Below are 143632 nucleotides of genomic sequence, written 5' to 3' on the forward strand. Positions count from 1 at the left end.
ATTGACCATCACAGGCTGTGTTGAAAATAACAACTGGCAGTGGCAATACACGCTTCCCGTCTGGTAAGGAACGACTGCTACACACATGTTAGCGTTTCAGTGGAGATATCCCAGCAGGCCGCAGTTATACGTTATTTGTTAGTTTGTTAGTTAGTAACATGTTCCATGGATCATTCTGAAAGACAGATCGTAATGGTGTGGAACGAGTCATTATACAATCAAACGAAAAATTAATTTTGTACATATGTTGACATTTCGCACACTTTTTTCTGTTTTACAAAAAGAAAAGAGATATACAGATATATGTGCCCATTACAATAACAGAAATTCTTCTATGGAGTACAAGGTGTCGTCGAGGAGATACATTCTCAGGTTGTTATCGAAAAATTTTTGTTGCAGCATTGTGCACCCCCTTTTGTGCTAAAGACAGCCTTACAGTTAAGTAATGAATGCCATCTTTTCTTCTGGTATTGTAGTTATGTACCTCATTGCTCCTCTTGAACTGAAGTATATTATTTACAACCAACTTCATGAGGGAACAAATATTCTGTGAAGCAGTAGTCAGAATGCCCAACTCCTTAAACAGATGTCTACAAGATGATCACCGCTGACCACCACATATTATTCTCAAAGCACGTTTATGCACAATGAGACTTTCTTTCTTAAAGATGAGTTACCCCAGAAAGTTGTTCTATATGACATTACTGAATGAAAATATGCAAAATATGTAAACTTATTGACTTGTCTCTCCCCAAAATTTGCAATGATTCTAAGTGCAAATGTGGCTGAACTAAGTTGTTTTAGGAGTTCCAAAATGTGTATTTTCCAATTTAAATTTTTAATATGGACCACTAAGAATTTTGAAATTTCCGCCCTATTTATTATTTCCTCACAATGTGTTACACTTATCATTGGTGTACTATATCTAGGTGTGCAGAACTGAACACGTTGGGTCTTTTTAAAACTGAAGATGAGACCATTGGCAGAAAATCAGTCAATGATATTTTAAGAACTTTGATTACAATTGCTTCTGTTTCTGTAGCTATGGTTGGATTACAACAATACTAGTGTTATTTGCAAAAAGAAATATCTCCGGTTGTTGTGTACTAGACGGAAGATCGTTTATGTATCTATGAAGAACAGCAGTGGACTTAAGATTGAACCTTGATAACCCCATACGTGATTTCTCGGTCAGAATTATGTCTCTGGGTTATACTGCTTGAATTACTTATTACAGCTTTCTGCATGTCTCGATTAGATATGACATTATCCATTGGTTGACTGTACCATCAGTTCCATAAAATGTTAATTTATCTACGAGAATGCAGTGATTTATACAGTCAAATGCCTTAGAGAGGTCGTAGAAAATGCCAACGGGTGCTATTTTATTATTTAATGCTTGTAAAATCCGGTGAGTGAGATGCAGAAGGCGTTCTCAGTAGAGCAACCCTTCTGAAACCCAAACTGAAGTTGGCTAACGATACTACTGTTGCTAAGGCGAGACACTATTCTAGATGACACCAACTTCTAAAAATTTTTGGAAAACGTTGTCAGCAGTGAAACAGCTTGGTAATTATTGACGTCTTTCGCATAACCTTTGCTAAAGAAGGGTTTAGCAAAGGCATATTTCGGTCTCTTTAGAAAAATGCCTTGAAGTAGTGATGCATTACATATTTCAACTAAGACTAGGTTTATTACATGGGAACAAATTTTTAGTACTCTATTGGAAACACCATCAGAAGCAGATGAGCTTTTGGTTTTGAAAGAATGTATGATTTTCTTAGTTTCAGGAAGAAAATTTGCTGATATATTCATATGATTGAATTTTATGGAACTTACGTTTTCAACCTACTGCTTTTGCTACCTGTCGTTTATCATTTATAGCCCATCCATTCGTTCAATAGTGCTGTTGTGTTGTTCTGTGGCTGGTTGCACTGTCTCTCGCTTCATCATATTCCATACTGTCTTAAGTTTGTTGTCGCAAGTACTGATTTCTGCCGTTATGTGAACGTTCTTTGATTTTCTAATAACTTTTCTTTGTAATTTTGAGTATTTTTTGTATTGAGCAATCATTGCAGGATCGCTCCTTGTTCTTCCAAAAGATACATTTTCCTTTTCCTTTCAGAAGATACGTTAATCCCTCTAGCGATCCATAGCTTTTTAACTTGATCTTTAGAGTCCTTTCTGACTAGCTTATGCAGGAAGCTGTTTTCAAATAATGATATTAAATTATCATGGTATAGATTAAATTTCATGTTCGGTTCATTATAAACTATATCCCATGTCATCTCCTGTAAAAATACTCTGAAAACATATTTCTGGTGTCACTAATTATTCTAACTGATTTCAGCTGAGGAGTATCTATACTGTAAGGCGCTATATTACTTATCCAAACTAGCAGTGCATCACGTTCAGAGAGAGCATTTGTTGCAGGGTAAACAGTTATTTTCCTGCTTTAGTTCCATCAAAGAAAACGTTTTCAATTAAAATACGGTTTCCACAGCATTTTTCGTATCAAAAGCCTTTATAAAATCAACATTAAAGTTACCACAGACTATTAATTGCTTGCTGCTGTCTGACGCATAGCACATTAAGGGCTCCAGATCCCTCACAAATAGTTCAAAATTTCTCAGTGGGGATCTATATACAGTTATAATTAAAAGTGAACTGTTTTCCATCATTAATTCACAAGCACACACTTCCATGTCCTAATCACTAGAAAATTTATTTGTCTCGATGTTTTTGAACTTGTGTTCCATCTAAACAACTCCACCTTTTCTTATGTTATTTCTAAATGAATGAGCTGCAACAGTTTAATCTTTTATGTGTAACTTATCTGACACTGTGTTCAGACACAAGATGTCTCTCTTCTCAGCTCTCTAATTTTTCCAGACAGACAAGAAGCTCTTCTATCTTACTACTCTATCCTTTAATATTTTGATGAAATAAGCTAACCTTACTTAACTGTGCGTTATTAAGTATTTTTGTAGTCTTCATCAAGTGCCACATATCATCAGGTCTTGTTGGTATGCCCTTGCAGGCAGTGTCTTTCAACTTTCGTCATAAAAAAGTCTGTAATTGTCAAATCCGGGTAATAGGTCTACCAAAGCGCAGGTCCACTGAGTCCAGTCCAACGATCGCCAAACAATTATTGTATACATGCTGTAGTATTTCGTACACTATGGGCTGGACAGCTGTCATGTTTGTACTACAGGTTCGTCCTAGTCTGCAGAGGAACGTTTACTAGCATCCGTGGAAGATGATCTGTTATGAGGCTGTGCCACTTCTGCACGTTCAGTCTACCATCTATGAAAAACTGGCCTATGAGCTGATGGTTCACTATCCCATACCATTACACTTCAAGGTTGCTGATGTTACACCTGAAGAAACCAACAGAGATTGTCAACTGCCCAGTAGTGCATGTTTCGGCGGTTTGCCTGGCCACGACTCGTAAATGTGGCTTCATCACTAAACAACATACGATACTCCTAGAATATCCTGTTTCAATGGTCATATTAACACGATTCCCATAATCTTTTCCATGAAGCTCTTGATGGAGAGAGATGTGATAGGGATGGAACCTATATCAACGGAATATGCATAGGACTCTTACATGATTCATGTCGCTTCGTCGTGCGATTACGCAGGAGCTAACGTGTGGATCACTGCAACAGCAACAAGAAACATTAATTTCTTAATGAAGAGGAGAGAGAGCAGCGGTAGCGCGGTTACTTTCGTCCATTACCTGCTCCTACCTGTGAACTCGTTGCAGCAGATCGCCGGTAGGAAAGCCGAGCAGAAACCTACCGTACTTCAACTCTAGTGAGGCTGCATACAACGTAACTATAGGGAAAAAGTTTTAATTTTGAATGAGATGTGGAAGTACTGGCAAAACTTCGCTGTATTCTGAACCTTAATAATGTACACGTTCACTGCCAAGCCCGTGCTGATGTTAACACACTCACGCACAAAGCCTTTCATTCACGTTAGCAAGTTTATGGTAACATGTTTCCCGAAATCTGAACGGCCACTAAGCGCGGCTTGCTCTTAAAAGAAAATGCTCACTATACTAGTAAGTTTATCGGTGTCTAATGCACTCAAGTTTTTTGTCAACGATTTGCTCAATATGCCACGCGGAATTACTGTCTTTCCTCATACACAAAATTACTTAAAAAATTCGTACATTCTAAAAACCACACAGGAGTAAATATGCCTCCAGTTTAAAGCACTTTTGAGGCATGTGGCACAACTAAAACCGACAAACTATAACGTCCTACGGAGCTCATACTACACACAAACGTACGATTGAAAGGCTGGACTCCGACTCCTAGACTGCTGTAAGCATTCTATATCTCTAAGAGAAAAGACGGGCGAAGAATACTCCGTTCTGAATGGTCGGTTTTCTTTAAGGCTAATAGAAAAACATTATTCTCCCGCGTTAGTCCGCGCTTTTCATGACTAGCCAATCAACAAATAACACACTTTAGAACTGTACTTTTTCCTAAAATTAATATTTAACATTCTGGTACTTAGTTTATACGTTATACGTTATTTACTATTTTCATTTGCACCATAATTAGCTTTCCTTTTACCATAAACTTACTTAACATATTTGATACAAAATTCCCCGTCGTCTGCATTCACACTGTCTTAAAATTTCTAACGCCAATTCGTACAGCGTTTATCAGTAGAACAATGTTCTGCACATTTACTTCAGACCACATTCACGCTTTATTCACACTGCTAAAAGCATATACAAAACTGCACAAACATAAATAAACAAAAAAGCCTTCCAGAAATAAATGGAACAATTCACAAAAACATTCTCTTGCCCTGTTTCTTGAATGTCTCTGTGTACTACTGGACTCTAATGAATGAAAATTAGAAATACGTACTCGACTGAACCCGCTTCAGACCATCTGTCACTGTGCACGCATGATTCATTCTCCCAATACACGGGCTCTAGACAGGAACAATATAATGCGCCACGCTTCAGAGCGAATAGGTGGAACGACTACACTTAAGGCCTGTATGAGGAGGAAGACTTGCCTGATGACGTGATAGAAGGAGAAACAGAAGTGGATTTAGAACAGATAGGGGATCCAGTATAAAAATTATAATTTAAAACAGCTTTCGAGGACTCAACATCAAATAAGGCAGAAGGGATAGATAATATTCCATCATAATTTCTAAAATAGCTGGAGGAAGCGTCAACAAAACGACTATTCACGTTGGTGTGTAGATTGTATGAGTCTGGTGACACGCCCATCTGACTTTTGGAAAAATATCATCCACACAATTTCGAAGACTGCAAGAACTGACAAGTGCGAGAAATATCGCACAGTCAGCTTAACGGTTCATGCAACTAAGTTTTTGACAAGAATAATGTACAGAAGAATGGAAAAGGAAACTGAGGATGTTTTGTATGTCGATTAAACCATCAGAGAGTCAGTTCTGAGCTTGCCGTTGATAATCGCAGCAAGACTAAAGAAAAATCAAGACACGTTCATAGGATCTGTCGATCTGGAAAAGCCTTTCGTCAATGTAAAATGGTGCAAGATGCTCGAAATACAGAGAAAAATAGGGATAAGCTATAGGGAGAGACGGGTAACACCACTAGCGCTCGCAAAAAGGGCATTCATGGCCAGAAGAAGTCTACTAGTATCAAACAAGAAATTTCTGGGAATGTACGTTTCCAGCACAGCATTGTATGGTTGTGATACATGGACTGTGAGGAAACCGGGACAAAAGAGAATCGAAGCATTTGAGATGGATGCTACAGACGAATTTTGAAAATTAGGTGGACAGGTAATGTGAGGAATGAGGATTTTGTACCCAGAATAGGAGAGGAAAGAATATGTGGAAAACACTGAGAAGAAGAAGGAACAGAAGATATCAGGGAAAGACTTCCACGGTACTAGAGGGAGCTGTAGAGGGAAAAAACTGTAGAGGAAGACAGAGACTGAAATACATCCAGCAAATAACTGAGGACGAAGGTTGCAAGTGCTACTCTGAGATGAAGAGGTTGGCATAGGAGACGAATTCGTGGACGTTAGAAGACCGATGACTCAAAACAAAAAAGTCGACCACTTTATGTTACGCATTAATGGTTGTATTTTTTTTAAAAAAAAGGAACTTAAGGTCTTACAAAATAGCGATAGTAGTAACTATCGTTTAAGAATAATTGAGCCTCGAGTTTTGTTATTACGCCTCAAAAAAGCTATGTTTTACCTCTAAGGGAATAATTACCTTCAGGTTGGGAACCGCCGATCTAGTAGCAGATTTTAGAATGACATGAAGAATTACGCATCAAAAACGACGTATGCAGTTTCCAGAGTCTTCTACTGTTCTTGTTATTGTTAGACATGATATTGTATTTTGTGCATTAATTTTAAGTATTTTGAGTTCTTCACGGCTAACTTCAGTATAATACGAGGGCTATTCGGAAATTAAAATCTGATAAGGTCGAGAAATAGAAACCACAGTGGAAATGAAAATTATTTTTTTATTCGTATATAAACAGTTAGCTACACCTTCCAGCTACTTCTCTACACAGCCGCAGCTCCGACTGAGACATTTGTTGCAGCGTACCTACTTTCCAATATTCTCGTCATAGAAAGCACCGCCTGTGCTTTTTGCCAATTCTCTACGCTGATTTGCAGCTCCTTGTCTGCGCCAAAATGTTGTCTTCATAGCCAGCAATTCTATTACTTTAAAACTAGTTATATAACCTTTGGATGGTTAAACCATACATTGTACCTTAAAACGTTATGTAGCCGCTGCTTTAGGGGAGACATGCAGCCATGACAACATACAATATTTACAGACATAAGAAAATCATACAGGCATAGGGCATGTGCTTACGTTTACGCCTCATACGGAATCAAGACCACAAAAATGTACACATGTTTGTATATTTAAATAAAGGGTATCCTAAGGGTGTACACAAATGCAAACGTAACATGGACAGGAGAAAACCCAATTCCTTTGAGAATGAACAGAAAAATTTTAAAAATGAAAAATCATATTTAGCATTCGTAAACAACAAAACGTATTTTACATCCGCTAAATCACAAAAGGCCGCTTACATTAATATGATGTATTTCAAAGAGTTCATTACCCACACTTACATCACCATGGAAGGAGTCACATTCAGTTGAAACACTGTGGCTCGATTTCACATATTCACTTGAGTATCATTTCTATCGGAGCAAAGCACAAGCCATTATGCGTCAGAGTATTATTACTCCAACTACACTGTCGAGGTTAAAGCCTCACCCAGTGGGTCCGTTGGATGGCCTGCCCATGATACAATACTTAGCTCTGCAATATCTTCTTGTAGCTCATGAAATTCCTTGGAATCAAACACAAGAGTAGAGCGAATTCATTCTCCTTTTTTCCTCTTGCATTTTTTCATACTAGGGGCTGGAGTTTGGATTTCTCTTTTCTGCTCCTTCGCTGTTTACTGTAGCCATATGGAACAGGGTACTGTTGGTTTGTACCTGCCCATGTACATGCGCAATGAGTATTTTCTGAAGACTGTCGCAAAGTTGATAAGGTTTTTGTACCGGGTTAATTTTCAGCGGTTTTTTACAGGATGGTGCCTTCATCGGTCATAGATTCGTTGTCGAATTTATTTTTCTGTGTATTCAGAATATGTAGTTTCACTGTATTTCGATTGCTGTTTACAGTCACTAAAGTTCGCTGCCATCGCCACAGCCCCTCCCACTACCAGAGGCTCATTATGACGTTCCTGATCCCATACAGTGACACTGCGGATGATAGCAGCTTGACCTGTAATTTACTTTGATTGTTCGCTATGTCGCCCTACATTCCGTTCCCTTGCTCTGCGGCGATTATTTCACTAACACTTGCTACCTTTTCCGTAGTCTCTTCCACTTCCATAGACTCATCCTGCTGTTCGTCATCGTGTGTGTAGTCAGTGACGCCGCTTTCATCCTTCACGGTTAAGTGTATTATCAGATTTAATGCTTTCCATTCGGTTCTCTTGCTCGTCGGAAATGGAATTGTAACTTTCTCATTCACATATCTCCCACTGTTTGACCCTGATGCCCCCCTAGTAGGATCATTCCCCCTAACAACAGTTGCATACACCATTGCTCCAGTTTGACTTCCTTCAATATGCAGTTTCACACAGCATCTACGGTTACAATTTCTCCTCAGGTGTTCAGTGGAATTGCATGTTTAGCATGTGCGGGACTGGTTTCACATACAACATATGTCCTACACTGAAGCGCCAAGGAAAGTGGTATAGGCATGCGTATTCATATACGAGGGCAGTTCAATAAGTAATGCAACACATTTTTTTTTTCTGAAACAGGGGTTGTTTTATTCAGCATTGAAATACACCAGGTTATTCCCCAATCTTTTAGCTACACAACACGATTTTTCAACGTAATCTCCATTCAATGCTACGGCCTTACGCCACCTTGAAATGAGGGCCTGTATGCCTGCACGGTACCATTCCACTGGTCGATGTAGGAGCCAACGTCGTACTGCATCAATAACTTCTTCATCATCCGCGTAGTGCCTCCCACGGATTGCGTCCTTCATTGGGCCAAACACATGGAAATCCGACGGTGCGAGATCGGGGCTGTAGGGCGCACGAGGAAGAACAGTCCACTGAAGTTTTGTGAGCTCCTCTCGGGTGCGAAGACTTGTGTGAGGTCTTGCGTTGTCATGAAGAAGGAGAAGTTCGTTCAGATTTTTGTGCCTACGAACACGCTGAAGTCGTTTCTTCAATTTCTGAAGAGTAGCACAATACACTTCAGAGTTGATCGTTTGACCATGGGGAAGGACATCGAACAGAATAACCCCTTCAGCGTTCCAGAAGATTGTAACCATGACTTTACCGGCTGAGGGTATGGCTTTAAGCTTTTTCTTGGTAGGGGAGTGGGTGTGGCGCCACTCCATTGATTGCCGTTTTGTTTCAGGTTCGAAGTGATGAACCCATGTTTCATCGCCTCTAACAATCTTTGACAAGAAATTGTCACCCTCAGCCACATGACGAGCAAGCAATTCCGCACAGGTGGTTCTCCTTTGCTCTTTATGGTGTTCGGTTAGACAACGAGGGACCCAGCGGGAACAAACCTTTGAATATCCCAACTGGTGAACAATTGTGACAGCACTACCAACAGAGATGCCAAGTTGAGCACTGAGTTGTTTGATGGTGATCCATCGATCATCTCGAACGAGTGTGTTCGCACGCTCCGCCATTGCAGGAGTCACAGCTGTGCACGGCCAGCCCGCACGCGGGAGATCAGACAGTCTTGCTTGACCTTGCGGCGATGATGACACACGCTTTGCCCAACGCCTCACCGTGCTTTTGTCCGCTGCCAGATCACCGTAGACATTCTGCAAGCGCCTATGAATATCTAAGATGCCCTGGTTTACCGCCAAAAGAAACTCGATCACTGCCCGTTGTTTGCAACGCACATCCGTTACAGACGCCATTTTAACAGCTCCGTACAGCGCTGCCACCTGTCGGAAGTCAATGAAACTATACGAGACGAAGCGGGAATGTTTGAAAATATTCCACAAGAAATTTCCGGTTTTTTCAACCAAAATTGGCCGAGAAAAAAAATGTGTTGCATTACTTATTGAACTGCCCTCGTACATAGGTAAACAGGCAGAAAACGGCGCTGCGCTCGGCAGGGCCTGCATAAGACAACAAGTGTCTGGCGCAGTTGTTAGATCGGTTACGGCTGCCACAATGGCAGGTTATCAAGATTTAAGTGAATTTGAACGTGATCTTATAGTCCGCGCTCGATCGATGGGTCGCAGCATCTCCGAGGTAGCCATGAAGTGGGGAGTTTCCGGTACGACCATTTCATGAGCGTACCGTGACTATCAGGAATCCGGTAAAACATCAAATCTCCGACATCGCTGCGGCCGGAGAAAGATTCTGCAAGAACGGGACCAATGTCAACTGAAGAGAATCGTTCAGCGTGAGAGATCTTCCGCAACTTGCTGCAGATTTCAGTGGTGGGACAAGTGTCAGCGTGCGAACCATTCAAAGGATCATCACTGATACGGGCTTTCGGAACCGAAGACCCATTCGTGAACCCTTTCTGACTGCAAGACACTAAGCTTTACGTCTCGCCTGGGCCCGTCAACATTGACATTGGATTGTTAATGACTGGAAATGTGTTGCCGGGTCGGACGAGTCTTGTTTCAAAATGTTATCGAAGGGATGCAGACAACCTCATGAATCTATGGACCCTGCACGTCATCAGGGGACTGTTAAAGCTGCTAGAGGCTCTGTAATGGTGTGGTCTGTGTGCAGTGGACTGGCTCTAGACGGAAGTCTAAGGAACAATATTCCCCGCATATTATGTTCCAAGAATTCCGTCGTCTTATGGGTAGTAGCTGAGTGGAATAGACGGCTGGACTCAGTAATTTATAATTGCTTTTCTTATAATCATTAATAAGTCTTACACCAGTTTCCTTTCCAGTTAACAAAACTGTGCCTTCGTGATTATTTATGAATCTGAGTACCTGGTCGCCTGCTGCAGTTCCATTTTTCATGAGCTGTAATATACTCTTCTCACGTGTATGCTTATCTCCCGCATGCTTTAGAGTACTCCAAAGTTGTCCACGTATTCATTACTTTTTCCTGATTTCACCATTAGCATCTGTCAGCTGCAATCGATGTACAAAAGTTTATATTTGTTGTACATAGATGGAAAGATACATAGATAGACAGGCAGATAGAATTGTTATTCTGTACATTAATAGTGACTAATTTCATAAGTATGAATAACACGTCGAAAGAAACGAAAATATGTAATATGTAAAACAAGAACTAGCCTTGTCTTTTTTCAACATATATTAAGATGAATCGTCCTCTAAGGTGCGGAAGAAATAATAAGTGTGGGATTTGTATTGACGTCCCTTATTACGCCAATGTACTTGTAATTCTGAGTATTATAAAGTACAAAGAATCAAGGCATGTGCAGAATAAGAAGAGAGGGAGAAACACAGTGCTCAGAATAACAAATCAATTTCTTAAGAAAAGTAAACAGTCCAGAAAGCATGCGTAATAACAACTGCCAAAGAACTCAACGCTCAGAAAACAAAAAGTGGCTTATGAACTAACACTACAAATTAACTTGCCCCAATACAGTGAATCAACGTTATAATCAGGAGGCAAAAATGAATCTACAAATTACCAGCACACTATTACTTAATACAATAGACAGAATGTCAACAGATCAGACAATCTGAGTTCATTCAGACTAAACGCAAGTCCACGAATGAAGATACACGAATATCAATGCACACTAAAAGAATAGCAGATCTCACCCCGAAACCTATTTCCAAAACTAATCAACCAAAGCCAACATTAAACAGACGAACAAGAGGGAGAAAATTCTCGACAGAACCCACTATCTACACACTATGTGGCTCACAGAATATCTGAACGATAAAGCATTGAAATCCATCAGCAATGACACTTATAATTTTAGTAGATATCACTCCTTCAGGTAGTACGCTTTTAGGTGAATACAAAGGAACCGGCAGCAGCCTCCTTGTGCTTTACGACGTTATCAGTAGGCCACTTAAGCAAACCTGTTGTGCGTCACTCTTTATCACTACAGCCAGCTCTTATCACAATAGGCAGACACTTCTCTAACTGTTATATTTGGAAACACTTCAGCAACCAACTCTCCACTCCCGGGTGCTCTGAGTTACTTGCATCCGCGAAAACCCAGCGCCGACCGCTGCTCCAGCTGGAACAATGCCCCGTGTTGACAGCAAACATCTGCCAGCTTTGGCTGTTAGTCTGCCAGACTTCGTCGCTGCTCCGCAATACGTTTCCCTCTTTGTGTCTCCAGGAGGCTCTCTCCACCCCTAAATTATAGTATTGTTCCATTCACTGACCGTTTCTCACCTCCCCCCATTCCAAAACCTCTACCTGTAGGTAACTGGTGGTGGTGCTGCGATTACTTGCCGCGCTCTGTTCGTGACGTCACGCATGTTCAGCTGCCAAATCAATCTGAACACGCACCGTTGAGAACGACGAATCTGCCGCAATTCACGATACACCCTTGCTCGATGACACTCTTCACCATGAGAGAGCTCCAACGTATATAAGGAAATCATTTACATAAGAAGCCAAAACAATACCTTACGACCAAGTCACACAAACTGAAATTATAGTTCGGTCTGGTTACATGTTGATTTTAGCTGGGATAAGTGGAACCTGCACTCCTTTCCAGTGGCTACATCCTCCAATATGACTGTGACCAAAGTCACAAAAAGAATGCTTGGTAGGACCTCTGAAAGTGTGACATAAGCTTATCCATCAGTTTCGCGTTTGCTTTGCTCAACATTCTGAAATTCCTGAGATACATTCTGTCTTCCACCAAAAACATATCTGGCCGTCTCCTTTGAAACTTCCCCTCTGAATGTAAAGAAAGACTGTGCTGGTAATACTCTACGTTATTTGACACAGAAACAGCTGATTAAACTGAATGTACTCAGACAGTTTTCTCTTTACTTATTCTGATCATTTATAAACTGCCAAGCAATCTGACTTTTAATAATCCCTACAAAAGAATAGCCCTGGCTAGCAATAGCCTATACCCTTCACGAATCACTTACTTCACAAAACTCATCGTTACTCGAACTACTGCAATACAGCAAGCGCCAATACTGCCAGCTAAATAAAAGATTCTAACTACTAAAGGCACTAACTGCTGACAAGTAAATAGTCAGCAAATGAACGATTTTGATACAGAACAAACAATGTATCTACCTTAACAGTGTTCAAAAGCCATATACATATATATATTCTTGACATCTATTCCGACAAATTTCCTTTTTCTGACGGACACACGTCCAGATCCTCCGCTCATATTAACATCTCAGAACTGTGGCATCTCTCTCCCCTCATCCAACACTGCTGGCGGCTCACCTCCAACAGCCCAACGCTACGCGCTGTTCACATCCAACTGCCCAACACTACACTGGCGAGTAATCCAACAATGAGTCCAACCAGCCACAGACTGCACACAGGGCAGTCAGCGATTTTAATACAGAGCGCTACGTGGCATCACCAACATAAGAACCTGAACAGCCTACTTGCACCTTCCGCTATAAAAGCATGTCGCCTGACCATGGGTACCTACGATGTCCTACGCAACACCTCCCTCATCTCTTTAGGAGGTGTTTTACGCAGTAATGGCTCACCAGCACACGACAGACTCGATAACGGGGAGTTTGTCCGAAACGCAAACATTAATCCAGCCGGAGTACCGTTGTGCATTTCGTGTTTAGTACTACTGAACGCATACATCAGCAATTCCAAAGTTTCATCCCAACAGGAATTGTCTAAATGATGCTAAACAATCACAGCGGCACACATATTGTGGTTAACCTTTCCAGAAAATGATGTGTTCGGACAGTAGGAAATGGTTGGAGAATGTCTAACACATAGACAGATACAGAACGTCTGGGCGTAAACTCCTTCGTACTATCGGGCACCAAGGCCTGGCATGGACTGAATGTGCCGAATATCTGCCTCAACCAGTATATTTTCACCTGCACCGTCGAAGCGTGCGTAGGAAACAGTTAAGAAAACCTGCTAAAGGCGTCCACGCACACCAGTGCGTACTCTTTCGATTGCAAGAGCAAGAACGGGAAGTCGTAGTTTCTCCAACTATTTCTCTATACGTTTGGATGGCAACACCTGTTTAGTATCTTCCACTGCCCTACTGTTGGAACACGTTTTATGTGTCTGCACCGTAGTCCTAATACATGTATCCATCCGTTTCCAGATGAACTCTTCTCTGATCTTCGCACTTGTCTTACACAGTTCCAGGTGGCCATACACTGGCGGTTGATGGTAACAGGCGAATAATATAGGAGCCACTCCCGCCAGAACTACTATCCTGCAAAAGTGGTTGCCCTTAGTCATACACTACAAGTGGTGCATCTGAAAAATTAAGTGAGTGGTTTCAGAAAATAAAGATAATAAGAGCTATAATCAAAATAGCTTTACTGGCCTTTACATTAATTCAGTTAGATACAGCATACTTCTGCCATCAGCTGTAAAACTATTGGAATCCGTCAGCAAATGCTTTTTGTTAAATCGCTTGCAGCAACGTGGTCATGCGTTGTTGGGTATCCACAAATTCTGTGAAGCGCAAGCCTTCCAAGTATTATTTACGGCGGGGAAAGAGGAAGAAGTCTTCCGGCGCCATATCTGCAGAATGAGGAGCATGTTGAAGAACATTTTCTTTGCGATGACAGTGAAAGTTGAGCACACGGATTGCACTGTGCGGTCGAATGTTGTAGAGAAAATTCCACTGTCAGCTCCGGTATAGTTCTGATCTAAATCGTCAGGGGCATTGCAGTAGTCGTTTAAGAACTCCCTCGAAACCATTCGCATATCTAACCATCGGTCAAGCTATTTTGGTCGAAAAATGCGATCAACATGGTCTTAATCTTGAATTTGGTCAGACAACTTTTTTTGGGAGGAGGGGTTGGGGGGAGGGGAGACGACGATGAGGGGTGGGGGGGGGGGAGGAGACGATGAACACAATGCCACTGACCGTCGATTGGCCTCCTCACATCAAGTCCGATCTGTAATGATGGTTTCCAGAAACTGTGAATTCCGGTCGGACCTGTCGATGAAATCTCTGTACGTTTCCATCCACACGTTTAGTTCTGCTCGTCCGTCACCACGTATGGCACAAACCGGATACAGGTCTTCCGCCTTTTCTAAATTTCCACAAGCAACTGTGATTGCATTGTCTTTGCTTATCTTTAACTCTTCAGTGATCATTTCTAAATGCAGCCGCCGATCATCCGCAAGCATCTGTCGCACTCGTTCGATCTGTCTGGCATTATGAGTAGACCACTGAAAAACCAACATTTTACACACTGTTTCAACACTGTACACTTTTACTAACATTCCGTGAGCCTCAATCCCGTTTTCCCCAATTTCAAGCAAAATCCGACATGGCTCCATTTTGTGCTCAATTTTGCAACGACAGGACTTCTCACACTGGCTGTGTTACCTCGGCAGCAACGTGCACCACGCCTTCACGTCGGTGATCTGCATGACAGGAGGCGCTCGTTAACATGTTTCTCCCTAAGCGTGTGTGCTGGTGCCTCTCCTCAACCAGCACATTTTTCCCACGCACTTTCTACTCTGTCATTACTGAGAGTTTATGGCTTCACACCTCCCCATTGACGAGCTTACCACTCACGAAACTCAAGATATTATCCTCCTCTCTAGGCTCCTCAGTGCCCTTAAACAACGCCGGAAAATGTCCTAATCTAGGGTTGACTACACGAGCCTCCTTTTCTTGTCCTCTTAATATCTCAGTTGCACCCTCAACAAAATCCCTTTCTAACATTCTGCTCAATCCGTCCGTAATCACGTTATCGGTTCCTGTTAGTTGCTCATACCAAATTGAAGTGCTGAAAACCGCATCGCTCATCTGTCCATTCTTCCCATATCCCTAGGACTTGCTAACACCAGCTCAAAGCCTCATGAAACTCCTCGATCACAATCAAGCCAAGGCTTCCAGTTCATAAATGATTTTTTTTCTATTGACGACAATTCAGTTGACTCTTATGACACCAGTCCACCAACCTTCTGGACAATCCGGTAGACATACAGCTGTCGCCCCTGACAGGGAAGCAATCATCTGCAAAATAAACATTGGAAATTGCCACTAAAGAATTGCATACCAGGGTATCCTTCAACCCTCAAAAGTCACGTATTGTGGTTTCCTCCACTCAAATTTTCGCCCCTTATTGAGCCGGTCATTCAAAGATGTGGCAATGTGGGCAACATTCTGATTAAATTTCCTGAAGAAATTCACTATGACGATAAATCTGGCCACTTCCTTAGAATTTCGAGGCACTATCCACTCACAAGTCACCTGGGTGGCTTCTGACTCTGTTCACACTTCCGCAGGCGGCGGTCCCCGCTATAAAAATGCTACTAGCTTTCCATTCGCTGGACAGTTCCCTTCTGCCTTATTTGATGTTATGAATAATATGAGCATCACTTGACTGTACTGAGAAGTGGTTCACCAACAACATACTTCTAGAATTCTTTTTAAATTGTACTCCATTAGTACTTAAACGTTTCATGGTTCCTAACAAGCTATTGAAATGCCGTGTTCCTCAGCAACGTGACTTTAAATACTGAACTGAACTGTTGTTTAACGTGGTTTCTTGAGTTACACAAATAGATTATCCAACATATGTATAACTCTCTATAACTCCATTTATTCTGAACTGTCCATCTAAAATACGCTGCACTTACGGCTTTCTCCTCCCTTCGTGCTTTTGTCAGTAGTTCTTTGCTATGTACATGCTTGCAAAGAAATTTTCTTAGCTGTTTCACGCTATAGGAAGTAAAGGCGGTTCATCCAGAAAGGGAAGCATCGTAAGGGATTCGATCGTTGATAAATACAAATAAAACGGTTATCTGCGTCTGTCACTTATTTATTTTGCCACTGAGCATTTAGATCGTTCACGCCATCTCCAGTTGGAAAATTGTTTAGTTACGTCGCTTGTGTTAGTGATGAGCACAGACGACTTTTCACAGCAGCTGACCAAGGGCAACATAACTTATAATGCGTAATTTAGAGGGGCAGCAGTGTCAGAAAAAGTTAGCATACTGTTACTCACTTGCAAGATAATTGAAACGTATATTTTATTACACTTTTTTCACAAAGAAAACTATCTGACGCAGAATCGCAGAGGATATTGCAACATACATCAAACACTACTGAATGACCTGTGAATAATAGAACCTCCTTAGCAACCAGAATGGATTCTGCAGATATTATCCGCCCAAAAGGGAGCCCAATGTGAGATTGAGCACTGAAGTTGCCTCGAATCCTGAGGGCGGTTATGAGACGCGCTCTGCACAGGGAGACTGAAGACTTTTTGGTACTGGCCGGATGTTGTGCCTATTTTCCACACGGTAGACTCCAACTGTTGTTGCTGTTTGCGCTAGGATCATACGTCTTTTATTTGAATATAGAATCGATAGGTTCAGTTGGGTCAAACACAACGCTATACAGAGTCTCAACGACGAGCGCCAGAGAGGTCATGCTCAGGTCGGTCGCACAGGATCGTGCAGTCTCGCCACGGAACTTCAGTCGGGAAATGGTCTACTTTGCAGCACGTATCGACACCAACAGCATGGACCATCAGCACGACATCCTTTCTTAGGCTTTCCTTGACACGGCAACAGACAGAGACAGGTGTGGTACAACACCGTCTTTTCACAAGGTCCCTAGTCTGCGTATATCTCCACGATGGGCGTATCCATGTGTGGGACTCCGAGTAGAAAAACGTCGGCCTGGTGGTTTGTGCTGCTATTGGTTACACACCACGATCTATCAAGTTAAAATTGCCGATATTTTGGAGAGCAGCAGTGACATCTACGATTTATTAAAGTCACTTGTGGTGCACTATGTCCGAGGCGTCCCTGACGTCTTTCTATTTGGTAACCAAAGACTGAATGTTGACCTCTTGTCTTATATCGGTACAGACCATGTGTGACTATTTCTCTGTGTAGCGAGTTCTCCAGACCTCATAACCATTATCATATCGGGTCATCGTTTGCCAAGGGTCGTCCGAAGAGCGAGGTACTGTGGCAGAGTTGGTACCTCACAACGGAACCACAAGGAAACATAATCGCTGCCAGAAGCAACGGTGAATGATTGACGGAGGTGGAGACTTGCGGCACTGCCTCAGCTTGCTTACTCACGTCTGTGCGTATTGCCGCCTAGCCCAGTCATGAGTCATCGCCGAGGACGACAGTACCGTCTTTTACCGAGCCAGCGGAGCGATAAAGGCATTAGTCAGAACTCTGGATAAAAATTTATAATCAGTTGTATCCTGTGAGAAGAGACTAGTATCTTGTTCTGTACAAAGTGAAATGTTAACATTCAGCGACAGCAATAAATACTCATGATATTCCTGTGGACATAGATTGTTGCAAAGTTAAGTATTCCATGTTCAAGTTTTAATAAAGTGATCTAGTATTTTACATCGTTTTCGGATAATATGTGACCCTCCGGAAGTCAAGCAAAGAACCCACCACTGTACTGAAGAGTGCAATTTCGACCGGTAAAACAAATGAGGACGAGTTTGGTTGTTACGTAGTCTTTACTCTACTCATTACACAGTCTGTGATGTTTGGTGCATTCTTATTCCGTACATTGTTCGCCCTGAATTTGCCTTGTGCATTTTGATTTTCTGTGTATCGTATAAAGTATTGAACCATATCCGAGCCGCCACAGGGTATGACTCTAAACGAAATTGTTCAGTTTCAGGAGCAGTAGACTGAACGACTGTTGCTCTGTGTCACAGTTGCTATCGCAACAAACATCAACCCACTGGTTCTTGCACTCAAGTTTCACCGGTTCAGCGGTAATGAAGAGGGTCGGTCAGAATATCATGCGCAGATGGAGTCCCATTTCGTCGCATACAACATTACAGGTATGGCACGCAATGCTTTTCTACTTTCGATGGTCGGAGCCGAAGTGTACCGCCTGAGATTAAGGCTGTGCCCGATTCTCATCCAGAAACTATTAATTACGACGAACTTGTTCGGCTGTCCAGTGAACATTATGATGCTCACATACTAGCTGCTGCAGCAAGATTTGAGTTTTTTCCGATTGAAGAAGTAGTCTGCATAAAATTTAAAGTCGACTGCCGAACTTACAGGGCTTAAAAACATGGAAAGTCTAAGGGTTCCTGTGGACTCCGTTACAGTGATGTTACGATATGTGATGCTATCGAACAAAACATCCCAGACGTCTGTATTCGTGCTGCTGTTCTCTAATTGCCAGATCCCTATCGGAAAACAGTTCTGTCTGTTGGGGAGTCTCAAGCTATTGTGCACTCAACGTAATTAAATTTGAGATCCTGTGAATCTATGTTGTTAAAAGTACGCAAGACACTATCTAAATGGATTTTCGGCACGCTGGTTTGATTACACGACAGCAGCTTGCGTTAACCAGTTTGTTACAGAAACAGTCAAGTTGCAAGATTCACTTTTTATTTAATTGATGACTAGTTTTGGGTTACATGAACCCATTTTCAAATCACCCAGACAGGCAAAAAGTATTTTTCGAAGAAGCATACAGACCACATCAGTATTATACATATTAGAAAGGAAAGTTAAACTGTGGACTGTGACACTTACATGTATAATCTGTCAGTGATCATGTTTAAACTTGACTATGGTATATGTATAACTCTGCCATAGTCGGTCCCAAGCCCGGTTGAGAAAAGAGGAGGAGAGGAGTAACACCTCGTTAAAAAAAAAAAAAAAAAAGGACCTGGTTCACCTGAGACACGTGATAGTACCTCGTGAAAGCAACTTGCCAGGACAACGATGAAGGTCTCAATAGCAGTGAAGGCGGAGAGGGAGGTCATCTGGAAGAGGCACCCACAACCATTAACGTCCGTTCTGGAATCCAGCGGTTAGTTCTCAGCGTCTGTTCACCTACTTGGTGCTGCTGATGCGTGCTCTTCTTGATAATCAAGACGTAAACATGTGACCTTTACAGAAGACCACTACAAAACTAGTTTCAACTTGAATAGGCATGATGGAACAAAAGGAAAGAGTTGAGCTACCCTGGGCATCAGTCTCTAGCCTGAATTTTCCTGGTCATCGGATTCTGGGGGATCAGGAACAGCAGGCACGGAAGAGTCGAATCTTCTCAAAATATCTACGACCAAAACAGAAAAACTTCATAGAAGCTAACAACATGAAAACTCTCTGTATGGTAGGTAATCTCAAACAACTCACAAACACGGTGGAAAAATTTCAAATAAAAGAAACACGGTTTACCGATGAAAATAATTTTGATTCAGGGAACTTCAGAATCCACAAAGGAAAACCTGCAGTCCAGTTTAACAAGTTATCCAAACAGTTTGGGACAGCTTTTGTTGTGCACAAATCAATTATAGATTCAGTAATAAATTGCCATTCAACATCAGAAAGAATCCCCACAATCTCAGTAAAATCTGGAAACAAGGCATACACACTGATAAATGCAAATGGTCCCACAAATGACAACAGAAGAGATCCACAGGTAACAAATGACTTCTGGGAACTATTGGAGGAAACGTCAATATCCCTGCACATCCTGTGCAAATTCTCTTAGGAGATTTCAATGGGCAACTCGGCAAAGAGCAAAAAATCAAGGAAAACAACAGGAATTCACACGGCTCATAAGAGAACAAATAAAAATGGTGAGACTAATCAAATTCTGCGAAAATGTTGATCTTACAACCATCTCCACATAATTCCTTAAACCTGCAAACAAACTTACGAGGTCGAAATCATCAAATTCGACTTTGGCTGAGTTTCAGATGGACTATGTTGCTACATCCGAAATAAGAATACCAAAGAAATACTCAACGTAAGAAAAAGTAAGGGAATTTTTGACTCAGAACACCATTTGCTGCAAATAAAGATTAGATTTCAACCTAGCAGAAAAAACTACAAATGAATGAAAGTTTCAGAACTGATCCAGAATGCCTGAAACTCAACAAGGACGAAATTCTTCGGGAAATTAGGCAATCAGACACGACGAACTGGAAGGAACTTGCCGAAGTAGTGCATTTGATCAAGCAATACAAGAGACAATACGAACGTGGAAGACTTACAGTAGCAACAAAACTCCAGGAAAATTACAGGAATTTTTGACAATAGAGAAAAGTCCATCTAAGGCAATACGAAGAGAAAAAACGTAGGTATGGTATAAACCAGCTTAACGAAATTGAGTAAGAATTTATTTTTCACAACATTTTCAGAGAAAACCTTATAAAATACCACTCACATACTCTGAGCTTTCGCCGTCCTGACGGATCACTGGGAACCAACACCAGAAATAATTGTCAAATTTTAGCTAAGTATTTTCACTCACTTCACAACTGCGAGCTTTCAATAGAACAACTAGATTTTGAGAAACCCCCATCGAATCCTGATACAAAACCACCATCTCCTAAAGAAGTAAAGGAAATAATCAACTCTTTGAAGAACGACAAGTCTCCCCGGGAAGACGGAATCATAGGAGAAATATGGAAATTAAATGACAATGATCTCACAGAAGCAACTCACAGAATAATATAAAACGTTTGAGAAATTGAACAAATACCCGCAGAGTTGAAATGTGCTTTAATTCATCCTCTCCACAAAGGGAACTAAAACCCATCCAGACAGTTACACGAGAATTTTACTGCTCCCGGTCGTATACAAAATTCTTGCAAATGCCCTGTTAAGACGACTAGAAGAACAGGCGGGCCAATTAATAGGAGAGTATCAGACAGGGTTTCGCAAAGGTCGATCTCGAATTCATCAGATATGGAACCTAAAGACAATCTTCCAAATCAGAAATGGTTCAAATGGCTCTGAGCACTATGGGACTTAACTGCTGAGACCATCAGTCCCCTAGAACTTAGAACTACTTAAACCTAACTAACCTAAGGACATCACACACATCCATGCCCGAGGCAGGATTCGAACCTGCGACCGTAGCGGTCGCGCGGGTCCAGACTGTAGCGCCTAGAACTGCTCGGCCACTCTGGTCGACTCCAAATCAGAGGGTGGAGGAATACTGTGGTGATTTTTGTCTACTTTAAAATGGCTTATGATTCAATAGACTGCACACTTTAGAGAAACTGAAGATTGACAGGAAAACAAAATCAGTTATCCAACAGACATTAATAGGTATAATTTCCAACATTAAGTTTATGCGACGAACGGCAGAAGCATTTCATATTCATATTGGTGTTTGTCAAGGAGATGGTCTCTCTCCCCTTCAATTTCACATGGTTCTGGAAAAAATTGTAAGGACATGGGAAAAGGAAATAAAGCGATTAAAAAGGAACAGAGAATAAATGTGAAGTGTCTGGCTTTCATGGACGATCTTGCTATTCTAATCAAACTTAAAGAGTCAAAGTTGCACTGGAGAAGCTTGACGAAATCTCACAGGAAAGTGGCCTACAAACTGGCCTACGAATCTCCTCGACGATACTCAATGCATGGAAAGCAAGCCTGTAGACAATCTCACCATTACAACTCACTGCGGAAAAGTGGTACGAGTTGCGCACTTCAAATATCTAGGAGAGATAACCCGACCATCAGAGCTGAACTCCATAGCCAATCAAGAAAGAATCTCCAAATTACAGAAAGAATATAAGCTCACTTGGAATCACTACAATAAAAAATCTATTTCTGTAAATGCAAAACTAAGGCATTACAACACAGTGGTTCTACCATAAACGCTGTACGCTGCAGAAATTACAGTGATTCATGGTCATATGAAAATCAGACAGATTGAAAAGCAGGGAAGAAAAATTCTGAGGAATATACATGGACCAGTGTATCGTGAAGGAATTTTGATAAAGGGACCAACAAGAGAGATCTAGAAAGAGATAGAAACAATAACGGACATGTTTAGAAAGAAAAGGATGAAATTTTATGGATAAACATGCTCACAAGGCAAATCTCTGAGATAGCAAACAATAATAAGTACAAGACAAAATGGATCACTGAAGCAGATGAAGACGTTAAGGAACTGGGAATCTCACGATACAACATAAACGATCCAGAATAGTTCAGGAACATCACAAAGAAACACACACTTAAACAAAGAAACACCGAGAAAAGAACAGGAAACAAATGGGCAGTAGAACGCAAGAGAGAGCACAGCAAGCGTATGGAGAGAATTTAGGAAGAACGATGGAAGAAGAAGAAATTATAACTACTCAAGTTCAATCGCTTTCTTAGAAAGGAATAATCGAAAGTAAACACGATATTTATAATCTCGACTCGGTTTATATTTTATTTCGGAAAATACTGTTTTGTCTGACTCGATGATTTTAAAATAGGTTAAGATAACTGGAAATTAGTTTTCACTTAAATAAGAAGTGTATGTTGCAACTTCGATTGTTTCTGTATCGAGCTTTGTCTAAAATTCATGTTAATGTAAAGGTAAATAAAAGCAGCGCTTCGACTAATACTAATCATAGAAATAAAAACTTTCAGCCTTGTGGTACACAAAATGTACTGCAGTTCAGACGTCTTGTTCTCAGTGGTTTTCCAATCACGACAGAAAAGTTTGTCCTTATCATGACGCAGAATCGTTCCAGTGTGGTAGGCAAAGTTACTTCCAAACAGTGAGTTTACAAAGCAGCAGGGGCTTGCGCCAGATCCGTCGCCACACAGAGTCACGGTATCAGCGAAATTATCAACGCGTGCCTGCCGTGTTTGCACTGCCATTAGAGCCGATACAAGCTGAGGTCCGCATTTCCGCGTCGCGGCAATCTGCTGCTACAGTACACAGGCAGGAGAAAAAACCTTTTGTCCAAGAAAGATTTGCTCAAAAGGCAATTCTGTGTTAGTTAGCCTGACGTGCTTCTGTTTCTCTTATCATTAAACACAAATATGAAAGGATCGGTAGCCCATTGTACAGAGGACTACTTGTGTTTGCCTATAACAGAAATGAAACACCATTACTTGGCGTTTGCAGTTTGGTAGCAACTTCTCATTAAACACAAATATGAAAGGATCGGTAGCCCATTGTACAGAGGACTACTTGTGTTTGCCTATAACAGAAATGAAACACCATTACTTGGCGTTTGCAGTTTGGTAGCAACTTTTCACGATATTAGGAAACGTTTCGTGTACTCAGTTCTAGGAATAGTGCAAATTCTTTTAGCTTACACTTGATTGATTTGTCCAGCCTCTGCATTCAAGGCAGTGTAGTACAAACCAGTGTTCCAGTAACTAACAGTATTGTTTTCGACTTTGTAATAAGTACAGTGAACAAATTTAGGAAAGGCTAACAGTTCTGAAACACTCATTACTGTTAAAGACAATGTGCTGCTGCTATTTTTTCGCACATGAGCTGTCCCCTACGCAGTATATGAGCATGTCGCTTAGGATATGCAAAGATGAAAATACGAGTGAGCTATCAAACCCATTTCTGCAAATGTGTCGGCATCACCTTTGGTATCCTCAAAAAGTCATTAGGATGTTTAAGTATGTGTGCTGATTTTAAAGTAACAGCCAACTCACAAATCATTGTGGATTTATTTCATCTACCATGACACAGAGGAGTTCATGGACAGATTGGTGCAAGACAAATTCTTTTACAAGATTGACTTACGTGAGATGTACTTACAGTTCCTACTGCGCGAGCAGTCCAAGCGATGTTTTGTGGCCAACACTCACTTAGTCTTCTTCCAGTTTCAAAGACTGCTATTTGGAAGTGCTTCAGCTCCAGCCGTTTTTCAACGGTTCCTGGAAATATTAACAGCAAAATTCTCTTCTTGTAGAAAGTATTTCGATAATATTGTCGCCGGCCGCGGTGGCCGAGCGGTTCTTGGCGCTTAGTCCGGATCCGCGCGACTGCTACGGTCGCAGGTTCGAATCCTGCCTCGGGCATGGATGTGTGTGATGTACTTAGGTTAGTTAGGTTTAAGTAGTTCTAAGTCTAGGGGACTGATGACCACAGATGTTAAGTCCCATAGTGCTCAGAGCCATTTGAACCATTTTGATAATATTGTCTCGAGTCGTACAGTGGCTGAACGTTTGGCAAATGTAGACTGCTTGTTTGAAGTTCCTTCTGCCACTGGCTTAGACTGCAATAAGGAAAATCGCTCCTTCTTCCAAAACTAACTTCAGTAGTTAGGTCATGATGTAAGTGCTAAATATATTCATTCTGCTAATTCGTACTTGGCTGCCCCATGACATTTAGGAGCTCGGAGCTGTCACGGGAAAGCTTGCTTACTATATTAAATTCATTGCAAATGGTGCACAGATGTTCGCTCTGCTGAACCGGCTGTGTCGAGAATGTATTTCCTTTGTCTGACCCAGGACGCATTCCAGCATTAAAGGACACATCATGAAGACGAGGTTGTGTGATTCATTTTCAAACAGCTAAGCCTGATGTTTTACATGTGGGTGCATTTTCTTACAGGACTGAAGTTATTCTCTACCATAGAATTGGTTCATCTGATGGTCCTGTTACCTTTTCCTCGAAAGACCTAAGCAAAGTGCAGTTGATTAGTCAGCTTTGAAAGATGCGGTGCCCATTATCTAAGCCATTACCGAGAGCGACCCTTACTTATATGGTAGGAAGTTCTATTCGTTCACCTCTCTAATGGCCTTTTACGATCCTTCCAAGCCAGTCACATCATGGGAAGCGCAAAAATTGCAACGTTGGGCCCAGATATTGTCTAATAACAGAATGAGTTGTTGTACAGGCGGCTGCACAATATTCGACCGCTGAATTGTTGTCTCGGTTACCAGTCACTACCGACACAGTGTTTGATTCATCTGAGTAATCATGTCATAAAACCGCTACTTACGATTTTAAAATGCTTCAAAATATTTCTTTCGATTTTCATTGTGTTTCACAGTAACTGCTTCTGTCTCAGATATGCATTTTGTTCCGTAATGGACCGCCGCATAGTCTGAAAGAAATTTCCTACCCAGTGGTGTGTCACTATTTTTCGCATCGTCACGCACTATCCACGCTGGCAGGTGTTCTGCTGTTGCATAGAGAGTATGACGATGCATGTGTTGTAATTCCTCTCTCCCTCCAATGGGAAGTTTTGTCTCTACTGGACCAATGTCGTTGGGGCATATTTCGCATAAACTGTCTCGCCTGACTTCATTGCATTTATCAGGACATGGATGCTCAGACTGAGCAAGAGACCTCTTGTTAAAATATTTGCGTGGATCATGAATCAGCTCAGCCGCAATGTTTATTTGAGTGGCCACGTTCGTCCAGACTATGACAACGCATTCCTATTGGTCATGCACGTCCGTTGAAGTGCATGTGGATCGCTGTTGATGGTACATGCATACAGTAAATTTCCTTTTGTTGTCCCCACGCTGTCCCTTACTACTGCTGGCAAGCTGTCGGCTTTGTCTTCTGTTCTTTGTCTTAAAGGTATTCGTGATGTCCATGTCCAGGACAACGGCTCACAAATCACATCATCCAATTTTCAACAGTTTTGTGCCCCCAATGGCATTCACGGTTTGCTTCTGTACCTTTTCACCCTCTAACAATGAAGATGAACGGTAAGTCTGAACATTCAAAAGTCTCATGGGAAACTGTACTCATTCCACATATGGAAGCAAGCCTTGAAGATTTTTCTTTCCTCCTACCTCTCCTTGCCACGTGACGGGAAAACGCCACAGAATTATTTCACAGTCGTTCCTAGCTACCCAGTTGAATCTTCTGCAGCTTCCGCAGAAACTATTCGTTCCACCGATTCAGGCAAACTTTCAGGTGCAGGATGAAGTCTTCTATATAGTTTCTGGCAAGAAACAGCATTAGGAGCACGGTATCGTAACAGAAGACTTAGGACGTTCTTATTTCATCGTGCGAGGTTCTACTAGACCGGATCAGCGTCTCCAAAACCAGCTGTGGCGCTCTTATCAGTATGTTAGTGACTCTACTGCAGGAATTTTGCCCCCTTCCCCAGCGTGCCCCCGGGGACCTCAACAGCAGTCACATGCACTAGCGCTAGCGGCTGTGGCCGGCACCATCCTCAATAGTGGCCAAGTGGACTGACGTCGCTCCACCGCCCCAGTGGTCATCTCCGGCTCTCCAAAAGTCATGGCTGGCACCACCTAGAGTGCTGCCCTTGGGGATCAACGAAGCACCGACGCAGTCGCCGCCGCCGTCGCCGTCGCTGATGGCGTCGATATAGACCTGTCTTGCAGCCTGCACTAATGGCCATATGCCCCTGGACAGCCATCGCACCATCCCACTAGATCATCTTGCTGGCAGCCAGACCAGTGTCTGCATTACTGGGTGAAGGCATGCACCCTGTGGTGGGTTTTTTTGGCCGGTGTTCCCTGTCACTCGCAAGGTGGATATCAGGGTGCAGAAAGGGAACTACAATCGGCTTTCATTTCACTCCCTGACTGCTCGTCTATGTCAGCAATCAACCTTCCACCTCCCTCCCCAAACCCTCCGTCGTCATATGATACAGTACTACACAATGACAGCCCAGATGTTAGGAGGGTTAGGGGCGAGGAATGTGGAGTCGTCCGAAGAACGAAGGACCCTGGTAAGGTGGGCTTCTCCCAACGGAGACATGGAAACATGTCGCTGCCAGCACCAACGATGAATGACAGACGATGCCGTAGACACGCCCGGACATGTTTTCCTACGCCAGCACATCAGTTCATTTACTTACGTCTGAGGGCAGTGCCCAGTCAGGAATCATCGCCGAACACGAAAGCATCACTTCTCTAACGAGCCAGCAGTGCGGTAAATGTTCTCGTCAGAACTCTGCATGAAAGTTTATAGTCAGTGGTACTCTGTGAGGAGAGACTAGTATCTTGTTCTGTATCAAGTGACAGCGATAAATACTCACGAAATTCCTGTGGGCATGGATTGTTACAAAGTATTTCATCTTGTTCAAGTTTTAATAAAGTGATCTCATATTTTTCATATTGTAACATCATGTGGGCCCTAAAGAACTAAACCAAACAACCCGCAACTGTATCAACAAGTGTTATTTCGCCTGGCAAAACAAAATGCAAGATGAATTTCTCTTTACAAACAATCAAACTTTTGGGTTAATCATCGGTGTAATGAGATCTCACTGTAAAATTTTCACTTCGGAAATCAATCGATAACCCTTATAACGAAGGTATCACGAGGCTTGTATCTTCTCGTAATGATGTATTCTTTGGGAATATCATATGTCCCTCAGTATAAAGACACGCCTTACAGAAAGATTGATAACGCAGCAGGTGTTTAAGAGCCCCTTCACTACATTTGTGGTCATAACACTGGAGTATGATTATGACAATACACGTTCGTCAGAATAAATAACATGTATGTCATATGACTGTACATCACATGATCTGATGTTGAAAAGTAATGTATGTCAGTCTGTACATTATCTTGTGATTTTGTCGTTAGGGAAAACTTGCAATTAATCTTTGTTTTCAGTGCACGATAAATGGACAATAATTGATTTTCTGATAAAATTATCCATTGTAAGTGATACGTTGATAGGCGTCGCTAGTGACTCACAGATAATTACGAAGTCTGATTGCTGATGAGTACTTCTGAATTCACTGAGGCAATGTGACGTTACACAACCAATTAGATCACCCTAGTATGTAGGGCAGTCTGTAGTGACGGAGGCTGTGACGGTTTGTGCTGACAAGAAATGTTTTCTCTTAATTTGGGAATTCAGGAAATATGTGCCACAAATCTCAGTTTGCTCAAATACTATATTTATCAGCTGTAGACGACGAAATCCTTTTGTATTTCAGAGCTGTGTGAAAGGTAGATTAGTTAACGATTTACACTTCTCTGGCTTCCAGCCGGGTTAGACTGCAGAAATGGGACGACGTTTCGTGGAAGTCACCGCAGGAGACACGAGAATCCTATTAATTCAACTCGATGGGACTGAGAGAAAGTTACAATTATACTATACAACATATCGCAAGCTAAATAATACTTGTTACTTTATAACTGCCTCTCGTAATACCACAAATAAAGATGAACAAATGGGAAAAAACGTTAATAAGCGGTTTATAAGGAAAGTAAGACCTGTCGGTTGGGTAGTTTGGAGGCGTGACCTATCGTTCCAAAACATTATTCTATTTAAATGGCTGTTAGAATTAATTTCTCTTGTCATAGTGAGTGAAAGAATGTATGGAATGTTCCTATGGTCGGATATTTCAGCTATTTGCTCCTTAATTCTAGCCATATTCATTCTCATTAACCCATGACTTTGTGCCTCGTTCATCCCATACAAATACAATTAGGTCATGTGAATCTGATGTAGTTCTTAATAGTGAATTTGCACAACCTTCTATTTCCACGAATGTACGTATTCCTCGGTATTTAGGTGAATTAGATCCCCTCTCCCTGACATTTTCACCAGAAAAAGCAGTCTTGATCATCTGTTTTGCTTATCCTGCTGTATAATAATTGTCAGTAATTGGAATTGCAGCAACACAGTATTGGCGTACAATATGTCGCCACAAAATTGAAGCTCAACGTCAGCATCATGAAAGTGCTGAACCATACTGCATCAAAATATAGAGTTTTGCAGCAGTCAGTCCTTCAGTACACAATTATAGATAGTTAAAAAGCCTCTCGACTTTAGCTCATCGTCATTTGACGCATCTCTCCATAACTGCTGCAGACTATATCCATTTGAACCTAATTACTGCATTTATCCATTGGACTTCACATACAAATTTCAAATCCCACACTTTTCCGCATTACCAAATTGACGATTACTTCATGTCTCAAAAGGTGTCCTAGCAATCGATATCTCCCTTTTACTCAAGTTGTCCTATAAATTTCTTTTCTTCCCAGTTGGATTCAGTACCTTCTCCTCACACAGTCTGTCCATTTAATCTTCACCATTCTTCTGCAGAGTCACATTTCAAAAACTTAGGTCTCTTCTTGTCTAAGATACTTTTTGTCCCCATTTGACACCCGTATTAGCCTACACCCCATAAAAATACTTTCAGAAAAGACTTCCTGACGATTACGTATATATTAGTTGTTAACATACTCATTCTTCTCAGAAATTCTGTTCCTTCTACAATCAGTATTCATTTTGTATCGTCCATACTTCGGTAATCATTAATTTTGCTGCCCAAATAGCAAAACTCATTTATTACTTTTCGTGTCTCACATACTAATCTAATTCCTTGAGTAGCATCTGATTTAATTCGACTACATTCCCTTATGTTTGTTTGAATTTTGTCGATGCCATTCAATTCCACGCCCTCCCCCTTCCTACTGAAATTCCTGGGGTGTTTTGCAATCTCTATGGCTTCTCTGTATAGCCTTTCATGGTACCCATTTATAGCTGCCAGTACTTGAGCCCTATCAAAATGAATGTGGTGGTCTCATGATTGTAAGGCATGTTCCGCAACAGCTGACCTGTCAATCTCCCCTCTTCTGCAATTCCCATTGAACTCTTCGAGTCGTTTTTTGACTGTTCATTTTGTAGTATCCACCCCACAACTACAAGGAATTCTATAAATTCCAGCTTTTTTCCAGTGGTTGGAGAGCATCCTTGACCGATTCTATGCGGTCAGTCACGTCCTTAATAAACGGCAAGAAAACTCTATTTAGCCGGCGCTTGAACATAGCTATAATATCCACACGGTGGTCTTAACGCTCTTTTCATATCAGTGAACGAATAACCATTCTTGAGCAATGCATTAGTGAGATGTTTCAATTCTGCGTCAAGCAGCTCTGATTCGCTGATTTATCTTGCTCTGTCCGCCAACACCTTTATGATGCCTCGCTTTTGTTGTGGGTGGTGGCTTGAATCCCGGTGCAGGTAACGGTCTGTGTGCGTGGGTTTTCGATAAACCATGTGACCCAAGCTATCATCTTCTTTCTTGAAAACTAGTACACGAAGAAAATTTAATCCTCCATCTGCCTCCTGTTCCTTGGTAAACTGAATCTTCGTATTGATCCCTTTCAGATGTTTGTGAAAACGATCCAGTTCCTCCCTGCCATGCCGCCACAGAGCAGGTATCGCCTACGTAACAGAACCAGATATTCGGTTTCTTGTTTGCAGATTCCAGTGCCTGCTCCTCAAATTTTTCCATAAAAAGTTCGCTGTAACCGGGCTTAAGGGGCTCTCCATAGTGACACCATCCGTTCCTTCGTAGAACTCTTCTTCCATTTGAAATACGTGGTTGCGAGCCAATATTTAAACAGTTCTGCAACATCGGGAGAAAAAATCCGATTCACTTGTTGCAACACTTCATTGAGTGGGACCATTGTGAACAGCGACAGAATAGGAAGGAGTAGGGGGTGAAACTGAATGACATTTGGAATCCGTTGTTGAAGAATATGTGTACCTATCGTATACCATGGGATGACAGTAACAGTGGACGACGGCAGTCAACAACGGCCAATTGCGCTCTCGTTTTCAAAACATGTGACGTCGCGCCATTGCTCGGAAGTCCACGGAAGCGAAATTTTTACTGTAGTTAGTAACTAGCCAGGGTGTCAATCGGACATATACCAAAGCTACGATACACCTTTAAAATGTTCACAGATGGGGACGAAACGTCGGGTTTTAAAGTGAACTCCATTCGTCCACAGCAAATAGCCTGGAACATTGTGTTAATTGCGACATTTCCGGCGGTGAAAGTGTACATTTTGGAATCAGTCCACCCGATTAAATGAAAACTTTTAAAAAAGAAATGCTAATGAAACAACATGAGATAAACCGATAATTAAGAACTAATCACATAAGCTTTTCAATTCATAACTATTCACATGTGCAAGTTGTCAACTGCCACTGCTTCAGATGACAATGAAGCTACCTTCTTTCGTAAATATCAGTATCTTCCTTGCAGCAATTTCATTTTAATTCTTAATTTTTCTTTTCTGTCAATTTGAGATAATCAGTCAACTTCCACAGAAACAGTCATTATGAGACACTCTGCAGGAGTTTCATCATTTGTATCAGTGCTGCAATTTTCATTGATGTTTAGAAAGCAACAAATAGGTATTAGCTTAAATAAAGACAGTAGGTCGTATTACAATTTAATTTCTAAAATAGTTTGAATTAGGCCCTGAAGTTCACTCTAACATGTATTATGAATCATATTCATTCAATAATAATATGATTGATAAATGTCTCATAGAAACTTTTGCCAAATTTTATCCTAAATGAGATGCATTTGAGCTTTTCCATAACGCTACCGTTAGTGTGGAATTTCCTCTTCTTCATTTTCTTTCAGCAGTAAGTACAACTAGAAATCGCGATCATTAATTTCAGGAATGTGCGACTACTTGCAGGAACTGTTCACGACACAGATGCAGGCTACTTTTAAATGGCACTGTGAAGCAGAGTGCTAGGCGCCAGTGCGCTCAAATTAAGTACTTCAGCACCACGTTGCCGTAAGAAGAGGTTATCCTTCCAATTTTAAAAACAAGTTAGATATGGAAGATACATGTAGTGGACAGCAACGTATCGCCTAAAATGAACGAAACGCAAAGCGACGAGTGACCAAATTTTTCACTATAAGTTCTTCAAATTTTATGCTGCAGAATGACAGTTTGTATGCCAAATAATTTGCTCAGTATCGAATGAGAGATGATACATACAGTAGTGAAGAAAATGTGTAAATACGACAAAAGTCGTTTTAATTTTCTGCCGCGAGGGATTAGCCGAGCGATCTGGGGCGCTGCAGTCATGGACTGTGCGGCTGATCCCGGCGGAGGTTCGAGTCCTCCCTCGGGCGTGGGTGCGTGTGTTTGTCCTTAGGATAATTTAGGTTAAGTAGTGCGTAAGCCTAGGGACTGATGACCTTAGCAGTTAAGTCCCATAAGATTTCACACACATTTGAACATTTTTTTTAATTTTCTTATACGAAAAGGAGAAGCTCTACTGAAAAACTAACTCCAGGAATTATATAGCTTTGCTTCATTTACGTACACTATTTTTTTTGCATTTTAATCAGCCTTTACTGTCTACAGCAAGAAAATATGAAAACTCATTTTTCTCATGCACTGCTATCATCCGCTTTGTGGGAACTTTCCGTTCCTTAATTGTTTCTAACTTTAACACTACATCAAACAATGATTTACTTATAGGTAAGCCTAACAGCTAAAATGCACAATTAATAAAATAAGCAAAACGTATCCGTTCGCCTTATGTGCACTAAACTTTTTTGGCGCATGGATTGTAGCCGAATTTCCATTGTGTATACTCTCCATACTGTCGTACTGACGTCTGGTACGAGTTCCTGATATTCAAACAGCTGGTGCTGTGCTCATCAAACGTTCAAATGGTTCAGATGGCTCTGAGCACTACGGGACTCAACTTCTGAGGTCATCAGTCCCCTATATCTTAGAACTACTTAAACCCAACTAACCTAAGGACATCACACACATCCGTGCCGGAGGCAGGATTCGAACCTGTGACCGTAGCAACAGCGCGGTTGCGGAGTGAAGCGCGTAGAACCCCTCGACCACAGCGGACGGCTGCAAGTGGTCACCGTGTCAAATGCTTTCCGAAAATCTGGATATGTGGAATCTGCCGGTTGCCCTTCATCCATAGGTCTTTGTACGTCATGTGAGAAAAGGGTAAGTGAGTTTTCCATGGTCAGTGCCTTCTAAAACCATGCTGATTCGTGGACATAAGCTTCTCAGTCTCAATAAAGTTTATTTTATTCGAACTGTGAATATGTTCAAGGATTCTGCAGCAAACAGAAGTCAGGGGTACTAGTCTGTACTTCTGCGAGTCCGTTCTTTTACCTTTCTTATATACTGGAGTCACCAGCGCTTTTTTCCAGTCGCTTGGGACTTTGTACTGGGCGAGAGATTTACGATAAATGCAAGCTGGTAAGGTGCCAGTGCCTTAGAGTACTCTTTGTGAAACCGAACTCGGATTCCATCCGGACTTGGTGATTTATTTGTTTTCAAATCTTTCAGTTGTTTCTCTGTTAAAGGTATGCCTACTTCTTTGTCGTCCATACGGTAGTCTATCCAATGCTCAAATGACGATATGTTTGTACGGTTCTCCTGTGTAAATTATTTCTTGAACGTGAAATTTAAAACTTCGGCTTTCGGTTTGCTATCTTCAACTGTCACACCAGACTGGTCAGCCAGGGACTGATGGAAGCCTTAGACCACCTTAGTGATTTCACATACTGACAGAATTTTCTCGGGTTCTCTGACACATCTTTTGCTAAGATCTGGTAGCTGTTGTATGCTTCGCGAATTGATCTTTTCACAGACGCACGAATCTCTTCTAACCATCGGTTGTCGTCATTTGTGCGTCCGATTTTGAACCCAGAAGCCTCTGGATATTTATTTCCTATGTACTCAAGACTTTCCCTGTAACGTTCTACGACGTTTGTTGCGAATTCTGGTTGTCTATAAAAATATCCTCATACAATGGTCACTCCTTGCCTGAATGACAGCTTTATCCAGAGTATTTCACAATCCGACCCAGTATCGATCTCAACTGCGTTTGAACAGCTTTTAACTGCAATGATCACAGCACCTCCCACATCAGTCCTATCCTTCTTAAACATTGTCCAATCCGAGTTCAAAATTTCACTGCTATTTATGTCTGTTTTCAAATGCCGGGATGGTTCCTTTGAAAGAGGACGGCCGACTTCCTTCCCCATCCTCGCCTAATCCGATGGGAGCGATGACCTCACTGTCTGGTCCCCTCGCCCAAATCAAGCAACTTAGTATAAACTCTTTGATAACACGAGAGGAGAGATACTGAATTTAACTGACGGGAGGAGAAAACATAAAAATGTAGCATTTGAAGCAGCTAGAAGGGAAGACGCCTAAAAACTGTGATTGGTAGAATAAGCAAAAAGACTACGGAGGAATGGCTAGAGGACAAACGCAAGGTTGTAGAAATTTGCTTTACTAGAGGAAAGACAGAAGACACCTACATGGAAATCAAAAAGACGTTTGATGACTGCGGACTAGCGGTTCTAGGCGCTTCAGTCCGGAACCTCGCTGCTGCTACGGTCGCAGGTTCGAAGATGCCTCGGGCATGGATGTGTGTGACGTCCTTAGGTTAGTTAGATTTAAGTAGTTCTAAGTCTAGGTGACTGATGACCTCAGATGTTAAGTCCCATGGTGCTCAGAGCCATTTGAACCATTTGAACCCAACTGCAGGCTGTTAACGAAGCTATGAGCATAGGAATAAGTTGACAAATATGTGAGTAGCTCGCTGACTTCTTATACAACAGAGCCCAGTCTATTGTCCTCGACGGTGAGTGATCATCAGGGACAAGGGTATCGCCAGGAGCGCCACAGGGAAGGGTGTTAGGACCGCTGTTGTTCCCTATATACTTAAATAATTTGACAGACAGGATGGGCAGCTATCAGCGGTTGTTTAGGGATGATGCCATGATGTGCGGTAAGGTGTCGAAGTTAATGACTGTAGGAACCTACAAGACGACGTAGACAAAATTTCCAGTTGGTGTGGTGAATGGCAGCTAGTCCTAAATGTGGAAAAACGTAAATTAACATGGATGAGTAGGAAGAACAAACCTGTCATGCTCGGATGCAGTATTACTAGTGTCCTGCTTGACACAGTCAAGTCGTTTAAATAGCTGGGCGTAACTTTCCAAAGCGATATGAGTTGGAACGAGCGTGTGAAAACTATGGTAGAGAAGGCGAAATGGCGACTTCGGTTTATTGGGAGAATTTTAGGAAATAGTGGTTCACCTGTAAAGGAGATCTCATATAGGAAGCGAGCGCAACCTATTCTTCAGTAGTGTTCCAGTGTTTTGGATCCGTACCAGGTCGGATTGAACCCTTCCTGTCTCCTCTACATCTCTTTTGTTACGCAACCTTCCCTTCTACAATAACCTATGAAACCTTCACTTAGGATTTCTATCTCTTGCTCAATAATAACAAACGAAATCTTCGCTTGAAAATTAATTCTCTTTCTCAATAATAATAAGTGCAATCTTCGCATACAAATTTAAATGCTGCTAATTAAAAGTGATTTGCTGATTATTTCGACGAAACATAGAATGTGTCTTCGTCGTCGCCCTCAGTCGTTACCTGCAATAACCCAAAACTGTCCCTAACCTTTTTTACTGTTACTGGGTCGCCATCTGACTGCTACATCCTACTGCGACATGATTATACTTACTCTGTTTTGCTAAACTCTACTACCTGCTGGTGGGCTGTCATAATAAGCGGCTGTATTTATTACCAAATCTGACGTTATTCTTTAATAGCAAAGCTGACGTTATTCTTTAATTAATTTTACTGAAGTTACGTAATTCACAGTTAAACTTTTTCTTGTCAACAATAAAATTTTGCAAAGTTATACGTTGATGGTTTTTGGGATGGATTATAATCAGTAATGCAATATTGCTGGCAAAAATTAATTATATTCTGAAAACGATTCTTCAAATATTTACTGTTGGTAATGAAATGATTTTACAAACGTTCAAATGGGACTTACGTTTTACAATAATCTTACAACTAGCATTGTGCAAACATACCTTCAGTAGTCTTGAGTTTCTCAAGGAAAAAAAAATGATTCAGTAATATTAGTTCCTCTTATGATAATAGTTAGCTGATGTCTCTGTAGAACCGTTTATAATCTCTTGTAAATCATAGCTGGTGGCTGGCTGGCATACCGCTCCTCTCAACCTCTCATTTCAGACCTGCTACTGACTTCCTGCGAACGCTAAAGTGCGGTCTCTCCCGTCAACAATGCTTTCTGGTGCAGACAATCCTTTCTACCATTACAAAATGTATCAATGCGCGGTCTTTTCCGCTCTTTTCTTAAAATGTATTCATTCGCGGTCTCTCCCGCCCTTTTTAAAATTATATCAATTTGCGTTCTCTACCGTCAACAATACTTTGGTACAGACATTCCCTGCTACCACAATTATTTCCAAAATGACAAATATTAATTATTCCTACTTAATCATATTAATAAAATATAAACATCTTTCACAAATTGTCGTTTAATAATAGACAGTTGAAATATACACGTCTTACAGGATTGAAGGAAGACATCGAAGCAATTCAGAAACGAGCTGCTACTTTTGTTACTCCGAACTTCGGACTTCGAACAACACGTGTTATGAAGATTCTTCAGGAACTCAAATGGGAATTCCTGGAAGGAAGGCGACGTTCTTTTCGAGAAGCACTATTGAGAAAATTTAGAGAACCGGCATTTGAAGCTGATGCAGAACGATTCTACAGCCGCTAACAAGCGTCGCTCATAAGGGCCACGAAAATAAGATACAAGACATTGGGGTTCATAAGGAGGCTTATAGACAGTCATTTTTCCCTCGCTCTATTTGCGAGTAGAGCAGAAGGGAAAATGACAAGCAGTGGTACTGGGTGCCATCTGCCACGCACCGTACAGCGGTTTGCGGACTGTCTATGGAGATGTAGATGTAGAAGAAGAAGAAGAAGAAGAAGTCAACGAAGAAGAAGCTAGTTCAGTGTGCACATTCCCTCATCTTCCTAATAGTAGCCTACTCCCAATAACCTACAGCTCGCCAGATGCACTTAATGTAAAACTCTGAAATGAGTTAAAATAGAACGACGGCCATAAATAAACCTCCAGCTATTAGAAACAGTCTCATAATTAAAAGACTATCTTGATGGACTACTACTACTACTAGTACATGATCAGGCCCAGTGGACCGCTCGCATCTACAAGTTTCCTCCTCTACTGTATTCTGTCCATTGCTGCTATCCGCCATTCGTTAACATCTATTGACACTTGATTTAAATCTTCATTGAGTCCATCCCTCCAACGCTTCTTGGGTCTCCCTGGCGGTCTCTTTCCTGTAGGTGTGAAATCCTGCAGCTTCCGAGGCCATCTGTGATCCTCCATCCGGGCCACATGGCCGGCCCACTGCATTCGTTTGGCTTTGACAGTTCCTGCTATGTTGGGCTGCTGGTATAGTTCCTCAAGCTCTTGGTTGTATCTGATCCTCCGTTCCCCTGTATCTTCATCCAGAACCGGACCGAAGATCTTCCGAAGCACTTTTCTCTCAAAAACAAGGAGCTTATGGAAGTCCTGTTTCCGGATACTCCATGTCTCACAGTCACATAGAACAACAGGCTGGATCATGGTTTTGTACAGTCGAATCTTGAACTGTCTGGAGAGATATCTGGACCGAAGCAGTTGTGCTAGGCTGTGGTAAGATCGGTTTCCTGCTTGTATTCTGGCCTTGATCTCTGCTTCACATGATAAGTTCTCAGTGAAAAGTTCCCCTAGGTATTTGAATTCTTGCACTCTCTTGTAGGACTGGTCCCCAACTTGCAAGGATTGTAGATGATCAGCAGTCTGACAATGACCACGCGTCATAGCGAGGTACTCTGTCTTGGCTTCGTTAATGTTTTTATCTTGATGGACACCACTGTTTAATATTAAAGCGCCTGATAACCACATCAACGACTCGATATTTAAAGTAATGTAGAGAGAAGGAAGAAAAACACATGACGATGTTCTCAAATGCGCCATGGGTGAAGCTTTACGAGGATATTATGCAGTCAAATAACGTCTTAGCCTGTCTAAAAGTCGAAAACATTCGTGTTAGTTGTTGCTTCGGTAGGAAGGCATGTTGTACAGGAGCTTCCAGAAGGAGAACGATATCAGAGGTAGACTGATACCCAATGAACCCACACTGAAAGTGAATACAGCTGAGGCCAGATGCTAAGACCCAGATATTGTAGATAATCCGCTCCGTCGTAAGCAGGCAGCATACGAGTGTAACACTACGATAGCTACTTGGCATCTGCGGTCCTTCAAAGGCTTGGGAAAGATAATTAAAATAACTTGCTTCCATGAAACAAAAAACCGTTCAGTTTCTCATAGAGCCATAAAAATTGCGAAAACGTTTCCTGTATCATTCTCAGCAGTGCACAGCAACATGCTGTAATCGATTTTGTCCTAACTTGGACCCGTGTCGCGTGCTGGGGTAAACACTGAATCCAGCTTCCACATAATAATAAAGGTCAGCTTTATCAACTTTATCATTCGTGAAATCAAAGACTGAACTGTCCCTCTCAATAGAAATTCGGTAGTGAAAAAACGCCAGATCCGATTGGCGGTAGCAGTGATTTAAAAGAAATTCTCCGCCGCAGTCTCAAAAATAACTCACTCGCTGGTAAGGAGATTTCCATTCTTTACCACAGCATTAGCATGGCACCGCTCACCTCCTTGTAATACCTCTATAAACTGCTGGTACATGGGTTAGTGGAACATTTGATGGAGTCGACGAACTGTTACCACGATCTTCTGCTGCCACCGTTAACGATAATTCTTTTACGCCTCACCACCCAGAAACCTGCGAGGTTCTTATCAAATGATCTGCATCTGAATTATTTGCAGATCCGCAAGGCTGCACGCACGGTGGGCGACATTCGTCAGTTTCCAGTTACCCTGCATTCGTTATACCTCCAAGAGACAGGTGATCTTTGGCAGGCAGGTACCAGCAGCGTCAAGCATCGGTTTCGTTATCTTATCCATCCATATTACTGCTCGTGGACGCTACTCTCAGACATAGTCAGCAGGCAGTACCGCGCCCAGTTCGCCTTGCATAGCACTTACCTGGGCTACGGTATCGACACCTACATTAGGCAGCAACTGTAGTAGGCATACGCTCATATGAGCGGCAGATACACTGCTGCTGTAACTACTTACACACTAGTGCTTGGGAAGGAATCGAGGACAGATGTTTTTCCTTGATGCGACAACCTCACAGTACAGAGGCCTCGGTAGATTTAAGATAAATCTCCTGCAGATAAAAAATGTCGTCCTCTTTGTAAATGCCAAGGGCTGGTTTTCCTCTATATGTATACCGACGGATAACACAGTGGATGCAACAGACTAAAAAGTATACTGGCGAGAATATATATTTGCATTGGTGCTACTGGTTTGTGCCTGCTCGATTGTCCAACGTTTGTCACAGGTATTTTTCATATGGGGACGAATGATGGAGGCTTTAATGAAATGGAAATTTTGTAAGCTTCGTTATAAGGAATTCGCTACGTGATTTTAATCTGCCGGCCGGGGTGGTCGAGCGGTTCTAGGCACTGCAGTCTGGAACCGCGCGACCGCTACGGTCGCTGGTTCGAATCTTGCCTCGGGCATGGATGTGTGTGACGTCCTTTGGTTAGTTAGTTAGGCAATAATGGAAACAAAATAAAGCGAGATTTCATTTCAACCGGTAAGGGCCATTGTGGTAAAATGTTATCATTCAAGATATTAGAACTTTCTTTTATGCGATACTTATACTCAGCTGCTCGTGCTGTTGTTTTTTTACAATTCCCTTATAATATACATGTTGCGGTTTGGTAAGGCAAATTATACTGTATCTTACATTCTTAGTACACTCCCGGAAATGGAAAAAAGAACACATTGACACCGGTGTGTCAGACCCACCATACTTGCTCCGGACACTGCGAGAGGGCTGTACAAGCAATGATCACACGCACGGCACAGCGGACACACCAGGAACCGCGGTGTTGGCCGTCGAATGGCGCTAGCTGCGCAGCATTTGTGCACCGCCGCCGTCAGTGTCAGCCAGTTTGCCGTGGCATACGGAGCTCCATCGCAGTCTTTAACACTGGTAGCATGCCGTGACAGCGTGGACGTGAACCGTATGTGCAGTTGACGGACTTTGAGCGAGGCCGTATAGTGGGCATGCGGGAAGCCGGGTGGACGTACCGCCGAATTGCTCAACACGTGGGGCGTGAGGTCTCCACAGTACATCGATGTTGTCGCCAGTGGTCGGCGGAAGGTGCACGTGCCCGTCGACCTGGGACCGGACCGCAGCGACGCACGGATGCACGCCAAGACCGTAGGATCCTACGCAGTGCCGTAGGGGACCGCACCGCCACTTCCCAGCAAATTAGGGACACTGTTGCTCCTGGGGTATCGGCGAGGACCATTCGCAACCGTCTCCATGAAGCTGGGCTACGGTCCCGCACACCGTTAGGCCGTCTTCCGCTCACGCCCCAACATCGTGCAGCCCGCCTCCAGTGGTGTCGCGACAGGCGTGAATGGAGGGACGAATGGAGACGTGTCGTCTTCAGCGATGAGAGTCGCTTCTGCCTTGGTGTCAATGATGGTCGTTTGCGTGTTTGGCGCCGTGCAGGTGAGCGCCACAATCAGGACTGCATACGACCGAGGCACACAGGGCCAACACCCGGCATCATGGTGTGGGGAGCGATCTCCTACACTGGCCGTACACAACTGGTGATCGTCGAGAGGACACTGAATAGTGCACGGTACATCCAAACCGTCATCGAACCCATCGTTCTACCATTCCTAGACCGGCAAGGGAACTTGCTGTTCCAACAGGACAACGCACGTCCGCATGTATCCCGTGCCACCCAACGTGCTCTAGAAGGTGTAAGTCAACTACCCTGGCCAGCAAGATCTCCGGATCTGTCCCCCATTGAGCATGTTTGGGACTGGATGAAGCGTCGTCTCACGCGGTCTGCACGTCCAGCACGAACGCTGGTCCAACTGAGGCGCCAGGTGGAAATGGCATGGCAAGCCGTTCCACAGGACTACATCCAGCATCTCTACGATCGTCTCCATGGGAGAATAGCAGCCTGCATTGCTGCGAAAGGTGGATATACACTGTACTAGTGCCGACATTGTGCATGCTCTGTTGCCTGTGTCTATGTGCCTGTGGTTCTGTCAGTGTGATCATGTGATGTATCTGACCCCAGGAATGTGTCAATAAAGTTTCCCCTTCCTGAGACAATGAATTCACGGTGTTCTTATTTCAATTTCCAGGAGTGTAAAATAGTTCAATTCATTATTTATCACTTCTATTTACTTCAGTAGAGGAGCACATCTTTGAAGGCACTCTGCTAGTAAACATGTATTCTTTGTTACAGGTCGATTATATAACAAATCTTCCTTGTATTTCGCAAGACGTGCAATAATGTGATAACATGATAAAACTTTATCTACTGATTACTTCAGAAGAGCCATCTATAAAAGGAGCAAAGGAATGCTACTGGCTAATTATTTCATCAGATCGTCTGTTGTTAACTAAAGCCGAACAACATCGGTTACTTTCATTACAAAAATAGGTTGTTTACTTTCCTTCTTGTTATCGTTTGGTTAAGCGCATCATTACTGACGTTAGTTTTTCTATGAAGACTCAGACAGAGTTACCCAGTTAGGCCACCAACAGCTATCGTTGAAGTAAAGGAGATCTCCAAGACAATGGCGACACTTCGCTTATTTGCAATTTTACACCTATGTTTAATGCCTGTCGCCATATCAGTAAGTACATTAATTTACTCAGCATAACTAATTACTTTTCGCACAACGCATTCTGGATCATACAGTGTGTGTATATGTTACAACAAGAAAAACACACTGTGCTATGTCACTAAAAAGAACCGTTTATTAATCGCTACGTATTTCACAAGGACTTAGTTTCAATTTCACAAAAGAATCTAGAATTTTAGTTCGTAGCTCTCTTCAACGAAACGTAGTTCGACGTTTCAAAATGTATTAAATGAGACCTTGAAGGCCGCAGAGGAACACTAAATTCTCAACAGAACCAGCTTTTTTTTTTCTTTCTGTGAAACAATGTAACTTCCTTTATAGCCTACTAAAAGATATACGCGACAGGAAGCTTCGGAAGTTTCTTTCGGTAACCTTTGTCTTCTGACAATATTTCTGCGACAGTGAAATAACCATTGCACATTTAGCCTTTCCCGATTTTTTTAATCGTTTTCCACAAGCTCTGATGATCATGTTTTCACACGGTCTCTAAAGTACCTTGTGTCTTGCATACAGTCCGCTGTTGCTTTTTCCTTGTACTTCAGTGAAACCATGGTTCAAACGTTCAGAGCGATACTTCGTAACTTGAAAGGGGTCACCAATCTTCTGTTTGATGTTTTCAATATTCTTATTAATATGATGTAATTTTCATTGTTTTCCTTAAATATTTTACAGGCTGTCGAGTATGTTACAGTGGACACAGAAGAAGGCACATTGAGGGGTCAGATGTCCGAAACGTTAACAGGCAATCCCATGTTCATGTTTCAAGGCATTCCGTTTGCGGAGGCACCAGTTGATGATCTCCGCTTCCAGGTAAGTGGCTGTTATCACACACTTAGTGCTCCACAATCTGTGTATTTCTCTTGTGGGGAGTTTTACACACACAAAATAAAACACTGACAAAATTTATCACCGTAGCTCCAAATGGGCTGTTTATTAAAATACATAACGTTTTAATGTCACAGACGCCAATGAGAAGTTTGAAGAGTGAATAATTATTCGGCACAGAAACTGTCACTGTTTTGACTATGCAGGTGTCATAATTGTCGACAGGTTTTTAAAAGCGACAGCGCAAAAATTACGACACGCACCGCAATTACCCTCACACATATGAAGTATGAAATTACAATGAAATGAATACCCTTAGCTGCATATAGGCATTGATATAAGTCAACGGGGACAGCTGAAAATGTGTGCCCCGACCGGGAATCGAACCCGGGATCTCCTGCTTACATGGCAGACGCCCTATCCATTTTTTTTTTCGGTGTTGATCGTTATATTTGGTTGTTGCCGTCCGTCACACGACATCCGTTCATGTTCTTTTGTTGATCCTTCCACCCAGCTCTCTGACCGAACACGCTGAGCGATCGTTCCGGCAATCCATCTGAGCCACCGAGGACACAGAGGATAGCGCGACTGCAGGGACTTATCTCGGGCACGTCTCCCGTGAGACCCACATTCTCAGCTTATTGTCCCGCACTATATTCATAGTGACCATGCCCATCATACTCATTACTCGCGGCTTTACCGCCGATTCCCGTAAGAGTTCGGGCACTGTTTGTGAATCCGCATAGAAGAAGATGGTCAAACGGCCGGTGAGCCTTAACTATATATCTATGAAGATGGTATGTGATCTTTCGGACATGTCCCAAAAACAGAAACCATCTTCATATACCTATGAAGTATCTTTGCCAGTCTTCATATACGGGGCAAATCACTGAAAACTTACACAGCAGATATTGTGGAAATGCAAAGTGCTTTTGACGAGCAGTTTTCACAGAATGGATTGGCGGTCAGGGACTTGCACTGTTAGTCAATAACCAAATTATAATAATACTTAGAAAGTGATTTTTTTTTTTTGCAAATACACACTTCTTAATGAAACAATGACTTTTCACATCAAGAGGCTGAAAATAGTGTAAACTGGAATGTCAGTAGCGTTTGGTGCATGATTCTAGTGAGAGTGGTTTATGAGGTATCGTATTCTGAAAAGTATCCACACCAATGCTTGTAAAATAGCTGTGGTACCGCACACTAAAGAACAACACGAGTGCACGCAATAGTTGTGTGGACTCTGACGGGTAATGAGACAAATGACCATCTCAGGATGTGTTAAAAATTGCCACCTGCAGCGGCAGTACACACTACCAGTCTGGTGTGGAGCGACTGCTGCATACGTGCTAGCACATCAGTGGAGATGTTCGAGCAGACTGCAGTAATACGTCATTGCATATCATGGGGTATAGTTGGTATGTACCTGTAGACAGCGTCTTATAAGGACCGTCCAGCACTGCGGAGGGTCGTTGTAAAAATCACATGAAAGCCGAAGGAATCACTCGTGAGTTACAAAGTGCTACCAGGAATTCAGACCTTCATAAGCCACGCATTTCTGTAGTCAGTACAAAGTGACGTTTCAAGTGGTGACGCTTGATAGTGGATGACTGGAAACGAGTGAGTTGGGGTGAGGTATCCGTCTTCACGATGTGGCCATCCGACGGAAGGGTTTGAGTTTGGCGAACGTCTGCAGAATCTTATGGGCCAAAATATATAGAGGCAAGAGTGAATTGCGGCGGAGGTGGTCTGACTGTATGCGGATTATTTTCGCGGTTAGTGTGTAGTCCTCGTATTGTGCGTATTTTCCGTAGTCAGTAGCGACCCAGGGTGTGAATAGGACATTCAACGAAGCTACGATCCACCTTGAAAATGTCCTCCGCACACACTTTACAGCACTTTGTACTGCGTGTAGAACAGTTCAAAGATGATGACTGTTTGTATCAGCAAAACATTGCACCGCTGGAAGAAGCTGGAATTTATAGGATTCTGTGAAACTGTGGGGAAGTGCACGAGGGTACTACAAAAAGAACTGTCAAAAAACGACTCTAAGGGCACAAGGGCAATTGCAGATAAGGGGAGATCGGCAGATCAGCTATTGCGGAACATATTTTACAGGCAGGCGACCACCACATTCATTTCAATAGGACTCAAGTACTGGCAGCCACAGGCGATACCAAGAAAGGCTGTAGAGAGAGGCCGTAGAGATTGTGAAACACCCCAGGAATTTCAATAGGAAGGAAAAGGTCGTGAAATTGAACGAAATTTGGATTCTGGTGCTGAAGAAGATGTGTACCAGTCTTCCACCATGGGATGACAGTAACAGCAGACGACGGCAGTCGACAACAGCCAATTGCGGTCACTATTCGTAACATGTGACGTCATCACACTGCGAGGAAACTCGAGGAAGCGGAATTTTGCCGTAGTCAGTAGCGAGCAAGGGTGTTGCGAAAGGGACATTCACCAAAGCTAGGATCCACCTTGAAAATGTTCTCCGCAGATGGGGACGAAACGTCGGTTTTTAAAGCGAATTAGGTAGGGAAATGGCTATGGGACACAGCCCTTGTCGGCCTATTCACCTTCAATATTCCCGACGCACAGGATCCGTATACCACTGACCAGGTTTGATCGTAAACGGAGTGTTCATCGGAGAGCGTACTAGAGAAATATAGAGACATATTTACGTGCGAAAGGAAGAGTTAAACGCAACGCGCTACTTGTGACAAGTCAAACTCTGGATGAAGAAGAGGCGTAAGTAGCACATATGAATTTTTCTGCACAAAAGTCTTGGCTACATACTAGAAAGTTGGCGAGCAGGCGAACGCAAAAATAAACATTTACCGAAAACAGCCTGCGCCACGGCAGCGACAGTTGGTGGCAGCTTTTGCCGCACGTTACGCTGTTCTGTACGTAACGTTGGGAGAAGCTGACTGGTTAAAACCGATACCGCTAGTTTTCGGTATTTATTTGGTCTCAGTTATAACAGGTGCTTTTTTTATTTTTTACTATTACCCAGCTAAAAAATAAAGTTAGCTATAGCAACCCTGCTAAAGTCTTTCATTTTTTTTAATAAACTGTATTCCTAAAATATTTATTGCCTTGAAATATTGCGTTTTTATCCAGAGCCCGCCAGGAAAATGTATACACTCTTTGTCAGGCTGTATCGAGGTATAGATGTAGTCGTTCGATTTGAGTTACGAGTATGTTCTAGTATGGTTTTTGGCTCAACAGTACTTTCATCTCGGCATTGACAAAACAAAATGGCTTGAGCACGCTTGACATTCGAGCAATGAAAATGTATTGAGAAGTGGTTTTACAAGTTTGATAATCCCGTTGAAGTGCAACGTCAGTGGAGGCGTGGTTTCGAAACAGAACCGCCAACCCGCCTAACAATTAAACGCATCAATGACCAAGTTTGTATTACATGGAACGATTTGTGATATACTCAAAGGAACATCAGGAAGATAGCGTACAGTTGCAAGTCCTGCTTCGTCGGCTCTCGAGTTGGAAAGGTTTTTTAATTCTCCACAGAAGTCTGCTACGCAATGTGCACGTAAAGTGGGGGTTAGCAGTACAAGTGTACGAAGAATTCTGAAAGCTGCAAAGTGGAAAGTTTACATTCCACAGTTAATGCACGAGATTAATGCTGGCGATCCTGATCGCTGAATGCAATTTTGCGAATGGTATCAGAAGATGGTAACTGATGGCGAACAATTTGTGACGAAGGTAGTGTGGAGTGACGAGGAACAATTCAAACTTAATGGAACAGTGAATCGGTATAACAGGCACAGAAAAATCCGCATGTTTATATGGATAAAGCGACCAATCTATTAGAGATTCATGTGTGGTGTGGACTATCATCTAGGCTCTTAATGGGACGCTTTTTTATTTGGCGCTACTGTCACTCTAGAAATGTACCTGGAAATGTTATTCACATCAATTTTGCCAGGTATACGTCCGTTTTCTGGGGCTGATACAGAGGTCTTATACAAGACTGTGGGGCGCCACGACACTTCCACCTAGCCGTACAAGCTTTTCTGGGTGACAATTTGCCGGGGCATTGCATTGGACGAACAACGCCCATTGAGTTCCTTTCATGGGCGCCAGATCTAACACCTATGGTCTTTTACTTCTGGGGAATCGTGAAAGACAACGTCTAAACTGTGAAAGCCAACGTCTATCGACGTACGCCACGCACGCTGGAGTAACTTCGCCAGGAGATTAACAGCGACATGTACCGCGATTTCCACTGTAACAATGACTGACGTAGTAGCGGCAACTGCTCGTCATTCTGTTATTTGTATAGCCACCAATGGTAAACATTTATAACATTTGCCACTGGTATAACAGTTGTAAATTGTCGTAGCTGTGTTGGGAAAGTACCAGAGTTCCAAGCGCTAATACACTACTGGCCATTAAAATTGATACACCAAGAAGAAATAGCCGGCCGAAGTGGCCGTGCGGTTAAAGGCGCTGCAGTCTGGAACCGCAAGACCACTACGGTCGCAGGTTCGAATCCTGCCTCGGGCATGGATGTTTGTGATGTCCTTAGGTTAGTTAGGTTTAACTAGTTCTAAGTTCTAGGGGACTAATGACCTCAGCAGTTGAGTCCCATAGTGCTCAGAGCCCTTTGAACCAAGATGAAATGCAGATGGGAAACGGGTATTCATTGGACAAATTACAACTGACATGTGATTACATTTTCACGCAGTTTGGGCGCATAGATCCTGAGAAATCAGTACCCAGAACAACATCCTCTGGCCGTAATAACGGCCTTGATACGCCTGGGCATTGAGTCAAATAGAACGTGGATGGCGTGTACACGTACAGCTGCCCATGCAGCTTCCCCACGATACCACAGTTCAGTCATTGACCAGACGTTTTCAATTGGTGAGAGATCTGGAGAATGTGCTGGCCAGGGCAGCAGTCGAACATTTTCTGTATCCAGAAAGGCCCGTACAGGACCTTCAACATGCGGTCGTGCATTATCCTACTGAAATGTAGGGTTTCACAGGGATCGAATGAAGGGTAGAGATACGGGTCGTAACACATCTGAAATGTAACGTCCACTGTCCAAAGTGCCGTCAATGCGAACAAGAGGTGACCCCATACCATCACGTCGGGTGATACGCCACTATGGCGATGACGAATACACGCTTCCAATGTGCGTTCACCGCGATGTCGCCAAACGCGGATGTGACCGTCATGATGCTGTAAACAGAACCTGGATTCATCCGAAGAAATAACGTTTTGCCATTCGTGCACCCAGGTTCGTCGTTGAGTACACCATCGCAGGCGCTCCTGTCTGTGATGCAGCGTCAAGGGTAACCGCAGCCATGGTCTCCGAGCTGATAGTCCATGCTGCTGCAAACGTCGTCGAACTGTTCGTGCAGATGGTTGTTGTCTTGCAAACGTCCCCATCTGTTGACTCAGGGATCATGACGTGGCTGCACAATCAGTTACAGCCATGCGTATAAGATGCCTGTCATCTCGACTGCTAGTGATACGAGGCCGTTGGGATCCAGCACAGCTTTCCGTATTACCCTCTTGAACCCACTGATTCCACATTCTGCTAACAGACATTGGATCTCGACCAACGCGAGAAGCAATGCTGCGATACGATAAACCGCAATCGCGATAGGCTACAATCCGACCTTTATCAAAGTCGGAAACGTGATGGTACGCATTTCTCCTCCTTACACGAGGCATCACAACAACGTTTTACCAGGCAAGGCCGGTCAACTGCTGCTTGCGTATGAGAAATCGGTTGGAAACTTTCCTCATGTCAGCATTCTGTAGGTGTCCCCACCTGCGCCAACCTTGTGAGAATGCTCTGAAAAGCTAATCATTTGCATATCACAGCATCTTCTTCCTGTCGGTTAAATTTCGCGTCTGTAGCACATCATCTTCGTGGTGTAGCAATATTAATGGCCAGTAGTGTAGAAAGCACTGATGCTGAAAACGTTATAGGCCCTGGAAGATGGCTAATGCGGAATGTAAGCTGAGTCGAAATTTTTGGGAAGAACCTAACCGTGTTCGGAAAGGATAGGCTAAACATTGTTGGCGGTGGCGGGTTTGTTGCTGTTAGAAGTAGTTTATCTTGTCGTGAAATTGAAGGAGATACTTCCTGTGAGTTAGTAATGGCAGAGACCATTGTTGGTAACCGGAATGAAATAATAATAGGATCCTTTTACCGACCTCCCAATTCAGATGATACAGTTGCTGAAAGGTTCAAAGAAAACTTGAGTTTGATTTCAAAGTCGTTCCTGACTCGTACGATAATAGTTGGTGACTTTAATTTACCCTCGATATGTTGGCGAAAATACATGTTTAATTACGGAGGTATATATAAAATATCATCTGAAATTGTGCTAAACGCATTTTCTGAAAATTATTTCGAGCAGTTAGTTCATGAGCCCAAGCGAATAGTAAACGGTTGTGAAAACACACTTGACCTCTTAGCAACAAATAATCCTTAGTTAATAACCAAGCATCAAACCCGATACAGGGATTTGTGAACACAGCGTTGTCGTAGCGATATTGAATGTCGTAATCCCCAAATCCTCCAAAAATAAGCGAAAAATATATCTATTCAAAAAAGCAGATAAAAATTCACTTGACGTCTTCCTGAGAGACAACCTCCACTCATTCCAAATTAATAATATAAGTGTAGACCAGATGTGGTTTGAATTCACGAAATAGACAATTGAGAGATTTATAATAAATAAATTAACAAACGACGGAGCTGATCCTCCTTCGTACACAAAATGGGTTAGAACACGTTAGCAGAAACAACGAAATAGACATACCCAAATTTAAACAGACGCAAAATCCTCAAGATTGGCAATCTTTTACAGAAGGTCTAAATTTATCGCGCACTTCAATGCGAGATGCTTATAACAGTATCCACAACGAAACTTTGCCTCGAAACCTGGCAGAAAACCCAAAGAGATTCTGGTCGTATGTGAAATATGTTAGCGGCAAGAAACAATCAATGCCTTCTCTGCGCGATAGCATTGGAGACATTATCGGAGACAGTGCTGCCAAAGCCGAGTTACTAAACATAGCCTTCCAAAAAGCCTTCACAAAAGAAGACGAAGTAAATATTCCAGAATTCGAATCGAGACCAGGTGCCAACATGAGTAACGTAGTAGTAAATATCCTCGGAATAGTGAAGCAACTTAAATCACTTAATAAAAGCAAGTCTTCTGGTCCAGACTGTATACCAATTAGGTTCCTTTCGGAGTATGCTGATGCATTAGCTCCTTACTTAAGAATCATACACAACCGTTCGCTTGACGAAAGAACCGTACCCAAAGATTGGAAAGTTGCACAGGTCACACCGACATTCATGAATGGTAGTAGGAGTAATCCACTAAATTACAGGCCCATATCGTTAACGTCGATATGCAGCAGGATTTTTGAACATATATCGTGTTCAAATATTATGAATTACCTCGAAGAAAACAGTCTATTGACTCACAGTCAACAAAGGTTTAGAAAACATCGTTTTAGAAAACGTCGTTCCTGTGAAACACAACTAGCTCTTTATTCACATGAAGTGTTGAGTGCTGTTGATAAGGGATTGCAGATAGATTCCGTATTTCTGGATTTCCCGAAGGCTTTTGACACTCTATCACATAAGTGGCTTGTAGTGAAATTGCGTGCTTACGGAATATCGTCTCAGTTATGTGACTGGATTTGTGATTTCCTTTCAGAGAGGTCACAGTTCGTAGTAACTGGCGGAAAGTCATCGAGTAAAACAGAAGTGATTTCTGGCGTTCCCCAAGGTGGTGTTATAGGCCCTTTGCTGTTACTTACCTGTATAAACGATTTCTGAGAAAATCTGAGCAGCCGTCTTAGGTTGTTTGCAGATGAAGCTGTCGTTAATCGACTAATAACGTCATCAGAAGATCAAAACGATTTATAAAAGATATCTGAATGGTGCGAAAATGGGCAGTTGACCCTAAATAACGAAAAGTGTGAGGTCATCCACATGAGTGCTAAAAGGAATTCGTTAAGTTTCGGTTACACGTTAAATCAGTCTAATCTAAAAGCCTTTAATTCAACCAAATGCATAGGTATTAGAATTACGAACAACTTAAGGAAGGAACACATAGAAAATGTTGTGGGGAAGGCTAACCAAAGACTGCGATTTATTAGCAGGACGCTTAGAAAATGTAACATGTCTACTAAGGAGACTGCCTACATTGCACTTCTCCGTCCTCTTTTAGAATACTGCTGCGCTGTGTGGGATCCTTACCAGATAGGACTGACGGAGTACTTCGAAAAAATTCAAAGAAAGGCAGCACGTTTTGTATTTTCGCGAAATATGGAAGAGAGTGTCACAAAAATGATACAGGATTTGGGCTGGACATCATTAAAAGAAAGGCATTTTTCGTTGCGACGTTATCTTCTCACGAAATTCCAATCACCAGCTTTCTCCTCAGAATGCGAAAAAATTTTGTTGTCACCGACCTACATAGGGAGAAACGATCACCACGATAAAATAAGGGAATCAGAGCTCGTACTCAAAGATATGTGTTCGTCCTTTCCGCGCGCTATACGAGAATGGAATAATAAAGACTTGTGGAGGTGGTTCGAAGAACGCTCTGTCAGGCACTTAAATGAGATTTGTGGAGTATCCATGTAGATGTAGATGTAGATTTAAAGTAACCAAGTGCTAAAGTGAAGTTTGTACAACATGTGTGATCAATTATTAAATGTTCCTTAAAGTGTGTATACATTTTTCTGGCGATCTCTGTAGAAAACGGTAAAATCGATCAGTGTTGTTTAAATAGTGACGGTGACGAATAACAAAGGCATAGCATAAGAAACAGTGTTGCTGAGACAATAATGTACCTGTTACCATGAGACGTGGCGTATGTGTTTGTACGAGTGTACATGCAGTGGACTAGGCTTACCCCTTCTGGTCTACATGGTAGTTTTTCACTGTCGTCTCCGGTCAAAAAAATGGCATCAACCGTAGTCTGGAAATATTTTACGAAGTGATATAGTAAAATAGAACGGAAATTCTGGTAAGAGTAATAAATTGAAAACATAACAATTCTTTCATAGTTTCAACAAAAATGGAAAGCGTCTGATCTACTGCCTGTGTCTACATAATATACCTTTAACTGCTTATAGCCCTTGAAAACGGACAAATTAACAAGAAAAATAGAGTTCTTCAATCCAACTTTTCACTCTATAGCATTGATTATTGGTAATGTTTAAATAGTGGTATGATTCCCAATTACAAGGTGGTTCTTGAGCAAAGATTCAAAATGTTAGAATCAGTAGGAGAATACCATTTGTTTTTGGAGTATTCAATCACTTATCACTTTTCGGGATAACCAGCAAACGATGGAAATATTAACTTCTTCTTCATATGCTTCTTGTATTTTGATCCTATGTGTCTTGAAACTGAGGTAGTCCCAATTTCCAGTCTTTGTTCGATTTCTACGTTGATGACAGGAACATGTAGGAATAAAGAACAGATATTCGGTATTTTGGGTCATCTTAGATACCAGTTACTTTGTGCCGTTTTAACAGTAACTTTAAACTGGCGTGGAAGGAAACCGCTATAACCGTAAACGGGTTCTTTCATCGATAATTCCCATCCTTATCTGAGGAGCTATCTAGACGATGGAATTATGGGATGGGTCTGGCCTTTGCACTTTGTGTTCCCTGTAGAAGTGCAACGCACATTCATCGGGGTACGGCCAAAGGAGCAACTTCTACGGTCTTTGAGGTGCTTCGATGCAATAGAAAGACAGACCAGCCAGAATACGATCCCGTGCAGTGACGCTCCATATCGGCAGAATACGGCGGATGGGAAGAATGACGCACTTAGGTGAGACCGGGGAGGACCTCGGAACCAACGCTTGCGCTATCCAGATGGAAATGATGTGCAGGATCGTCTCCGAGGTTCACGAAACCAGTGACGTCGTAGGTCCGAAACAAGGGAAAGGCAATGTTATCGGCAATAAGATTTTCCAGTGCTGTTCATGCACTGGGTTCAAATGGTTCAAATGGCTCTGAGCACTATGGGACTTAACTTCTAAGGTCATCAGTCCCCTAGAACTTAGAACTAATTAAACCTAACTAACCTAAGGACATCACACACATCCATGCCCGAGGCAGGATTCGAACCTGCGACCGTAGCGGTCGCGCGGTTCCAGACTGTAGCGCCTTTAACCGCTTGGCCACCCCGGCCGGCCATGCACTGGGATTACCAACCGCGCGAAGTGTGACACTGGCGACCACAAGCACAGCGGGATGTGGAACAGTATTGTGAAGACCTAACAATGCCGGAAAAGGCAGAAAACCAGTGTCCCCTCGTAGGAATATCTGTGGATGTGATACAGATTAGAGCTTGTCTGGAAATGAGTTGTGAGGAAATGCCCGTGCCGTTCCGGCTTATAGGAAACTAGTGGGGAGCGGCAGGATATTGACGGAGACTCCTGTTGAGAATTCTCACTTACTACAGCGTTTGGTGACAAAAGAAGCACTGAAGCTGAAATCGTCATAGATACAGAAAGCTGCCTAAAGCCGGAGATAAATTCTCCTGAAATTTTTACAGAGGCGCAAACCGTTTTCAGAAAGGATACATTGAATAAAGTAGATGGTGGTGTGTTTGTGTCTGTTGGTAGTAGTTAATCTTGTAGTGAAGTTGAAATAGATAGTTCCTGCGAATTAATATGGGTAGATGTTATACTCAACAGCCGAACCAAAATAATAGTTGGCTCCTTCTACCGACCCCCCCCCCCCCTCCCCGACTCAGATGATATAATAGCTGAATAGCTGAACGGTTCAAAGAAAACTTGAATCTCATTACAAATATGTACCCCACTCATACAATTATAATTGATGGAGACTTCAGTCTACCCTCGATTTGTTGGCGAAAATACATGATCAAAGCCGGTGGTAGACAGAAAACACATTCGGAAATTGTACTAAATGATTTTTTCTGAGAATTACTCTGAACAATTAGTTCATAAGCCCATACAAATTGTAAATGCGAAAACACACTTGATCTCTTAGCCAAGAATAATCCTGACCTAATAAAGAGCGTCATGACGGATACAGGGATTAGTGAACACAAGGTCATTGTAGCGAGGTTAAAAACCACTAAAAATAAACGCAAAATATGTCTATTTAAAACAGTAGATAAAATTTCGCTTGATGCCTTCCTAAGAGAGAGTCTCCATTCCTTCCAAGCTAATTATGAAAGTGTAGATCAAATATGCCTCAAATTCAAAGACACAGTATCGACAGCGACAGATAGATTCATACCGCATAAGGTGATAAGAGGCGGGACTGATCAGCCATGGTACACAAAACACGTCAGAACACTGTTGCAGAAGCAACGAAAACAGCATGCCAAGTTCAAAAGAACGCAGAAACCCCAAGACTGGCTAAGTTTCACGGAAGCTCGAAATTTAGTGCGGACGTCAATGCGAGATGCTTTTAATAGTTTCCACAATGAAACATTGTCTCAAAATATGGTAGAAAACCCGAAGAGATTGTGGTCGTATGCAAATTACAGCAGTGGCAAAAAACAGTCAATACCGTCAATGCGTGATAGCGATGGAAATGTTACCGATGATGGTGGCACTAAAGCGGAGTTACTGAATAGGGTTTTCCGTAATTCCTTCACGAAAGAAGACGAAGTAAATACTGCAGAATTCGAAAGCAGAACAGTTGTTAGCATGAGTGACATAAAAGTAGATATCTTAGGTGTTACGAAACAACTCAAATCATTTAAGAAAGGCAAGTCTTCCGATCCAGATGGTATACCAACCAGGTTCCTTTCAGAGTATGCAGACACAATAGCGCCTTTCTTAGCAATCATATGCAACCGCTCATTTGACGAAAGGTCTGTTCCTAAAGACTGGAAAGAAGCACAGGTCACACCAATATTAAAGAAAGGAAATAGGAATAACCCATTGAGTTACAGACCCATATCACTGACCTCAATTTGCAGTAGGACTTTGGAGCATATACTGTACTAGAACATTATGAATCACCTTGAAGAAAATGACTTACTGATACATAACCAACACGGATTCAGAAAATATCGTTCTTGTGCGACGCAGCTAGCTCTTTATTCCCACGAAGTAATGAGTGCTGTCGACAAGGGATCTCAGATAGATTCCATATTCCTAGATTTCCAGAAGGTTTTGATAACGTTCCTCACAAGCGACTATTAATAAAATTGCGTGCATATGGAGTATTGTCTCAGTTGTGTGACTGGATTCGTGATTTCCTCTCAGAGAGGTCAGAGTTCGTAGTGATAGATGGTAAATCATGTCGCCACTGTGTAGAGAATATTGTGCTACAACAGAAGTATATGGGAGAACGTTATACTGTCGGAAAACACCCCCTGTAATTTTGTTCATGAATGGCAGCGCAACAGATCTAATCACTAGAATGACGTACAAATTTGCAGTCAGAGTGCATGGGATAAACACAAGAGTGCTCCTGCTGTCATACGAAGTCGCAGCCCAGGCCATCACTCCAGGTGTAGGCACAGTGTGTCTAGCACGTGGAAAGGTTGGTTAGAGGCCCTCAATTGGCCACCTCTTAACCAACACACGGCCATCACTAGTTCCGCGGCAGATCCAGCTTTCATTAGAAAACACAACAGACCTCCACTCTGCCCTCCAATGAGCTATCGCTTGACGCCACTAAAGTTGCAAATGGCGGCTGTTTCGGATCAGTGGGAAGCACGCTGCGGGGCATCTGGCTCAGAGCTTTCCTTGAAGTAACCCATTTGCAACAATTCGTTGTGTCACTGTGGTGCCAGCTGCTGCTCAGACTGCTGCTTGAGATGCAGTACGATGCACCAGAGCCACGCCCCGGACCCAATGGTCTTCCCTCTCGATAGTGTCATGTGGTTGTCCGCGGCCCAGTCTTCTTGGGACGGTACATTCTCATGACCACCGCTGCCAGCAATCACGTACAGTGGCTAGATTCCTGACAAGTCTTTCTCCAACATCGCAGAAGAAACATCCAGCCTCTCGTAGCCCTGTTATGCGACCGCTACAAACTCCGTGAGATTTTGATAATGGTGTAAAGGCATTTTGACTAACATCAACTCACTACGTCCAGTCTCAAAGGTAACTGACGCTGACGACCGTTACAGCGCGTGTTTAAAGGAAATGTGATATGTATTCTCATAGTGGTGGTCTGATTTTTTTCCATTACTGTAAATGACACGCAAACTGTGGTGGGAGATAAGTGTTTATTATGTTCATATCACTCCTAGAACGGTATTTAATAATTTTGGTGCGATGACACCTCAGTACCTTGGGCAATAATTAAATCTCTCGTACAGTATAGCAGCGCTTGAAACGTAACTTAAAGCGTATTAGGTAAAGCTGTAATAAGCTGTGCTAGGAATTAAGATTAAAATGGGAACCATTCATTAGTTTCATGCACGCTATACCCATGATACCTGTGATCATAATTGTGTAGACCTATACCGCTTGATATTTAGTGGATGTACATGTCAGCATGTATAGCCAACTAGCCAACTCACAAGGAATGAAAACCTGGATGGTTAGTCCCTGGCAGGTACAGGATGCCTCCTGCGTATCAGACCACACACACACACACACACACACACACACACACACACACACACACACACACACACACCTGATTAGCGAGAGAGATATGCAGTTGAGTACGATTAACTTATCCTTTTGTCTTGTCCATCTTTTTGTATCTTTTGAAAATCAAAGTTGTTGTACCTCATGAATTTTTAGCTGCTTGTTCACTCGTAATGCAGCGGAACAGACCGCGTCTCACTAGGTAGAGAGCGAGCAGATGGGAATGGAAATTGCTAGTAAAATACACTGATTCAATGTCAGGGGTGCTCTTAACTAAAATCTGCACAAGTATATAAGGGCAGAGCCGTACGGAAATGATTTTAATCCCCCATTGCCACATACGAAAGCTTCATCCCTCCATTGTCTGTAAAACTACTTTTGTGTAATTTTTTATACGCTCGCACTCGTGATTATGAACGATGCGTCTATCTGTGGCATGGCTGGTAGTTACAGCGAAAACGATAGTCCAAATGCGATTTGATACAAGAAATACATGGGTTAAACGGTTCTCATAGTGATTAGCAAACAAAAAAAAGAAAAGAAAAGAAAACAAGTTATACATAGTAAGGCGTACTGCCAGTGCTGTTACGTTGTCAAATGCTTGAACAGTACAGTCCCCTCTCGACCTTCCTCTCTTCTTCCGTCCATTTTCGCGTCTGGCATACATACTCAGTCAGCATAACGGCACAAATCGGTCAAAATAGGAAGCCTTCGGCCAACTAAGCACATTTGTTTCAGCGTCCGCTCGCCGACCCTTGATATCCTACAAAACAATAGCGAAATGGCAGCAGTAACTACAACGCTGAACAGCAAACTTCTCTGAGGGTGAAGATACGTGCACCAAACGCACTTTTGCCACATAAACCATATCATCTATAGCCCTAGTAGTCGTTTCTTAATTATGGTATATGAACGAAATGTTACTGTGACAACTGGATGTGTTTAGAGTTGCACGCCGATGGAAAAAGGCCTCTTCTTGAAGGCAGAGGAATGGAACACAATGGTTGATTCGTAAACCGTTGATTCTTTCTTTGTTTAATCTGGTCTCTTTTTTCGCCCCACTGTCAGTAGGCCGATGGTACGTGCCGATCTCGCCACGCCTTCGGTATTTACATTAGAATTAACCATATGCTCTATCGCCAATTAAAGCTTTTATAAAGGAATTACATTAATGTGCAAGGTGGCAGGTCCTCTGGCCTCTTTATACCGTTGTTAAAGACCATCAAAGCAGCCTACCACGCATTTCTTAAATCTCAACTTGCCTACATGCAAATTAATATCATAACACTACTGTATTTCACTGTCTGCAAAGTCAGTTATCCGATGCTACGTATCGGTATGTACATGATATGGAGTAGGATGCTTGAGTATCATATGTTGTTCATTTTCATTGGCTTGCGAGAAGGTCAATCACTCACAATAGCAGCAAATGGTCAGAAGATGGAGGGAACGTCAGGTCACTAGTCATTACGGACGGAGTCTCAACCTGTCCATGGCTAGCGGCTTTATCTCTCGATGTCAGGTCTCAGGTGACAGAGCGACGGGTGCTTCCTGTATTCATCGTGTCTCGGGCGGTTTTATCATGTAAGCCTCGTGTTTTGAGCAGGAATGCGTGAGCTCGGCGCCATAGCTGTGCTGTTGCTTGGAATGTATCGCAGAAATGGTCGCTGAGCTTCACGGAATAGCCGGCAGAATGCCACCACACATAGCACCCCAGCTATCGTATTCCTTTGGCGCCCGTTGCCAGAATGCTGCCGGCACTAAGTCCTAGCGGAGGCTGTTCAAATACAGGGTGTTACAAAAAGGTACGGCCAAACTTTCAGGAAACATTCCTAACACACAAATAAAGAAAAGATGTTATATGGACATGTGTCCGGAAACGCTTAATTTCCATGTTAGAGCTCATTTTAGTTTCGTCAGTATGTACTGTACTTCCTCGATTCACCGCCAGTTGGCCCAATTGAAGGAAGCTAATGTTGACTTCGGTGCTTGTGTTGACATGCGACTCATTGCTCTACAGTACTAGCATCAAGCACATCAGTACGTACCATCAACAGGTTAGTGTTCATCACGAACGTGGTTTTGCAGTCAGTGCAATGTTTATAAATGCGGAATTGGCAGATGCCAATTTGATGTATGGATTAGCACGGGGCAATAGCCGTGGCGCGGTACGTGTGTATCGAGACAGATTTCCAGAACGAAGGTGTCCCGACAGGGAGACGTTCGAAGCAATTGATCGGCGTCTTAGGAAGCTCGGAACATTCCAGCCTATGACTAGCGACTGGGGAAGACCTAGAACGACGAGGACACCTGCAATGGACGAGGCAATTCTTCGTGCAGTTGACGATAACCCTAATGTCAGCGTCAGAGAAGTTGCTGCTGTACAAGGTAACGTTGACCACGTCACTGTGTGGAGAGTGCTACGGGAGAACCAGTTGTTTCCGTACCATGTACAGCGTATGCAGGTACTATCAGCAGCTGACTGGCCTCCACGGGTACACTTCTGCAACATCCAACAATGTGTCAACCGTCATTTCAGTGCAAATGTTCTCTTTACGGATGAGGCTTCATTCCAACGTGATCCATCTGTACATTTTCACAATCAACATGTGTGGGCTGACGAGAATCCGCACGCAATTGTGCAATCACGTCATCAACACAGATTTTCTGTGAACGTTTGGGCAGGCATTGTTGGTGATGTCTTGATTGGGCCCCATGCTCTTCCACCTACGCTCAATGGAGCACGTTATCATGATTTCATACGGGATACTCTACCTGTGCTGCTAGAACGTGTGCCTTTACAAGTACGACACAACATGTGGTTCATGCACGATGGAGCTCCTGCACATTTCAGTCGAAGTTTTCGCACGCTTCTCAACAACAGATTCGATGACCGATGGATTGGTAGAGGCGGACCAATTCTATGGCCTTCACGCTCTCCTGACCTCAACCCTGTTGACTTTCATTTATGGGGGCATTTGAAAGCTCTTGTCTACGCAACCCCGGTACCAAATGTAGAGACTCTTCGTGCTTGTATTGTGGACGGCTGTGATACAATACGCCATTGTCCAGGGCTGCATCAGCGCATCAGGGATTCCATGCGACGGAGGGTGGATAGATGTATCCTCGCTAGCAGAGGACATTTTGAACATTTTATGTAACAAAGTGTTTCAAGTCACGCTGGTACGTTCTGTTGCTGTGTGTTTCCATTCCATGATTAATGTGATTTGAAGAGAAGTAATAAAATGAGCTCGAACATGGGAAGTAAGCGTTTCCGCACACATGTTCACATAACATATTTTCTTTCTTTGTGTGCGAAGAATGTTTCCTGAAAGTTTGGCCGTACCTTTTTGTAACATCCTGTATATGTGAATTCCTAAGGGAACAAACTGCTGAGGTCATCGGTCCCTAGACTTACACAGTACTTAAAGTAACTTATGCTCAGGACAACACACACACCCATGCCCGAGGGAGGACTCGAACCTCCGCCGGGAGGGGCCGCGCATTTTGTGACATTGCACCTCAAACCACGCGGTCACACCGCGTGACCTAGCTAAGGCTGTGACAGGCTGCTCGACTGTTATGTCAGTACACGTTTGCGATCATCGTCGGCAGCTGGAAAAAATGGTGTTGGCGCCTTGGTTGACAGAGCAGAATGGTGCGAGTCTAGACGAATTTCTGTATGCCCGTAATTGGTGGAACTTTCGTTTATCGCCAACGATCGGCCAAGTTCTGGCACAGTGGAGCGGTCCCTCTCGGAGCGGGGGACGGAAGAGAACTGACTGGAAAGTTGGTTCCTGGCGAACGCAGGAGTCGGTCGTGTATTTTGCCATTCTTGCTACGATGTAATTTCATTCGTAGTTTCACTTTTCAGGCTACCCGAACAAACACTAAAGTATTTTCGCGCTCGCTCTTCGATCGGTCACCATGGTGGAGGCCATCTCCACGCAGTATCGCCGATCACAAGGAACAGCCGTCATCATCACGCTCAATGTGTCAGTAATATAGTCCTGTAGGCTTTAGATTGATTTTTCAGCCTCCAAAAATTCAAAATGAGGACAGTTCCCGTCAGATCACCGAAGTTCAGCGCTGTCAGGTGTAGCCGGCACTTGGATGGGTGACCATCCGGGCTCCCATGCACCGTTGCCGTTTTTCGGGGTGCAGTCAGCTTCGTGATGCCAATTGAGGAACTACTCGACCGAATAGTAGCGGCTCCGGTCACAGAAAACCATCATAACGACCGGGAGAGCGGTGTGCTGACCACACGCCCCTCCTATCTGCATCCTCAGTCAGGATGACACGGCGGTCGGATGGTCCCGATGGGTCACTTGTGGCCTGAAGACGGAGTGCTTTACGTTAATACATATAATTATTCGTTGTACAAATTCAAGACCAATTTTGTGTTCCATGTAAAGAAAGTAGAAGTAATTGTAAATTTTTAGGACGGCATTTATGTGATGAACTGTCACACTCACCAGACTCCTTTCCCATCTTCGTTTTTGGAGGGCTACTTTGATCAATTAATTTGATGAATAAATTGTATGAGAGTTTAGCGACCCCACGTAGGATTTGTATCAGAGCCATTAAAAGATTGCGTTACATAACTTGTGCAGATTCAGTATAAACACACTTGGGTGTGCTTTGCTTAACATCATGATTCTGCCCCCTAGCTTGCATATCAGTTAAGGGTCCCCAAAAGCAAATATGTGGCTAGTTTCTAAATGCACTCAACTCATAATAAGCAGCTGGTCTATGTTAGCAGGTATCGATGTGCATATTGCCTGGTAAGATACCGCAGTTGTTTTTTTTTTTTTTTTTTTTTTGTGCATTACGCTGTCCATGCAGAGGAGTTACAACATTAAAAACCTCCCATTATAAATGAACACAGATACAATATACACAATAAGACATGTAAAAACAGACAAGGTATAGAGCGTTCATAAAAGAGCTTAATGGTAAATACGAGAAACCCTTTCAGGATTCTGCTACCTATAAGCTAATACTATTAAATGAAAAAACTATTAACATTAAATAGATCCTTCTTAATGAAGAATCTAGTTACCCAGGGGATTAAATTTAAATAACTACCTTAGAATAGGTATCAGCAAAGAAGTAGCATCAGAATAGTGCACGTATGTAGTGCACATTTGTATAGAATGAAACACTTCTTAAACCCGTCATAATTTAATGTATACAAATACTTTTACGTTCTGGTAGAGGAGCCATAATCATTGTAATGGAAAACAAAACCAAAACCCGACAGCACTGCAACGACACTGAAGCATTAAATGAAGCTTGGCAAGTCAAAAAATTCAAGTGGCTCTGAGCGCTATGGGACTTAACATCGGAGGTCATCAGTCCCCTAGAACGTAGAACTACTTAAACCTAACTAACCTAAGGACATCAGACACATCCGTGCCCGAGGCAGGATTCGAACCTACGACCGTAGCAGTCACGCGGTTCCGGACTGAAGCGCCTAGAACCGCTGGGCCCCCGCGGCCGGCTTGGCAAGTCAAATTCAATGAAAGTTTATCCTAGATCAGCCATACATTGACCACGCACAGGAGCACATAAGTCACTTCAGTGTGGTAGACAGGTATCTCAAAGTATTTGTTTTAAAATGTTTCTCACCGGGTTAAATTGTTTTCGGTACTCCACTCATGGTGCAGTGAATGAAGAAGATAAGAGCTGTTGGCGCAGCTGCCATAGGTCCGTGTAAAAAGTGCGTCTACTGCCATGGTGCCACGAGTTGACAGAAGACAGACAGGGTCGCAGGCATCGCAAGGAAAAGGAGCACTTGATTCGTCGCCTAATTTGACTCAAAGCCACTACACGGAGGACACCATTCAGAGCGAGACTTTGCAGGCAGCGGCCTCTTAATTCAGACAAGCGGAGCATGCCGCACACCCTAGCGGGCCGCGATATCTCTCGTTGCTAGGTTACATCGTGCAGAGATACCGTAGCCCGAAGACTGCAGCTGATAGTAAGTTCACGAGCTGATAAATCGCTCAATGTTTGTTTCTGTGACCTACTCGAAATTCTTGCAATGTGTTGTTACACATTTCGTGTTGTTATGTTTTTCATGTTCTCTTTTATTTGTGATGTCGCAATCTTATTGTTTGCCTTTAAAGGTACAGGCTGACAATCATTTAGCTATGTGAAATAAAATTGTGATAACTTCAGAACGGTTTGCATTAGACGTTCAAACTGCACCACTGGTCGCGGGGCATGATGAGAATCAGTATGCGCATGCGCATGGTTTATCGACGAACCCACTTTCATTTGAATGTGTTCGTCAATAAGCAACATCGGCGCATCTGGGGAACTGAGAATCTGCATTTCGCGATCGAGAAATCTCTTCACCCTCAACGGAAGGCTGTGTGTTGGGCAATGTCCTGTCCCGGAGTAATCGGTGCGATATTTCTTGATGGAACAGTGACCACCGAACTGGACGGGAAGGTTTTGGAAGATGATTTCACCCTCATTATCCAAAGTGACCTTGATTTCCACAAGACGTGGTTCATGCACGATGGAGCTCGACCCCATCGAAGAAGGAGTGTGTTCGATGTCCTGGACGAGCACTCTGGCGACCGCAAACTGGCTGTGGGGTACCCAGAGGCCACTGGCATGAGCCTCGATTGCCGCCATATTCTCCGGATATGAACACATGCTACTCCTTTTTGTGGGGCTGTAGTAAAGACAAGGTGTACAGCAATAGCCCCAAAACCACTGCTGAGCAGGAAACGGCCATTCAGGAGGCCATCGACAGTATCGATGTTCCGACGCTTCAGCGAGTCATGCAGAATTTCTTTGTTCGTCTGTGCCACATCACAGCTAATGATGGCAGTCACGTCGAACATGTCATAACCTAAATATCTGTAGTGACATTTACATGTTGAGTAAAGGGTGCGCACGTCATAGTTTGTAACTAATTTACTTTTTTACATAAAGTTCAATAATTGTCACACTATAAATGTCATGAGCCACACGTATTTCTTGTTTATTTTATTGATATGACATTTATTGTTTGCATTCCGCTTATCTGGCCAGTGGGATGTTGAAAATGAAATTTGACAAATTAATGAGTTTCGTGTACGTTATTTATCTATTGTGTTTGGTTTACCTTGTACATTGGCAGTATATTTTCATATCTCTGAAGTATGCAGTTTGTATGGTTAACATAATGGACGTGTTACACTTTAAACCCTTCTTAGGTATGGAAATGAATTACAACTATTTACTTTTAGGAAGAGAAGTGTCTACTCAGAGGAACCGAACATGAGAGGCCAAGTGTGTAATACGTAAACTACAGAGCCATACCTCATTCACTTTCTGTGCCAGAAACTAAAGAGTGACTCCATAGTGCGCTGTACTGACTAAAACAGGCTCAAACCTAACGGATGCCACACGTATCAGGAAGCCTTACGTGTTTAATGAAGCGGTCCAACTACATCATATCTCAGAGGACGACAATGCAGACAAAACGCTAAGGACGGTATATGCCGCTAAGCTTTGTTGTGATTGTCTCACAACTAGCAGAAGGGACTGGCCAGTTGTTGCCCTCTCGGCACGAGAAAAGCAAACATCTTAGCTGGTCCCTCTGCCCACGAGAAACAAACACAGCAGATGCCAGACGATCCCGAGTTTTCTCCGAAAAGCTGAACTTTTTTGTAAACACTCCGTAAACTGGAAGCTTGCGGGACCGTGAAAATTTCCTAGGCGACCACGCAGCAACGGAAATTTAGCTTCCTGCACCTCGGAATCGACAGGAGACGGGCAGCCAAGAAGGCATCTTCTATTGACTGCCACTAATATTTCGCCAGCCAGTGACAGGATTGTTACATAGTTACAGTGTTCTGGTAGCACAGAAGGGGATGGACGGCAAACAAAACCAACAACTTGCAGTCTTATCATTTTCATCTTCACCTATAAAATGAGAATGGGTACTCACTTACGAAAACTGTAGCAGAATCTGAAGAGTACAACTTTGTAGTGCGAAAATCTGTAAGGGGTAAAGCCATGAATGTTACACTATTGATGGAATGAGCACCGAAAGTAGTGTGTGAAGTTTACAGGAAATGAGACAGGTCAGCGTGTTACATCGATCTTTGACCCAAAGCGCAAGTTTGGGAACGTGAAGCTAGTGGAAATTCTTACTCGCATAAATATCTAATAACTTCTCCTGTCGTGAATGAAATAAAGCCAATAATTCGAGATTTACGTTACACAGAACGCCTCAGTAAATATAACAGAGGCTGCATTCGTAATCCAAATAAATCGGTCGGTAATATCATCTCGATCCAGATTCCTAAACATGTGTTTCTTGATTTAAAACCAACGATGTGGGATGTCAACGATACTGTAATTTTATTTAAAGATGTCACCTCAGTAAACTGCAAATATTAAAAAGTCTACACATCGAATCATATTTTAGTACAGTCAGAAGAAATAAAATATCAGTTATACATCGCATACGGAAGCCCCAAACACTCTGTCTCGATTGAAAACCAAAACGCATGGGTAGCAAGAATTAGAAATGAACATGAGGATTCAGGAGATCAATTTGGTTATGATGTCGACGATAAAATCAGTAGAGAAATATTAACTGAGGTTAATAATAAAATGCAATTATACATTTTTCCCCACTTTCACTGCTGAATACGGACAGTAAGTATTTGAAGTTAGTTTCACGTTCCATGGATCATCTGTCCGACTAATCATAATGATGTGGAGCGAGTCATTTTACATTCAAATTACACATTCATTTCTGAATATGATTAGATACTGACCTTTTGCGCCAGCCGATGTGACCGAGCGGTTCTAGGCGCTTCAGTCCGGAACCGCGCTGTTGCTACGATCGCAGGTTCGAAGTCTGCCTCGTGCATGAATGTGTGTGTTGTCCTTAGGTTAGTTAGGTTTAAGTAGTTCTAAGTCTAGGGGACTGATGACCTCAGGTGTTAAGTCTCATAGTGCTTAGAATCATCTGATCTTTTGCAAGGCGTTTTTTTCTAACACAGATGTGAGATAGTAATTTCCACGCAGAGTTTTGCACGTATTAAAAAAATATAACTTCTTTTAGGGAATTAGAGGAGTGCTTAGTAGAGTATTTTTAAAATTATTCTCAAGTTTCACTTTACTGTCGGTATCACAGGGTAAGCGACCAAAAATTTTAGCTGCAGCATTGTGCTGACCTTTATGTGCTAAAGACAATATTAATGTGTAGTAATGAATAATACTAAACAGACCTGATGATGCTCCGAAATGGGTAGTATTGGCAGTTGGTATGAGGATTGTACTCAAATAACATATTCAGTTGTTGGTTCTGTCACAGGCTTCACATCTACAGAACAGCTTCCTTCTTTACCTATGTCCCTAACAGTTTATTTGCAATTTTTTCGCTGTTCCTTATTTTCATTTTATTTACGTCTCTCTGATACTGCCGTATAGACTTATCTCGGTCAGTTCTAGAAACATTATGGCGTCACATAAACAGGAGCTGTCTTTCTGCAGCCTCCGGTGAAAAGGGCGTCTTGGACTGGTGTGAGAGACGCCTTGACGACGCAACGCACTTGCGTACAGCTACACAGCAGCGGGAAATCGACTGGTGGAGAGAACTGCCTGTACCTCGATCTTTATGGCCCAGGGGTACGTATTTATTGTAACAAACAGCTATGAGACAACGAGCTTTTAATTTTCTTAGACTAACATGTAAACAGCACCAGAGTGAAAAAAATGAAAGCTTTTGATTCTAATTTATAATCCGATTGTTGGGTGTGTTATTGCAGACGCCATCGAGAAACGGAACACTGAAAAGCGTTATGGTTTTCATCCACGGAGGATGTTTCACATCAGGAACTGGTTCTTCTGCGAAACCGTACTACTATGTGGACCAGGATGTCATACTCGTCAACATAAATTATCGACTGGGAATTCTGGGTAACGCACAAAATTACTTATTCACTTACTTGAAGTGTTAAAATCTTACAAAATTAGGCCAATGTTACATAGTAATTACAGAATAAATCAAACTTCGCTCATAAAAGATTGAAGGCAACTGAGTCAGCCTGGAGTGTGATATGATAGATGGTAAATAAGCTGTAGTCCGATATGCAGGGGCTCCATACGGAGAACGGATTAAGACAACATATTAAGCAATAAATGATAATTAATTGAAACCCTCAGCTGCCGACGGGTGTTGATATACCTCGATGGGAACAGCTGAAAACATGTGCCCTGCCCGGGACTCGAACCCGTGATCGCCTGCTTACATAGCAGACGCTCTATCCAGCTGAGCCACCGAGGACACAGAGAAACAGCGGGTCTGCAGGGACATATCCCGTGCACGCTTCCCGTGAGACCCACATTCCCAACCGTCCACAATCTACATACGTAATGGGGATGGTCAAATATCTATTAGGTGCATTACGTATGTAGATTGTGGACGGTTGGGAATGTGGGTCTCACGGGAAACGTGCTAGAGATATGTCCCTGCAGACCTGTGTCCTCGGTGGCTCAGATAGGTAGAGCGTCTGTCATGTAAGCAGGAGATGCCGGATTCGTGTCCTGGCCGGGACACACATTTTTAGCAGTCCACATCGAGTTATTTCAACAACACCTGTCGACAGTTGAGGGTTTCAATTAATTATCATTTATTCTAGAGAAGCTGCACGGTCATCAATGGTATCTGTTCTTTCGAGAACAGTTACTATCTTCATATATACATATTAAGCAGGAGAGGATGATAATACTAGTACATATATCAGAAATGATGATTTGAAAACACTGTATCCTCGTCATGCAAACTTCTATTTCTTACGAGTTAACACAAATTTTTCACAAATACGTAACTAGCTTTTAATAAGTCGCTGTAATAAGGTACGGAACATTTCGTAATGTGGCGGTGAGTGCTCTGAATGTTTCTAAACACCAATGTATGCCTCAGTATGCTCCGATAACAATGAAATGTTGATGGAATTAGGACATGTGACAATCACTGAAGTTGACTCATCATTGAATGGAAACAATATTCTCGACCGTTCCCATAACCAAACATTTTCATTTTCGAATGTGCAGAACGCATTGCCAATACCAATAAAACATAAAACACAGTTCCAGATAAATAATATTTCTTCATGATTCAGATGTTAGACATGTTCCAGTTTAGTGCAGAATAACTATTTGCTGCGGCCAACGCCCTTGCCGCAGTGGTACCACTGGTTCCCGTCGGATCAACAAGGTTTAGCTGTGTCGTGCTTGGCTGACAGCTGGATGGGTGACCGTGCAGTCTGACGAGCACTGTTGGCAAACGGGGTGCACTCAGCCCTTGTGAGGCAAATTGAGGAGATACTTCATTGAGCAGTAGCGGGTCGAGTCCCGCAAACTGACAAAGGCAGGGGGAACAATGTGCTGACCACCTGCCTCGGAGTATCCCCACCAGTGACACGTATAGGCAAATGGTGACACGGCGGTTGGTCAGTGCCGTTGGGCCTTCCGAGTTCTGTTTGGACAGTGTTTAGTTTAGTTTAAGTATATACTACACGGAGAGTACCTTGAGCAGCAAACAGCTCTTAGTGAGGGAGATAATCCTGTGTATGGTGCTGGAGGCTCCAGTTCCTAGATTTCACAAAGGACATGAATATCTCTAACACTGCCTTTTATTTGGAATACCGACAGATTATCCCTTACCTATCAGTACTCTAGAGCTGCCATCCCCCTCTTTTGCCTTTTTACACATCAGGAGAAACGAAACTGGCGTTCTACGATTCGCAGCGAGCGTTGTTAGATTCCTTAATCGGACGAATAGGTTAGAGAATTTAAAAAGAAAAATTAATAGTTTCAAGTTAGATTAAGTTGGAATTACTGAAGCTAGGTGGCAGGAAGAACAGGACATATGATCAGGTGAACATAGGGTTATAAATAGAAAAAAATACGGATAATGCAGGAGTAGGTTTAATAATGAATAACATAATAGGAATGTGGATAAGCTACTAAGGACTCCGTAGTGAACCCATTACCGCAGCCAAGATATACATGAAGCCCACAGCCACCATTGTACTACAAGTCTGTATGCCAACTATCTTCGCAGATGGCAAAGAGATTCAAGAAATGTGTAATGAGATGAAAGAAATCGTTCAGATAGTTACCGGAGACAATAATTTAATTGTGACGAGGGAATGGAATTCGCTCGTGGGAAAAGAAAGAGAATGAAAAATAGTAGGTGAGTATGGAAAGGAATAAATGAGGAAGCCGCCAACTGAGGATAAGGCTTGGTTTAAGAGTCACGAAACAAGGCTGTATACATGGAAGTGACCTGGAGGTACCGCAAGGTTTAAGATTGACTATATAATGGTAAGACAGACCTTCCGGAAACAGATTTTGAATTGTAAGACGCTTGCAGGGGCAGATGTGCAGTCTGCCCGCAATTTATTGGTTATTGACTTGTAATGGTACTTTGACTACCGCGCGTCCCCCAATACAAAGATATAATTTACGTCCGCGCATGCGGAAGAGCGCTGCGCCAGCGACCGATTTTTATAAATAATTTTGATTTTTTTTTTTTACTTTTGCGTAGGTTTTGTTTTTAACAGCTAATAGATTACTCTCTCTCTTGTCTTGATACGAAAGACGAGTATTTTTCGGCGCTGTGTTGAATGTGATTTTGGGTGGAAATTAAAGTTATCTTACAAAGCGAGGTTGTTTCAATAGTGATTCGAGGTGGTTACCGCCAAATTTGTAAATTGATCATGACAGTGACAACTTGAAGAAGTTTTCAACAGACGGAGAAAAGTGAAAGACGGGTCGTCCTACAAGAGAAATTAGTCGGACAGCCATGAAGACTATATTGTAATTAGTACTGCGTTTCTAACAAGATTATAAGGTAAATTTCCACTAGTTTCTGATGCTATTTCCGTACAGTCGCTTTTTGTAGTGTTGCCGACCCGGTCTGCCATGCACGGTCAAATTACAGCACTATCTCAATCAACAATACGAAGTCCGCCTTATCCGCAACTGAAACCACCAAAATTCAAAACCCAATCAGATTTTCTGTTTTATATTTTCACGGCAGAACCCCGAGGAAAGGAAACACTACAGACTGTAGACCAAAACTGAAGAAATTGCGAAGAGGTAATGAATTAAGAAGGTGGTAATTAAATAAGTTGAAAGAACCAGAGGTTTCTGAGAGATTCAGAGGAAGAATTAGACAACGATTGAGTAGAACAGGCGAAAGGAATACAGTAGAAGACGAATAGGTAGCTTCGAGAGATGCAATAATGAAGGCAGCGGAGGACCTCGAAGACAAAAAGACAACGCCTAGTGGAAATCCTTGAATAACGTAACAGACACTGAATTTAATTGATGAAAGCAGAAAACATAAAAATGTAGCAACTGAAGCACGCAAAGAGAAAGAAACATCTAAAATTGGGATTGATACGATGTGCTAAATGGTTAAGCAGGAATGGCTAGAGGACAAATGTAACGATTAAGAAGCTTATAGCACTACGAGACAGACAGTTACAGCCTACAGGAAAATTAAAGAGGCCTTTGGAAGAAAGAGAAGCAGATGTACGAATATGAGAGCTCAGATGGAAGCCTGGTCATAACCAAAGAAGGAAATGTTGCAAGGTGGAAGGAATCTATAGAGGGTCTATACTAAGGAGATGAACTTGAAGGCAGTATTACGGAACTGAAAGAGGACGTAGGTAAAGATCAAAGATGTAATACTATGAGGAGCATTTGACAGAACACTGAAAGACCTAAGTCGAAACATGGCCCCGGGAGCAGATGACATTCCGTGCAGAAGTTATCCATTGATGCATAAACTGAAAACCACTATAAACAGTCCACTTCAGTTATAAAATTAAATTGGATTCCCGTTGGTTCCTTCACACACTGTATCTACATCTTCCTCTTCAGTGTTTCCCTATTTTTTTTTGACAGGCATTTTTGACAGCAATTGTTTCATTCAGCTACTTCATCAAAAATACCAGTTCTATTGTATCTTCTACTTTATCCAAATTTTCATTCTCAACCAATAATGACACACTGCTGGAAACGCCGCATTGCAGGTTACTACAACACCACTATTGCAGAGCCCAGCTGCAGAATTACATCAATGGTTGGTCCACAAATTTCTTGGCTTATTGCAAAGTCTTGGCTGAAGATCAGAGTACGAAACATTCTAGCCTCTCATTAGTTACTCCCTGTATTTCAAATGTCTTGTTTGTTATCAAAATGTGTCTCCCCAATCGATCCGAATCCGACTTTCATCATGGCGACCTGAGCGAGTTCATGGAGCTCCCTAACCAGCAACAGACTGGTGAAGCCGAACGTGGGGCTGTACAGCCATGTTCCACACCAGGCTTAAGTTTAGTTCGGCTTAATGTTTGCATGCTCCATGGATCATATTCTCGTGAACTCTCAACGACGTACAACGTGCCAACATGTTTACAAATACACTCCTGGAAATGGAAAAAAGAACACATTGACACCGGTGTGTCAGACCCACCATACTTGCTCCGGACACTGCGAGAGGGCTGTACAAGCAATGATCACACGCACGGCACAGCGGACACACGAGGGACTGCGGTGTTGGCCGTCGAATGGCGCTAGCTGCGCAGCATTTGTGCGCCGCCGCCGTCAGTGTCAGCCAGTTTGCCGTGGCATACGGAGCTCCATCGCAGTCTTTAACACTGGTAGCATGCCGCGACAGCGTGGACGTGAACCGTATGTGCAGTTGACGGACTTTGAGCGAGGGCGTATAGTGGGCATGCGGGAGGCCGGGTGGACGTACCGCCGAATTGCTCAACACGTGGGGCGTGAGGTCTCCACAGTACATCGATGTTGTCGCCAGTGGCCGGCGGAAGGTGCACGTGCCCGTCGACCTGGGACTGGACCGCAGCGACACACGGATGCACGCCTAGACCGTAGGATCCTACGCAGTGCCGTAGGGGACCGCACCGCCACTTCCCAGCAAATTAGGGACACTGTTGCTCCTGGGGTATCGGCGAGGACCATTCGCAACCGTCTCCATGAAGCTGGGCTACGGTCCCGCACACCGTTAGGCCGTCTTCCGCTCACGCCCCAACATCGTGCACCCCGCCTCCAGTGGTGTCGCGACAGGCGTGAATGGAGAGACGAATGGAGACGTGTCGTCTTCAGCGATGAGAGTCGCTTCTGCCTTGGTGCCAATGATGGTCGTATGCGTGTTTGGCGCCGTGCAGGTGAGCGCCACAATCAGGACTGCCTACGACCGAGGCACACAGGGCCAACACCCGGCATCATGGTGTGGGGAGCGATCTCCTACACTGGCCGTACACCACTGGTGATCGTCGAGGGGACACTGAATAGTGCACGGTACATCCAAACCGTCATCGAACGCATCGTTCTACCATTCCTAGACCGGCAAGGGAACTTGCTGTTCCTACAGGACAATGCACGTCCGCATGTATCCTGTGCCACCCAACGTGCTCTAGAAGGTGTAAGTCAACTACCCTGGCCAGCAAGATCTCCGGATCTGTCCCCCATTGAGCATGTTTGGGACTGGATGAAGCGTCGTCTCATGCGGTCTGCACGTCCAGCACGAACGCTGGTCCAACTGAGGCGCCAGGTGGAAATGGCATGGCAAGCCGTTCCACAGGACTACATCCAGCATCTCTACGATCGTCTCCATGGGAGAATAGCAGCCTGCATTGCTGCGAAAGGTGGATATACACTGTACTAGAGCCGACATTGTGCATGCTCTGTTGCCTGTGTCTATGTGCCTGTGGTTCTGTCAGTGTGATCATGTGATGTATCTGACCCCAGGAATGTGCCAATATAGTTTCCCCTTCCTGGGACAATGAATTCACGGTGTTCTTATTTCAATTTCCAGGAGTGTAGTTACGTCGTGGCCATTTACGTAACTGAATTTCCCCCCCCCCCCCCCTTTTTAATTTATACTATCGCTCACAATTTTCTTCTGTCGAACAGAATGAAATGTCAAGTGGAAATGATGTCGGTTTTTTTTTTAAAGTACGAGTATTTTACTGTCTACCTTCACCTCACATGGTAGGTGGCTAAACATTTTTTCATGGTTGCATACTTTGTTCCTTTCTGTGCGAGTGTACAGTTAAGTTGTGGCCAGTCGATGCTACTTGTGTTCTTAGCAGTAAATTTATGAATGTTACGATTATCTTCAAATTGTGCCTCATTGATCGCAACAAATATCCTAAAAAAGTACGTGTACTGAGAGGTTCTGGTTGGTATGCAAATTTTTTTTTAATGTTTTGCCCATTTTAATTTCTAGAATGGTTACCTGATGTTTTCTTCACTAAAGTTTATTAAATCGATCTGTGTAACTATAAGAAATGTCATATATACGTCACAAAAAGGGTTTCGTTTTCTTGATATAAAACATCATTTGTGGTCTGCAATCAAACATATTTACTATTTTATTTGATTTCTAGATCTACAAACAGTTTGTTACAAAAGATGTGGATTTCACTTAGGGTATCTCGGGTCCATTCTCGCTTACATCGGCAAATGTCGTCTGCTTGCATATTTTTTATGTGTTGCATCGTGTGGCACTGCTAAAGTATTTCCATAATCCCACATTGCTTTTCTATTGTACACATTTCTTCATGCAAAACGACGACACAACATAGCAGCGCTACTGTTTTTTTTTATGTTCTTTTCGTGGCAACATTACTCACACACACACACACACACACACACACACACAAAATAAAAAAAATAACGAGGGACGTGTTTAGCCAGAAATATGTAAACAAAATCAGTGGTGTTACGTTGCGTCATATTTCACATCAGTGAATTTGGAGATCTGCAAAGCAATGTCAGCGTATGCAAACAAAGCGGCAGTGTCCAACAACAGAGTAACTCAAAAATGGACAAGCAGACAACAATTCCTGCTATGAACATAAAGATGTCTTTGTATATCCTTTTAGATTTAGAAAGCATGCCAACTGTAAATATATTTCACTGCAGACCGCTGACGATATTTTACATGACACACGTTTCGTGACAAAAATACACACTTCCTTGCATTTATTTAAAATGTCTCCAGTAAATATAGGGCAACTATTCACGCTATGTCCACACAAATGAAGCATTGGTATCATCCATATTCTGTACGGTGAACAATCACTTTGTGTCTGTGTGTGGAAATCTCCCAGAGAACTGTTCCATACCACATCGATCAGCGGAAAATTGCGAAGTAAATTTTCAAATGATTTCATAACCAAAATCAGCTATTATACTCAGAGGAAATGTTGCTGAACTAAAGCGTTTGAAAAGATTTGTAAGATGAGATTCAAATTCAAGTTTTTGTTAATTTGCAGTGAGCTGCGTTTTCGATCGGTGGATGAGCTAAAGCCAAATTCGGGTATAACATGACGCTGTGGTTTGCAGACAGATGGCTTTGACCGAAGTGTGAATATGCAGTAGAGGGTGCGGTGCCGCGCCAGCGCCTTACCACCAGAACTGATTACATTCACGACAGTGGGAAATCTCGTAGTTTTCTTCACTTACAGGAAGCTGTCTCGTAATTACATTCTCACTGTCTGGGGCAGTCAGCCTTTTCCGTCCACGAAGCATCCTCCAGCTAGCTTCTAGCGATTCTCAGACTGTACGATTCGTTACACACAAGATGTGAACGCACAATGGCTCAAGAAGGTTTTAGAGCAGTTTCCCAACTATTGTATCTAGGTTTTCAGTTGGCGTTCATATTATTCTCTTTTACGGTAGTGTCTACACGACTTTGTGCAATGTATTCAGCAATACTATTCGAGTAAAATGCCATTGTGAGCTGGCCTACCTTCCAGCATCAATTTTACTTTCACTTTTACCCACAGGAAGAGGTGTTCCGAAAGTACTCTGATTCCCAGTACCTTGATTCCATATTACTCTGAAAAAATATGACAGCAAAAGTTGAATTCTACTGCAAAACTCGTAATCTTTTCCTTCTCATTATTACTTTTACATATGCAACTAACGGAACAACAAAAACGCAATAAAGTATTAAAGTTGACACTAGATTAACGTTAACATGATATGGTGTCACGAATGCTATCTAATAGCAAAATACATAATAATTTCGAAAGATGTGTGTGTACATATTCAGCCGCGCGGGATTAGCCGAGGGGTCTCTGGCGCTGCAGTCATGGCCTGTACGGCTGGTCCCGGCGGAGGTTCGACTTCTCCCTCGGGCATGGATGTGTGTGTTTGTCCTTAGGATAATGTAGGTTAAGTAGTGTGTAAGCTTAGGGACTGATGACCTTAGCAGTTAAGTCCCATAAGATTTCACACACATTCTGTACATATTCAGTTATGCGGAGATACAAGTGTCAGTTATAATAGCTACAGTTCAGAGTTTGAATGTTTTGCTTCTCAAAGTCTTGACAAAGCGCTGGTGCCTAATTTAAATGTAATTCTTTCTGTAACTTATGAAGAACATTAATGTTTGTAAACTGAAAAAAACCGCAGCTTCGGTGTATGTTTTGTACATGTATAATTTGGGTTTATTTCGGCAAATAACGCTACATGAAAAGCATTAACGTAATACAGTGTAATCCCCTTAGAAATGTGCTGGCACAAATCCTAGATTTCGACTTCTGAGCATTTAGCACAGAAGTTTTTATGTTATTAGTTTGTTAGTATGTGTCTAAGTGTGCCCTTTACCTCACAACAATGAATTATCGTAGGTTTCCTAAGTACCGGAGATGATCTGGTCCCTGGGAACATGGGTCTTAAGGACCAGACAGAGGCACTTCGTTGGGTGCAGAGGAATATAGAGGCTTTTGGTGGTGATCCACAAAAAGTAACCATTTTCGGACAAAGCGCTGGAGGTGCATCCGTTCATTACCACGTTCTATCTCCATTGAGCAAAGGTAACTACTGTAGATTTCTCAAACTAATTGTTCATCTAGAAGACCTCTTCACAAGAAACTTACATTTATATATATTTTGTGTGTGTGTGTGTGTGTGTGTGTGTGTGTGTGAGCGCGCCCTTGTGTGTGTGTGTATGTGTGTGTGTGTGTGTGTGTGTGTGTGAAGGAGGCATAGAGAGGTGAACAGGCACTCATTCATCTCGCCACTATGAATTTTGAGGATTTACAACCACCATTAGACGGATTTATTTAAATTAGCAAAATATGTATTTGTCTATACAGTTTTCCTTTGTTACCACTCAATGTCACAATTTATCGATAAACGCAGTTATTGCGTTATCAGTTGAAGCTCATAACAGCCACGATTTCGTCCAACATAAATTGTTTGCATTACAGTGTGTAGGTCTGTTTACACGTCACTATGGTTCCCGAAATCACTGGATCCAGTCATATCTATAATTATGAACTGAAACAGCACAATCACCTTTAGACTGTCTCGATCGTACTTAATAAAGTGAGTGTTTTCATTCCTCTAACCATATATCTGTGCCTCCTACATAGACACCATAGATATCGTCTGGAAAGGCAAGGAGGCATAATGGTAAAACTCGGTTCGTATTCAGAAAGTCTGTGCCTCTATTCTCTGTTCGGCCGTCTAGATACAGTTACTTTCAGGTTATCCTACACGCAGGGACGGTTCCCTTTTTTACTCCCTACCAGATTCCTCCATCTATAAAGACACCCATTGTCAAAGACATACAGTACTAACTTTTTTATAATACGGGCATAGGCAGATCATTCTCTTAACGTTGCAACATAACCTCAGAAAGATATATTCTGCGAAGGCGATCATACCACGCAGGTGATCACACGATGCAGTACCATGGAACAGGTTCACCGGAGACGTAAGCATCTCTACACTACATTGTGGGTTTTGGGCTTCTTCAGCCGTTTCGCAACATGCAAATGGATTTTTTACTACGTTTCACTAAAGCCTTTTTTTTTCTACCGAATCGATAGTCCATTTGGAGAATACGCAGGAGATCTAGACGCCGATGAATACCGAAATGGTGCAAAAAATACACAATTTAGTTCACTTATAACAATCGGAAGACAGTCTATGGCTTCTCTCTTGAACGGAAAACAATGTCCTTCTTTCCTTGTCGCCCCTCGGCTTAAGTGAACGGTTGAAGTCTTAACCTTTTCTGCATTAATGTATTCGTTTCTCTTCAGTGCTACCAAACTACTGTTTTTAATTGTAAGCTTTCACTGCTCATTAGGTCTGTTCAAGAACGCCATAGCGATGAGTGGAGCAGCATCAAACACTTGGGCGTTCAAAAAAAGTGCTCCAGACAGAGCGGTGCGGTTTGCCAAATACCTGGGCTATACTGGCGAAAATTCCACTGATCTCTTAAATTTCCTCAAAACTGCAAAGGCGAGTGCATTAGTGACGAACATCACTGCCGCTCTGTCGGAAGAGGTATGTACTGTATTTTAACTACATTCTTTGATCTACAAAAAGTGGTTGTACTTTCTGAGCAAAGAGAAAGTTATGTCCTTGGGATTCATTAATTTTTACTGATACATTTACAAGCGTCGTAAAGCTACTTACAAATGTTATGTTGCAGTAATCTCTTATCATCGAAATAAATTTTTATTTACACTCTCAGTCTTACTCCTCCTAATTTGCGTTATTAGGCTGTTTTTTTACTACTAGTGAACCCTGTCCGGCGCATTTTATCGGAAACAATCCATGACTCTCTTGCAGCTAGCAGTACTTCTTTGTGAAGATATTCTTTTTCTCGTTGTGAAAGCAGAGGAATAGGTTTAAAATTTGGAATATACTGAATACGAAATCAAATTGGCTTAAGTATAAAGTGGTTCAAGTTGTGCAGGAGACTAACTTTTCATGTGTGTAGTGTATTTTCTTTGGTTTACCCATTTTTCCATTCCGTAAATCCGTTCTGTTTTAAAAGTATAACTGATTAACCACACCAAGCTTGTGTAAATGGTAGAATCATTTTAACCACCGTAGGCAGTCAGGTTATTCCTTTAATGAGCCACGCACATAAATTACAATGCTGGCCAATTTCGGCCTACAGTCATCATCAAATGTCTGCAAATAATATCAAAAGTACAGTGAATACGTAAGACATATTCACTAAAAATCGCGAGAAACAAACATCAAGCACAGAGAATACTAAGAACTGTCATTTTACAGAGACAAAGTTATCGCCAGAGTGAGTTGCAATTATGTGATCGCAGTGTTGTGTACGTGTCGTTAATTCTTATTAAGCCTCTTATATGATTGACGTTGACAATACTTATAGGCGTAACAAAACTTTCGTTATTGCTGCAATGATGCTACGTGATCTTATTACATTCTTTTAAAAGTTGCGCCAGTTTTATATGTCACTGTCGAAAACAGCCTCCGTCCTTGATGTCCTTACACAAATCATAAAGTGACATAACATTACTGTCCCTCGCTACGGTAGTAAAACGATCCTTGCATTTGATACCCGTTTACTGTACTTTTGGTATTACTTGCGGACATCTGGTAATAGCCTGAGGCCGAAACTGGCCAGTAATGTAATTTACATGCATGATGCATTAAAGGAATGGAACTGACAGCCTACGGTGGTTAAAATTTTCACCATTTAGACGACCGCTCACGGTGTAGACCCGTACATTAAGAAATCATTACACTAAGTTTGTTTTCAGAATTTGTAAATGATCGCATTTCTTTACATTTAACCATTTCGTCAACATTACTTAATTAATATTAATGGAAGGAAGGAAGATTAAGGTTTACGCTGTGAAAATTTCTTCTAGCAAGTAGCTACAGAATCTACTCATGAACTCGTAGTAACTAATAGACGAGAACTTTTTGAATTATTGGAGGGAAACAGTAACAGTAAGGCTGTTATAAGATCAATTACTGGAGGTGTTATTTAAAAAGAGTATTTAGAAATTTAGGATACTTTTCAAGAGCGGCAGAAACAGATTGCGTAGTACCTGAATAGTCAACGTTAAACATTCAGTTCTGAGGACGAAGAAATTAAATGCAAGTGGACAAAATCATTGGACATACACAATGTGAGCTCACTGGCCTTTCTTCAGCTATATCCGTTAGGAACTTTATATCCACCTAAGATTATAACTCGGATTACATACCTTAGCCACTCTCTGCGCTTGTCCAAAAGTTTCAGAAAATTCGTGCACGATTCCCACGGATGAAGTGTTCTATTCTGGCTCAGATAGTCTCATCAATGGACAGCACCTTGTGTCTGTCAACAGGTAAAGCGTCAGGGAACAGCTGTGTGAACTGCATCCACATTCGCCTTGTGCCCAAGGACTTAGGAACCCACCACTCTCTCGCCGAGTGCCGATAAACCAGGCAGACCATGTGCATCAGAATGAGAAACTCTCAGCTGACACCAGGGGCACTAGATGTATACTACAGTCCTAATCCAAAATGCAGCCTAACGCCCCAGGCCCGGTATGGAGACTGAATACAACGAAATACGAATAACGGAAGTAAGGAAATAAAATCAAGTTCTGTTTTCTTTCAGATCGCAATAACACTAACGTAATAAACTAGTGAGCGAGCGCTGTCATTGACACATCGAGAGGTTTAGTTGCGAAGCAAGGGACTGGGTGGAGTATTATGCATTTCTGTTTGCCGACTAAGCGGTAAAATCAACTATTTTCAGTCTGGTCGTTCAAATTTTCCCCTTCCACGCCTTCCATAACTTTTTCCATTGAAATAGTTTTTCCAGGTAGCTAGCCGCGTTAAGGTGCGCTCGCAGGCATCGCATGAGCCGGAAAAAGTTGAGCATCCTGTGTAACACATGGCAGGGCGCGCAGAAGTTACGGGCACGTAACACCGCTGTCAGCACTGAGCCTGATGGCGCCTTTGGTGCTCGCCAGAAAACCGACAGCACCGAACACGCGAGCGCTGTTCACACCTGCGAACATAGTAATAGCGTGCTGATCGTGAACCCCTCTGTTCGCAGTGTATACGGCACTATAACCCAAATATATACCTATCTGTAAAATCAAATCTGTTCCTACCTTGTTTCTTCTGCGGGGGCAACCACAGATGAGGTATGGCGAATAACGAAGGTATAAAGTGATGTGTATCAAGATATATCGTGGGGTATCTGTCAATAACATCGAATACAGACATCGGTACCCATAGTGTTAATTTCCAGAGCACGTTGGCTGACTGCCTTTTCTACTGACTTGTGATACTAATTGAGAGATACAATAATTTATTTTTCCATTCTCATAAGTGGTCTGATTAACGTAATTACTAATAGCAGAGGTTGTGATAATAACAGTATAATACTTAACGTGAAATTAAGTACGAATAAACCAAAGCTCAAAACAATTTTTTGCTTAGATGTCTCTATTGTTCTTTAAATGTGTAATTCATTAAATGTACTTAGCAAACGAGGTAAAAAACAGGAATTCATTGTTACAGGAAAGCCTAAGTTTGTTCGAGTGCATCTGGACACCCACTGCCGAACCTGAAAACGACGGTGCGTTTCTGACGGAAGAGCCGTGGACCCTTGTCGCTGAAGGCCGCTACAACCTGGTTCCTTTTATGACTGGTGACACTAATATGGAGCGACTTAAACAAACACAAAGTAAGATAATATTTACTCGTCAATATGATGAAATATATTTTCATTTTCTAAAATTTTCTAGAGACAAAATTTCTGCTTGAGAGACACCCCAACAAAAAGCAATTAAAACCGATTCATGAGTAAACAAATCAATGCATGTGCTTAGAATACTTAGCGCTGGTATACAGTCCTTTCAAGTATTTTCGTAAAGGTAAGAATAAGCCATCAATATAGATCTGGATGATACGAAATACCTGAAAAATACGTAATTTTTCTGCAGCAGATACAAGTTCCAGTAATCCAGTTTGAATTAATGATGCTTCTTTGTAGAGTTTAAAACAACTGTTGGTTGTATTTGTGCTACACACACATGTGAGCGACATGTGCCTTTAAATGCGTACTGGCTATTTATCCACATGTGATGTGAAGGTAGACGCCTGCCACAAGCGCTTCAAAATACCTAATAGGAGAAATTAGTTAACAGCGCTGATAATAAATCTATTACAGCCGGTTTGTTCCATGATTTATTTCTTAAAGCAAATCGACTTTGGATAGGAAACTGGATGACAGATTTTATATTGTCTTTTGAAAATTTTTTCTATCGTCGAAACGATAATGCATGTTTTCATGCATGGCGTACTCGTTTCTAATCATTACCCCCGCACCCACGGGACATGCAGCTAACCAGGTCATCAGGAAATCCACTGAGAAGTATGTCCTAAACTGTGACTCCTTTGACCAAACGCGACTGTATAAAAGGCATAGCATCTCCTTCTTGTACGAGAAGTGTGAAAAAACGAACCCGCAAAATAATTGTCCCGTATTCTTAACATGGGTTTGCTGCATAATTCTTGAATATATTCACAGTTCGAATATGAAATAGTTCCTTGAGAAGTATAAACTTTGGTGCACGAATTAGCACAGATGAAGAAACCATCGCTTGTGCGAAAATCAGCTCACCGTTTTCTCACACGATATCCTGCGAAGCACGGGGAGATTCCTGTTCCGTAGATTTTTGAAACTTACTTGATACGGTGCACCACTGCAGACTGTTAACCAGGGTCGAACACATGGAATACGAAGCGTGTTTTTTTAAGTAAGTACTGTTTTGAAGTTAAAGAAAGACGTGCTAAGATATCTCAATAATTTTATTTTTACATGAGAGCCTGTACCTTAATCTACGAACTGACGCCATTACAGTCTGATTCTTCCTTTTTTACGCTGTGTACTGAGTGTTTAAGATGCATCCGATAATAGTGAGTCCCGCCGACTGTGAAGTACGGGCTGTTATAAGATTTCTTAGTGCTAAAGGCCTAAAAGCGACCGATATTCATCGTGAGATCTGTGCAGTTTACGGAGAAAACATTATGAGTGATGGAATGGTAGGAAAGTGGGTGAGAGCATTTAATGATAGCCGCACAAATGTGCATGATGAACAACGGAGTGGGCGTCCTTCGGCCGTTAATGAAAGTTTGGTGCAGGAAGTGGACAATAAGGCGAGAGAAAACAGACGTTTTACGACATCCTCCTTGCGGGATGACTTTCCTAATGTTTCTCGTAGTGTTTTGTAAGGCATTGTGACCGAGCACTTGAATTACCGAAAACTGTGCGCAGGTTGGGTAACGAAAATGTTGACGGATGTGCACAAAACCAAACGTTTAGACAGCGCATTGACTTTCCTTGAGCGGTACCACAACAACGGTGATGATTTCTTAAGCCAAATTGTAACGGGTGATGAAACACGATTGGCCTACGTCACACCAGAATCAAAGCAACAGTCCATGGAAGTTGAGCAAAGGCATCGTTTTGCTGCAAGACATTGCCCGTCCGCATGAGGCGAATCAGACCAAAGATCTCATCACATCTTTTCGATGGGAAACTCTAGATCATCCTCCGTACAGCCCCGATCTTGCGCCCAGTGACTACCATCTTTTCGTGCACATGAAGAAACGTTTGGGCGGTGAGCGTCTTCAAGACGATGACGAGGTCGAAACAGTGGTGATGCAGTGGTTAACAAGTCAGGCGGCAGACTTCTATGAGGAGGATATTCAAAAACTGGTGCAACGTTATGACAAGTGCCTCAATATTGACGTACATTATGTAGAAATGTAGATTAAGGTACAGGCTTTCATGTAAAAATAAAATTATTGAGATATCTCAGCACGTCCTTTTTTAATTTCAAAACGGTACTTACTTAAAAAAACACGCCTCGTAGATTCCATATATGTGAGTGGCTGGAAGACATCTTATGTAATGGAACCCAGTACTTTGTCCTCGAAGTCGTGTGTTTATCAGAGACAAGAGTATCGTTAGGAGTGGTCCAGGAAGTTTGATAGGACCGTTTTTACTCTCTATGGTCTGACGGACATCATGAGCAGCCATCTTCGCTTGCTTGCTGGTGAAGGCGTCGTCGTTGAGTGACTATAGCAGTATACAAGATGACTTCGATCAGATTTCTAGTTTGTGTGATGAACGGCAGTTAATTATAAATGAAGAAAACTGTAATTTAATGTGTAGGAGCAGGAAAAACGTATCTGTAACATTCGGATACACTATTAGTTATGTCGAGCTTGACATTGTCACGTCGTTTAAATATCTTTGGGCTCAACGTTGCAAAGCGATACAAAATGGAACGGACATATGAGGACTGTTGTAGAGAAGGTGAATTGTCGATTTCGGTTTATTGGGAGATGGTTAGGAACATGTGATTCATTTATAAGCAGGACCCTAGTGCGAGTTATTCTTGAGTACTGCTGGAGTGTTTCGCATCCATATGACGACGCATCAAAAGAAGACATCGAAGGAATTCAGACGTGGGCTGCCATATTTGTTACTGGTAGGTTCTAACGACACGCAGTCATTACGGACACGCTTCGTGAACTCAAATGAAGAGAAGGCGACAGTCTTTTCACGGAATACTATGAGAAATATTAAGAGAACTGGGGCTTGAAGGTGACGGCGGAAATATTCTATTGCCGCCAAAGTACATTCCATGTAAGGAGCACAAAGAGAAGAGAGGTTACGTCCTTACGGAGTCATGTAGACAGTCGTTTTTCACACAGTGTGTTTAGGAGTGAGACAGGCAGGGAAATGACTAGTAGTGGTCCGAGGTACATTCCGCCATGCGCCATGCGGTGCGTTGTCCAGTATTTATGTAGATGTAGATGTAGATGTAGATATGATGGAATTTGTAGTAATGATTAATCGCTTGTAATACGAGACGTAGTTGTGCAGAACGGGAACAACTACTGCTATCAAAAACGAACAGGATTTTGGTTCAAAATGGCTCTGAGCACTATGAGACTTAACATCTATGGTCATCAGTCCCCTGGAACTTAGAACTACTTGAAACTAACTAACCTAAGGACAGCACACAACACCCAGTCATCACGAGGCAGAGAAAATCCCTGACCCCGCCGGGAATCGAACCCGGGAACCCGTGCGCGGGAAGCGAGAACGCTACCGCACGACCACGAGCTGCGGTCAACAGGATTTTGTTAGCAGTTATTTGACCAATGTTTCATTTTCCCTCACTTTACTCATAACAATTACTCACGCTGAAAGAGAAACGCTCAATCCACAATAACTACGTAACTGGTGATACAGGATATCTGATGCGACTGAAAAATTAAATGGATGTAAGAGTTTTTCTAGACAATTGTCGATACTCTTCTTCGGTACTGGTCCTAGTGTCCGCCCCAGTAGCTGAGTGGTCAGCGTGACGGATTGCCGTCCTCTGGGCCCGGGTTCGATTCCCGGCTGGGTCGGAGATTTTCTCCGCTCAGGGACTGGGTGTTGTGTTCATCATTTCATCCCCATCCGGCGTGCAGGTCGCCCAATGTGGCGCCGAATGTAATAAGACCTGCGATATGGCGGCCGGACCTGCCCCGCGAGGGGCCACCCGGCCACTGACGCCCAACGCTCATTTCCATTTCCACTGGTCCTAGTAGTTTGTATTTCATTTACGCAACGGCAAAAATATATGATGTCTTCTATTATAATTAAAAATCTAATAAGATAAAACAGTAAATTGGTATTACTCGTGTATACTGAAGTGTGAAAAAGAATGAGGTGGCAGATTAATTCAAAAGCTATTTCTTGGAACACATGGCGAATTGTTATAATTTCGAAACCAGCCACACAAGAAACAGCTTTACAGTGTGTTTCAGAAGCTCACTGAACAGCTTAGAGGGACAATCTACATCTACATCTCCATGTAGACTCCGAAAGCCACCTTATGGTATGTCGTAGAGGGGCCATTATGCATCTCTCTCTCTCTCTCTCTCTCTCTCTCTCTCTCACACACACACACACACACACACACACACACACAGTGTATCATCATCTTTTCTGAGGAACACTTACTTTTAGCTCGTCGGATATGAATTACACACATGACGCGCCCGTTAAGTTTCTGAAAATGGAGAATATCTGTACACATGTCTCCTTTAATTACGCGCATACACGTATCGGTTGACAATAGGTGCTGAACAGTGTGTTCTGAACCTCATTCGATATGGAATATCTTGACACTAAAGACGATCCAAATGTCTCAGTCTCAATAAGATCCTCTGTAATGTCTGTTCAAAAATGGTTCAAATGGCGCTGAGCACTATGGAACTTAACTTCTGAGGTTATCAGTCCCATAGAACTTAGAAATACTTAAACCTAACTAACTAACCTAAGGACATCACACACATCCATGCCCGAGGCAGGATTCGAACCTGCGACCGTAGCGGTCAGGCGGTTCCAGGCTGTGGCGCCTAGAACCGCTCGGCCACTTCGGCCGGCTGTAATATCGGGAATGCTATTCGGAGTACATAACATCCTTGGCATCAAAGGGCTTTACATTAGTGTAACGCACGAGGACGATCTCTCCATTGCCTCATAATGTGAATACTTAACTGTTCTTGTGCAATGTGCGAGGATTCCATCATACTGGATGCAGATATACTTGCGGACAGCCATCAATACTTTGCCGAACAGATTTTAGTAGCATTTTTTTTTTTTTTTTATTACGGGCTGGAGGGGGGGGGGGGAATATTGGGGCAATCGCTCTTATGACTGGTTTGAATGCGCCCGACACAACTCAGTCACCTGTGCCAGCCTCATCTCAGAAAAGGACTTCCACCCAACGTCTTCAAGTATTTGTTGGGTACAATCCAATATCTGTTTTCCCCTACAGTTTGTACCATCCACAGCTCACTCATTCCCTAATTTCGTAACACATGTCCCATCGTTCCGATCCCATCTTTATCGCTGTCTTCCAAAGATTTCTCTCCTCGCCAATTTGGGGAGAACCTCCTCATTCTTTATCGATCTATCTAATTTTCAACATTCTTTTACCGCACCATCTCTCAAATATTTCGATTTCCTCCTTTTCCGATTTGCTCACAGTTCTTGACAGGAGGACGTGTATCACAGAATAAAGAAACAGAGGATGCTGTTGAAAAAAAAGTACAACAGTTCATATGTTCGTAGCGAACAAAGATACTAGAAGGATAATCCCCCTGTTAGATGAAGAATATTTGCTTGATACACCTTAGATCCAAAGTTGCTTACAATGATCAAGATAATCGGGATACACGTATATAAATTCTCGATTACTGCAGCTTTGAAAGTGATGTAGGGTTCGTTCAGTAACAATGAGAGAACGCGACTGATGTAGCCAACTTGATCAGATGGCATCGAGCCATCATTCATAGGACGAGTAACAATGGAGAGTTATTGACACACTGAAGGGAGGTGAAGCTCAGAGGTGGCTAGGTGGTGGAATAGTCATCTGCCTAAAGTTAACGGATGGTGGCAATATTTTTAATCACAAGTCCATCAACCAAGTTTCCAGTCCAGGACGGCCAATCGGTTAGCGTCTCGATGACAAGCCGCAACCTGTTCTTCGTCATCGTCAGCAGCAGCCATTTAGCACCCACTGCTGGATACGTGGCCAGTTCCAGATCATTCCAAACATTGCGTTCTTCAGCTTTTCGGTTCCTTCTCCTGCTTCCCTCTTTATGTCGTCAATGTATCGTCCATTGGATCGCCCTTTACCTCTTTTCTTGGCGCTAACAATCTAACACAGAATCTCATCGGTCAGTTTCCCATAATTTCATGTGGGTATCTGGCTGACCCACCTTCATATAAGTTTCGTAACATTCATTATCACGACTTCCGTTGTTCGTCGGGCAAAATTCATTTTTTAAGTCTTTGATTACGAAATCTCCATTTTTCACTTCCGTAAGTCGACACTAGCAGCAAATACAATGTGAATTCAGTTTCCCAGACGAACGCGAACACCGAGCGAGGTGGCGCAGTGGTAGCACACTGGACTCGCATTCGGGAGGACGACGGTTCAATCCCGTCTCCAGCCACCCTGATTTAGGTTTTCCATGATTTCCCTAAATCGTTTCAGGCAAATGCCCGGATGTTTCCTTTGAAAGGGCACGGCCGATTTCCTTCCCAATCCTTCCCTAACCCGAGCTTGCGCTCCGTCTCTAATGACCTCGTTGTCGACGGGACGTTAAACATTAACCTACCCTAACGTAACCGAACGCGAACAACCTTTTTATTTCTTTGAGTCTACATCTACATCTACATCTACGTGATTACTCTGCTATTCACAATAAAGTGCCTGAAAGGGGTTCAATGAACAACCTTCATGTTTTCTCTCTACCGTTCCACTCTCGAACGGCACGCGGGAAAAACGAGCACTTTAATTTTTCTGTGCGACCCCAGATTTCTCGTATTTTATCGTGATGATAATTTCTCCCTATGTAGGCGGGTGCCAACAGAATGTTTTCGCAATCGGAGGAGAAAACTGGTGATTGAAATTTCATGAGAAGATCCCGTCGCAACGAAAAACACCTTTGTTTTAATGATTGCCACTCCAATTCACGTATCATGTCTATGACACTATCTCCCTTATTTCGCGATAATACAAAACGAGCTGCCCCTCTTTGTACTTTCTCGATGTCATCCGTCAGTCCCACCTGATGCGGATCCCACACCGCACAGCAATACTTCAGATTAGGGCGGACAAGCGTAGTGTAAGCAGACTCTTTGGTAGATCTGTCGCACCTTCTAAGTGTTCTGCCAATGAATCGCAGTCGTTTGTTTGCTCTACCCTCAATATTATATATGTCATCGTTCCAGTTCAGGTTATTTGTAATTGTAATCCCTAAGTATTTAGTTGAATTTACAGCCCTCAGATTTGTGTGACTTGTCGCGTAATCGAAATTTAGCTGATTTCTTTTAGTACACATAAGAATAACTTCACTCTTTTCTTTATTCAGGGTCAACTGCCACTTTTCGCACCATACAGATACCTTATCTACATCATTTTGCAAGTTCGTTTGAGCATCTGATGACTTTACCAGACGGTAAATGACAGCATCATCTGTAAACAACCTAAGGCGGCTACTCAAATTGTCTCCTACGTCGTTAATATGGATCAGGAATAATAGAGGGCCTTGGGGAACGCCGGATATTACTTCTGTTTTACTCGATGTCTTTCCGTCTGTTTCTACGAATTGTGACCTTACTGACAGTAAATCACGAATCCAGTCGCACAACTGAGGCGATACTCCGTAGGCACAGTCGAAAGACTTCCGGAAATCTAAAAATATGGAATCAATTTGACATCCCCTGTCGATAGCATGTATTACTTCATGAGTATAAAGAGCTAGTTGTCTTTCACAAGAACGATATTTTCTGAATCCGTGCTGACTATATGTCAATAAATCGTTTTCTTCGACATAGTTCATAATGTTCGAATACAGTATATGTTCTAAAATCCTACTGCAAATCGACGTTAGTGATGTTGTTGTTGTGATCTTCAGTCCTGAGACTGGTTTGATGCAGCTCTCCATGCTATTCTGTCCTGTGCAAGATTCTTCATCTCCCAATACCTAAAGCAGCCTACATCCTTCTGAATCAGCTTAGTGTATTTATCTCTTGGTCTCCCTCTACGGTTTTTACTCTCCATGCTGCCCTCCAATACTAAATCCCTCGATGTCTCAGAACATGTCCTACCAACCGATCCCTTCTTCTAGTCAAGTCGTGCCACAAGCTCCTCTTCTCCCCAATTCTATTCAACACCTCCTCATTAGTTATGTGATCTACCCATCTAATCTTCAGCATTCTTCTGTAGCACCACATTTCGAAAGCTTCTATTCTCTTCTTGTCTAAACTATTTATCGTCCACGTTTCACTTCCATCCATGGCAACACTCCATACAAATACTTTCAGAAACGACTTACTCACATTTAAATCTATACTCCATGTTAACAAATTTTTCTTCTTCAGAAACGCTTTTCTTGCCATTGCCAGTCTACATTTTATATCCTCTCTCCTTCGACCATCATCAGTTACTTTGCTCCCAAAATAGCAAAAACTTTGCTCCCAAAATAGCAAAACTCGTTTACTACTTTAAGGGTCTCATTTCCTAATCTAATTCCCTCAGCATCACCCGACTTAATTCTACTACATTCCATTATCCTCGTTTTGCTTTTGTTGATGTTCATCTTATACCCTCCTTTCAAGGCACTGCCCATTTCGTTCAACTGCTCTTCCAAGTCCTTTGCTGTCTGTGACAGAATTACAATGTCATCGGTGAACCTCAAAGTTTTTATTTCTTCTCCATGGATTTTAATACCTACTCCGAACTTTTCTTTTGTTTTCTTTGTTGCTTGCTCAATATACAGATTGAATAACATCGGGGATAGGCTACAACCCTGTCTCACTCCCTTGCCAACCACTGCTTCCGTTTCATACCCTTCGACTCTTATAACTGCCATCTGCTTTCTGTTCTAAGTGTAAATATCCTTTCGCTCCCTGTATTTTACCCCTGCCACCTTCAGAACTGAAAGAGAGTATTCCAGTCAACATTGTCAAAAACTTTCTCTAAGTTTACAAATGCTAGAAACGTAGGTTGGCCTTTCCTTAATCTATCTTCTAAGATGAGTCGTAGTGTCAGTATTGCCTCACGTGTTCCAGTATTTCTACGGAATCCAAAGTGATATTCCCCGAGGTGGGCTTCTACCAGTTTTACCATTCGTTTGTAAAGAAGTCGCGTTAGTATTTTGCAGCTGTGACTTATTAAACTGATAGGTAATTTTCACATCTGTCAAAACCTGCTCTCTTTTGGATTGGAATTATTATATTCTTCTTGAAGTCGAGGGTATTTCACCTGTCTCATACATCTTGCTCACCAGATATAGAGTTTTGTCAGAACTGGCTCTCCTAAGGCTGTCAGTAGTTCTAATGGAATGTTGTCTACTCCGGGGGCCTTATTTCGACTCAGGTCTTTCAGTGCTCTGTCAAACTCTCCACGCAGTATCATATCTCCCATTTCATCTTCATCTACATCCTCTTCCATTCCCATAGTATTGTCCTCAAGTACATCGCCCTTGTATAGACCCTCTATATACTCCTTCCACCTTTCTGCTTTCCATTCTTTGCTTAGAACTGGGTTTCCATCAAAGCTCTTGATATTCATACAAGTGGTTCTCCTTTCTCCAAAGGTGTCTTTAATTTTCCTGTAGGCAGTATCTATCTTACCCCTAGTGAGAGAGGCCTCTACATCCTTACATTTGTCCTCTAGCCATCCCTGCTTAGCCATTTTGCACTTCCTGTCGATATCATTTTTGAGACGTTTGTATTCCTTTTTGCCTGCTTCATTTACTGTATTTTTATTTCTCCTTTCATCAATTAAATTCAATATTTCTTCTGTTACCTAAGGGTTTCTACTAGCCCTCGTCTTTTTACCTATTTGATCCTCTGCTGCCGTTTTGTATACCATGGGGGATCAGTACCATCACTTATTAATTTATATGGTATATATCTCTCAATTGCTGTTGATACTGTCGCTTTGAAAACATTCCACAACTCTTCTACACTTACATGATCAGATAGGAAGGAGTGAAGATCGTCTCTTAAAAAGGCGTTAAGAGCATATTTATCAGCTTTTTAGATAGATATACCTTGCCTTTCTTTTTGATTGTTGTACGTGTTATGGTATTCAGCCTTGTGGTCGCTAATCCCTGTATTCGTCACAACACTATTTGTCCAGGATTATTTGTTGCTAAGACGTCAAGTATGCTTTCGCAACCATTTACGCTTCGAGTGGGCTCATGAACACAGTTGTTCAAAATAATTTTCTGAGAAAGCATTCAGTATAATTTCGGATGATGTTTTATGCCTGCCGCCGGCTTTAAACGTAAAATTTTTCCAGCATATCGAGGGTAGATTGAAGTCACCAACGACTATAATTGTATGAGCGGGGTACGTATTTGAAATAAGACTCAAGTATTCTTTGAACTGTTCAGCAGCTATATCTTCTAAGTCGGTGGGTCGGTAAAACGATCCAATTAATAGTTTAGTCCGATTATCAGGTATAACCTCTACCTAAACTATTTCACGTGAACTATCTACTTCAATTTCGCTACAAGGCAAATTACTGTATTTAATCTATCCTTTCTGAACACTGTTAGATCGTTTGAAAAAATTTCGGCTGAATTTATTTCCGGCTTTAGTCGCTCTCTGTACCTACAACTGTTTGAGCTTCAGTGATTTATATTAAGCCTTGGAGCTCTGGTTCTTTCCCAACACAGCTACGACAATTTACAACTACAATGCCAATCGTTTCTACAACCACCTTACTGTGTTTTACCTGCCCACTTTTAGACGAACGCCCCTTCTGTGGCTTCCTAAGACCCTCTAAATTAAAAAACCGCCCATTCCCTTCCACACAGCCCCTGCTACCCGTGTAGCCGCATCCTGTGTGGACTCCTGACCTATTAAGCGGGACTCGGAAACTCACCACCCGATGGCGCAAGTCAAGGAATCTGCAGCCTACGCGGTCACAGAACCGCCTGAGTCTCTGACTCAGACCCTTCACTCGGCTCTGCACCGAAGGACCACAGTCCGTTCTATCGATGATGCTGCAGATGGTGAGCTCCGCCTTAATCTCGGAAGCAAGACTGGCAGTCTTTACCATTTTCGCAAGCCACCCGAAACCAGACAGAATCTGTTCCGATCCAAAGCGCCACACGTCATTGGTACCGACATGAGCCACCACCTGTAGCTGGCTGCAACCTGTACTCTTCATGGTATCCGGAAGCACCCTTTCCACATCCGGAATGACTCGCCCCGGAATGCACACGGAGAGTACACTGGCTTCCTTCCCCTCCTTGGCAACCATATTCCTAAGGGACCCCATTACGCGCCTAACGTTGGAGCTCCCAGTTACCAGCAAACCCACCCTCTGTGAGTGCTCAGACCTTGTGGACCGAGGAGCTTCCTCTGGAACAGGGTGGACTACTGCATACGGCTCAGAGACATCGTCAGCCACAGATAATGCCCGAAACTTGTTCGGCAAACGAACCGGGGAGGCCCTATGATCAGCCCCTCGGAAAGTTTTTCGCTGCCTGCCAGACTTTGGAATGGCCTCCCACTCGACCACGGTTAAGGGATCAACCTCAGTGCAGGCAGTACCCGGGGAGGTCACAGCTGTGGACCGATCGGAGGACACGTGGGACGTGCCCGACGTCCCTCGCATCCCCGCGTCTGATCCGCCACAGTGACGCCCCTTGGCAACAGTCTCAAGCTGTGTGACGGAAGCCAAAGCACCCTGAAGCCGTGAGCGAAGGGTCGCGAGCACTTCTCGCATCTGTACACAACAATCACAGTTCCTTTCCATTACTGCAGTCGCTCTTGTCTTAAAGCTCGGAAAAATATGTAACAAGCGAACGGTGTACTCGCCTTATTAGTAGCAGGAACTAGCGGTGTGCTCTCGCTGACGGTGTAACTGACACTGAGTTGTTGTTTTCAGTTGTTCTAAGTGGCTAAATGTCCATTTAATCACATCGTTTTCAGGTCTGTAATCATAATTGCTCTCTTCAGCTGCTCTATTCTTCTCTGAAGCTTTCCTGGATGCAATGCAAACAAAACAATACCACCTGAAAATCGAGGGAGATTCAAGTAAGATTCGCTTAAGCATAGTTCTTACTCGTCACAATTTAATCTTCCAAGGTTTCAGAAACTCTTTTCTCAATTCTGAACTTTTTACACTCTTGATGTATCGAATACAAAGTGATGATTTGTACATACTGTTAAATAAACTGATGAAGATAGATTCTGTTCCTCGCTTCGTAAGCGTTACCAACAAAGATTTTATTGTGACAGTCAAATTTTTCTTTATGTAGTAACTTATCATCAACCGGAAACAGTCACGGAATAGATGATTTCGGATAACGCAGTGTGAACTTGCATGTGCATCAATTTCACAAGGTGAAAGTACAGGGCTACCCAATATCGCATCCCGTATGGAATTTGTGCAATGGTTTTGTCATCAAAATGCTAATCATGCTACGTTGCACATAAATTTTAATAGATAATGCACGTGTTTTACGTGCTGGACATTTTAACAGAAGGAATTATCACGTTCAGGGCTAGGAATGGAAGATCTAGTTCTATTATTAGAAAGAGTGTAAGATACGTTTGCAATCTTTGACCCTTACTGTTCAGTCCTTACAGCGAAGGAGCGATGTCGAAAATAAAACATTATTCTTAGTAGTTAGATAAAAATTCATGATGAAAGACTATCAGTGACAAATTTGCTGATGCCACTGCTACTCTCAGCGAAGAACTATAAGGTATACTGAAAGGAATGGACAATCTAATGAACACACTGTATGGATTCAGAGTAAAATGAAGGAACTCGAAAGTGATGACGAGTAGCAGAAATGAAATTTGTGAAAAACTTAGCACCAAAATTGGTAACCACAAAGTAGATGAAATGAAGGAATCCTGGTAAACTGGAAACAAACTATCGTCTGACGGACGAGGCACAGAAAGCAGACTAGCACAGGTGCAGAAGACATTCATGGGCAAAAGAAGTCTACCAGTGTCTGACACTGATCTTAATCTGAGGAAGATTTTTCTGATAATCTACGTCTGGAGCACAGCAGTTGTGAAGAAACATTAAACTGAATGATTGCTTTTTTTTGTAGCTTTACTAATTATGAAGATACTTTATGAGTACGTTTCCTTACTAATGGACCCCTAAAGTTTTTATTCGGTACCCCAATTCCTCTCTTCAGGACCTCTTCAAAAACGTATCACAGAGAAGCATTCATGTACACACGGGTGTTTTGAACAAGCAGCACAAAAAGACTTTGGCCGTCGTGTTGTAGTTCACAGTGTAGGTACCCCAGGTACGCTTAACTCGTCCACTTACTGGAACTGACAATAAACAAAAGGAACACAAAGAAAACGCAAACTATTCAACCTTCTTCAGTTGAAGTTCTGTGCGAGTACAACTTTCACCTTCTAAGAGATAGATAAAATTCCGCTCACCTACGGAGCACTTAAGTTAACAGAACAATAATAACAATAACGTTTTCTTATTTACAATACGGATATAGGTAGTACAGTACTATAGTACTGTAAAAAATTCTTAGTTGCATTATATTATAATGGTTAAAGGTAAGCAAAATGCTACTTAAGCAGGGGAACTCCACAGAAAGTGATACCATGTGGCGCTCCAGTAAACGGGTTGCTTTAATCCAAGGAAAAGCCACTGCCGTAGAAATCGCACTGACGAAGCCCCGAAGTTACTGTTCTCACATTTGCTGCAAGGAATCCACGCTCGAGAACACGACAGATTGAACAGCAGATTGGCAAACCTAAAACCAGTGAACATTGCGTTCTAAGGCGTCACTATTCCACTCATAATGCAAACTTACACAGAGAACTGCAAGGAAATGATTCTCAGAATCGATGTACAATTCTATCAGTGGGAACATCAGGTGCTCTCCAACCTGAACTACTACTCTGATGTTCCTTTTGCTGCTGATGGTTACTTCTCATACAGAGAACAGGTAACTACAAAGGAGATGGATTATTGATCCTACGAATCAAAAAAATGGCTCTGAGCACTAAAGGACTTAACTGCTGAGGTCATCAGTCTCCTAGAACTTAGAACTACTTAAACTTAACTAACCTAAGGACATCACACACATCCATGCCCGAGGCAGGATTCGAACCTGCAATCATAGCGGTCGCGCGGTTCCGGACTGTAGCGCCTAGAACCGCTCAGCCACTTCGGCCGGCGATCCTACGAATCTCGCGATGACTTAGACAGGTAGAGCATCAGCTCCAGTAGAGTGTCAACGTAAGGTGTGGGATACTTCGTGCTCTAATTACTGACCCAGACTCCGGCGACGGTAACCTTAAAGGCAGGGCGTTTGCCAAGTTTCTCAATCGAATTCTTTCTCGTCTTCTGGATGAAGTGGCGCTAAGAACCAGAATGCTTATGCAGAGCAACACTTCAGGCATCCTGTACATAATAGGTTGCTTGATCGACGCGTTCTCAACAGAAGGTATCCTTCCAGGTGAACTGGTAGTGGAGGAACAGTGGATTGCTTTGCTCGGTCTCCTGACTCCTACGCATATTTTCCTTTGGGGCTGCATAAAAGGCCTTATCCAATGCAATAATCCAACAATTCCAGAGAACACGCGGAATGTATTGTGTTTTCTTGTAATTCATTTCAGCAGGCCACACTCGAAGCAGCGATGAATTTCATCCAACGCCTGGACCACTGTGTCGCTATCCACTGGCATCACTTTCAGTACTTATGAATGTTCTTCACCTACTTTTGCCCACGGTGGATAACGGTACTGCAGAATCGTAGTATAGATTTCCGTTTCTGTTTCGTATTTAGTTTAATGCTGTGTTTACGTATGAGCTAGAACAGGAGACCCAAAGTCTTTTTGTGCTGCCTTGTTCATTACGCCATTTTTACATAAACGGTTCTCTGTGATGCGTTTTTGAAGAGGTCCTGAAGAGAGGAAATAGGGTACCGAATAAAAAATTTAGGGCTCAATTATAAAAAAAAAACGTACTCCTGTTCATATCTTCATAACGAGTAAATCTACAAGTAAGGCAATCATTCTATTTAATGTCCTTCTGGTACCTAAAGAATATTTACTTGAAATATTTTGTATTTTGTTTCTGGACAAAAAATTAGTTGCGTTGGTCAAGATAAATGCGACACCTTGCATGTCGCATGCTGATTACAACGTCATTGGTGTCCGTGTAATAGCTCTGTTCAATACAACTTTTGTGATAGCGTTGGGAGTTTGTCTTCGGTTTGTGGAAAACAGTAAGTCAGACGAACTCATGCACTGCACGGAGGAACGTATATCTATCGCTGTAGCCCTTAATGTAAGAAGGCTAGGCGATATAAATACTTAGACCTTGAAAGAGGGCGGTGTGTAAAAACGGTTTACGTCCTTGTTATATCTACACATATGTGGGTTAGACTTCATGAGTTTGGCACGCTTATGTGACCTCTGCGACTGGAAAACTGATGCCAAGGATTACCAAGGCTCTGAGTTTCATGAACGTGACCGTATACGTCAGCTTCAGGTTGAGTATGCCCAACTATGTGTATAGCTTCATATACGAAGACTGGCGCATCAACCAAATCAGTGTCAATATTTATTATGTGCAATTGATATGTCCGATGTTAGATATTACTTTGAAACAGGCACGTGAAGAAACAGGAATCTAATTCACGACTAATAGGTGGCTATGCAGTATGCTAACCTGTTAGGAATCATTCATTTGCGATTCTGTTTAGTATAGTCAGTGTAGTACTCACTGCATAAATCAAGACGTTTCGGCTATAACATGAACTCAGCAAGCTCTGTGATGTGCAGTTAAAGGGGCTTCACAATACCAAGAATATTCAGAAATTAACTAAGGATTTATTATTTCACAATGTGGAACGCCAGCAAACATCTTGCTCCAAGACATTCAGAGAGTTTAGAAAATACAGGACAGTAGGACAACTACTCACGGACGATTCCGTAATGAACACTGGGTAAATGAACTGAAAGCATAATCAGAAACATGTAAATCAACACAGCCCCTGAGGACTGCGAGAGTTACAATAAGGATGAGCCAAGAAACTCCCAAATTCACCCATATATTGCATCATAAAAAGATACACTAACTAATCTTCCATCGTACATTATTTTAAAATTCAGAGAGTGATCGAAAGCGACAGGGACGTGCCACAACTCCTGAGTGTAATTCCATAATCAAGACCCATTATGGAATAAAAATCGCAAAACCAGACACCAGAATAATTTTTACATATGCAAAGGTCATCATCTTATTCAGTATAAGTCACCTATCACCCAAATTTATTGCATAGTTGGAACTCAGATTACAGCTTGTGTTAGCAGGCAAAAAATGCACTAAGTTAATAAATTCTCAGACATGAAAACATCGGACATGAAAATTCCGAAAAATCAAGTATTCATGCTGGTAGTCATTCGACTCAGATCACGAACTTTACTTTGAAGGAGGTGGTTTGGAAGGAAGCTCCTATCTGGGGGCACGTGAACAGATCGGAGACCAATTATAATTAAAAAATTGTAAAATATGCAAGTAATGGAAATTCAGCCACATACAGTTATTTGTCTGACTGTACACAATCCGATCTATCCTTTAAGCAACACAGTAAAGTTCTAAACAAACAAATACTGTGAGTTCATACAACTTACAGCGATTCATTGGAAGCTACATACTGTGATCTCGGTTGTGTGTTACAGTTCTACGGCCCCATACATCTTATGATCAAGTGGTGAGGCTAAGGCTCAAGTGGCTCAAGTGAATATATGAAGACAGCTTCCAGACACAGAATATCAACTACATTCTGGAGAAAAATATTTGATCAAGTGAACATCATCAACAGAGAAACTTATATATAGAATAAAAAATCGGATCCTGTTTTCTGTTATTTCATAATTTCTTCCACGAAATGTTTCAAAGTATAAAGCTTCATCTTCAGATGCCTCCAAATAGTTGTGGCGATCGGACCAGTCAGTCAGGGGGGGGGGGGGGGGAGGGGGGGGGTTACATCGATGTCAAACTAACGTAGGACAACCAACCACAGCGCCCGTCTGGATAGCACTGGAAGTGCGTTTGTTTGGCACTGGTGCGATGACCCCACATGACTGTCTGGCACGTCCGCCACACAGTTATGTCCTCGTGATTACCTGGTAGCACCTGAAAATAAAGCTTTATGTTTCTAAACCAGTCGTGTAACAAAGTAAGAAATTATCAGTAACTAGATCGGATTTTTTATTCAATAGATATACCAAACTGTAACATTACAAATCTGACCATGCAGAACACGGTTCAAATACATTCATGCATTCAGTGAAACATACACAGACACATGCCGGAAAAAATGGGAACGAAGCAAGGTGTGAGCCTCAAGAGGCTCTGTACGATTGCGACAGAGCGAAAAAGGAATAAAATAGCAGACAAACCGACACAGCTCACATGTTAAGACGCGAAGGGCCGTTTGCACTTGTGAAACGGGATCAACAGAACCGTTTCAGTCTTAGCACGAAGAAAAACCGCATAACAACATCTAGGGCGCCGTCTCTCAGGATTTCTCAGCTTCATTGATTAATGGTGTGCTATCCAGTCCTCACCTTAGTTGTTGTTTCCTTTTTATGGACGGTATTTCGGTGACTGAGTCAGCGTCTTTTTAAGGTGCTGCGAGTTTTACTTGTAATGTGTACCCACTGAATGGTGACTGCAAGGCAGTCACACCACAACTCACAGGACCCGAAGAAGACAACTGGGTAGGCCGTCGAAACGTTGTACATAAAATGGAAAGAGCAACTCGGCAGAACACCCGTGAGCACGCCAGTAGCTCTGGACGAGTGTTACTCGTAGCAGTCAAATCCTGTGTCTGAAAATCTCTTCAAAACATTCACTTCTGCAACTCGTTTCTCGGATTCAGAATAGTTTGCTCTGTTGTCAAAGTTGGAACTTGACTCTTAAACAGTAAATGTCTTTTATCACAGGTGGTGGTGCGTTATATACTGAAGAACAAGTAAGCAACTTCAACGAAAACTTCGACGAGATTGTGGGGATTGACATACGACTTCCTACAAGGGAAGAACAGCTGAAGGCAGCTGCGTCCATTAAAGAGTTCTACTACAACGGCAGCGACATAACAGTGCAGGACAACTACACCACATGCCTGGTAAGTCAGAGGACATACAACTACCTTGTCTAAATCTCTACTGGTAAAATATTATAGAAACAATTTGATCTCTCATGTTACATGGAGTAAAAGAAGTTAAATCCAGAGGTAGTGGTATCAAATAAATATACAGGGTGATTAAACTTAAAGTTAAACTTTCAAACCGCTGTACAGATAACACCACTGGTCAGAATGACAACAAATTGCAACATAATATGATCGGAGAAGCAGGAAAAATGTATGGCAGAAGATAAATAAATATTTACAAAATGTAGCAATAGATGGGGCTGTAAGCATCATAATTTAATAGTGGTCGACTACAGATGACAAATGAATCATACAACAATGCCTAAGGTATACGTTTGACGCTAAACAAACTGTACTATTCAGTGTGCATGGGCGTACAGGTGTGATACTGTTAGTTAAGTAAGCCCGTCCACCACGGCAACGTCATATCACATCGTATGGGGAAAGTCGGTTTTTAACTGTTCTGAGGCCAAAAACCGCATAAAAAGCATCACTCACGTCTGTTTTTAATTGCCCTGAGGCCAAAATCCGCATAAAAATCGTCAATCACATCAGTTTTTAACTGTCCTGAGGTCAAAAACCGTATAAAAGCATGAATCAAAATCAAAGCGGATTATTAATTTCCGTGTGACTGGCGCAAAACACGTTCAATATTCTGTCCACCGTTTACTGCAACAAGTTGAAATCGAGAAACAGCGTGTTCCACAACTGATCAAAGTGTTTCCGGGGTCCCGTACAGAATGTGTTGCGCTATACATGCTTTTAGTGCAGCTAAGTTTTCAGTCGGAACACTGAACGCTACGTCTTTTAGATAGCCCCACAGCCAGAGGTCACATGGGTTAAGATCAGGTGGTCTGGACGGACAGGCTGTACGGAAATGGCGGGTGATAATTCTAGCATTTCCCAAATGGAGCTTCAGCAGCTGCTGAAGTGGAGATGCATAACGATGGTCCCACTCACAAATCCACGGTGTTGGTGAGCTGGAATGACGTGGTTCTGCAAAAGACACTCATAGTGCTTACCAGTGACGGTACAGGTAACAGGACCGGAAGCACCTGTCTCTTCGAAAAAGTATGGCTTCATGATAAATGATGCCGTAAACCAGCACCACACAGTGATCTTTTCAGGATGAAGTGGTACTGGTGGATTTGCGTGTGGATTTTCCGTTGCCCATATTCGACTATTCTGTGTATTGACATATTCTGTCAGATGGAAGTGGACTTCGTCTGACCACGAAATCTTCCATGGCCAATCATTGGGTCCACTTCCATGCGAGCAGGAAATTCTATAGCAAAGGTCTCTCTTGCTGGCAGGCCAACAGGAAGCAACGCGTACACATGGGTAGTTTTGAATGGATATCAAAGAAGGATGTTTCGTAGGATTTTACGCACCGTGCTCACGACTATGTCCATTGTTCGTGCAGTTCTCCGTGCAACACACGTTTGCACACCACCACTCGTCTCCTCCTGCATTTCCGTGCCCACTGCTTCCACTACCAGGTTGCACACCAAAAGAACCCGTCTTCTTGAAATTCCGAATCCTTTTCTGCAGACCCATGGCATTCATCAGACTAACGCTTGTTTTTCAGACCCTTCAGTGTCCGGAACTTCTACAGAGTGACGTGTGCACAGTCATCAGCTTTCCAAGCAGATCGCAATCCTGCATTGAGACAGTCATGGCGAATGTTGCAGACGCGAAAGGACGAAAAGCCGTGTACCCGGCGTGTTTACACCAACTTCAGTGGGTCGTGCGAATGACAGGTGTTTTCATTTGCATATTCTGACACATGTAGCACCATGTATTGATCAATTTTCAAACTATTTGTTTCTTCTGTTATACGTTTCCCTCTTTCTCGGATGATATTCCGTGCAAATGGCTCTGAGCACTATGCAACTTAACTTCTGAGGTCATCAGTCGCCTAGAACTTAGAACTAATTAAACCTAACTAACCTAAGGACATCATACACATCCATGCCCGAGGCAGGATTCGAACCTGCGACCGTAGCGGTCGCTCGATTCCAGACTGTAGCGCCCAGAACCGCTCGGCCACTCCGGCCGGCTATTCCGTGAATTTGACATCATCCTGACCAGTGGTGTTATTTCTACGGCGTTTTGAAAGCTTAACTTCAATTATAATCACCATGTACATAAAATTTGTGTAGGAGTTAAAAGACTACTAAAATTGCAATAAAGTGAACACACGCATTTAAAATAATGAATGGAGTATCGATTACAATGGGATCTCACTGTTCTGTTTCTACGATGCTGCCTTGCTGTTTATGCACGGTTCTGGGCCCTCCTAACCACTTCTATATAATTCTCAAACATCCAAATTATAATATAATAATTTCAGGTCAGTGAACTTTCCTGGAACATCGATGTTAAGGTACCTCTGTTAGGAATCGCTGAGTGTATAACTCATTTTGCTGGAAGACAATTTTTTGTCTTTGTATTTATTTGGTTCTAAAGCAACTGAAACTCAATAACGAAAACATATGACCATCTTGAGAAACGTTTTACCCTGAACAGAAGTTTCATTCTTTATGACGCCTAGTAAAAGATCATTATAAATAAACAACTGGGTAGCGACGGATGATAATCTAGTAATTAGCTAATAAAACATCGTCTTCACGCAAGACAAAAGCTTTTGTATATTGCTACCAGACTCATTGCCATGAAAGTGGAAAGAATAATAATTTGACAATAGAGGGTTATTTTATACGATTTATGTATTACATTGACCAACGGACACTTCAAAATACCCATACCATTTATTCAGATTTGTGATCCAATGTGTGTAATACATTAATGGAGGCACTACAGTGGAATGTTAATGTTTTATGCAGATTTCACGTTCCTGAACTACTGCAGTTTTTCATGATGCACGTATTACGTTTTACAGTTGGAAACACACCGCCATTTTGTGGAAGGAGTGGACGCTGCCGTCAGGAGCATGGCGCGCTATTCCTCGAACCCTGTCTACTACTACCAGTTCTCGTTCGTTGGTAGTCGCAGTACTTTTCCTCGTGGTCCAGGTAGGATTAAAACACATCAGAGTAGTACTATAAGCCTTTCTCGCTACCTATTGTACGATATTCGTCAATCATGTAGACAATATATATATATTTTACTACACAAATGTAACTTACTTCCAAGATAATTAAAACATATTTCGTATTACTTTTCTTCAGTAAGAAAAAATTGTGTAGATGACCTGCTGCTTAATCGCGGAAGACATTACAACATACATTGAATACTGTTAACTAAAGTGCACCGAATGAGATCTCCTTATGAACCAGCATTGATTGTGAAAATGTCATTTCCCATCTAGAACCCAGCAGGTCGTTTAAAATCTAGATGGCCCTAAGTGAATTTACGGATTGAACCTGTCTTATATTCACCTTCACTACAAAACAGTATACAGTACATGTATGACAATATGTTAAATCGTAATAATAATAATAATAATAATAGTGTGAATGACCTCAGCCAAGGCCATGTCGAGCTACTAGTATCGTCCATCTCCTTGACGCAAAAGGGTTTACATGCGGAAAGTGGGAGATTTCTGCCAGCAATAGAGGATCAATTCATTGTGACGAGGAACTCCCTGAATTATATCCTCAAGGAACGAGAAATCGTAGATAGCTGCAGGAAGTATTAAAGATAGCTCCGGGAAGTGTTATAGATAATTGGTATCAAATCGAGATCATATCACACATTTATATGGATGTAAAATCTTGGCATCCACAGAAATTTTGAAAGGTATGATGACATCAACAAAATAGTCGGCCTTACGTTGTACAGTAGTACTATTTAATGAAACGCATCAGTCCATACTACGTACATAGAAAATGAAATTCGAAAATATACTGCAAGCGTAGCATAATAAGCGATGAAAAATAGTCTGTAATCGATCGGACTGAAGAATGATCAAAACAGCTGATCAAGTCACCTTACATACAGACATCACTGTAGTCAGCACCAATAATTTGGAAACTACCTGCGATGAGAAAGTTTTATTTGAGGGAAAGGGCATGTGAAAACACAAATCGGTACACATTTTTTCTATCGTAATAACGCCCACAAGCGGTATCACATAACGTACTGAAAAGGGCCTGCAGGACCTAACACTGAATTATTCACTCTGTTGCCTACTGTAGAAGGCAGTTGTTCAGAACACAGGTAGAATCGCTGGTGGTGTTCCCAGAAAACACAGATACCACTCGTTAACTTATTGTTTAAACTGTGACGGTTACGTCAGTAGCGATAAGAACGGGAGATTCAGTAAATAATAATAATAATGATAATAATATACACCATACTGTCGCTAATCCGATCATTCCTTGCACGTACGTGTGTCAGATCAACAGAAGCGTCAGATTATTGAGAGCATCTGAAATTTAGTTTCAAGCGATTGGCGTATCACATAGTATGAAACATTTTTCTTAATTTTTAGTTGACGTAATGCTGGTATGGGGCGGCGGTATGTTTCATTTTGCGACGACTTTACAGGCATTACTTTGGCATTGCGTATGTAATGTTGTTGCGCAATATACGATAGGGAGATGTCTCCAGTTTCACCACCGGCTCTCACCTCCTATTCTTCACCTTCGTCATCATTACTTCCTGTACGCTTTTGATTATTTCTTCATCTGCTAAAGTTTGGTGTCCATCACGTTTTTTCTCATTTAGCAATATCTTCACCATCGATTTCTCCTCCTCCTGAAATATTCTGGAGCTTGTTAACACACAAATTATTAGCAATTGATGATTCTGAATTGTACTGCTGATTGCTCTCGCTCAATTCCGGCTCCAACTCCGTATTAATGAATAGCCACACATTTCTTCAGATCTTCATTGTGGTAGCGTTCTCCACTTCATCCCTTGTTTCTGCCACTTTGAAAACAGCGTCACATGAGTTAGAATGAAGACTTTCAGGAATAATGACGTTGCTGCTAGTAAATCTTTCGAGGTATAAGGTCGTCGTCCACGAAACTCTTCTTCTCCTAACGTTTCGTGCAGAACTGCACTGGACATCTTCAGAGGCTAACACGGCAAGACTCTGCGGAGGACCAATGCCTCATTCACTGTGAAATGTTCAGAACACTCGTGACAGAAACGTCCATAATATTGATGCTGCTGACTGGTGCGTGACGAGGTTCACTGCATCGTGCGAATACACATCTCTCCATCATCAGCCTTGTCTGGTGCACGTCGATGTACTCGTGAAAATGTCCTTAGCCACCAATATACGAAGTGGTTACTTCCAATGCAGGCAATAGTCTACTAGAGTGTGTTGTTGACCTTTTATGCAGAAACAATGACAGTCCATAAAATTCTGCGGCCTCTTCAGATTTAAACGCTGAGAAGAAACCATACTGAAAATGTAAATAGGCATGAAGTATAATATACACTATTCATCCACAACATTATGACCACTGAACTATCGATATAAACCTGTCCAGGCGATAGGAGCGTCGGCTGGCTAGGAATGACTGCTAATCAGGCACACGTACGGTGCAGCTAGCATCAATGAGCGCGCTATCCATATGTAGACCGGGGAAGGCGCGAGATCTATATGAGTTTGATAGAGGATGGACTGTGACAGCCCGGAGGCTCGGCACGACCATTTCGTAAACAGCACCACTTCTCGGGTATTTGAGAAGTGCTACGATGAGTGTGCTCAACACGTGGCGAAAACAAGGTGAAACCACGTCCAGACATTGTGGGGTTGGGCAGTCACCCCTTATCACAGATATCAGATGTCGTAGGCTGGGCAGACTGGTCAAAGAGGACAGACGTCGAATTGCGATGGAACTAACACCAGACTTTAATGCTGGGCAGACTACGCATGTGTCTGAACACACAGTGCACCGAACATTCCTAATGATGGGCCTCCACAGCAGACGACCCACGCATGTGCCAATGTTAAGACTGCGACTGATATGTGCACGTGACCATCGCACTCGGCGTTGTCGCAGTAGCAGAGCGTTGCATGATCTGATTAATTCCAATACATTTTTTTCGTCATGTCAGTGGGAGGACGCGATTCTGTAGTCTACCAGGGGAACAGCTCATTGACACGTGTACTGCGGGAGGGAAACAAGATGGCGGCGACTCCATTATGCTCTGGGGAACAGTCAGGTGGGGATCCATTGGTCCAGTGGAGTTTTTGCAAGGCACCATGACGACCAATGAGAATCGTAGACTGGTTGCAGACCACGTACACCCCTTCATGACGGTCATGTTTCCCGAAGGCAGTGGCATATTTCAGTAAGGTAATGCGCCATGTCACAAGGCCAGAAGAGTGATGGAGTGGTTCGGGGAACACAATGGCGACTTGTAATAGATGTCCTCTCCGCCAAATCGCCAAATCTCAACCCGATCGAACACATCTGTGGTGTGATTGAACTTTGCGTCAGAGCTCACCCCCCCACTCCCTCTCCATAACTTACGGGAATTAGCTAACTCGTGCGTGCATATATGGTGCCAACTCTCTCCAGCAACCTACCAAGGTCCCCTTAGTTCCATGCCACGACGCGTCGCTGCTGTCATCATGCCAAAGGTGGACTTACCGGCTACTATGTAGGTCGTCATGATGCTCTGGCTAACATGCATCGATATGTAAATAATTAATATTTCAACACAACTACACGAAGTAGACTGGAATGACGCCACTTGCATTCTTTATCTAAGGAAAGATTAGGCAGTGGGCATCCTGTTCAGAAATCGATTTTTAAGGCTCATTCTTTATGAGACTATCTTATGCGAATAGAGAATCGTTAGGATAAGGTGGACCAAACTGAATGTCATTCAGAATTGTAATGGCACCCGAGGCTCGCACTCGAGTGGGCATACATTTCTCAGTTAGTTCGTTATTTACAAGTTCCATAGGTCATTTGAACGATTTTTTTATCTAAATGATGTGGAACCTATCAGCTTACGGGATATACATAAATGATTAGCGTTAACATAAATTAACACACAGTCATTTATACACTCCTGGAAATGGAAAAAAGAACACATTGACACCGGTGTGTCAGACCCACCATACTTGCTCCGGACACTGCGAGAGGGCTGTACAAGCAATGATCACATGCACGGCACAGCGGACACACCAGGAACCGCGGTGTTGGCCGTCGAATGGCGCTAGCTGCGCAGCATTTGTGCACCGCCGTCGTCAGTGTCAGCCAGTTTGCCGTGGCATACGGAGCTCCATCGCAGTCTTTAACACTGGTAGCATGTCGCGACAGCGTGGACGTGAACCGTTTGTTTCAGTTGACGGACTTTGAGCGAGGGCGTATAGTGGGCATGCGGGAGGCCGGGTGGACGTACCGCCGAATTGCTCAACACGTGGGCCGTGAGGTCTCCACAGTACATCGATGTTGTCGCCAGTGGTCGGTGGAAGGTGCACGTGCCCGTCGACCTGGGACCGGACCGCAGCGACGCACGGATGCACGCCAAGACCGTAGGATCCTACGCAGTGCCGTAGGGGACCGCACCGCCACTTCCCAGCAAATTAGGGACACTGTTGCTCCTGGGGTATCGGCGAGGACCATTCACAACCGTCTCCATGAAGCTGGGCTACGGTCCCGCACACCGTTAGGCCGTCTTCCGCTCACGCCCCAACATCGTGCAGCCCGCCTCCAGTGGTGTCGCGACAGGCGTGAATGGAGGGACGAATGGAGACGTGTCGTCTACAGCGATGAGAGTCGCTTCTGCCTTGGTACCAATGATGGTCGTATGCGTGTTTGGCGCCGTGCAGGTGAGCGCCACAATCAGGACTGCATACGACCGAGGCACAAAGGGCCAACACCCGGCATCATGGTGTGGGGAGCGATCATCGAACCCATCGTTCTGCCATTCCTAGACCGGCAAGGGAACTTGCTGTTCCAACAGGACAATGCACGTCCGCATGTATCCCGTGCCACCCAACGTGCTCTAGAAGGTGTAAGCCAACTACCCTGGCCAGCAAGATCTCCGGATCTGTCCCCCATTGAGCATGTTTGGGACTGGATGAAGCGTCGTCTCACGCGGTCTGCACGTCCAGCACGAACGCTGGTCCAACTGAGGCGCCAGGTGGAAATGGCATGGCAAGCCGTTCCACAGGACTACATCCAGCATCTCTACGATCGTCTCCATGGGAGAATAGCAGCCTGCATTGCTGCGAAAGGTGGATATACACTGTACTAGTGCCGACATTGTGCATGCTCTGTTGCCTGTGTCTATGTGCCTGTGGTTCTGTCAGTGTGATCATGTGATGTATCTGACCCCAGGAATGTGTCAATAAAGTTTCCCCTTCCTGGGACAATGAATTCACGGTGTTCTTATTTCAATTTCCAGGAGTGTAGTTGTGCTCATGTGATTACACATAACGTTTTTTAATTGTCTACAGGTTTTTAAATTGAATTTCGTCGTTGTAATAGAAGGAGTTATCCAGCAGAAATGATTTTAAATGAGTTTTAAAACTTGCTTCGCTACATCTCAGACATATTACGTTATTGGGCAAACGACCAAATATTTCTGTTGCTGCTTAGATACCAACCATTTGCTGAGCCACTGACAGTTTAAAAATGGCTAAAGAAGTTCATTTTTCCTTCTAGTGTTGTAGGTATGGACATCGTTCTAGTCAAATAGTGATGGATTATTTACGACTAATTTCATTAGCGTATAAATATGTGTTGTGATGGTGCAGATAAAATGTAAAGGTCCTTGAAGAGGTGCTTTGCGACGTCCGTGGGTAAACACATGTAATTCTTACTGCTCGCTTTTGTGCAATCAACACTTTCTTTCAAAGTTATTGGTTGTCCCAGAATACATTATTAAGAGGAAATTAATAAAATACGTCAGAGGTTGATACGTTTGTTTCCTAGTTACTAATTATACAAAGAGCCAAAGGAGTTGAACCTAACTATTTGAGAAGCTCTATAATATACTTCTTCCATTTCAAGTTTCATCAATATCTACACTAAAAATTTGTTGTTCGGATCTCAACGAAGTGTGTGTTTTATTTTTTCAAAATTTAGGGAGAGTCCATTTTCAGAGAACCACTGATTAATTCCTTGGAATACATTTACCAATTCTTCTTTCTTTCTAATAAGATTTGTTGTAATACTAGAATCGACTTCAAAAATTACCAACTTCGCTTGTTGAATGTTAAGTGGAAGGTCATTCACATACACTATTTGATCAAAAGCATAAGGACACCCGGCTAAAAATGACGTTCGTAGCCCCCTCCACCGGTAATGCTGGAATTCAGTTTGGTGTTGGCCCAACCTTATCCTTGATGACAGCTTCCACTCTCGAAGACATACATCCAGTCAGGTGTTGGAAGGTTTCTTGAGGAATGGCAGCCCATTCTGCACGGAGTTATGCACTAAGGAGAGGTATCGATGTCGGTCGGTAAGGCCTGGCAGCATGATGGCGTTCCAAAATACCCGAAGGGTGTTCTATAGGATTCAGGTCAGGACTCTGTGCATGACAGGCCGTTAGGGGGATGTTATTGTCATGTAACGACTCCGCTACAGGCCGTTAATTATGAACAGGTGCTCGATCGTGTTGAAAGATGTAATCGCCATCCCCGAATTGCTCTTCAACAGTGGGAAGCAAGAAGGTGCTTAAAACATCAATGTAGGCCTGTGCTCTGATAGTGCCCCGCAAAACAACAATGGGTGCAAGCCCTCTCCATGAAAAACACAACCATATCATAACGCCACCACCTCCGAATTTTACTGTTGGCACTACACACGTTGGCAGATTACGTTCACCGGGCAATCACCATACACACACCCTGCCATCGGATCGCCATTGTGTACCATGATGAGTCACTCCACACAACGATTTTCCACTGTTCAATCGTCCAATGTTTACTCTCCTTACACGAAGCGAGGCGTCGTTTGTCATTTATCGGCGTGAAGTGTGGCTTATGAGGAACCGAAGTTTTCTCACCTCCTGCCTAACTGTCATAGTACTTGCAGTGGATCCTGATGCAGTTTGGCATTCCTGTGTGACGGTCTGGATAGATGTCTGCCTATTACACATTACGATCCTCTTGAACTGTCGTCGGTCTCTGTCAGTCAACAGACGAGGTCGGCCTATACGCTTTAGAGCTGTACATGCCCCTTTCGTCTCCACTTCCTATCACAACGGAAACAGTGGTCCTAGGGATGTTTAGGAGTGTGGAAATCCCGTGTACAGAAGTATGACGTAAGTGACACCCAATCACCTGACCACGTTCGGAGTCCGTGAGTTCCGTAGTGCGCCCCATTCTTCTCTCTCACGATGTCTAGTGACTAATGAGGTCGCTAATAGTGAGGACCTCGCTGCAGGTGGCAGTAAATGTAGCTAATATGTGAAAAACGTATGTTTTCGGGGGTGTCCGGAAACTTTTGATCAAATAGTGTATATAAGGATAGTATTGGGCCCAAAATGAACCCTGTGTGATACCGTTTCAGACTTTTTTCCCCAACCACCGACATAGACACTGCGACGTCTGGAGCCGCGCGGGATTAACCAAGCGGTAAGGCGCTGCAGTCATGGACTGTGTGGCTGTTCCCGTCGGAGGTTCGAGTCCTCCCTCGGGCATGGGTGTGTGTGTTTGTCCTTAGGATAATTTAGGTTAAGTAGTGTGTAAACTTAGGGACTGATGACCTTAGCAGTTAAGTCCCATAAGATTTCACACATTTGAACATTTTTGCGACGTCTGGAGCAACGTGGACCATTAGCACGGTGACCATCGTCTCGGGTTCCCTTGACGTGGCAGCAGAGGGTGGCAGGTGTCTCATAACATTGTCTTTTACGAAGATCTTGTTCCTACGTGTCATCATCGACGTATCTATTTGCGTGGACTCCAATGAGAATGAACGTCACCATATTATATACGTCGTCGTCAAAATACAGGCCCAACTGTTGGCCCAGCGGTTTGGTGTGCCATTGGGTACACAGCAGGCTCACATTTATTCGAGCAGCCAATATTTTGGAAAGCATCAGGAAGATTTCTGACCTGTTACGGCTGTTTGTAGTGTCTTATCTTCGTTATCTTTCTAGAAGTAACCCAAGACCAAACGTTGGCCTGGTCGTCTTGATCTACACCAATTCAGAGGCTGTTAGACTGTTGCTCCGAGTAGCACATTCTCCAGAACTCTCAGCCGTTGAAATGTCTGGTCTTCGTTCCGAGAGAAGGCCACGCCACGTCTCGGAAGCCACTGTGACTGATGAACTCTGGCAATGAGCTGAGCAGTATGGATTGACGTCCCCGTATCTGTCAACCAGGCTCAGTTAGACTTAGTGCCCAATTGCATTGGAGACGGTGTTACTGCCAAAGAAGGCAGCTGCGTGTACTGCATGTCACATCCTGTGTACAGAGCAATGACAAAGTTACAACTGTATACTTTCAACCATACTGTATCTGCACAATAAATAAAATTTTCCTATTTGTTATCCTTCCTGGTGTCGCACTTTTAGTAGGCAGCGGTGCAAGTATAATCGTAGACCTTGAAACATCTTATTACGTAGTCTTTTGCAAAGTGGTTTTGATTCTTAGAAATTCAGTTTTTGTTCAGTTTTAAAAATGGAAACGTTTGGGGTATTGGAGGCAAAAAATGACAACTCCAACGGCATCTTACGTTTCGTGACAATCGACGAATTCTCAAATTTAGACATCCAATTTCTCCAAGCTGTCGAAAGTTCCACAAGGTTTCCAGTTCGACATCAACACTCAACCAACCCTGACGGTTCATTGTTGTTGGCTAATGTACGTTCACTTCCATGTTCAAACGAATCAGTTCCAAGTTTCAAATGACATGTCTTTGTACATTTCGTTTATTCGCTACTATCCTACTCTCAGACATGTGGTGAATACTGTATCCAGAAAGAGCAAGAGGACAGAAGACCCGGCAGTTCGCAACTGGTAGTTTCGTGCAGCGGAATACATACACCTTCCGCGTAAATTTTTTAATGTTTTTAACTGAGTTATTAGTGTGTGAACTTTTTGTAATGCAAAAAAGTTTTTGAAAGTAAGTCCCATCTATAAAGACCTGAATGAATATTTTAGATTGGAAAGAAATGTAGACAGTGCACTAGTGATGAATGTTGACGGTTGTAGTAGGCTGATGCATACATACATCTAGCTGTGCCCTTTATTGTGTAATCCGTATGTTTCACATTTGGCCAGTAGGAAGCATTTAAGCAAAGTAGTAATGGAAAAGCACGAGCCAGTAACCATTGTCAACGCCAAATAACATATTATCAGCATATGAATGAGTCCTAATAGAGTAGAGTGAATAATTCGCAGGAAGGGTTCCATTACAAAGTTACACATCGGAGTGTACGGGTATTCTGCTACGATAGTGATACTGTGTGTGGAACCAGGGGGAGGAAGAGGGAACAGTGTCTTAAACAGCGAAGTAAAGCGACTGCAATAAGAAAGGAAAAATAATTACGGTTTTACTTCTCGGCGGCGACACAGAAAGAGTTGTGACAAAGGATGGACGGGAAAGGAAATTGGCCATAAGCCGGAAATCACATTAAACGATTTAGAGAAAAGACAAGAACGGAAAACTTTATGGTTCGACGGCCATATGAACCACAGCGCTCCATAAAGAGAGTCTTACGACAGTACCACTTCGCTCTGTAACCGCACCGTGGGATGATCACGATAACCATCATGAATACCGAAAACAACGCTCGTATGAAACGCAACTCGCACTTTCTCACATTACGCCCCGAAAGGAATGGATGATGGAAATCGGGTACTTGTAGTATCTTTTGAATGTTGAAAAGCATTTGACCATCAGACAATAGCTTACAGTTCTATTATATGAACTATCAAACTAAAGTTGTAGCTGTACTGTTGATTCCTTTGTAGAATGCAGTAGATTATCTTAGACGGACAGTCATTGAGAGATGTAAAAACAGTATCATGTGTGTCCCGTGAAAGTGTGTTGAGATTATTACAATTCATCTCAGTTACATCCACATGTACCTGTTTACTCTGTAATTCACAGTGAAGTTCCTGGCAGAGGGTCCACCAATAGACCTTAATGCTATTTCTCTACTATTCCACTCTCGAACAGCACGTGGGAAAAACGAAGACTTTAATTTTTCCATTAAAACTTTGATGTCTATTATTTTATTGTGATCGTCTTTGCTTTAATGAATGCTACCTCTATTCGCGTATCGTATCCATGTCACTCTATCCCATATATCGCGATAATACAAACAGAGCTGCCCTTCTTTGAACTTTCTCAGTGTCCTCCGTCAATCCTACCTGATGTGGATGCCACAGCAATACGCCAAAACAGCATAGTCTGTATAGTAAACTTGTTAAACTTTTTGTGTGTTCTGTCGGTAAATCACGACGTTTGGTTTGCTTCCACACAACATTATCCATACGATCGTTCCAGTTTATATATTCGTAATTGTGATCACTAAGTATTTAGTTTAATTGCAAATCTTTAGATTTGTGTGGTTTCATCTGTAACCCAAATTTAGCGAATTCCTTTTAAACTCCAGTGGATGACTCCACACTTTTCATTATTTAGAGTCAACTGCCACTTTCCGCATCATACAGATATCTTGTGTAAATAGTTTTGTAATTTGATTTGATCATCTGACAAGTTTATAAGACGGCAAATGACAGCATCATCTGCAAAAAATGTAAGATGGCTGCTCAGATTTCGTACCAAACCCTAAGCAGTGGAACGCCTCTCTGCATTTCCCAACCTCTCCAAGCAACTGCATCATCTGCGAAAAGTGTCAGAGATGCAATCTATCAGCAGTAACATAGATATAACACATTGTATGTACCGAAGTATCCGAGTAAATACATTGCTTAGCTCCTGGAGAAGCGTTGTTTTATTAACAGATCAGATCTATAGAGGACAGAAAGATCGAACTCGCAGACTTTCCGGTCTTCCTCTTAGTTCACATTTTGAAAATCTTTTCCATCTGTGCTGACATCACTTCAGAACATACACTTGACGTTCTTTCGTTGAATAAATATAGTATTTCATTTCCGTGCTATATCGTGTATGTAGATTATGAACAGAAAAGGGCCTATATCACTTACCAGGGGAACGCCAGATATTGATGATGATGATGATGATGATGAGGTCCCATACTCCGAGGAGCGTAGGGGACGATGCGAGAGACCAGCACCGCCAACTAGGCAAGGTCCTAGCGGAAGAGGTTTGCCATTGCCTTCCTCCGACCGTAATGGGGATGAAAGAAGATGATGAAGACGACACAACAACACACAGTCATCTCGAGGCAGGGAAAATCCCTGACCCCGCCGGGAATCGATCCCGCGACCCCGAGCGCGGGAAGCGCAAACGTTACCGCAAGACCTGTTTTACTCGATGACATTCCGTCAGTTACCACAAATTGTCAGCTTCCTGACAATAAATCACGAACCCGGTGGCAAAAATGAGACTATATTCCACAGAAAAGCAATTTGATTAGAAGTCGCTTGTCAGAAACGATGTCTAAAAAGGCTTCCGTAAATCTAGAAGTAGGGAATCAATATCACATCCCCTGTCGATAGCACTCATTACTTCGTGAGAATAAAGAGCTGGTTGTGTTTCACGAAAACGATATTTTCTGATTCCGTGTTGACTGTTCGTCAGTTAATCGCTTTCTTCGAGGTAATCCACAATGTTCGACCACAGTATAAGTTTCAAATCCTACTGCAAATCTACTTCAGCTATAGGAGTCCTTAATTCGTAATTAATTATTTTTGTTTCTTTTCTTAAATATTGTTGTGACTCTGTAGCTACGGATTTTTCGTTGAGTGAGCAGTTGTATATGATTGCTAACTGTGGAGCTATTATATCAAAATACACCGAAAGGAACCTGACGGGTATACAGTCTGGACCGGAGGACTTGCCTTTATCAAGTGGTTTAAGCTGTTTCTCTACGCCGAAGATATCTGCTTCTAAGTCCTCATGCTGGCAGTTGTTCTTGGTTGGAATTCAAGAAAATGTGCGTCGTCTTCTTTGGTGAAGGAATTAAGGAAATCTGTGTTTAATATCTCTGCTTTAGTGTCACTGATTGCGTCGATAACATCATCATTGTTATCGGACAATGAAGGTATTGATTGCGTTTTCCAAATGGGATATTTTACATATGACAAGAATCTCTTCAGATTTTCTGCCAGGTTTCGAGACAGAGGTTCCTTGTGGACACTAGTAAAAACATCTCGCACTGAAGTTCGCGCTAAGTCACGAGATTCCGTATAAGACCGCATGTCTTGGGCGTTTTGCGTCCTTTTGAATTTGGCGTGCTTGTTTCGTTCTCTCTGCACCAGTATTCTGATCTGTTTTGTGTACTATGGTGGGTCAGCACCATCTGTATTAGTTTGTTATATATCTCTTAGTTGTCGTCGATACTATTTCTTTGAATTTAAATGACGTTTGGTCTATACTTTACATAGTCGGCCTGAAAATTGTGGAGCCTGCCTCTTAGAAAGGTATCAAGCAAATTTTTAGCTGATGTTTTAAGCAGAAGTGTTTTGCGATTATTTGGGCTTTGATGTAACGGTATTTAGTCTTGCTACAGCACCCTTGGTGTCACTAATCCCTCTACACCTCATGATGCCCCCACTTTGCTCAGAATTATTTGTTGCAAAGAAGTCAAGTACGTTTTCGCAATCATGTACTCTTCGAGTGAGCTCCTGGACTTATCGTACCAAATAATTTTCTGAGAAGACATTCATTACGTTTTCGGATAACGTTTCATTCCTACCACCGAATTTATAAACTTTTATTTTCGCCAAGATATCAAGGGTAAATTGAAGTCACTACCAACTATAATTATATGAATGGTTTACCTATTTGAAATGCATATTAACCATCTGCCACACAATCTTACCAATTACTTCAGACTTTCCACAGACGATGCAGTTATCTATAATGAAGTGCTGTCTGAAAAAGCTGCATAAAATTCAGTGGCAAGATTTCAGAACAATACAAAGACGGTTACTTCCAATGTAAGGAAATAAAAATTGTGCGCTTCAAAAAACGGAGAAATGTAATATCCTATTACTAAAATACCAATGAGTCGTAATTGGCAATAGACTAAGCGTTCAGGGAATCGAATGACAACATGCGCTCAGCCTTTGGCAGTGTAAGTGGCAGATTTTATCGGTAGGTTACTGGAGAAATGCAATTATTCTTCAAAGAAAATTTCTTACAATACAGTCTTTTAAACTCTCCTAGAGGACCGCTCAAGTACGAGCGGAACAAGTAGTCACAGGTTTGTTCGGACCCTTGGGAGTATGTCGTTGGAAAGCTGAGAAATTAAAATTGACATGTGCCCAAAGAAAGACGTCAACTATATAGGAAATTCGAAGAACCAGTAATACGTGAGTGACAACGGCCTTCTCGCAGTGATACCATAGGTTCCCGTCCTGTCACCGAAGTTACGCGCTGCCGGGCATGGCTAGCACTTGAAAGGGTGACTCCGCGGGTCTGTCGATCGCTGTTGCAAAGCGGGATGCACTCTGCCCTTGTGATGTCAATTTAAGAGCTGCTTGACTGAGAAGTAACGGCTTTGGTCACGAAAACTGACAACGGCCAGAAGAGCGGTGCGCTGACAATATTCCCGTGCACATACACTTCCAGTGATTCCTGTCGGCTGAGAATGACACGGCGGTAGTTCGCTATCGTTAGGCCTTCCGAAATCTGTTCCTAAGGAGTTTAGTTCAACAATACGTGAGTAATGTTGAAATATACTGCATTCTCTTGCATGTCACTCCGATTGGGGATGCGGAGGCAAGAGTAAAAAGTGGTTCAAATGGCTCTAAGAACTATGGGACTTAACATCTGAGGTCATCAGTCCTCTAGACTTAGAACTAGTTAAACCTAACTAACCTAAGAACATCACATACATCCATGCCCGAGGCAGGATTCAAACCTGCGACCGTAGCAGCAGCGCGGTTCCGGACTGAAACGCCTAGAACCGCTCGGCCACAGCGGAAGATGAAGGCAAGAGTAGATTAATAACAGCATGCACATGTACATTTAAACAGTCATTATTCCCGCGGTCCAGCGCGAACTGAACAGGAAGAAAACCAGTATGTTGTTCAATGGAAAGTACACTCCGACATGAACTTCCTAGTGGTTTGCCGAGTGTAGTTGTGAATGTAGATATGGCCTGCACTGCCGTAATGGATATTACATATTTGGCACCCCAACACACCCTCTTATGCTGCAATTGGTGTACTGGTGTCTCCGTCTAAAGCTCAATGGCATCTCTCCCAATCTGGTCGGCTGACATACATGCAGTTCTGTCGATTTACGTAGTCAAAAACTCGCAGACATCTATGTATGCAACACACAAGTAATCGAGCTTCCGGCAAGTCCCACTTTGAACTACAAGATGTAGTCATAAACTTTTGACTACAACATCAAAAATAAAATTACGTAATGAATTTTGCGTTTGTTTTCAGAAATATGGGGTGTTAATAATTAAAGTTCCAGTTTCAAAACGCTGTAAGAGAGAACCACAGTCCAGAATGAAGTAAACTTCGAACAGCATATTACTCGTATTGACGCAGAGGGGAACGTAATGGAACCAAAAAAGAAAAACGAAAATTTGATGATTAGGTGACACTGTAAGCGTCAGAATGTGCACACAAATAGACGCGTCACATCCGTCTGCCCCTCACTTTGCGTCCGAGATGAGTGACATGACCGTCTCCATGAACAATCGCGAGCTGCTGGTAAAGTTCTTATCCAAGAACGGCGATTGTGCACTAGTCCTGCTGAAGTGCCGGACACTCAAAGGTATTAAAGAAGGCACCAGTCCGACGTCTACTAAGGGTCTGGAGAAAAATTCGAAAAGACAGGTTTTTTTTTTTTAAGTGCAATGAGCCAGAGGGAGGAAAGCAGCTGATCCGACGTCTGTCGTAGATGTGGTCACAGCACTGTGGGAGGGGTCGAGAGGTGGTGAGCAAACATGCAGTGAAAGTGGAATCACCTGAACTTCGGAATTATCTGCAAGCATAAAATACTGCGAAATATCCCGTATTGTCATCCATACAAAATCACCTATGTTCAGGAGTTATTTCCTTCTTTCCTGCCAGTGAGGCAAACGTTCGCTCTGGAATTTCTTTCTCGCATGAAAGTGTACAATGAATGTCAATGAAACATTCTGTGAACAGACTAAGTCTATTTCCATCTCCAAGATCCTGTCAATACGCAGAACTGCAGAATATGGGCAACGGAAAATTCGCACGCACATCAACCGGTACCATTTCTTCTGCAGAGGGGACTGTGTTTTGCGTTTTGACGGTATCGTTTATCGCAGAGCCTTTTTTTCTCAAGGAGATGAGTCCTGCGGGTCCTCTTACGCGTACCGTCAGAGGTAAAACGCTGTGAAACTGTTTTGCACACACTTCGTTCCAACCCTTCAACTGGATGGATGTTAGGGTTGGATTGTTTGTATGCAAGGTGGCGATCGTCCGGGCAGTACACAGCCAGTGAAGCTGCAGGCATTTCGCAAATGCTAGAATTATCAGCCGTCATTTCCCTACAGCCTGGCCGTCGAGATCAACTGTTCTTAATCCATGTGACTTCTGGTTGCGAGGTTATCTGAAAGATATGTTCAGTGATCCAATAACGAACGTAGCCGAACTTAGGCACGCATTGCGCAACGCATTCTGAACGAGAGTCCCGAGACCCTCCGGTCCATTGTAGATCATGCTGTTTCTCGATTTCAACTTGTAAGAGAAAACGGTGGATTGCGCATTGAACATGTCTTGTGCCACTGATGTGAAGTTAAATATTGATTTCATTGTTGCTTTGTAAGCGGTTTTTGGTCCCAGGACAATGAAAATCATTCACTTTGCTTTGTAACTGGTTTCTGGCTTCAGGACAGTTAAAAACTGATTTTTTTTCTATTGAATGTGGTACGAACTTGCCTTGGTGGGTGGGCTTATCTAACTATCAGTGAGACAATCGTTTAATACCGTGCTTGTAGTGATGCTCATTGAATAGTACAGACGGCACAACGTGCAACTCAAACCATAGCAGTCGTATTGCATTTTATCTGCCATGTGTTAAGACGCTTACAAAGCCATTGTTGGTAATTTTTTTTTTGTCCTGTAACTTTCCTCAGTGCGTCAAGAACATATTATTCAAATTTGAAGTCATTCTGAGATATGGTGCCCTTTCTACAGCGTTTTGAAGCTGGAATACTAATTATGTACATCCTGTATACCTGCAGTCCTGGAACATATTAAAATCCCCGCGCACAGCCTCGCAGCAGCCAGCAGAGGAGCCAAAACAAAAAATCGCAGCCAGTTTATGAAGTGCGGTATTGTACGGTAATTCCTTTTCTTCATCTGTAAGGCAACAACCCCGCAGCAGTTCGTAGGGAGTTGTTCTTCGTGTAGGGCTATAGTATATCTCATATGACACAGTGATTAGGTGACGATGACGTTTCGAGTGCAATCAGAGAAGCGTGAATGAAGGACGAAGTGGTGTAAGTGTATGGCTACAAAGCCCCATAATAATACATTGATTATGTGACGGGGAAATGGAAACCTTATTTTCATCATGGCAACGACAACAACAACCGTTACGAAATTGTCTCGAATGGAAAACACACCCCAGTTGCACTAAATTATGTTTATTTTAAACCTTGACCATTGTTTCGTCTATAATAATACAGCCTTCTTCAGAGGTCCTAAAAATGACCAAAATAACATCTAGACCAGTGATACAATCTACACATAAACTTCAAAATTATGCAAGCGATAACATATTCCTTACATAAACACTAATCAATGAAAAATGTCTTAGCCCAGCGGCTGCGTCAAGACCAATAAAATAACTTTAACAGACATAAGCCTGTTTCGAACAAAAGTAAAATTACATATGGCACTGTATGTCCTCCGGCACTACTTCTGTAATACTGGGCGCGCGGTCGTCAAATGCGAGAGGCGTTCAACGAATTCGAAAGTAATGTTCTATGTACTGACTTGGCAGAAAACCCTAAGAAATTTTGGTCTGACGTTCAAGCGGTAGGTGGATCAAAAGAAAATGTCCACACACTCTGTGACCAAAATGGTACTGAAACAGAGGATGACAGACTAAAGGCCGAAATACTAAATGTCCTTTTCCAAATCTGTTTCACAGAGGAAGACTGCACTGTAGTTCCTTCTATAGATTGTTGCACAGATGACAAAATGGTAGATATCTAAATAGATGACAGAGAGATAGAAAAACAATTAAAATCGCCCAAACGAGGAAAGACCGCTGGACCTGATGGGATACCAGTTCGCTTTTACACTGAGTACGGGAGGAACGTGCCCCTTTCTTCTCTAGAAGAGCGTAGGGTTCCAAAAGATTGGAAAAGGGGACGGGTCATCCCCGTTTTCAAGAAGGGACGTCGAACAGATGTGCAGAACTAAAGACCTATATCTCTAACGTAGATCAGTTGTAGAATTTTGGAACACGTATTATGTTCGAGTATAATGACTTTTCTGGAGACTAGAAATCTACTCTGTAGGAATCAGTATGGGTTTCGAAAAAGACGGTCGTGTGAAACCCAGCTCGCGCTATTGGTCCACGAGACTCAGAGAGCCATAGACACGGGTTCCCAGGTAGATGCCGTGTTTCTTGACTTCCGCAAGGCGTTTGATACAGTTCCCCACAGTCGTTTAATGGACAGAGTAAGAGCATATGGACTATCAGACCAATTGTGTGATTGGACTGAGGATTTCCTAGGTAACAGAACGCAGCACGTCATTCTCAATGGAGAGAAGTCTTCCGAAGTAAGAATGATTTCAGGTGTGCCGCAGGGGAGTGTCGTAGGACCGTTGCTATTCACAATATATATAAATGATCTCGTGGCTAACATCGGAAGTTCACTGAGGCTTTTTGCGGGTGATGCTGCAGTATATCGAGAGGTTGTAACGATGGAAAATTGTTCTGAAATGCAGGAGGATCTGCAGCGAATTGACGCATGGTGTAGGGAATGGCAATTGAATATCAATGTAGACAAGTGTAATGTGCTGCGAATACATAGAAAGAAAGATCCTTTATCATTTAGCTACAGTATAGCAGGTCAGCAACTGGAAGCAGTTAATTCCATAAACTACCGAGGACTAGGCATTAGGAGTAATTTAAAATGAAATGACCATATAAAATTAATCATTGGTAAAGCAGATGCCAGACTGAGGTACATTGGAGGAATCCTAACGAAATACAGTCCGAAAACAAGCCGGTCGGTGTGGCCGTACGGTTCCAGGCGCTTCAGTCTGGAACCGCGTGACCGCTACGGTCGCAGGTTCGAATCCTGCCTCGAGCATGGATGTGTGTGATGTCCTTAGGTTAGATAGGTTTAAGTAGTTCTAAGTTCTAGGGGACTGATGACCACAGATTTTAAGCCCCATATTGCTCAGAGCCATTTGAACCAGTCCGAAAACAAAGGAAGTAGGTTACAATACACTTGTTTGCCCACTGCTTGAATACTGCTCACCGGTATGGGATTCGTACCAGATAGGGTTGATAGAAGAGATAGAGAAGGTCCAACGGAGAGCAGCGCGCTTCGTTACAGGATCATTTAGTAATCGCGAAAGCGTTACGGAGATGATAGATGAACTCCAGTGGAAGACTCTGCAAGGGAGACGCTCAATATGTCGGTACGGACTTTTGTTAAAGTTGAGAGAACATACCTTCACCGAGGAGTCAAGCAATATATTGCTCCGTCCTACGTATATCTCGCGAAGAGACCATGAGGATAAAATCAGAGAGATTAGAGCCCACACAGAGGCATACTGACAATCTTTCTTTCCACGAACAATACGAGACTAGAATAGAAGGGAGAACCGATAGAGGTATTCAATTTACCCTCCGCCACACACCGTCAGGTGGCTTGCGGAGTATGGATGTAGATGCAGATGTAGAAATGTGCTGCACCCAACGCACCATAAGTGACGCTCACCACAGTACGCTACATCTCACCGTTTATCGGGCAACTAGTGAATATATACGACAATAAATTAATAACAAGCATACATGTGCAAATAAACAACCATAAACTTATTAATACGAATGTCCAACAGATGAAATACTGTTGCATACGATCATTAAAGTGGCAGAACATTAACAATTTCATATAACAAAGTTTGTCGTGTCGCTATTTGATGCATCATTCAGAAACGACACTATTATATGCAAACATAACTTCAGCTGAACATCACATACACATGTGATGTGACCCATACGTATCGTGAGTAAACAGGATCCATTTCATTAGCAAGGATTTGGAGCACAGGATACTTACTGATCATCCTTAACGCAACGGCGTATGTAGCCAGAATTGTGTACTCCTTTTACAGAGAATAATGTGTGCCAGTCACTGCTTCTCCGTCCTGCAAGTTCGCCTGACAGGTAGGCTGTCGAACACGACAGTAACGCAGCTGGTCGACATCATGTTTGTCACAGTCGACTGGCGACTTACTGATTCTACGTAGTTTTACAAACAAAGAGAATGGAAGAAGATCCCCAGAAGCATTTTCAGGTTTTCAGGCCTTCTCTAAATCCATACCATGACGATTTGAATCTCTGCTTGCAGTACACGGAGACTTCCCACTGCACCGAATTTTCATAGTTGGGACTCTTTAGTCTTAACTTAAAATTATATATTTTCATGTGCTTATTATGTGGCATAGAGTTTATTTCAGTCACATGAGACCTTCTCGGTGTTGCAGTCTTCACGGTATTCATTAATGAACTATAAGAAATTAAAAAGTTATTACTTATAAATACCAGTACTTCATAAATGTTGTTTCTTTTGCGTAGCTGAGAACAAAATAACTCTTACACTCGACTATAAGAATTCATAATGAGTATGCTTCTGTACCAAACCTGCACTATATTTGTTTACATGCCTTTCATTTACTTTCAGGTGCAGCTCACAACGATGATGTGAAATACATGCATGCAACAGATCTGGATCCTGATTCGGATGAAGGTGTAATCCAAGCTCAGATGACAACAATGTGGACTAACTTCGCTAAATATGAGTAAGTGATCTTCTTGCTAAAGGTTCAGATTTTTTTAGTAGACTGTTGTTATAAAGAAAATGAAACGTCTGATAAACTAATTCTATGACAACACGTCCATATAATTTACTCATCCATGAGTTGTCATACTTTTCATACTGGAAATGATGTAGATGTATGTGATGGCTCCATTAGAGTGTTGTGAATTAAACACGACCTTGTGACCAACTCATATGATTGTTACTGTTTCAGCAATCCGACGCCGGAACAGACCTCCATACTGACAGAGACGTGGAAGGAGTACGATGAATCTTCACCTTACTATCTGGAGATAAATGGACCTCTTAGCCTCAAAACTAACTTGTACGAACCCTACATGACCTTTTGGCACAAGCTGTTGCCTTAAATACCTTCTATGTGCCACTAATGACCACATTTAACGATTTGGTACGAGATGGAAGTTGCTTAAATGAAAATTCCAAGAGCAGCAGTTTCAGTACACTATTATGTATGATTTGCTATATTGATATTGTAGTCCTCAGAGACATAGATGTTTTACAAACCTGCTAATTTTTTAAGTTTTGTAGCTTACCCTTTCTTAACAAGCATTATCAAAGAGATAATAATTATACTGTGAGCCTCTTTTTTTTTTAATTGTACCGTGTATTCTGATTACGTCTCTGTAAGAAATATGAAATTAATATACTCTTGAATACCTTATGGACATGAATTTTGTTAACCTCCTCGTTTTGTTTTTTGCTTGTCGAATCATACCGAGATAACAGTTATTTCAGCTCAGTTTATTTTGAAAACTTCAATGTACAGTTATTTAAAAATAACTATTTACATGTAACTTATGAGCAAAAGTGTTTGAAACCAAACAATTCTGCTGCAATGATTTGATGGTGCATGGATAATTGTCGTCCTACAGATTACTGTAGTCATGCTATTTCACAGAAAATATACTATTTGTACAGTTGTAGGGCACAAGCATCACGATCCATATTTTGTAAAAGACTTACATACAAGGCGCCAATAACAGTAATAATAATTTTTTGTAGAAGAGGAAATACTCAATTTCTAGATAGCAAATTCGAAACAGTGAAACCTTTATAATACAAAAAAGCGTGACAAGGCCTTTGACAGATTACTTGTGTTGTATTTCATTTTATTAGGAAATCTCATGAGCTGCCATCGTACTGATGCTAGCCTACTATAGCATAGCCATGAACACGGACATTCAAGTAGGAATTGACCAACCAGGGCATAGATAGTTAGGTGATAACTTAAATTATGTAGTTCCAATATTGTATGGACAGACTGTGCCATATCATGCTGTTTTTCACACAGGATTGCTACTTCACCTATGACCCTATACCTGTCATTTGGCTGCAACGTTCATTATGGATTTACCCGTAATATACCTCTGCGATATATATCCATCACTATTCTAAACATGTGCTTGAAAATACGCACAGTGCTCGAAACCTGTCACACATGAGGGAACAACAAAGGACGTTAAAACAGATGAGTTGGAACTATTTCTTTGTTTTGCACATTTCACCTATGTTAGGGGTATCACCTGGCCATAATGTTGCACAACAGCCGTACCGGTTGAGCTGTTGTGTAAAAGCGCTGTAAGAGGTATCCCTCGTTACGTGCTGCGGCAGGTGGTACGGACCTCATATAGAAGCGTCTTCAACGGGAACAGAATATTTGCACGTGGGGCAAATTCTTGTGATATATACCCTCAGTAGACATACATCTTTAAAAGATTCCTCCTATTCTGTAGCGTGGACAACAAATGAGCTCATGATCAAGTAGTAGATACTCAGACCGTTGGGGGCAGAGGAGCTGCAGTCAGCACCAATGAGTGTTTAACAACTACCGAATAGCAGTGTGGAGTGCTTGTGGGGTTGTCGTAAGCAATCACAGTTATACGACAGCTTCACAACCAGCACTAAAACCCAAATTCTGCATAAAACAGTAAATAATAGTCTGACAGTGGCCAAAGCAGGTCCTCTTGCAATAGCAGGGCCGTTATCTTTTGACTGTTGATGACGCTTTGCCAGCGTTGGAAACAGACGAACTGAGTGTGGATATTTTTTTCTTAATTGATTGTTTCTTTGCGTATTGATGAGAGGAGGGAAGGAGTCAGGGAAATCTCATATCAGCGAACTGTATTAAAGTATACACTTTTCTACACTTACAACGATTAAAAATGAGAGTAATATTCAACAAATGTGTTTCTTCTGGTGGTATTCCTACAAAAATCACAGCCAGTAATGATGTAAATGGTGTTCTTATGTAATTGGTGATGCTTCTTTTCGATTGACAATTTTCATAAAGTTAAGAAGGAGCGGAAGCATCTACGTCTGGGAGCATGGCATGATGCTTAAATGGGATGCGTCTGATCGATAAGTGGAGGCTGAAAAGGAGAGGTGGCTGAGAAGGGTACGGGGATCTCCATATAATAATGTGGCAGGCAGAGCTACAGCTGATAGTGTAGACGGATTACATCGTAGAGTTATGAGTTACGAAGAGAGTCTTAGGGCAGGACATAGAGAATGTGGCGCTGGGAGTGTGATGGAATATTGTACATGTGCGACAGAAGCCTGAGACAGCAGAGCAGTGGGGACACGCAGCTGTTCAGGCATCAGTTTCACAAGAGGTATGGAATTTGCGTAAATGCTCTTACATTTTGAGCGGAGATTGAGAATTTAATTAGCTGTTAGAGAATGCATGTGCAAACGGGAAGACGAATGTGGAAGTATAAGGCTTTCTAGGCAAATCAAGAGGTAATACTTTGAGGGTGTAGAATTTGAGCTTGGTTGGGATATAGAACATGGTAGTAGAGATAAATAAATAAACAATTAATGAGTTTATGACTGAATGACTTATTATGAAGCCAGCATGTAGGCTGCTAAATGGACTATCGCACTTTAGCGGGTCTTGCATATCTACAGTAAAACTATTGCTCACTGAACTCTAGGTGAGGGTAGTTAGGAGCGCTATATTCTTAACTAAATTCAACATACATCTCCAAGTTTACATTGATGACCCTGCCACATGTATTTCAAAATGGTCAAAATCAGTTTTATCCCTGCAAGAATACAAACAGTCATAGCGTAGATACAATTTAAAACATAATAATGTGTGCTTTTTTCTTTCAATTGCTTAGCTCGCAGTATAGTGAACACCTACATATGTACATTTAATTACAAGACGACCTCTGGCTGCTGTAACACAAGATCAGCTTCATGGACATCTGCCACAAAGGTAGTAACAACTGATGTCATCATTTTTTCTTTTGTAAAATAACATGTTGCATTCCAGAATGAGATTTTCACTCTGCAGCGGAGTGAGCGCTGATATGAAACTTCCTGGGAGATTAAAACTGTGTGCCGGACCGAGACTCGAACTCGGGACCTTACATGTTACATTGCTTACGAACACAATATAGGCATTGCGATTGTCAGTTACTTGTCATAATTTAACAAATGTGTCATTGTGAAGGCTGTTCCTGTAGCGCCTACACAAGATCCGTTTCTTCTGCGCTCAATGATCCATCGATGCATTCTAAAACTACACTTATATCAATACTCCGCAAGCCACCTGCCTGTGTATCGCGGAGGGTATTTCTGGTACCAACAACAGCGCTCCTCTTACTGTTCTCTTCGCGAATGGCGCGTAGGAACGACCATTGTCGTTGAGCCTCTGTATTACCTCTAATTTCTCGAATTTTCCCGTCGTCATCATTTCGCAAGTTGTATGTCGGAAATTGTAATGTGTTGTCCCGCCGGCCGTTGTGGCCGAGCGGTTCTAGGCGCTTCAGTCCGGACCCGCGCTGCTGCTACGGTCGCAGATTCGAATCCTGCCTCGGGCATGGATGTGTGTGTTGTCCTTAGGTTAGTTAGGTTTAAGTAGTTCTAAATTCTATGGGACTGATGACCTCAGATGTTAAGTCCCATAGTGCTCAGAGCCATTTGAACCATTTTTGTGTTGTCCGACGCTTCCCGGAGAATATTCTCTCGAAATTTTAATAGTAAACTTCTCCGTGATTTACAATGCCTCTCTTGTAATGTCTGCCACTGGAGTTTGTTGAGCATCTCTGTAACCTCTCGCTCTGGTTAAGCGATTCTGTAATGAAACTCACGGCTCTAAGTTGGATCTTCTCTGCCTCGTTCATCAGTCCTACCTGGTAAGGGTCCCAGACTAATGAACAATACTCAATAATTGGGCGAACAATGACTTCGTCGATAAGGTACATTTCCTTAACATACTTTCTGTGGATCTCAGTCTGGCATTTGGTTTTCCTACTATTTACTGTATGTAGTCATTCCACTTAAGTTCTCTCCGGATAGTTACTCCTACATATTTTACGGTAGATATTGTTTCCAGCAACTTTTCTTCAATAGTGTAGTTGTACGGCAGTGGATTTTGTCCCCTGAGTGCATGGAATATGTCACATTTTTATTGACGTTTCGGGCCAACTGCTAGTCGCCGCAACATTAATCAGGTACTTTTGCAAATCGGTAGCGTCTTATAGTGTTGTTACCTTCTTGTAGACAATCGTTTCATTCGGCAATACCCTTTGGAGATTCGACATTTTTTTCTAGATAATTTACATATATCGTAAATACTAACGGTCCTATCACATTTCCTTGGCGTACTCCGGTAATTACCTCTACATCTGTCGATTCCGTTTGTTAAGAGTGGAGTGTTGATTGTGTCTTCATGCAAGTCTTGAATCCAGTCGCAACTCTGTTCCGGTACCCGGTTCAAATGGTTCAAATGGCTCTGAGCACTATGGGACTTAACATCTGTGGTCATTAGTCCCCTAGAACTTAGAGCTACTTAAACCTAAGTAACCTAAGGACATCACACACATCCATGCCCGAGGTAGGATTCGAACCTGCGACCGTAGCAGTTGCGCAGTTCCGGACTGAGCGCCTACAACCTAGGACCACTGCGGCCGGCTCCAGTACTCGGGAAGCTCGTATTTTTTTCACTAAACGGAACAGTGGGACGGTGCCAAATGTCGTCCTGAAATCGGGGAACATAGCATTAACATGAGTGCCGTTGTCCACAGCGCTAAGGGTCTCATGGGGCAGCAGAGCTCGCTCGGTTTCGCAGGACTCCTGTTTGCGCAATCAACGCTGATTTATGTAGAGGAGATTTTCTTTCTTCAAAAGTGTCATAATTCTTGATCATAAATAATTTTCCATAATCAACAACAATTTGACGTGAAGAATATGGGCCCATAATTATGTGCACTTCTTCTACGACTCTTCTTGGAAACAGAAATTACGTGCGCCATTTCCAGTCCCTAGGTACCCTTCGTTGCTCCAGCGATCTACAATAAATTTTTGCTAGTAGTTCTTCCACATTATCTTTGTAGAAAACTGAGGTGTCTCATTTCATCCTGATGCCTTTCCAACGATTAAGCGATTGACACTGCTTTTCTGTTTCGAAGTCGGTTATCTCAGTATCTGCGACTCCGCAGTTAAACAATTTCCGAAGACAGAATTCAGTATTTCGGCGCTAGTATGGTACTAAGTGACTGAATTGAAGATTTCAGCCCGTTCAGTGATTGTACATGAGACCAAAACCTCTTAGGGTTTTTAGTCGCATTGCCTGACTAAATTTTACTTTCAGAGTCATTGAACGTTTCTCTGATTCCTATCGTTACACTCACTTTCACTTCGTTCAGCTTTTGTTTTTTCATGTGCGTTTTGACTTCTACTGAATCTGCGATGAGGCTCTCCTTGTTTACGTAGCAGTTTTATAACACGGCTATTACAGCATAATGGGTCTTTGGCAACCCTTAAGACATTGTTCGATTGTCTAAAGATGAATCATGTATTTCAGTTTTTTTTTCGTTTTTACTCCACATCTTCTTCCTCAGCACTGAATACTTGCTGTTGACTGTCTTAGAGATACTTCACAATTTGTATTCTGTCACCCTCGCTAAGTTTTTTTAATAGCCGTAGTTATAGCTGCTATTACAGGCTTGTGATCTCTGATACCTTCCTCTGCTTTAACTGATTAGATAAGTTAATGTGCGTTTGTTGCTAGGAGGTCTAAGACATTACCCTAATGACTTTGTTCTCTAATTATCTGCTTGAAGTAATTTTCGGATATGATATTCTCAATGACGTCGGACGAATCCCTGTCTCTGACACCAGATTTAATAACATGACACTCACAGCTTATAACACGGAAGTTGAAGTCACCCCATTTTACAACAGCGTGATCAGGAGGGGTTTTAATGATATGACTCAAGTTTTCTCTGAAACGCAGTACCAGTACATCTCCCGACTAAGGTGGTCTATAAAAGCATCCAATTACCATTTTTACCGACATCTGATGTTTAACTTCACCAAGATTAATTCACATTCGGAATCCGTGATAACCTCGTTAGATATTATCGAATTCCTAACTGAAATAACGATGCCGCCACGACTGGTGACTAACCTATCCTTACGATAAATATTCCAATCTGAACTTAGGATTTTATTGCTGTTCACCTCTGTTTTCTAGTTAATTCTGTGCCTAATATTATCTGGTGGAGAGTATCGAGCAGAGGGGCTGGTGACACAGCGGCATCTGCAATAACATTTATTTTCCAGGATGAGTTTACGAAATTATAAATCTCCCTCATAGCCTCGCACATTGGCCGGGTACCAGTGCTTGCAGCGAAGAAGCACTTGCGCACCCCGTCAATGAGTAGTGACGTCAGAGCCGCAGGTCAGACTGTCGTGGGCGAGTGTTGTCGGCAGGCGGCGACGTGGAGATGGGCAGCTCCTGCAGTTCTGCAGTACAGTACGGCCCTGCACCTTAGAAATCTTGTAGGCAGCCAGTAGTGTGCGTAGCAGAGGATAGCCAGCTGTGTGGTCCAGGAGTCATTTGTCGTGAAGATTAGACCTTCAAACGAAATGAAGTGATCGGTCGGCAGTGACGGCAGCCGAGTTACAAATCTTCTCAGTTGACGACACACTGGGCGGTTTGCCTGTCGGCAATGTAGAAATGATGAGGACAACGAAACATCCTCTCCCCGAACAGAGAAGCTCTCCGACCTGACCGGAGGTCGAATCCAGGCCCGCTGCATGGTAGTCAGATGTACTGACCATTTCCTAAGACACTGGTCATCCACCAGTGTACCACATCTGTATGCCGTGAAGGTGACATCTTGCTGATCAGCTGCGTTTGACCCTCAGTGGGGGGAGGGACTGTAGCGCTTCAGTCTTCTCCTCATCCACAATGTCCCAGTAAGCAACAAAAGCGGACCGTGTCTGTGGCTTGCATCAACTTGGCTGCGTCTTACCGTTCAAGTCAGAGAGGAGGTAGCAAGCGACTACCATCGATGAACTTGTCACGGTTACACTGAAACTCCATAGATTCTCATGCTCTCTGCTTCTAGTGATAAGGGCAGAATGAAAGTATGAATGAATGTATCTTTGAGTTCCGAAAGCTACATTATTTAAATAGTCCACGCTTATGATGTTGTGGCCTTGGGTACATGATCAAATTTTTCCTCCTTTGTTGTTACGATCAGCGGTCGCAGCTTCGCTGTGGTGGTTCAGTAATTTTGTGGAAAGACGCTCATGTTGCCTAAACAGAACTTTATTAAGTACACGCCCAGATCAGCCCTTTTATTAGGCCTTTATCAAATGTATCTGAAGTTTAAACTGTTGAGTATCAAGAGAGCTATAACTATTCTGATCAATAATTATTCTCGCTCGCTGAGCTTGTGCCTCTCTGCAGCGATTCACTACTGCAGTGGTGTTCTGGCACTTGAAGTTATAGAGTGTTACTTCACGCTGCCCAGCGATGTTGAATTACGGTGTTTGCTCTTTTGCTTCCCTTCCTCGTAGGGAGCCTGGTATCTTTCTACTACTACATCGGCAGTACGCCGTGCTGACATTCTGATTGCTACACCAGCTCCGAACTGTCTTCCTATGCTCTGAGCTCGATCGGTAGAACTTTAAAAATTTTCAGCTTCTGTACTGAAATTACTATGTGACGCGGCACTCCTCTCTTTTTCCAAAACAGTCGTCTTAAAAGTGTTCTCTCTGATAATCCTCTGCAAAAATCGCATACATTTACATATATATAACAGTACCATCTGCCAGTTACTCCAACATTTTTGCTCACGTGAGATGACCTACATGGGTCTTTCTTTTGTACCATTAATCCTATACCATTATTGTTAAGTTCTGGTTTGAAGAACCCTTTTTAAAGTTTCCTTATGTTATTCGTACTTCTGTCCTTACAAGTTATCACAAATTTACGGTTTCTCTTACTCTATGATTTGCACGTTATGTCAGTAAACCTCTCAACAATTATCTGCTGTGTCGCTTGGTCCAGTAAATGAATTTCTGAACACAACTGAAGTACGCAAATTGCTATGAGAATCCCGGCAAAACTCGTGGTTGTAATGCCGATATTATGATGTTTAGTCGTCGGTTCCGTTGACATTGCTGAATTGATTGAAACATTTGTCCCATGGAAATTATCCCTTGCTGTGATCCTACTAGTGTATCTAAAGCTCAAATGATGTCATGATTTAGGGTGTTGTTAAGATATGTTACATTTTGTGATGGATATACTTCTTTCGCCAATGCAGCATAGAGTGGCTTAGTTGAAGTACATTGGTACCCATGACTGTATCTGGTAGGCCGAAGTTCGTCCGGGCTATCACACAAGTTGTACCGTTCAGCAAAGTGCCACTGTTGCTTACATAGAACTTTGCCATCTCATTAGATCCAATGTGCTTAACTTCTGAATATGAGGATGTGGAATCAATATTTCCTTCCAGCATTTCGTTGCTTATGCTTTACCTAGCGATAGTTAGACTTCGCCTGTCTGTGTTTCACTTTGTACTTCTCTTATTGCAGAAGAGGTGATGCTCTCCTTCAGACACTTCTGTAGATCCTAAGTCACATACTAGCTCAGAAATTATCAATATCTCTCGCGTCTTCACTTGCATCAATTTACCCATCGTATCCAATCCTATCGAATAAGTGTTAATCGGATAAAACTGGTACAGAACTTTCATTGCAGTGACTGGTAATCAGATCAATAGGTAAAACGTTGCTCTGCTGTACATGTTTCCATGGTCCGTATATGGTAAAATGTCGCCAACATCTTTCCGACACTTCTATCACGTGCTATAGTTCAGCAGGAAATTCTTTTCCGCTAGGGACAAGCCTGTCAGGAATTGTTGTGCTTTCTTTGGGATTGGAATTATTATATTCATCTTTAAGTCTGAAGGTATTTCGCCTGGCCCGGGCTCGGTGGCCGAGCGGTTCAAGGGCGCTTCTGTCCGGAACCGCACTGCTGCAACGGTCGCAGGTTCGAATGCTGCCTCGGGTATGGATGTGTGTGATGTCCTTAGGTTAGTTAGGTTTAAGTAGTTCTAAGTCTAGGGGACTGATGACCTCAGATGTTAAGTCCCATAGTGCATAGAGCCATTTTTTATCTCGCCTGTCTCATACATCGTGCTCACTAGATGGTAGAGTTTTGTTAGGCCTGGCTCTCCCAAGGCTGTCAGTAGTTCTAATGGAATTTTGTCTATTCCCGGGGCCTTGTTTCGACCTATGTCTTTCAGTGCTCTGTCAAACTCTTCACGCAGCAATGTATCTCCCATTTCGTCTTCATCTACATCCTCTTCCACTTTCATAATATTGTCCTCATAAACAGCGCCCTTGTATAGACCCTCTATATACTTCTTCCACCTTTCTGTTTTCCATTCTTTGCTTAGAACTGGGTTTCCATATGAGCTCTTGATATTCATGCAAATGGTCTCTTTTCTCCAAAGGTCTCTTTAATTTTCCTGTAGACAGTATCTGTCTTGCACCTACCCCTAGTGATATACGCTTCTACATCCTTACATTTGTCCTCTAGCCAACCCTGCTTAGCCATTTTGCACTTCCTGTCGATCACATTTTTAAACCGTTTGTATTCCTTTTTGCCTGCTTCATTTACTGCATTTTTGTGTTTTCTCCTTTCATCAATTAAATTCAATATCTCTTCTGTTACCCAAGGATTTCTATTAGCCCTCGCCTTTTTATGTACGTGATCCTCTGCTGCCTTCACTATTTCATCTCTCAAAGCTACCCAGTCTTCTTCTACTGTATTTCTTTCCCCCATTCTTGACAAATGTTCCCTAATGCTCTCTGTGAAACTCTCTACAACCTCTAGTTTAGTCAGTTTATCCGGGTCCCATCTCCTCAAATTCCCACCTTTTTGCGGTTTCTTCATTTTTAATCCTCAGTTCACAACCAATAGATTGTTGTCAGGGTCCACATCTGCCCCTGGAAATGTCTTACAATTTAAAACCTGGTTCCTGAATCTCTGTCTTACCATTATACTACTGGCCATTAAAACTGCTACCCCACGAAGATGACGTGCTACAGACCCGAAATTTAACCGACGGGAAGAAGATGCTGTGATATGCAAATGATGAGCTTTTCAGAGCAGTCACACAAGGTTGGCGCCGGTGGCGACACCTACAGCGTGCTGATATGAGGAAAGTTTTCAACCGATTTGTCATACACAAACAGCAGTTGACCGGCCTTGCCTGGTGAGACGTTGTTGTGATACCTCGTGTAAGGAGGAGAAATGCGTACCATCACTTTTCCGACTTTTATAAAGGTCGGATTGTAGCCTATCGCGATTGCGGTTTATCGTATCGCGACATTGCTGCTCGCGTTGGTCGAGATCCAATGACTGTTAGCATGATATGGAATCGGTGAGTTCAGGAGGGTCATACGGAACGCCGTGCTGGATCCCAACGGCCTCGTATCACTAGCAGTCGAGATGACAGGCATCTTATCCGCACGGCTGTAACGGATCGTGCCGCCACGTCTCGATCCCTGAGTCAACAGATAGGGACGTTTTCAAGACAGCAACCATCTGCACGAACATTTTGACGACGTTTGCAGCACCATGGACTATCAGCTCGGAGACCATGGCTGCGGTTACCCTTGACTCTGCATCGCAGACAGGAGTGCCTGCGATGGTGTACTCAACGTCGAACCTGGGTGCACGAATGGCAAAACGTAATTTTTTCGGAAGAATCCAGGTTCTGTTTACAGCATCATGATGGTCGTATCCCTGTCTGACGACATCGCGGTGAGCGCAGAATGGAAGCGTGAAGTCATCATCGCCATATTGGCGTGTATCCCGGCGTGATGGTATGGGGTGGCATTGGTTACACGTCTCGGTCACCTCTTGTTCGCATTGACGGCACTTTGAACAGTGGTCGTAACATTTCAGATGTGTTACGACCCGTTGGCTCTACCCCTCATTCGATCCATGCGAAACCCAACATTTCAGCAGGATAATGCACTACCGCATGTTTCAGGTCATGTGCGGGCCTTTCTGGATACAGAAAATGTTCGACTGCTGCCCTGGCCAGCACATTCTCCAGATCTCTCACCAACTGAAAATGTCTGGTCAATGGTGGCCGAGCAACTGGCTCGTCACAATACTCCAGTCACTACTCTTGATGAACTGTGGTATCGTGTTGAAGCTGCATGGGCAACTGTACCTGTACAAACCATTCATGCTCTGTTTCACTCAATGCCCAGGCGTATCAAGGCCGTTATTACGGCCAGAGGTGGTTCTTCTGGGTACTGATTTCTCAGGATCTATGCACCCAAGTTGTGTGAAAATCTAATCACATGTCAGTTCTAGTATAATATATTTGTCCAATGAATACCCGTTCATCATCTGCATTTCTTCTTGGTGTAGCAATTTTAATGGTCAGTAGTGTATAATCTATCTGAAACCTTCTAGTATCTCCAGGGTTCTTCCATGTATACAACCTTCTTTCATGAATCTTGAACCAAGTGTTAGCTATGATTAAGTTATGCTCTGTGCAAAATTCTACCAGGCGGCTTCCTCTTTCATTCCTTACTCCCATTCCATATTCACCTACTACGTTTCCTTCTCTTCCTTTTCCTACTGTCGACTTCCAGTCACCCATAACTATTAAATTTTCGTCTCCCTTCACTATCTGAGTAATTTCTTTTATCTCATCACACATTTCATCAATCTCTTCGTCATCTGCGGAGCTAGTTGGCATATAAACTTGTACTACTGTGGTAGGCGTGGGCTTCGTATCTATCGTGGCCACAATAACGCGTTCACTGTTTGTACTTGCTTACTCGCATTCCTGTTTTCCTATTAATTATTAAACCTACTCCTGCATTACTACTATTTGATTTTGTATTTATAACCCTGTATTCACCTGACCAGAAGTCTTGTTCCTCCCGCCACCGAACTTCACTAATTCCCTCTATATCTGACATTAACTTATCCAGTTCCCTTTTTAAACTTTCTAACCCACCTGCCCGATTAATGGATCTGACATTCCACGCTCCGATCCGTAGAACGCCAGTTTTCTTACTCCTGATAACAACGTCCTCCTGAGTAGTCCACACCCGGAGATTCGAATGGGGCACTATTTTACCTTTGGAATATTTTACGCAAGAGGACGGCATCATCATTTGACCATACAGTGAAGCTGCATGCCCTCGGGAAAAATGACGGCTATAGTTTCCCCTTCCTTCCAGCTGTTCGCAGTACCAGCACAGCAAGGCCGTTTTGATTAGTGTTACAAGGCCAGGTTAGTCATTCGTCCAGACTGTCGCCCTTGCAACTACTGAAAAGGCTGCTGCCCCTCTTCAGGAGCCACACGTTTGTCAGGCCTCTCAACAGATACCCCTCCGTTGTGGTTGTACCTACGGTACGGCTCTCTGTATCGCTGAGGCACGCAAGCCTCACCACCAAAGCCAAGGTCCATGGTTCATGGGGGGAGGATGATCGAGTATTTAAAAGGAATTACTCTCTCTGATCGTGCAGCTGACAAAACCAAAGGAGATAGGTGCGGCCATCTGTTCAATGTGAAAGACCCTGAGTTCTTACTTTGCAAGAATTTTTTCGTAGGATGATGCCACATGAAGACATACTCTTCAGAAAGCCATAACATGGGTAACGTGACGTAACAACCACTTGATAATATGTATTGTAGTTCGAAGATATAATTACAGTAAAAAGAAATATTGCCAATGAAGAAATAGACACATATCCCCAGTTAAGCGAACTGATGGGAGTAATAATAACAACTCGTCGTACAACAGTTGCACCTTAAAGTTGTTTCTCAACAATAAAACGAATAAAAACCTTTCTTCGAAAGGCAAGGATGGAGAATATGCTTCATGCAAAGGCAGTGCCTGTAACTGAAAAAAACATTGAGAATGGTGCTAAGGACATCAGTCATAGAGTGATCGAGTCAATTGCACGATTGAAAAACAAATGCATGGATTTTCTTTAAAGATAAACGATGTCAGTCATGTTGCAGTATCGTTTTTCTAATTTAATGTATATTTACAGTGCAGTTTAATTTGTATTATAATTAACTTTTGTGTGAAGTACATGGAGGGAAGGACATTTCATAAGAAGAAATTATGCCGTTTTCCTCCCTCAGAAAATGAGGCTTGGTGAGTGATAATACTTCAGTAATATTAATATCTGGCTGACAAAACGGAGAGTAGTGGCAGATTACATATTTTTTCATGCCATAAAGTCTGCTTAAGTATGTACAAAACAACGACATCATAAAAAACTTCTTTCTTTCGTCAGACAAGTTAGGTATATTATTATTAGTATCATTATTATTATTATTATTATTACTTTGGCAGTGGGTGCTGCTGTATAAATTAGTTCAAAATTATAACTGTTATACAGCAGACACCTTTCCGCACTTTCAAGTTTATCTGACTCGAAAAATTTGTGAACACCCAAAATGTATATTCCCGAGCTGCCACTGTTCACGAGATGTCTACCGCCATAATTTTTTTTGGTCGTTATCAGTGCAACTACCTCCATTGTTGTTGCTATTTTGACGATAATCACTATTACCTCGCCAATTATCTTTCTCCTTGACACTTTCTAGAAACGCAAAAAAACTTTTATGATTGCTTCCAACATATCTCTCTGAATCCTTTGGCAGCTTTTTCCACATATCACAAATAATTTCAGATTCGGATCGTGTACTTCTTAAGTGTACTTCGGTACCAGAAGTCGCAGAAATCTTTCATGGAGTTTCTGCTCCTTCTGCTATACAGTCTGGCCATTATAAATTCTCACCACAAACATTCTTGTTTTTGTTTTGACCAGTATTCCTCAGTAAATTTTTGTTTGTATTCATTAAGCGTCATTTGACCTGTGTTCAAAATAAGACCCCACCTTTTGCCATCACCTGATAACTACGTTAATCTTTTCCTGATCTATTAAACATTCAGGAGAAAAAATCATTTTGCAGGGTTTCCTGAACTCCAGTGGATGCTAACCAGTATGTCTCTTGGCAGGATCATACCGTTCCTCGCCCTCTAATACTTTATAATGAAGTAGGAGAATAGTTTGGAAGGTAGGAGACGAGATAGCGGCGGAAGTAGAGCTGTGAGGACGTGTCCTGAGTTGCGTTTGGGTAGCTCAGTTCGTAGAGCACTTGCCCGCAAAATGCAAGGGTCGAGAGTTCGGGGCTCTGTCCGCCACACGGTTTTAATCCGCCAGTAAGTTTTATAATAAGGTAGTCTATGAGTGACACAGACTGACTTGCCTCTGATTTTCTATTCATGTTCAAAAATTTTGCCTTGAGTTTATGAAGTACTTTGATCACACTTATGTTAACAACGAATTACTTGTTTACTTCTACCTTATGAGAACTGTTTTTCTCAAATGTGAGATTTCATTTCTACATTTCGGTTTTCAGACAGAAAAGTTCTTCGTCCATGTGAATCTTCAGGTTCTTCGCCCATATTCGTTGCCACTGAAGGTTCTACCGTTTCGCGGATCTTCACGATTCCTGGGTCAAACATCTCTGTGGTATTATCGTTCTGCCACTGCATAGTGACAGCACTGGCAGTTATGTCGTTTGTTTCTACTTTTATATCCTACATTACAGTACTCAAAACGCCTATGTTTTGACTAGTTTTTCATTCTGTTAACAGATTTTAACGTACTGTGTTTCTCATGGCTTCAGCTTGAGTTTTCAGTTGATTATTAATACTGCGAATACCACTGCTTGTGTTTTGAGTTGATTATCAAGATCACTAACTTGTGCCTTAGTTTTACTGTTAAAGGTACTAATTTGTGTGGACAAAAGTTTGAATAGGTCTTTCATCATTAATGGTTTTTCAGTATCCTGCTCTACTCTGCCTTCATGTTTTGGTTCTAAATCATGTGTTTCTGTTGGTTTTTTCCTTATTTGCGGCGAGCTAAACATATTAAACGATTCATTTGCGTACCCACTATCTTCAACATAAGCTTCCTCATTTGTTCCCTGCTCTATCTCCTATTTAATTTGTGATGGGCTCACTATCTTATTTGTTCGTTTACTTACACGTGGTGTTCCATGTAAGCCAATTGCCGTTCTTTGGTGTTTCCTGTGCATTCATTTCGGTAACCGCTATCGGACTCCATGAGATTTCTCGGTACGCCCTGTGCTCCCTCGTTCCGCGCGATTTCAATTATCACTATTCTTGTATCCATTGTAATAATGAATGTGAGCTACAATTTACCTTATAAAACCTCTCAATATTTACTATTTTTTTCTGTATTGAATTAACTACAAGTTTGCGTCGCTGGACTTCCAGCTCTCGTAATGCTCTCGTTTCGCGCTTTGTACATGCGCTGCGGTCTGTGTTTTGGAGTGCACCTCCGAATATCCTACGTTACTCGTAAATTCAACACTATCCACCCACTAGTTTAACCACTGCTCCTGGTACTCTGCCGCCCTCTACCATCACATTCCCCCAACGCTACACTTCCACACTCTCCACATCCTCTCCCAACGAAATTTTAATTGTCTTCCTATACCCCCTCCTGCCAAATTTAAGCAGAAACCACCCTACATTCCCCGGTCAGGGATCCTTTACTCTCCACTCCTCTCCACCCACATCGTAAGGCTTCATACGGAACGGCACCCCTCTTCACTCTCAAGAATTCCTCCTCAAAACATCTTCCCACAGAAACACCCTCTCACACAATACCCCTACTGCTACATTCCCACACTACCCCTCTTCCTGGCAGTTTAGGCCCACTTATCACTTTACTCATCTCGCTGTCTCTGTTTTAATCAGCCAATAGCGGCTTCTTAACTTACGCAACTGTCCCTCTGGCTTTTATCTTTTGTGAAATATTCATTCACCATTTTATGTTTTTAATTATGCATCCGAATCTGTCTTTTCATTATGTGAAACATGCATTTTTTCAACCGCACTGACCTGTTTCATAACGTGTTTCAAACTTGTTACTCTCATATGGGCAAAGAACGGCGTCTTGCATCCTGTGGCAGCCCCCTCCCCGCCCGTATGAGGCGACGTAAATGAAATGACAATAATGGAATGACAAATTTTGTGTGTATCCGAGGGTTGGAACCCCTCTTCAACTCGGTCATAACTCCCGGGATTGCTCACATGGGTAAAATCTCGATAGAGAAAAGTTTCCACCGTCTACGTCATCACCATTACTGGCAGGCCTTGGTGCCCGTCTTGTTCGTCGCCTTGGCTACTAGTCATTGCCTTTGGTGCCAGTCCTTGCTACCTATCATCGCCTTCACTGCCAGAATCGCCTTTTTCGCCGGTCATCACCGATACATCCAAACCTTGCCGTCACCGCTGGTCATCGGCAGTCATCGCCAGGCCACCACTGCCACTTTTGCCTCAATCGTCACCGTTGCTTCATCGCCCGCTTGTCTTCAAGTATCACGCCGATTTGCCGTAATGCGCAAAACTGTACGGAAATGAACGAATAAACTGCTCTAATAAAACACGGATGTCCTCAGGAATCTTATGCTGTTGGTTATGTTTTCCTCGAGTGATGGCGAACACATACCCTCCTCGATAAGTCGACACAGTCTTTCCAAATGGCGCTTCCTAATGCAATGATGTGCTACAAATTACGTTTTGCACAGAACAGCGTTTTGGAAACCAAAATTAATCTCAGATAGAATAAAATTGACTTTTCTGTTCTGCCTAATAATATATTACTTTCTTGATTTACTACTCTCTTCATAATAATAGTTTGCTGATCTTGGTTGGCATTGGAAACTATAAACCCGTAGCTTCTAGGTCTTGATATGTAAGGCACTATGAAAGAACTTAGGTAAGTGCCCTGTGCATCCTTACTTCTCATGCTTTTAAAGTATCTAAATAACTGTATCTTTGAATCATCACATATCTTACTGAAACGTTTTATTTTGCTTCTGTAAGTAGGAAAAGGAGAGCAATCACTATTTGATATTGATCATTTAAGCCCTCTCTCAGCCGTGTATCCGAAATGAGGGCATGTGAACGAATAAGGCGTCGTGAACTTCATGGTTTTTTTTTTCTCCTAAATGAAACATAAGTAGGTTTTAAGGCAACATCAATACGAAAAAGTACAAATGTTTCGTAAATATCAATAATTAAACAGAATTAGATAACCTGGTACATTTGTTATGTAAGTATAGTCTTTTAGCAAACATTATTACCTGTAGTTTGCACCAGTTAGTTTGATGTAACAAGTTCTTCTTCCGAAATTTCATGTTCTTCGCCACTTACTTTCTTCAGTTTCAAAATATTTATTTTCCAAATTTCAGGTCTACATTTCTTTCGAACGAATTCTGAACGTTGATTCTCACTATCACTACTGCTGTCGGCCATTTTGCCACCATTCCATACAAACAAAAGCGAGTGCGCGGCACTGTTCCCATCAAGCAGAAGAGAGATTTGTCAATAATAGAACTTCTCAAATGACAAGTCCCCCTTTTCCAATTTAACTCTGGAATTTTCCCATGAAGACAGTGTGCAGTAAGTCTCGTTTCCACGTTAAATAAACCCAATGCACTCGTATACGCCGCACAGCTCTTAACTCAGACACCATAAAATAGTGGACAAATCCCCTTCCTTGAACTCAGTGCTGCAATTATTGCTTGGTTTTTGGAACGTTTAATCTTGATGAGCCATTCTTTACAATAGGAAGTAAACTGATTGAGGTGGATTTGGCGGAAACGTTTTGATTTCTGGTGTGAAGGGTAGAGGGTGTGGAAAGCGATGTCATCAGCATATTGAAGGACGTGAACTGGTGGAGGCAGTTTGGGCATATCAGCAGCGTAGAGGAGATAACTGAGAGGAGAAGGAACGGAGCCTTGGGGCACTCGGCACTCTTGCAGTGGGATGGAGGGTATAGGTTGGTATTGTTTTTAGTCCCAAAGAGTAAGCGAGAAGACAGGAAGGATGTGATAAGGAACACATACTTAATTGGAATGGCGTAAGTCTGGAGTCTGAAAACGATACCGAAATGGCATACACTGTCGTAGGTTTTCTCTTGGTCGATGGAGACAAATATAGCGGATTTACTGGAGTGCATCTGTTAGGATGGGGGTGGGGGAGGGGGATGAGTGAGGTGTAGGAGCTGGTCATCAGAGGAGAAATTGGGACAGAAGCCACACTGTTTAATGGAAACGTGGGGTGGTAGTCTCCTTATTGCTGGATGCGTATGGAGAGAATGGATTAAAATACCTTGCTAAACACAGAGGTGGGGAAGATGGGATGTTGAGATAGTAACCTCTGGAGAGGATAGAGGTGTAAAGTGTAGCAAGAATTAATAGAAAGGAGAGGGGGCATTCTCTAAGGTGACGATAAGTAATGCCGTGACCAGGGGAAATGTTGCGTTATTTTAGGTATTTGTTTTATGTCGTGTGCTGTGATTGGTGTAGTTAATTCTGTTTGTGGTACGTTGTCCAAGTACTGGAAGCTGGGAGCTAGGGATGGGACAGCGGTATCTGTACGTTTGTGGACGTTGGGGAAAACTGAGTAATCAAAATTAGGGTCGTCATGGAGAAGATGTCAGAGGGACAGGATGCAAAACGTTTGGCTTTGCTCAGATTGTCAGGTAAGGGATGTTTGTTGAGGAGGAGCGGGGTAACTGCCAGTGGCTCGATGGAATGCTTTCCAGCACTTGGAAGAGTTAATTTCGAGTATGGTGTCGAATCAGGTGCATATCTGGCTCCAGTGCAGTCGTTTTATTTCATTTAATAAATTCCTGATGTGTGTCTTTATTTGCTGGTGGTAAGAATATCCCGGTCACGAGCCTGCAAGAAGGAGCAGCACACACGACAGGATTCTCAGAGGAGTATTAGGGCTTGTGGGGGTGAGATCTGGGACAACGATATACGCCCTTGGTAGGTATGTGGTGGATAGAGTGTGTGACTAGGTGTGCTGCTGGAAGGATGTGCAATCAGGGATATCATCAGGTTTCTGGAAGATCACGGGGTGGCTTCCTGTAAGTGTTTCTTTGGATTCCCGGTAGGTATTCCTGTTGGTGCAGGAGTAGTCCTGGATAACTTTCGGCTGAAGATTGGGATGGGGTACAAGGTGATGAGGTTGTGTGTAATAGATGGTGAGGAGTACAGGTAGGTGGTCAACTTCAGTTGGATCGCGGACTTCTGCACTGAGATGTCCAAGGAGGTTCGTCGATGACAGAAAGACACTAGAGTAGTGTGTCTTTCAGGACTGGTGTGATGTGAGATGTGAACAACGTCACAGTGCAGGGAGTCAGTTAACTGACTCCATCACTGGAATTCTGTGAGCGATCTGCTATGGATGTTGGGATCAACGGCAATAATATAAGTGCAAAGGGTACGATGTATGAGGGTTAGAAAGTCGTAGGGGCTCGGGAGATTAGGTCATATGTAGGTGGTGGCCCAGGTAGTGGTTAGGATTTTGGAAAAGAGGGTAAGTGTAAGGTTATCTGTGGGAGTATTAGAAAGGTTATGGTGGCCAATTGCAACTCCATCTGTGACCACAGAAAGGGGGTTGTCTATGGAGAGGTTTGGATGATGTGATAGAGCTGGAGGAACGTTTCATAAACGGCAAAGGTATGGATGTTGTGTTCGGATAGGGTATGCAATGAAAGGTGTTAAGTGGTGGGTAGCGAGTGGATGTTGTGGCACATGATTTTTTAGCGCTGTCACGCCATCGTGAGAGATATGACTTGTCTGAATACCAGAGGAGGCTCAAACAAGCGTGTTAAGGAAAGTGAAGACGATGTGGACATGGTTTTGGGAGCAGGTAGTTTGGATGTTGAGACAGAAGATGGAGAGGGCAGCAAGGGAGTTTTATTGGACTTATAGTGTCTTCAGCAGTAGGAGCAGGATGGAGGGAACTGTTCGGGTGAATGGGGGTATCCGAGGAACAAATTGGCACAGTGAGCTTAGATATTGTAGGTTGTGGCTTCGGTTTGCATTTTTCACAGTGGGAGATGTTTCATGTGTTGCAGATAGGAGAGGATTTTTGATTAGGGACTGTTTAATAAAATGAAACACTTTGCTGGTTGACAGGTATGTAAGTTTTTACAATCCACAGTAAGGTGATCGTTGTAACGGAGATTTTTTGGCTCCATCAGGACTGAGGATGGGATCTGGGAGAATTGAAACTGTGGTGGTGGTAGTATATCAGGGTTCCCTATTTAAGGAGATGACGTAGGGTGGTGGCCGATTCAGAGAAAATATGGGCCAGGTAGGTTGGGCAAAGATCACTATAGACCTGAAAGGCGTTCCAGACTTCTGAAGCGAGGTGCTCGTTCAATTCAGATGCCACTTCCTCATCCATGGTCTCAAGTTCGACCTTTATGATCACTGTGGCAATGGTGAGACGACAGTGGGAAGGTTCAGGTTGTTTTGCTCTGGGTGTGGTGGTGAGACATGTTAAGGAGACTTTGGAACTAAAGGTAGTGTGATGAATTTTGAAGAGGAGATTAGTGTGGAAGTTGGGATTCAGGAACTTTAGTAAGACAGAGTTCTTTATTGGGGTGAATCCTTGGATGTGATGCTCGGTAGATATGTTTTGATTTCATGGGCGAGCGATTTAGATTTGAGGAACTTTGAATCATGGTAGGAGAGAAAAAGTGTAGGTGAAAGTGCGAAATGTTAGAGGGAAAGGAGTTGTTTCCATATGCTAAGTGTCATCAGATTCAGTTTGTGTTCTTTTTTAGGTGTGGTAGCGGGAGGCATGTCGGTGTTTTGATGTTCTGTAGGTTTCTTAACAGCTGTTGGAGGAAAGGATGATTGCGGTATGGGGGGGGTTTGAGATGTGACATTTTTAATGGTTACCTGGGAGTTGCGCACGTCCTTCAGCACGGCTGCGTTGGTCAGTGTGGTGGGGCTCCATGAAGTAACGCTTATCATGCGGCTTTTCAGTTACGAAGTTTTAGGAACATTGATGCAGAAATATTATCCAGGATGATGGAACTAATAAAAATGCATTCAGTCGCAAAATGAAACAGACGCTAAGGAGGACCGTCACTTGGAAAGAGCCACATTCTGCCGAGTTTGGCTGTACCGCTGCTCGACAAGTGTCGTCTGGCGAACGTGACTTGATTTTCGTTTTACGTATTCTCCGCATATTGTCAACACAAACCAGGAAGTCTTCTGTGCTGCTGCTCGATCCGACATCAGCGGCCAAGGGACTTTTCCAACCAAGGGCAGTTACGAAGTTTATAACTATAAACAAAAACTTTGACCTTAGTTATTGGCTAAACCGTTGGTCAAATAAAAAATGTAAGAGAAATTTAGCCTGCAAATCATCTGAAGTTACTGTAGCCAACGTTTCCGTATACTTCGAGTGGTTATCTTTTTAATGTGTGCGTCTGGGTTTGTGTGTGTGTGTGTGTGTGTGCGTGTGTGTGTGTGTGTGTGTGTGTGTGTGTGTGATTATTTGAGAGAGAGAGAGAGAGGGAGAGAGAAAAGGGGGAGTCAGGTAAAATGAAAGCTGCATTGACTCTGTTTTCTTTCCGATGATTTATCAATCTCTAAAGGCCATATAATACAGTATCGTAGTTTAGCACGTCCTGTTGCTACTGTCTGCATGAAAAACTCGATATCAAGCACACTACGAATTAAACTTGCTATTCTGTTATTTCACTGGCTTTTGTGGACAGTCTTAAACGCGCCATTAGTGTTACAAAGATAACGGAATCTCACACGCCTCCCTATTAGCCTAAGGGCTTATGGACTCAAAGTTAAGTTTTATCACTCTAAACTATCGCTTTCACTGCTCAGATCTATTATCAGGAGATACCTAAAAATATATAATCTTTCCATATCTCTCGTTGATTGTGCTTGTACTAAGACACTGATCGACCTTTTAATCTAACAGTTTGCGCATGTTCACATAGCTTAAGGGGATTTTTTTTACACGTAAGAACCATGGACCTTGCCGTTGGTGGGGAGGCTTGCGTGCCTCAGCGATACAGATGGCTGTACCGTAGGTGCAACCACAACGGAGGGGTATCTGTTGAGAGGCCAGACAAACATGTGGTTCCTGAAGAGGGGCAGCAGCCTTTTCCGTAGTTGCAGGGGCAACAGTCTGGATGATTGACTGATCTGGCCCTGTAACATTAACCAAAACGGCCTTGCTGTGCTGGTACTGCGAACGGCTGAAAGCAAGGGGAAACTACAGCCGTAATTTTTCCCGAGGACATGCAGCTTTACTGTATGATTAAATGATGATGGCGTCCTCTTGGGTAAAATATTCCGGAGCTAAAATAGTCCCCCATTCGGATCTCCGGGCGGGGACTACTCAAGAGGACGTCGTTATCAGGAGAAAGAAAACTGGCATTCTACGGATCGGAGCGTGGAATGTCAGATCCCTTAATTTGGCAGGTAGGTTAGAAAATTTAAAAAGGG

General features: G+C 42.6%; 1 protein-coding gene across 1 annotated transcript; it reads left to right on the forward strand.

The window, feature by feature from the left end:
- The first annotated feature begins 41573 nt into the window (after positions 1-41573).
- LOC124595291 (esterase FE4-like) lies at positions 41574-121611 on the forward strand. The gene is made up of 11 exons (XM_047133974.1): positions 41574-41814; positions 42496-42633; positions 65778-65912; positions 66053-66203; positions 74966-75151; positions 76432-76631; positions 79638-79803; positions 97672-97853; positions 100783-100915; positions 120795-120912; positions 121144-121611. The coding sequence occupies exons 1-11, from the start codon at positions 41755-41757 to the stop codon at positions 121295-121297; spliced, it is 1623 nt and encodes a 540-aa protein (XP_046989930.1). The 5' UTR covers positions 41574-41754; the 3' UTR covers positions 121298-121611.
- The last annotated feature ends 22021 nt before the right edge of the window (positions 121612-143632 follow it).

Source organism: Schistocerca americana, chromosome 2, assembly GCF_021461395.2.
Source record: "Schistocerca americana isolate TAMUIC-IGC-003095 chromosome 2, iqSchAmer2.1, whole genome shotgun sequence".
NCBI lineage: Eukaryota > Metazoa > Arthropoda > Insecta > Orthoptera > Acrididae > Schistocerca > Schistocerca americana.

Excerpts from the sequence above, each read along its gene's own strand:
- LOC124595291 (XM_047133974.1), top strand. The coding sequence starts at position 41,755 with ATGGCGACACTTCGCTTATTTGCAATTTTACACCTATGTTTAATGCCT. Across the intron at positions 65,913-66,052 it reads TCGATCTTTATGGCCCAGGG|ACGCCATCGAGAAACGGAAC; the intron begins GTACGTATTTAT and ends GTGTTATTGCAG. Across the intron at positions 79,804-97,671 it reads GCGACTTAAACAAACACAAA|GTGGTGGTGCGTTATATACT; the intron begins GTAAGATAATAT and ends CTTTTATCACAG.